Source organism: Pangasianodon hypophthalmus, chromosome 20 (genome assembly GCF_027358585.1).
Source record: "Pangasianodon hypophthalmus isolate fPanHyp1 chromosome 20, fPanHyp1.pri, whole genome shotgun sequence".
Lineage (NCBI taxonomy): Eukaryota > Metazoa > Chordata > Actinopteri > Siluriformes > Pangasiidae > Pangasianodon > Pangasianodon hypophthalmus.
The window spans coordinates 11566709-11692969 of NC_069729.1; the positions used below are offsets into that span (position 1 = coordinate 11566709).

Consider the following 126261-nt stretch of genomic DNA (forward strand, 5'->3'; position numbering starts at 1 on the left):
ACTACAGCCTCATCCAGTGGTGTTTTAACTGGGCGGAGGATTTCATGATACGGAAATAAGCATAATGGATTATTTGACAAATAATTTAAACTCTTAAATACTTTTAGAACATTTAAATAATACATAGATAATTTACCCATTGACATTTTTTATATAGGTAATGTTAAGACTACACATGGGCTGCTTGGATAGAAACAGAAAAGCACACACATACACTATATACATGTACACTCACTGACCACTTTATTAGGAACACCTGCTCCTTCATGTATATATTCTATCAGGTAGTCATGTGGTAGCAACACAGTGCATTGCAAAAACATCGCCTGGTCTTTTTCCAATCTTCAGCTGTCCAGTTTTGGTGATTCTGTGCCCTCTGTAGCCTCAGATTCCTGTTCTTGACTGACAAGAATGGAACCTAATGTGGTCTTCTACTGTTGTAGTCCATCTGCTTCAATGTTCAGCGTGTTGTGCTTTCTGAGATGCTTTTCAACCCATGGTTGTTACCATGGCCTTCCTGTCAACTTGAACCAGTCTGCCCATTCTCCTCTGATCTCTCTCCTCAACAAGGCCTTTTCACCCAAAGAACATCCACTCACTGGACTCAAACCATTCTGTGTAAACTCTAGTTATATGTGAAAATCATAGATCAGCTGTTTCTGAAATACTCAAACCAGCCCATGTGGCACCAACAACTATGCCACGGTCAAAGTCACTGAGATCACATTTTTCTCACCATATGATGTGAACATTAACTGAAGCTCTTGACCTGTATGTGCATAAAGTTATGCATTGCGCTGCAGCCACATAGCTGGCCTCATTAGCTGATTGGATAACTGCACGAATGAGCAGGTCTACGGGTATTCCTAGTAAAGTGGTCAGCTTTTTTTTTTTTTTGATGGGTCTATTCAAAATAGAGACTGAACTGAAGCTACTTAAATTAAATTGTACGTACATGTTCCTTGCATGAGCAAAAATAAACCAAAACATGGGCACATGCATAGCAAAAAGAAAAAGAAAATATTTAATGGCCCCTCCAGCCAATCATTGGTTTGAGTCTTAATATAGCTGCCCTTTCTCAGTAACTGGAACCTATACTATACTAATTAAGTTCTCAGATTCTTTAGAATTTTAGAGAGGATTGTAATTTTCCTGTTTGGAATCATCAGGATGAGTTAATCTGGCATACAATGTTGTCTGCCACAAACACTTTCAGCATAGATGGGGACTTGCCACTATCAGGCAGCCCCTTCAAAAAAGCCAGCACTTTAGGCATTGGGGCATATACCATGTTTGGAAAAGTTCCCACCTGGGCGCATACCTGTGTGAAGGCCCGTGTACTCAGGGCTTTAGCGTTCAGGATAATCTCCTGGACTGCTACATTGCAGTCACTGACCTGTCTACTGCTCTGAGGGGCCAAACCAAAAAGCACAGATGGCTGGGAGTGCCATACCTTGCTATTCATCTGTGACAGTAATAACCCTAATGAGCAAGCCAGAGGCAACAGTGGCAAGGAAAAACTCCCTGAGATGACATGAGGAAGACACCTGAGGGGGAAACCAGACTCAGCAGGGAACTCATCCTCTTCCGGGTGATACCGGATAGTGGTGTGGAATTTTATAAAGCACACTGGTGCAGCGGACACTGTCAAGGAAACACATATGCCCAGGAGAGTGCCACTTATACCCAGAGATCATTATAGTCTACAGCTGTAGAAGTGTAAAGTCAAACAGTACTTGAGTGTGTGGAAATGATCTCCAGTACAAGTTTTAGCTTTAAGTCTATAGTATCCAAGTGAAGTTAGCCACTGAAGAACGGATGAGACTTGGACTGTTTTCAATAAGTGCAATCATTGGGCTATCCAAGTAAGACCATCCACAGCAATCTTTAGGGTATCCGTGTGGGGCAATCCTCAGCAGCTTGAGTGATCCTCAGGTGAAGGAATCTCCAAGCAGAAGCAGAGCATCAGTATGGGCCAGGCAGGTCCAGAAGGCAAAAGGAGTCTATTGCTGTGGTTCACTTGCTGAATTCTGTGTAAAGTGGGCAGAATCAGCAAAGGAAGTAGAAATGCATACAGTAGGCTGCAAGGCCATTTGTAGGCTTGTGTGTCCTGTCCCAGAGGGCTGTTCAGCTGCGCTAGGTAGAATCGCTGTTGAGAATGATCAAATCTGCTTTAGTAAAGAGGTCCACTTGTGCCTGGCCAAATCTTCCCAGATCTGCTGCACCACCTCTGGGTACAAGCGGCACTCTCCTGGGCATATGTGCTTCCTTGACAGTGTGTGTCTGCTGCACCATTGTGTTGACCCAGCAGTAAGTTGCTCTCAGTGAAGCTAGCTGCCAGATAGCAGGGGTTGAAGGGGTACTATGGCGGTTTTCAAGGGCAGTGCTCCCCATGACTACTTTAGAACTACTTGACTCCTTCACACTTAGCCTTGAAAAGAGAGTGTATAATTGTCTACAGTAATCATACGGTATGCATGCAATGCAGCTTCTCTAACCTTTATCATCTTGAATACAAAAAATGTACTATGCAATTTGCATAATGCAGAGAATTAGGATTATGTTTGACACTGCATACTGAGTAAAGTATAAGAACTGCTGAGTAGTTACAGTAATTTGTATTCTGTTTTTTTTATTACCAATTTATTTAATGCACTTCCTTAAAGGCTGGTGTGCTTAAACATTTTTAGTTTATTATCATTGTACTTTATTAGCTTATATTGAAAACTATCAGTAGTTGTAAAACAAATCGCTGCAAGACAAACCCTCTTAGGATTTAGAACGAAATGATTTAAGCCTCTTTATATGAGAATCCATTTCTATGAAATTACAGACAGTGGGGATGTTTGATCTGTGAGTATTCAAATCCTTTTTCAAGTGCTAGTGAACATGTTAATTCCAAGGATTCACCACTTCAATCTTGCCATTAAGAGTCTCATAATTGAATCTACTATAGGCCACTTTTCCAAAAATGCAAATAAAGAACTGCTGGTGTGGAGAAAAAAATATCTTGCTGGCAGGAAAGTCATCTCTTTCACTTCACTACTTCTGTTTGCAATACATAGTTATTTATCATTTATGCCTGTCTGTCTAAGTTATCCTAAAAGCTAGTCTTTTCAGTATATCAATGGGTCCCATGAGATTTGTTTTTCCTGTTTGACTTCACAATATGCCACAGGCTACAGATTTTACAGACTGCTTATGCTTTCCTCCATCCATCTAGTAGTTAAAGCATTCATTGATTCCCATTTTCCATATAGCCTGAGCTGACCTAATTAAAAAAGCCACCCTCTCTTCATATGCCTGCAAACTGCCTCAGAGATCATCTGTTGTTATAGTGTGGACCATCTTGAGGAGTGCATAGTGCTGTAATGGCAATGTAATATAGATGGAAATGAGATTAGACTGTTTTATTAGTTCTCTCATTTCCAGTTCAGGCTAAGCCAGTGGGTACTCTGTTGCTTCTTATAACTGTTTCACTGCATTTTCTGAGAGGCAGCAGGTGCATAATTTATTGTTTAGATTCAGTCTCTTGTTACAGGTAAACACAGTCTTGGAGTAATATTTTGAATCTGAATAAGTTTCTGATTGCACCCATCCATTTTGAAATGGACCCTTTCATTAAAGTGCTATTGCTCATTTTCAAAGGCATTTCTCAAGCCTTTTTCTTTGCAGAGCTTTATACCACTGCAAAGGGGTTAGAAGACTTACCAGCTACACTCTAAATGCCACACGCATTACTAATACAGATTCTGATGGAACTTAGATACTGTTATCTTCATAACAGTCATTCAGCTATTGAGGAACATCCTGGGACTATTCATCAGTGCTTCAATTGTTCCATTTTTTTTTTAACACTTCTCAGCAGATTTTCTACAAACCCTAAAATTCTGACTTTTCAATCCAAAGCTTTGCCCTTGTTTAAGCAACGTAGACATCTGTGGAATGGACTTGTACAGCTGGGCTATAGCCAGGTGCATCAGTTCTCTGAAGACAGCCAATCACCCACAATAACTGGCACCTTTGCTGAAGGGGAGTCCGACTGCAGGAGCTGTTATTAAAATCCTGTCAAACTGAATTTACTGCAAGCAGACAACAGTTCAGACAGTGACACATAGCTGGCACAGGCAGCACACTCCTCCCATTGTGGATTGCCAGAGAGGAACCAGAAGGCAACTGGTTTTACTCTACTAAGGTGGAAGGCTTTGATTGTTTCAAAATGGCTCAGACCTTCCACGCACCTTTTGACTAGACCCACACAGCAGTTGTCCACATTATTTATTTGTTTGTTTGTTTATTATCTATCTGTCTGTTTGTTTGTTTGTTTATTAAACAATGACACATCATACTTTTTATCCATTTACATTTACGTTTCATGTTCATGCAAGACAAGTTAGATTCTATCACTTATGTAATAAGTTGTAAACATTTGTAAACAGTCATTTCCTCACCAGTCTTTTTTTCCTCTATTATTGTTAATAAGCTAAAAAAAAAAAAGTTACAGAGAAACTGGAAAGCCCTCTATCCTGAAGACTCTCCCATATAGGAAAGCTTAAAGTTACACCTTTACCTCTGACTGTTACCAAGTGCTGATACTGGAGGATCCTTCCAAAAATGCCAAATAAACATCTCCTCACATAAACATCACTATCTCAGCTATTGCACACTTTTTAAAAATCTTGTTATGCTGTGCATCCATCATTAAGGTCTATGTGAAAGTTGTTACTATAGAAAAAATAACATGTTAGAACAAATGCATTAATTTAAACCTGTGATTTGCCTTGCAGCTGGACCTGCTGTCAGAGCTGTGCTGTTATATGTGATATGGATTCTGTCACTATTTACAGTCCCTGAATTAATAGTCAGGGATTCTAAGACATCCAAATTAAACTCACTCATTTGTTGAGTTCAGTATTAGTTTGTAGAAAGTAGGAAAAAGCCATTTCATTTCCTCTTCAGCTGTGTACTCTGCTTATGTATCTTCCTATGATCACATCTGCTATCTCATTAACTCATTATCACTTTTATTACATGCAAATGATAAACACATTTACTGTTGTTTGGAATTTAGTTTCTCTCTCTTGATGCAGAGTTTGTAGCCCCATATGCTCATCCAGAGCTGTAATAAAGCAGTGTAAACTAAAATCCGCTCTCTCTATTCAGGTTAATTGAAAGGTTTGAATTGATATCTTCACTGTTGGACCCCATGCTTGCGTTGAGCAATTTCCTCAGCTTGCCAGGCGTAAACATTGCCAATGGCTTGCTAGATAGAGTTGTTTTTCTGTTATGTATAGACCCCCTGTGGTGGCCCACAACATGAGTAGTGGGGATCTAGGAGCATTGTTTTGCTTTTGGAGTCCTATTTTCTCTCTTCTATGGAAAAAGGGACATGGGAACACTGAGAAACATTTGGCTTGGTGCCTCTGCTCAAAGAGAGGGTGGGGTGGGGGTTTCTTTTTATGAAAACTGTACACATCATAAAACCACCAAAGAAATCAACACCTGCTATAAAGCAATAAGTGTTTTATGTACTTATCAGTGACATCATTGTTGTGTGTGTAAGCTGGGGGAATATGGGCAATGTCTGTTCTGCAACTGGTATTTATATTGAAACTACTGGAGTGTGTGCCATCTTATCCCACTTTGCCCAAATTTTACATTATTGATGAGACTGGCTCAGTGTGAAAGAGAATGAAGCAGAAAGCCTTGCCTTTAAATCCAGTCACAATATCAGCTGCTCAGCCCTTTGGCTCAAAAGATCAGGCACACCATTGCCTTGCTGCTCCAGTATCATTATCATTATTTGCCATTTTGAAACTTACTAACTGTTGGGGAAGTACAATCTACTGTCAGCAAGAACTAATTTGTTTCTCCTAACTGAAAGGAAAGCCTTTGCAGACATATCTGACCATCTTATTTCCATAAAGTCTGCATGGAATGGTTTTCATTCTGGTCAAATCAAGTTATTTATTTAGCTGTTCAAATGACATATCTCCAGCTTGTTTGAGATGAAGGCTGCAGCCCCACTGACTCTTTGTGGATAAGATTAAAGACCCTGATTTATCCTGAAGTGACAGGATGCCATGCTTTGCACTCACAAGGCATCCAGGACTGAAAATGGCAGAGAAATTTCACAAGGGATGATATAAAGAGACATGCTTGGTTTATACTTTTTTATGCTGCTCTACAAGTGAACCAAAATGCCTGTATGTGGATTTATGTTGTTTTTCTTTTAGTAAAAAGAGGATGAAAGTAGATTTTTGCTGTAAATGGTGTTGTATATTGAATAAAGTTCTTATTTGGCTTGTTATTTTTATTATAGCCAGTTATGCTAGATGGCCATGCATTATTTATAAGAGCTGCAATATGTGCAGTGGACCAGCAGGTGGCTGCAGAAGGACCATGTGTGTCTGGACTGGTCTATACAAGACATCCTGCTAGAACAGCACAAGTTGTCCATATGTGCAGATACAGAATTGGATCTCTGTTAGAAAGCTGGCTTACATAATGAATTGGTGCAATACAATGAATAACAAAGTCCTTTGTGTCATTGGTACTGATCCAAAGTCATAGCAATAACTATCCAATTCTGACTGCTTAATGTGGCAGCAGCACAATGCATAAAATCACTCAGATACAGGTCAAGAGCTTCAGTTAATGTTCACATCGACTATCAGAATGGGGAAAAAGTGATGACTTTAACAGTGGCATGGCTGGTAGTGTCAGATGGGCTTGTTTGAGTATTTCAGAAACTGCTGATGTCCTGGGATTTTCACACACAATAGTCTCTAGTGTTTACACAGAAATGTGCGAAAAACAAAAAAACATCCTGTGTGTGGAGGGTCTGCAGGCTGAAACACCTTGCTGAGAGAGATAAGAGGAGAATGACCAGGCTATTTTGAGCTGACAGGAAGTCTATAGTAACTCAAATAAGCACTCATTAAAACCGTGATGTGCAGAAAAGCATCTCAGAATGCACAACACATCAAACCTTGAGGTGGATGTGCTACAACAGCAGAAAACCACATCAGGTTTACCACATCAGATGCTACTGTGAACAGCTTTGGCATGTGTTACACCCAGCATTACTTCACAATATGTGTGTGGAACTGGAATTCAGGTGTGTGTGATTAGAAAGCTGGTGAATGTGAATGTGACAAAGTCCGTGGATGTTGGGAAGTGCAGTCTATTGCAGCCATATTTGTAGGCTACGGTGTGTTCTGGGAAATGGAGTTTCTTGCCGATTCTGACGTTGACCTGAGAATGTGTAGGAGGAGGAGGAGGAGGACTGTAACCCTCTGAAGTCACTCTAAAATTGTTTGGATTATATTTGGATTGTTTGTGTTCATGGAAACTGATACACAGAGTAATAAAGGTATTACATGGAAAATACAACAGCAGGAAAGTATGAAGCTGCAAAGGCCACTAAGCGGATGGCTGCACTTTCATCATCACAAGCCTATCATATCCTGGCAGCTGGCTCGATCTCTGGACCAAACACAAATAATAATCAATCTGACCAGCCAAGACAAACTCAGACAAAAAGTCCCCACTCTCCAGACCAAGATCCCCTGGCCTTCAGAAAGACCTTTGTGGCCCCAAATACTCCAGGAACCTTAACAGAAGTTGCATTTTATTTTGAACAAGTACCTGTATATGTCTGTAGCCACAACTGCTGGGGCAGATGTGGCTCAATGGTTAGAGAGTCGGGCTTGTAACCTGAAGGTTGCAGGTTCAAGTCTCAGGCTGGCAGGGATTGTAGGTGGGGGGAATGAAGGTCCACTGTGTGTGTGTGTGTGTGTGTGTGTGTGCAATTGGATGGGTTAAATGCAGAGCACAAATTCCAAGTATGGGTCACCATACTTGGCCTCACTTTACTTCACAAGATGTATGAAGGACTTCGTCCAAAGTTTGAATAGTCATCCCCTTTTGGAACTGTCCAACTTTTGCTCTGCTTGCCCTGCCCACAACTGTTTAGTGTTGCTGTGACTGACAGAGGAGAGAGAGTGTGCCATCCTTCTCACCCAGAGTAAAGCCGTTTTGCCTTCTTGACTCCCAGACACAGATGGCTGTGGTATTGTCAAGATGCAAACTTGCGATCTCCAGACGATAGGGTGAATACGTTACTGTTTTACTGGAGCCTGGTCTACTTTTGATAGTGGTCATGTTTTCTAACATGCCTCTTCTCACCCTGGTTACCTCTGGGGTTTAATGCACTCACTTTTGAAAAAACAACTGACTTCTTTCTTAATCCCGGGAGTTAAAAGTAGTTAGAATGGGTGGATCATGAGCCAGCCTAAATATACAATATTAAGGAATGGTGGAAAACACCAGGATTCTTGAGCACTGTGCCCAGGTCAATTAACTGACCCATTAAAACAGGTCCCTCAGGGAATGGCCAGCTGCAGATGCCTACATCAACAAAAGGGCCATGTTGGAGGATATGTCGTGTTTCAAAATGGGCTGCAATAGTTTATTTATCCCACTCCAGACCAAATTCAGCTTTCCAAAAACCACTGTGTGAGAGTTGAAGAGCCTCGCCCAGCCAGAGGAAGTCAAGTTTGCCGTCTGAACCACACCAACAAAGAACAGCACAGTGTGTACATTTTACTAAAAGTACATTTTACTTTTTTCAGCACAGTATGTACATTTTGCTAAAAGTGAAAGAGTTTCCAAAGTGAGAAAGAAAAACTGTGTTGTTTCATTTGGGCAAGACGTTTAGCCTTGACAAGGGAGCATTGTTGTCTTCTTCAATGGCAGCTTAATTGCACCATTTACAGAAAGTAAAGTAGGATTGGAAATACGTTCTAAAACTTAAACCACTATGGGGTTGACAAATTTTCTAAAGAACACAATGGCATCTCTCATGAGAAAGCAGCACTCCGGTACTTCCTTAATTCATTGGCCCACCTAAGGTTTTGCCACTAAACTTCTTATTGTCTGGAGTTCTGCTACTATTATACACTCACGCTAAAGTTCTGTTTAACTTTGCCTCTTCTACTGATGTATTTAATTCCTTATTCAGAACATTATGTTCTGGCAGTATGAAAATGTTTAGGTAAGAGAAATACAAATATATAGAGGCGGCAAATGCATCCAGATGCCTCTCTCTTTGACTGAATTGGGGCAAAACCCTGTGGTGAATATTGGCTGGAGTTCAGTCACCAAACCTGTCTGGAGTTCTCCATATTTCTGGAAGTATTCTTGGTAAGACGAGCATCACAATCTCCAGCTAGATGAACTAAATGTATGTGAAGTGTTATAAATGAACCATAGAGGTCCTGTGTGTATGAGATAGAACAGTTTAAGATTAAATTTAAGTGATTACAAAATTCATCTAAGTGCCAACCATCTGTGACTGATCAGCACACACATCTTTAAATGTTAGCATCTTTGTGTGTAGCCTAAGATTCTGCAATTTGTGCAAGATGTCAAACAAGTGTTTCATTAGACATTTATGTTCTGTCCAGTGAGTTCACTTCTCTCAGCAATTACTTTTATTCACTTATTTCAGATGTGCATTGTTTACATTAGCTTTGAAGCAAAACATGATAAATCTGCACAAGTTTCTTAATCACTCAATGCATACACAGGTGCACTCATGCTTGAAATCAGAAGAAATCAGAAGCTTAGAAACATTTATTTTAAATGTTTCCAGATTGAAAGATATTGTGTCCAGGAGGTAGAAACTGTATTAATATTAATTAAGTTATTAATATACTCTCTCTCTCTCTCTCTCTCTCTCTCTCTCTCTTTCTCTCTTTCTCTCTCTGTGTGTGTGTGTGTGTGAGTGTCAGCTGAGTGCTGATTAGGCAGTGGGACAAAGACACCTGCAGATTTTTGCAGTTATACCTACATGCACAACACATTTTTGCAACATTATATTATATGGGGTTTTCTTGGTAAATATGTAGAGGTTAAATGTACTTTGCAGTTAGTAAAGAGCACAGTAATACATTTGATGTGTAGCATGATAATTACCTGTAATACAAGAATATCAAAATATCTAAACATTTTATTGGTAGTACAAAATATCTAATGTGGAATTATGTGGAATGTAGCTGGTGTGCATGGTATAGTAACATGGAGTGATGTGTGTGAGAAATTTTCACACATAATCAGAGTGTTCCTAATAAACTCCTGCACCGGTTGAGTGTAATGCATTCCCTCTTGGTGCATTTGATGGTTCCAGGCATGTTATCAATCTTTGTAAATGGCAAAAAATATAAGCAATGGCTGGTGATCATCAACAATAATTACCAAGGTATTTCCAAGCCAGACACCAGACATGTCATTTAAATGCTGCATATAAGAGAAGAGAAGCCCTTTATAGACAAATCATACAAGTCCTTATTCATCAAACTTGCATATAGTCAAAACTGTTCTTAACGGACATGCACAAATTACCCCAATAATTTCCTTAATCATGAATATATATAAATATATCTTTGTCACATTTGTATAGTGAAACTTGCATCTTGTCAAAGTGCATGTAACAATGTTCATTTTATATGCTCAATTAAGTAAAGTAAGTAGAGTCATAGCCTATAACAATTAAACATTAGAACGTTTAATAATGAAAATAGCAAATAATATTTATGATCACAATTATGAGCTCATAGGAACCTCACACCAGAATAGAGGTAAAGGTTTATACATTTTAATCAGGAGCACAGATGTGGACGTTTATCAGCTCACTATCAGTTGAGTATCATGTGACTCTGCTTAAATAATGTACCATGAAGTGCTGCTCTGGATGTGGAGTCCTGTTGGACAGGGTACTATTTAAAGATCAGTGATTTTATTTCAAAATCATTTCATGGTTTTGAGGTTATTACATAATTTCATATCAACACTAAAGCATTCCTGATGCGATTTTAGTAATTTTGTTAGTCTGCTTGGGTTCATATATTCATATGTTCATATGTTCTCTTCTATATTTACAGTTGAGGTCAAAAGTTTACATCCCCCTTTCAGAATCTGCAAAATGAAAACTTTTTGAATTTGAAGATCAGGGTAAATGTAACTTATTTTGTCTTCTGGGAAACATGTAATTATCTTCTTTAGCCTCTGAAGACTAAATGAAAAAATACGATATTTAGGCAAAATAAGAAAAATGTACACATCTCCACTGTGTTCAAAAGTTTTCACCCCCCGGCTTTAAATGCATGTTTTTTTCCTTCTGGAGCATCAGCGAGCGTTTGAACCTTCTGTAATAGTTGCATATGAGTCCCTCAGTTGTCCTCAGTGTGAAAAGATGGATCTCAAAATCATACAGTCATTGTTGGAAAGGGTTCAAATACACAAAAAAATGCTGGAAAACCAAAGAATTTGTGGGACCTGAAGGATTTTTCTGAAGAACAGAAGGCAGTTTAACTGTTCAGGACAAACAAGGGACTCATGAACAACTATCAGTAAACAAAAAAACACAGCTGTGGATCATTCAGGTAACAACACAGTATTAAGAATCAAGGGGATGTAAACTTTTGAACGGGGTCATAATTTCAACTATTATTTTCTCTTGTGGACTATATGTAAACATCTTTTATGTGAAATATCTTATTCAGGTCAGCACTAAATAAACAATAACATGCATTTTGTATGATCCCTCTTATTTTGGTAAAATAATAAACATTTTGCAGATTCTGAAAGGGGGATGTAAACTTTTGACCTCAACTGTATAAATGAAGCTTTAAATAAACCAGACTATCTAATCTTTTTGAATTTTAAATGTTATAAAAACATATCGATGGTTTTCACATAACTACTGACATGTGAGGTTCAATTTTCTATCTGATTTTTTTTTTACCATCTCACTTTACTTCTTTCCTTGGATCTTGGATTTTCCTTTTATTGGCTACATTCAGAAAGATAATTGGCACTCTTATTCAAGCAATAATGTCTTCAAAAGGTGGTCTATAAGACACATATTGTCCATTACCATGTATTTAATTTGATACATTTTATACAGTGGTATAAATATGATAAGATGATAAGAAGCTTATTTCAAAATCTTCCCATTAAAATCCCAAATAGCTTTTATCCATTACGAATCACTGAGCAATGCTTAGAGCATCTGGTCCTAATACACCAAAACCTCCTGCTATGAAATGTTACAATATTCTGTCCAACAGCTGGAACATGGAAATTAAGATTATAACCATTTTATTTTCAGACAGAGATGTAAAAAGCTGCTGTGCTATACATAATGCACTGGCGCATACATGATGGTGTTTGAGGCGTTTTGTAGTGTGATCACGCCATGCTCCAGCTCCTTTTCCTCAGAAGATGTTTTGCTTTTTCGCCTAAGCCCAAAGCAGCAACAGTAATGGAGCAGAGCATTAGTCTCCTACTGCTCTTTCTGACACACTTGCAAAGACTTCCCATAATAATAAGAATGAAGTGGATTACCTCATCACAGATGTGGATACCCCTGTAGTCTCCTAGCTAAAGAGCATCATGAAGCTATCAAGTCACAGGAAATGCTGAAAATCGGCCAGCGTAAGATCACAAAATCATTCTCTGGCCTGGTTTTATTACCACCTTTTTCTCTTTGAAAAGAATAGCAGAGAATTAGGGTCAGGATGTTGATAGATACTAAAATTTTAATTTCACATTAGACAGGACAATATAATATTAAATAGCATTTCTAACTACATATCATGATCCACACTGCAAATTTTACACAATTCCATTCTGTTTAAATGTGGATAATAATTGTATCATTATTATTATTATTATTATTATTATTATTATTATTATTATTGACAAATTAGACTGGTAAAGTAATCACACTATAGACTGAGACTTGCACTCCTTTGACAGTTGCACATGAATTTTGAATGTGGGGCAGAGTTCGCAGATTAAAAGAGTGCCTCAGTTATGCAGTCTTCTGACCTTACAGTTAAGTTGATATTGGCTTGAACGAGGAGCAGTGTTAAGTCAAGCACCAGTATCTGACAGCACCACTGAAATATTCAGCCTCTGTGATTCTGAAAGACGTTTTGTCGGGTGTGGTGCATTCAAAGTTTGGTGCTGAGTGTTTGGCTTATTGCACAAGGACAGAGAAGCATAAACCCAGTCTATCAACTGTCAGCATCACTGGAGGGGCACCCGTGGTGGCCAGCCAAATCTCAGTAGGGTTAGTGTCACTGCAAGCCCCCGAAACACACCTGCCACTGAAAGTGAAATTAAGGGTTCCCAATGGTTCTATAATCACACAATATCAAAGAGCAGAAGCTGTATGTCCAGATAAAAGCTAATCAAGGAACTGTTGCCTCTTTAGTTACAGAATAACACAGAACATGAGCGAGAAAGAGAGAAAATCAAAATGACAAAGACAGTGTAACTGCTGTGAGCTATTCCTGATCTCTCTGCACTCCATATGGTGATAGTGATGGTCAGCATGATAAGGTGAGGGAGACACATTTTTGCAAATTGTGTGGTAAGGTTACAGGGATGGAAAAATAACAAAGTAACATGAGTATAATTAAATGTTTTCCTTTATATGAGTTTACTTCAGTATTTGTTTCCAGTAAAATGTTGCTGCATTCATTTTACATTACAGAAAAAATAATAATGCATTTAACCCCAGAAGTCTAAAAAACAGTATGTGCACATTTTAAATAATTCAATTTCAAGACCCAATCAATATACAGCACATTTGATTTGACACTTTTTGTTTCAAAACTTTAGTCAGCAGCAGCGCCTGAGACAGTGGAGACAGATGAGCATCTCTGGTCCAATTTATCAGGTATCTTCAGTTTAAATTCTTCAAATAAAATATTAGAACATTTGGAGTGATATTTTTTCCATCAACAGGCAATAATGAGGCTTCTCCTTGAGAACAAGTAGTAGAAGTGCATGACATTGTGCATTACAATGCCTCTCATGGTTTGATCCACTACAGGAGAAACTGCTGACCATTGGGTTTGACTTTTACTGACATTTTGATATATAACGCTGGAAAGTTCACTCAATGTCAGTGTGGCATTAGTTCATTGAATCTCCAGCATGGATCATCCCTTGTCTCCTGCTAAGCTTTTTTCCCTGCATTGTTAAGTTCTTGGAAAAATCTGACATTTAAAGGTCTTAACGAATTCAAAACTAACATTGAGAATGCACCCGACACTTACATTAGTGTCAAAACATGAATTGCACCCACCTGTTTGTGGAGGGATCTCTTTCCACGAGAATCCATTATAAAAGCTATGAATGCTACTGTAATAAGTAGCTGTTGCGATAGCTATTGACTGCAGGGAGAGCAAAGACTAAGCTAAAGGTTATGATTCCCAGTTAACAGTTCAGTGAATAAAGACAGATGGTTTGATGTACCAGAAAGCATACAAATGGAGTTATCTTGCTTTGCAGTGGTTTGTCTCATCTTTTGTTACACAGTGCAAACCATATTTAATAACACACTGGGCACATGAGGAAATTTGTGGCAGGAATGAGGCTATAATAGTTAGCCTGTACATGAAAAAGTAGTACTTAAGAATGCCAACATGTAAAAGAGGCGTGTCACTGAATTTTATATAATAAGAATATTCACACTCCATGTCACTTGCTTTGGTCAATGACATATTTGTTAATGATGATTAATATTAAACCCTAAAAACTGATCACTAAGATTTTCTTGAGAGATTAGCTAGGCCATGCACAGCCTTCTTGAGTTAGTTTGACTGTATGTTTTAGGTTGTGTTGAAAAATCCATTTTCTCCCCAGATTCAGTTTCTTGGCCAATGAGATTAATATGTCTAATATGTCCTAGCACGTTGCTCCATTTATGTTTACTTCAGTGATGTGTGAAAGGAATTGAACTTTCTTCTACCTGAAAGCAAAAACTTTTCAGCAATGAAAAGCAAATGAAATCAAAGTTTCGAGTACAATCTGAAGTTGTCTTTAATGCAAAACAATAGTCTTTAATGCAATAATTACATGAGTCAGAGCAGAATCAAATGATAATCAGCTGCGGTCTAATGATACATCTCTAAAGCATGAATATATAAACCTGGCACAACGCATATGCTGATAAGTGTGTAATTTTCCAGAACATCTTGTACATGTATCAGGCGATAGTACAACACAAACACACATAGGATATTAACACATGTGACTTTCTCAGACCCCTCACAGCCCAGCACCTCCCCTTTTGGTGTTTCAGATAGCACAAGAACAGAACAATGTAAGGAAGTACTCAATAACAAGTTGTATAAGGAATATGACAACATATGGCAGATTTCATGACCAGTCAGATAAAGAATAGCTTGGTATGGTGATTTTACTGCCAAAAATAGCTCTATGCATCCGAAGCGTACGGACACTTTGGACTGTTCCTGTTCCTCATGCTTTCTTTGCAACCCCCAAATGAGCAGCTCACTTCTCTGGCTGAAATGGTCCAAGACAGTGACATGGGCCTTTCAGTGTGCAGTGCACCAGTACCCCATATCATGATGCGCCCACTTCTGTACTACACTGTGGGTTTGGTTGAATTATTACAGCTGAATTATTGCCAAAGAGTTCTATTTTTGTTTCATCTGTACAGAGTATATTGTTACAAAAGAGCTCTGATTAGTTTCAGTGCTTTTAGACCTGCATCTTTGTGCTTCTTGCTTACCAGAGGAGTTTTTTGTGGAGTGAAGGAATGGAGATGATTGTGGCGCAGTTCTTTGCATGTTGTTCCTGCTGCTTTCAGGTTGTCCTGCAACTCTTTTGCAGTGACTGCTGGCTTCTCCCTTCCCTTCCTTATTGTTAGTTTGAAAGCGTGTTGTGAAATCTTGTGTCGCGCCTGTCCAGGGATGATTTCCACCTGCATATTATCAAACCAATTGTACTGACAGGTCTTTGCTATAGCTCTGTAATTTTTTTTTCCATTCAAGCATTGTTTAATAATTTTGTCCCTGAGAACTTTAGAAAGCTCCTTCACCTTCACTGTGATTGCTACTTGCTCACTGATTGCTCACTGACTCCTGGACGTCGGGAAACAAATCCCATCTTTTTTTGTGTGATCTCAACACAAAGCCCCCAGTAGTGTTGACCTGACTTCCATCTGGCCTCTGATCACTTTCAATATGTAATAGCAAGCCTAGAGTGTTGCCTTTTCAATGGAAACTCAACATTTGGGTACATATTAAAGAAAAATGCAGCTATTTTGGCTCCATGTGCAATGACCATGTTCATCAACAGGAACTGCAATGAGTAATGAACACAATACGTTCCATCAAGCATCCTTACAAAAAGCCAGTAAGAACAGTTGCATGATATCTCTGTCTCTGTCTCTCTCTCTCTCGCTCTCTCTCTCACACACACACACACACACACACACACATACACTATTCCAGTCCAAAGCATCATGCCATGCTGAGAGCCTGCAGGTAAGGAATGAATATTTCATGAAATCAAAAGCTGTTTAAGTGAACAGACCATGACAAATTTAGTTGAGAATTCATCCCTTTGCATAAAGTGTTTCACTATATCACCGTTAGTCAAAATACCAACAGAGAAGAACAAAGGCTGAAGTGCTTCCAAAACAGCCTTTATCCCATTCCTCCTCAAGCCCCAGGGCATCATCACCCACCTCATCTTAGAGAGAAATTTTGACTTAATCACTTTACCTAGTATAGGGCTTCTTTCAGGGACTTTACAGCTATCCCTTAAAACTGCCACTGAAGGTTTAATTGAAGTCTGCACTCATAAGGCATTTGAGGGTTAAGGGATAATTAGAAAAAAATCTAAAAGCTGTCATGCAGCCTTAAAAATCCGATGAATGTACTGATCATATCAGTAGTTCTAGATCAATGTAACTGCTTCTTCTGTCTGCTCTGTAATTACCTGTGATCTATGTTCTTGCACTACTCGCACTGCCTTCATTTAATTATTTTCAGGGAAATCACATAAATCAGCTGTTACTGTAATGATCTGTTTAATGTACCATTTTTATCCTGTAACCTATGGTCTAAAGAAAGTACTATCTCTGTAGGGAAATGACCATGGGGGCAGGTAGTGAAGAGGGACATTATGCATGAAAATTATGGAATGAACACGTTGGTATGAACACCAGTGTGTATTCCCACATGGATCCCATGTGAATAAATTTCTTCCCATTTCCCCTTTTAAGGTTTCTTCCTCATGCCAGTTTCCTTGCTACTGTTACTCTTGGCTTGTTTATTAGAGATCTGGACTCAGATTTCTGTAAGGCTGCTTTGTGCCTAAAAAGCAATATATGAATAATGAAGTCAACTGAGTAGAAAGTTTACTGACACCAAATTCTCTATAATGTACTGTGCGTTTAGCTAGAGAACCAAAGTATACTTGGGATATGGGAAAGAACAGACTTAAGTATGAAAACAAGGCTGACAGTTTGCATGTATGACATATGACAACAGCCATCTGAAAGACCCACAGTTTCCACTGAAACTAATTTCATCTGTCTGGTACTGGTTGATTGTGCTTATTAGTGGTAATTGAATGACTAAGACAGATTGAGTTTCTTGGCAAGTGCATTTCCCACCATTGGCAGATGAACACAGATAGCTTCTCTTGTTCTGATCATCACAGTTGACAGACTGGAGGGAGCCAGTGGAAGCGAAGCTGGGATATATATGTAGACAATCGTGTGCACTGGGCTCCTTAACATTTACAATTCATATATGTTTGCAAAGGCATCTCTGGAGTTGTCTCTCTGTTTGTTGACAGATCTTTGAGAAAGCAAACTCAAGCCCAGCTCAAGCCCAGCCCAACATTACACCTCTAAAAGTAAAAAATTATGTTGACCATTTTCTATATATTATTGCTAAAGTGCTTACTTTTTATATCCATAGCCTATCACTTAGTCACTCAGCAAGGTTTACTGGTTGCTCAGAGATAGGCCCATCTCTGTTTTATTATTTTTCCATGCACAATAATATGTATTACATTATTTTTCCATGCACAATAATATGTATAAGTTGGCACATAATTCAATAAGTGCAGTTAATGAGACAATCTTGAGTGGAAAACTGAGTTTCTTCAAAATGAGTGTTATATTTGAACAGTTAAATACAGCGTGCGCATATCAAAAAAGATCTGATTGTATGTAAATCTGAGCCCCTTCCTGTTTCCTGCGTCTATTGTCATAGAGATGTGACGACACATTTGCAACAGATTAGATCAGACTGCCTGCCGCGATTGATGGAGCACTTGATGGATATTCCATACCCTACTGCTGCACCCACTTCCTCTCATTCTGGAAATTCTTGCTTTTTTCCCACACCATGTCATCCAACAGTGCTGGACTTATTAGTAAGACATCCCACTTGACGGCCATCTGACAGGTAACGTGTGACATCAAGAGGAAACATAACGTTATGTAACTTTCTGGACTTGTACAGTATTTAATCTTTTTGTATAAAAAAAAGGATCCACTGCATTCCTAAGAACAGTGAGTACAGACAATAGAGACAGGTGACAAATTAAATGAAAAACCTACAAGCTACCAGAAAAGACAACAGCTTCAGTGTACATTGGCAAAGAGTCTACAAGTCTCTGGAACTGTATTGGAGGGATGAAACACTATTCTTCCAAAAAGATATTCCTTCCAGTGGTGTTTTGATGAAGGCCGTGGAAAGCACTGTCTAACACACCAGACCAAAATCTCTCATAGATTGGATTGAGATCTGGTGACTTGTGAAAGCCATAGCATGTGATCATTTTCATCCTTATTACACCATTAAGTGAACGTTCCTGCCCTGAGGATGGGGTTATAGTAGCATTGCTGCCTCACAGCTCCAGGTTCCCTGGAATGATCCTGAGCTCAGGTTACAGCCTGTGGGGACTTTTGCATGTTCTCCCCCTTTCCATTGGGTTTCCTCCAGGTTCTCTGATTTCCTCTCACCACCCAAACATTGGCTGTTGTGTGATTGTGTATGTTCATGGTGGCTTTTAAAGTGGTTACTGAAGATGAATGAATAAATGATTTGAAATCATACCAGCAAAAACAAAAATGCCTTCACAACAGTTTTTCCCCTGTAATTGGTGACGTGTCTTTTTTTACCACATTTTACCACATTTGGAGACCTGCAAATTCCCCTAAGCAAGTCTGTTTTAGTTGTGGAATAACCTCATCACCAGGCACTAGCAAAAGACAAAACTATAGACAACATTTAGCTAATGAAAATGAGTTACAGATATTGAGTTTTTCAGCACGTGGATTTAATAATAGAACCAACCAACTTGGTACAATTAGCATACTGGGTGTTTCAAGTGACTCAGAAAGATTTTCATGTTGATTAGAATCATATGCCTGGAAACACACCAACACACCCCATGAAGTTTGTCAATCTCTTAGCTGTTGATCTCACTACAGGTGATGTATTGAACATTTCAGAGTAAATATCAAGACTAGTTTTTTTTCTTTGTAATCGATTCTAATTCATGGCCAAATTGCATCTAATATTGCTCCGTCAAGTGCAATTACTTTCAGGTTTTCTTTTAATGGTCTTTTATGCTCTCTAGAATAGTATTAGAGATGGATTACCCAGGCTTAGCAGTGGTATTTGAATCAAACATAATGGCAAAGTGCTCTATTTGTAAAACTAAAATGCAGAATAAATGGCATTGACCCACAAATGGGGAAATGGGCACAAGCAGGAAAAGCCAGCGTATGGTAAGGATATAGCGTTGCCTAAAATGACATATTTTCTTAGAGACTGAACAAAAGTTGAATTGTGTCCACTGGAAGATTTAATGTGAGTGCTATAAGCCTCATCCTTATGTGACTCATATTTGCCCCCACATTATATGAGTTTTGTTCACTGCAGAGCCACAGCTCAAAACTCCCATATGACCCCGTCTCTTCCCTCTTCTTCAAAAGACATTCTGTGCAGGATAACTCCCCTTTCCCCAGATCACACTGGGATTCCACAAATCTCACCTTTTCGCCTGTGAGCATGCCTGACAGCATTATGCAAGGAGACGTCCCGGCATGCACACTCCTAGCCCCATCAGCGCTGATCTCACAACTATGTGCGTGGTTTAGTTACCTAACAACAACCCACAAACTTGCTGTTTGTTAATGCATTTCCACCGAAAGTTGCTAATGAATATATTATCTCACGTCTGGCACACATCTCTTGTCAACACCTTTAGAGTTTTGTCAGTGTTGCATAATGAATTCCACATTATGGCTTGCACTTGAGTTAAGAATTTGTCCTTACTTCAGTTGTGCAAATCAAAGAAGGACATCTAAATGAATTTAGAAGACTGCTTGTTTCTTCTGCATATGTGCCAAATACATAGTCTGCTGGAAAGGCAGAGTTTAGATTTAGCAGAGAAACACAAATTACAAGGATCACAGTAATGTTCATTTGTCTTTGTGGCAGCCAGCCTGCTCTGGATTGCTGAAGCCACGTCATTAGATAAGCCTCATTTAACGTAAGAGTCAGAATCTAGGTCACTTGCCCAAGACACAATTTCACCATTCAAATACTTGATCATCTGATAAACAACTTCAAAAAAATTCATTTAGGATTAAGAGAAATAAATACGAAAGGCATGTAGTTAAAACAGTGAGGTATGTCTGGATATGCCAACAGGTCCTGAAAGTACAATCATGTATTAGCATGAGACTATGCTTATTAAGATAAACAATCTCCAGGAAGTGTGATGAAAATGATTTGTGCTGTTGTGTGCCTTGTACATATTGGAACTAGAAGGCATTTCGAAACATTTTGAGTCTTATGGAGTTCTTTTCCATAGAAACACTGTTTCTTCATTGTCCCTATGTGAAATGTCTGGAACTTAGCTCATGGCAGAAGTAAATGTGGACTTCTCTGAATTAAATAATTTCTGTCTTAGAATTTATGCGCACAGACACACAGACACACAAAACACAACTCGAATCTCTAACACAAGACAGGTTTAAATGTTCTTATACAGGCAAATCATCACATACAATCAAATGGATGGATAAAGGTTAAATTAATGTCATTTTTTTTAGTTAACATTCTTCTGTGTGAGTGCAAGTCTCACTCAATCCAGAGCATAAATGAAGGAAGAACATTCTTCTGTGAGGTTGTGAGCACCACTTTGAAGAGACTGGAGCTCAAATTCCCCACAACACAGGCATTGTAATTGATGTTGGCAATTCTTCTCAGATTAATCCCACATCCTTCATCCAAATCTCTTTCCCATCCCAAAGACATGTATGCACACAACACAATAGTTTGATGATGTGCCATCATGATCCAGAAAGTGCTGGTGTGATTGAAGTTTTTTTGTCTATGCAAGAAGTAACATGATTCCAGGACATAACAATGTTTACACTGATTTTTGAGTTTATATAATTAGCTAGGTGTGCAACCTCTTTATTCAAATAAAAGTATTGAATTGCTAATTACATAGCGCAGTACGACTGGAGAGCATGTCAGAGCATCTATGCTGGAAATGTGGAAGACATTTTGGGCAAAATTATCTTTCAAAAATTTATTACAGCAACAACAGCAAAAGAAAGATCTTTGTGTGTTTCCTGGAAATGTGAGGCGCACTTGGGAGAAAGCAGCATTGCAGGCTTACAATGGCTTCAGTAAGTAATTCTGAAGAGCACAAGGCATTTGTTTAGACAAGGTTATAACCCTCACACCCAAGAGGCAGATGATGTGAAAGTTCCTAAGAAAACAACAAGTTTAGTTTATTGTGGTGTCTATTTACAAGGTGAATTGCTTTAGAGGCAGTGTTGCTATGTTCACAGGCCTTCAATGGAATTGTGCTACTTTTGGAATTGAATGTGTGTGTTTTGTCTCTATTTGTATATATAACAGAGTTGCCTGAGTAACAAATGATAAATACACTTATTCTTCCAGTCAGTATTTTTACTGAAAATTCATGTTCTCTTACAGTGCATTTTCAAAGTCAAAATTAGTTATTCGTCAGCAAGTATTTCAAAAACTGAAAAATGCTACTTGCATAAGTATTCAAACCCCCCAGGTTCCAGAAGCTCCAAATGAAAGATACTATCTTAAAGAGGACACAACTGATTTATAATTGGCCTTTACCTGTCTAAAATTAAAACAGATTCCCTTTTCTGAAAATAAAAAAACACCTAACTTGCACTGTCATTGAAGAGACTGTCAGTCTGAAGGAAAGGAATGAAAATGAAGAGTAAGGAGCTATGGGAGTTAACATAAGGTCATAGAATTTTTATAACTTAGGAATGGGATGTAAAATTATATCTAAGAGATTGGACATGCCAGTAAGCACTGTTGGATCAATAGTGAGGAGGTGGTAGCTGCATCACATCTCCCAAGCACTACCCACACAAGGCCGTCCCACAAAACTCCAAGCAAAAACAAGACAGAGACTGGTGAGGGAAGCCACAGTGAGGCCAACAGTCACTCTGAAGGAGTTAGAGAGTACAGTGGCTGAGACTGGAGTGAAGGTGCACCAGGCAACCGTTTCTGCATAATTGAGGACTATGTGGGAAATTGGCCAGAAAGAAACTGTTGCTCAAGAAAAGGAGTTGTTTTTTGGTGTGACCAGGATCAAGATATTTGTTCCAGACAAGTCTCAAATTGCTATATGTGGTGCAAACCTAAAACAGTCAATTAACACCATCCCTACAGTGAAAAATGGTGGTGGCAGCATCATGCTCTTGTCAAAATTGAATGGAGAACTATGGATGAAGCAAAATACAGGGAGGTATTACAAGAGATCCTGCTTGGGTCCCTGGAGGACTAGTGGTTAGGCCACAGCGCTATCACTGCTGCGGCCCGGGTTCGATTCCTGGCTAGGGAACTAACCCCAGCCACTGGAGTCGAGTGCAACAGTGCACTCTCAGTGCCGGTCCCAAGCCTGGATAAAATTGGGGAGGGTCACGTCAGGAAGGGCATCTGATGTAAAAACTGTGCCAAATCAAATACGCGGAATAATGATCCGCGGTGGTGACCCCTAATGGGAGCAGCAGAAAGAGGAACAATGAGAGATCCTGCTTCATTCTACTTAACAAAAACCCTAAAGCTTTGGAGAAACTTCACCTTTCAGCAGGACATCACAAGGCCAAAGAAAAACAGGAGTGGTTAAAATAAAAAAGTGAATGTTCAACAGAGGCCAAACCCATAAAGAATGGGTGAAAATCCCTCCCAAACAGTGAGAAAAGTTGGTAGGGACTTACCCCAACAGGTTGTTATTGCAGCAAAAGGTGGTTCTTCCAAGTACTAATCTGAAGGGGATGAATACTTAGGCAAGTAGCTTTTTTGCAATAAAAATACTGGCTGGAGCAATCTGTGTAAGTGCCATTTGTAAACCTGACAATTCTGATCATTTTAAAGGAGGCTGAATACTTTTGCAAGGCACTGTACTTAAAACTTTGTCTTCAATCAAAGTTTGTAGAGTGTGTGTAAGTGTATTTTTTCTGTTTTGATGATGACATCATGCATCACAGACATTTTGACAGCCGGTATCTGATTATAAACTGAATCGATTACGCTTATATCTGCTTCACTATGGCATGTAGCTATTTGTAGCTGGTTGGAGTTCTCATCGGTTGGAGATTGCTCGCTGCTGCTGCGGGTGGCCCCACATGGACGGCCTGAAGATCATTGGGATTGCTGGGGATGGTGCTGCTTGGGGACCGTGGAGATGGCTTTGGACTGTGGTTCATATGGGGAGTTGTACTGTGATGGCTTGGGACAGCGATTGCTGTGGTGGCTCGGGGCTGCGGTTGCCGCGAGCAGTTTTGCACTCAGGTCCCCATCAGTGGATAATGCATAATTTCAAACAAAACAGACTTCATGTCAAAATTGTAATCAATTTCCTGGTTACACAACTGCACTATTTTTACATGTAGAACATAGTTATAGAAGGGATTTATTCATAATCGTTATCACCCAGTTGAGGATGGGTTCCCTTTTAAGTCTGGTTCCTTGCCAGTTTTCTTCCTTATGTCATCTCAGATAGTTTTTCCTTGCCTCTGGCTTCCCTTGCCTTACCGTCACCTCTGGGTTCCTCATTAGGGATAAATTCAGACATTTAGAAATTTATATCCTGAATGTATTTATTTCTTTATAGCTGCTTTGTCCATTGTTAAAAGTGCTATACAAATACAGTTGAATTGAAATGAATGTAGATATCCAACAACTTGATCAAATCATGAGAAAATTAGACTTAGCAGGCAAAATTAGACATCTTTAGGCAAATTGAGTGTATTTGCCATTGTGTTTGTTTTATTGGCAGAAAAAAAAAATCAATTTTGTTCACACTGTTTTCCAAAACTGATTTTTCCCAGACTGCCATATTATCCTATACTGTGTCAGTGGATAAAAATGTAACATTACTTCAAATGTCACAAGCTTTAAGACAATGGTAGTCATAGCGTTAGACTTTAAAGGGGGTATTTTAAGCTGGTTTTGGGCTTGCTTTAACCTGGCAAGACTTAGGCGTTTAGAATTAAATGGCTCAGCTTTAATAGACTGGTTTTATTCCACTTACAGTAAGTATTGTTTTGTACTTTTATCAAACACTGAAGATGTGTTGAGGGAAAAGTAAAACGACGCGTCTGTGAGACCCCTCTGCTAACATGTTAGCATGTGATAAAACCGCCTGCGGTATTTCAGCTCAGGATGACTTATGACAAGCATGACTTAACTTCTTTTTCTTGGCTAGAGAGGTATTGTAGGGAACAGTCTTTAACTTGTGTCCCTCCCCTCCGAGTTAGTTAGCGGGGTCGTGGAGCGCAGCTGTGTGGAAGCTGGAGCTCTGCACACACATCAACTCGCTATTCGGAACTTTGGCACGAGACCGGCAGCGCGCGAGCTCCCTCTCCACACACTTCTCTAGGTAGGTAAAAACTTTTGTCTGTTGAGTCTCTTCTGTTTGCATGCTTTAAGGACACATTTGGATAAGGGATAAATGAACGCATCAGTGTCCCTTTGGAAGTTTCTCACTTTTATCAGTGAGAGTTATGAATGAGTTTGTGAGGATTCAAGAGTTTGTTGTGTTAAAATTACAGAAAAAAAAGAATATATATTAAAAAATCACAATAAACATCCATTCTTTCACACGTAACTCACACACATTGCTATTGCACACATTGCCATTGCACACAATGCAATCTCAGTGCAGCATTGACTTGGTTAGAAAGTGTCCGTGCATGCTGAGTATTTAAAATTCTTAAGAAAATGTTAAGAAAATATCTGTTGGTGTAGGCTAGGCAAGACTTAAATCACTTTAGTATTTAGCAATTTTTATTTTGTCACTGCTATTAATGTTGCACATGCATCATGTTGTAGCAAAAATGTAGCTGGTGCATAATGTGACATCTTTTTCATGCCTTTATGAGTAATTCATGTTATGCTTAACATAATTCACCCAGATGAGCACAAGTTAGTGTGTACAGACGTACATCATTCTGCTGCAGAAAGCTCACCCTTTCATGCCTAATGTCTTTGGATAAACTATTTGGTAGTCCAGACTCTTAGTTCTAATGCATTGCTTTGGGAACTCTGAAACTGTTTTTTCTGCATCTGGACAGAAATCTGAAAGTTCGGATCCTTAGGGCTTGAAAAGTCTCCAGAAAAAATAGAATCTGTTCCCCAGATGAGTCTCAGGGCAGAGCTGCTCCATACAAAAGCAACTTAACCAAACACTGGCGAAAGCTTTCTTTGCATTTTCAGTGATGGTCAAAAGCTTCACTTGCCATACCTGACATTATTCCAGAAAAATTGGCACTGTTGAATTATTTTGTAAAAGTGTTTTTATTACATTAAACTCATATAACATCTCATCAGCGAACTTCCCATGTGACCCACTTCCCATGTGACCCACGTATTGTCCATGCAGGAAAAAACATTCTATACTATTATATATAAGGGTTCCTCTGAGTTTTCTTAAACATTTAACAGTTGTAACTCTCTATAGGGTTCCGCATAGAAGCTTTTTGAAAGGGAAACCCTCTGTTATACGATTCTACATAGATCTCTCCAAAGAACCCCGTAGGGTGCTATAGGTGAAAAACATGAAGTAAAGGATTTCAAATTTTGATGCTGGTGGTTATTTTCAGTTGCAGACATGGGTTTAAAATGTGCTCCAAAAAAGAATAAGTTTAGTGAGTATTTTGTATTAGAGGTTAAAGTTTTGCTTTAATAATTTTTCTAGAATTGATGCATTTTTGATGTTGATCTAAACTACTTTTCTTTAAATGTCAGTTTAAATATTGTATATTGATATTTAAATATCAGGTTGTTCACAAATAAAATATATTTAGTGATTAATGAACGAATGTTTTTGCTATTGTTTAAAAAGTCTAGGACCCAAAGTTCTTTCATACAATGTGCTCTATAGAAAATTACAGTTGTGTTTAGAATTGACTAACCTAACTAACCACAAACAGAAAATATATTAATAATATTACAGAACTAGGACTTATACCTGATTGGTATGAAATAGCCTTTAACTTAATCTTATGCATGAAGCTTAATGACTGTGGGACCATTTGCTTGAACAATTACTCATGTTCGCTGATCTAGATTTGAACTTAAGAGACTGAGGCTGATTATGAAGCCAGTGACTTCATGCTAATTGAAGAAGGTCCAAAGGAAATCTGCAGCACACTCTCTAATATGCCTTCCCTTTCTCACCCTACATCTCAAACACTTTTTTCCAGGTTTCACTGACCGCTGACAGTTCAAGAGACGAGAGACAAGCTTGTTTCATATTGTGCAGGATTGGAGAAACCAGTACCCAGCTTTGTTTACTATACTAAAACTAATATAACTTCATATCTGAATAACTGGCAGCCCGCTTTGCCATAATGAGGGTGTTGTTTTTGCTGCTTTTGCTCTGTGCGAGTGAAAGTCTCTGCCAGAAAGACTGTACTGGAGTGGAGTGTCCACTTCTTAACAACTGTATTGAGGAAGTTTTGGAAAATGGTGCCTGTTGTGCCACTTGTCTACAAACTGGCTGCACATGTGAGGGCTACCAGTACTATGACTGTATTAATGCTGGCTTCAGATCTGGCCGGGTTCCCGAGGGAGAATCTTATTTTGTGGACTTTGGAAGTACAGAGTGCTCTTGTCCACAGGGCGGCGGGCGGATCAGTTGCCATTTTATTCCATGTCCTGAGCTTCCCGCTAACTGCATTGAAGTGTCGGAGCCAGCGGATGGGTGTATTCAGTGTGAGCGGATAGGCTGCGTGTATGAGGAGCAGAAGTATGAGGCTGGCCATTCATTCCGCATGGACCAAGCCTGCCAAGTCTGCCACTGCCCCAATAATGGCGGGAACTTAATGTGTTCCCTGATCCCAGACTGTGATCCAAGGCAAGTCCATAAACCCATGCTTGCAACTACCACAGGGGAAAGCACACCATGGAGACATCAGAATAAAATCCAAAATCTTTTCAACCATCAAGGCTCAAGGAATCCCTTCTCCAAACCTTTTCCACAGTCATTCCATGACAGTCTGTCTCCATTCAAACCAACCCCAAGTGCCATGGATGAAGAAGAGGAGGAGGAGGAGGAGGACTATGACTATCCTACTATAGATTCCTCAAAGCAACCTCGGCATGACCTAGCCTCTCCAGCGGAATCCTACATTACCTCAGTTTCTGGTCTGGAAAACAGTCCCTCTCACCAAGCCAGGGGAACCAAGCAGGAGCTTAAAGAGAGATTTGGTGTTCATGAAGCAGCAACCTTACGTGAAGAGAGGACAGATGGGGCAAAATATAGTCGCCATAAAGTGAACTCTACGAAAGACACTTCAGAAGTTTCTGAAGACAATACTAGAGGAGCACAAATTAACATTCCTAAAGTTAGTGCAAACAAAGAGAAAGTCCCCAGCTATAGAGATACCACACATGAAGAACAATTCTCTGTTTACAGAGACACCACTGTAAATGAGAGTTTAGGCCCCTATAAAGACAACAGCAACACAGAGGTTCTTGAGGAGAGTGACAGAGACAGCCTGAGGAAGGCGTCAGAAAAGATCTATAAAGAAACCACTGACAGTAATGAGTTTGATTCATATGAAGACACCACATACAGTGAAATAGTCACTGACTCTCCAGTAACTGTAGTTCCAACTATGCCTCAAACTACAGAGGAGACACAGATGACAACAACATGGCAGACTACTGGAGGCAGTTTTTCACCAGTTCAAGTTTACCATAGCACACCAGAAACAAGGGAATTTTACAGCACACAAAAAGAAGAGATGAACGTAAAAGAGCAAAGAATCTCATTACATAATGTCACAGAGAGTGACAACAATCATGAGAAGGATAAAATGGTTGACGAACAGGAAAAATACACTTTTACCAGTTCCCAAAGCATCTCAAGCAGTGACTATGCATCTTCAGCAGCACCTGACAGACCTTTAGAAGATCACGAAACCAAACCAAAGATAAAACCAGAGCTGTATACGATTCCTCCTGTGATATTCAGCCCAACCAGCCAGTCGCTCTTGAGAGTGAAGGAAGAGGATGGACAGCTTCTAAATAAACAGTCACAGAGTCTATTTGAAGTTGCAGAGGAGGTGGAAGAAGAAGAGAAGGAAGAAAGGGAAGAGAAAGACAACACACTCAGTTCCATTACAAAAACCAGTGAGAGTGAGTACACACCTCCTTAATGCCTAGACCACACTAACATGGGTAAATTCATTTTGCTTTTCTATCCACACTAAGTAGTGTTTTCAAACACCAAAAACACATCTTCAGAAATCAGCTCTCCAAAGTGGAAAAGTAAGGGATGATTGTCATATGAACACCACAATTCAAGGATGGTGGAACTTACTGTGATGCTGTTTTCTGCATATTCTGCTTTGTATAGGACACAAATTATGCTGGTGCCTGCAAGAAGGCATGTTTTATGTTTATTTTGTCAAAACAAATGAAAATGGCAAAAATGATTGAAGGTCATGGGTCAGACGCCCAGTACACATGGCCATCATGCTGTTTTCTATTGGTTTCTATTGGACAATTCTACTGTATTGTGGCACAGAACATAAAAATAGCTTTTCACAATTACCTCTGTTAGTGTGGACTACCCCTTAATCTCATTTAATCACTGTTTATAATGAACAAGTGTCTACAACATCAAGAAGTTGAGAATTTATATAATGCATTCTGATTGCTGATTGGCATTAACTAGGCAGTACTCATCACATCTGCTAGTCTAAACACGTGTGATTGCACCTGTGTATAAATCATGAGTGCATGTGGGGCAAGGTGTATTTCGATGTTCATACCAGGCAAATGATGCCAAGAATGGAAATGTCATGGAATGTCATTATCTGTACGCCCCAGATCACTTTTCATTATGAAGTGCTACAGCATTTTCACATTTACTTCCTTCACAAAATGTGCTACATAATATAAGCATAGCTTTCAAAACTGGCTTAGTCTAATGATTCAATCAGCCTTCTGGTTTTAATTTATATTTGGCATTTCACTCACTCTGATACAACCTTTTCATTATTTAAGCATTTAAGCTGTGCAGCCATTCATCTCGTTGGGATGAAAAGGTCATATAATTGTGTGAAGACCTCTTAGAGCAATGAGACACCACCTCCTTTCCCCGATGCATGTGGAACTTATCTCATACACACTCACTGAAGATCATCATTACATTCCTTGTCTATTAAGATTTGATTAATGTTATAATTTTCTTATTTTAGAGAAAATGACCCCAGGTCTGTGTTGAGTGGTGTCTTCCTGGTGCATGTTGTCCAGCTAGATAAGCAGAGGAATTACTTATCTTGTTGAGTGCCAGTTGGACACAGCTCAACATAAGCCACTCTCTCAGAATAGGAACACTTGGGGCTTTTAACAGGTAGTTTTTCCTCCCATGTCAGATGGCAGGGAGAAGAGAGAGCTATTTTTCATGCTGATAACGCATGTTCCATAGCTTAGCCTTGGTGTTCATCATTGTACATGTATGCACTGATTGGAAACATGTCTTGAATTTGTGGGGTTTTTCTGAGGTTCTTTGTTTCATATTATAACCAGTGCTGTTTCATGCTTTATGAACTGCCGTGCTAAAGACGATCCACTGTGAGGCTTGACATCTAGTACAATTCAACAGTGCAAACGTATGCGTTTAGGTGTGACGAAACAGTTTCAGTCCATGTTATCCTCAAAAGAGCTCAAAACTGAAAACGCAATTTCAAATGAATATCACATGACGAAAGAATAGGAAATATTGTATGTGTGGCAGTCTGGGAAAACCTGTTGGTTGACGACGTGGTCAATTATTATTTTTTTTTCAATAAAAAAATCATGTTTTGGCCAAAATTAAGCGTAACTGCCTATAACATTCTTGGACACATTTATGTAACACATTTTCACTACAATTATTTGGAAATATTTTTATTTACCTTATAATCTTACCAAGGCTTTCTTTCTTTGATTTGAAAATGCAGTAATGTTGGGAAGGGGTCAGTTTTACAAACTCAGTGGTAAAAGCAATCAGTTTGCCTAAAGATATCCAAAGCCTTGCTAACTAAATACGATTTCCTCACACGGTGAATGTCAGGTTATCATGAAGTTGCTAGATTGCTATGTGTCATAGAGAAACGAACATAAGCCTGATCAGTTGAGTTTGTAATCAGATACTAGCTGTCAGAATGTCAGAACTAAATCTTTAAATGCAAATTTAAATTCTCCCTTTCACTCTTGGGGGGTTGGGACATCTGCAAAGAGAAACTTATTTCAAAGAGATACATATTTCAGTCCAGGCATGTAGTTTTAAACAGTGTATGTATTTGAAAATGTCAAAAGCTGATTGTGTGAAGGTTTTTCCCAGGCTGCCACACATACATGTGAGCGTATTCCATGTTGAAAGGCAATTTTAATTCAGACAGTTCTTACCACCAAACTTATATTTTGGGACAAACCATGCCCAGATTTAAATTTTTAATTAAAATGTGTGCTTGGGATAACATTTTGCAAGCGTTTTCTTTCTGTTTCATATAAATGCAGCAAATCAGTACTTTTTCCCCATTATCTGTCATCATAGTGCTTTTGTGGTCTGCGGTCAATTTGAGTCAATTTGCTGCTTCCGCAGACAGATACAGTAATGTGTGGCATTAAAAGGCTGATTAGAGAACCATAAAGGTGACAGAATCAGTTAAGGAAAGTTTTTATTTATTTTCTTACTTTTAGCGTGGTTTTCTCTTACATGTTGTGCTTTTAGAGTGGCACATGGCTTGTCCATTTGCACAAGCTTTTCCCCCCCGTCCAACTCTTGTTCAGTAAATTAGGTCTACTTGTGACCTCATACTGTATTTAGGATGCACTTGAGCAGTTATATAAATAGTAAACTATCTCTCTTCAGAGCTATGAAAGTGATAAAAAAAAAACCTATGCAGGCCTCAACCTCATCCGTTATATCCATCAGCATGGCACGCAATAGCACTGTCCCTCAACAAAAAACACACACAATGAGAAACATATGCTTTTACCTCAATACATATAAGTCATTGTGTCTATGTGTATTGGTTCCTTGCTTGTGATAAATAGTTCAGTAATGTCACAGCTTGTCCTGGTCTCTCCTTATTGTTTGGCCTGATTAAGGTCAATGCTAGCGTAGTAGAGTAGTGTTGGATTTCCTCCATTAATTGTTGACATTGGACAGACCAAGACTGACTTTTCCATTCTATTGAAAAGGGTGGGAAGAGCAGTTCAGCCAAGGCTAGAATAGCTCCCCTGATGCAGTCTGGGTTCTGTAATGCTACATTGCATTATGTCATAGTAAGAAACACATCATAATGTTTTCGATTCAATTTTATTTGTATAGTGCTTTTAACAAAAGACATTGTCACAAAGCAGCTTTGCAGAAATCCAGATATAGGTTTAGATCCATAATGAACAAGCCAGAGGTGACAGTGAAAAGAAAAATTCCCTAAGACAACATGAGAAAGAAACCTTCAGAGGAACAAGACCCAAAAGGCAACCCATCCTCGTCTGGGTGACACCGGATAGTAGAATTATAAGTCACGTACAGTGACAGGATATTCGGTATGAGGGGTTGAGCTGCTGTAACACTTTAGCCCCTTAAACCTCTAGAATGAGAAGACAGGTCCAGATTTACATTCCAGACTTACTGTTTTTTAACTACGTGGCTACTGGAGCTTTAATGAGGTTCAGAACACAAGAACTTCTCATACTTATTAAATACCTCTAATTATCTTTTGTATTCCATTCCCCATTTCATGATGTAAAAAGATCCCCAGAGGTGTTCAGTTGGGTTGATATGAGGTGTTCTGACTGATGTTCTGCCAAAACAAAGCCAGACAGGGTGGTGAATTTTCCAAGACGTCAGCCCTGTACACATTGTTTCATATGATGAATGAGTGGATAGGATTGTTTCCTCCCTGAGCCGGGATGCCCCACCTGAATTACAGCAATCCTTTCTTACCCACAGGTCCATGAAAACCTGATTACAAAAAAATAATCCTGATTACGAACACTAGCGGCAAACTCATATCTCAGTACCATCCTGCCTCAGGGTCTCCTTCTCACAAATAATGCCATGTTTCTAGACTGGACACTGATGTAACAACAATAGAAAATGACCATTTGTGCCTTCTGCTCATGAAAACATTCAGTTCTCTCCCAACACTTGAGGCAAGGCCAAGGGAAATACTGAACCTAAGGCAGTGTCTTTGGTTTCAAACCAGCATGCCTTAGCCTTTTACTGCCTTTGAGGACTAGTCAGTGAGCATCTGTATTTTTCTCTATTCTCTTCTTGTGTCTTCTGAGTCTTTCTTTCTGCTGAAATATGGGTCTGCAGAATAATTCTCCCGGTTCATCTGTCAGCAGAAAAGGAGACAGGATTGATTCTGAGTCTGCCTAATTATGTTGTTTATGTAGCTCATGTAACCAGCTGAATTTTTTCCAGTTGAAGTGATTTAGTGTCTTCCATGTTGTACATATGCAGAATATTTATTGATCTTGGCTTATATATCCAAAACTATTTCTAAAGTGAGTATTGAAATTGTCATGACGAACTCCACTTTCGTCTCAATTTTCTTATTCCTTACTTTCTCCATGCTCACTCGTCCATGGTATTTTTCCTCTGTTCTTCTTTGTCTTTCTTTTTCACCAAAATTCAATAACATTGCTATTTTCATACAATGATAAATTTAGACAACAAATTCTGTTTCTCGTAATTTGCACAAGGTACTATAAAATAACAGTATAAATAACAGTGACGTCTGACTGACTTGTTTTGTGATTAGAGCTGCAGGATGACTTGTGTACACAGGGATGGAAGAAGTAGTTACTTAAATAAGAAGTACTTAAGTAAAAGTATGTGTACTGTGTCAAAATCTTACTCAAATATGGAGCCAAATATCTATTTGACTGAAAGTCAAAAGGTGTCTACGTTTAAACTCAAAAAGTGTCTACATTTAAACTCACATACTCCGTACTCCAGTATTCCAGAGTAAAAAAAAAAGTAAGTAGAGCTGTTGAAAATAGCTAACCACAAATTCATCATGTTTGATCATGCATGACTAGCTAGTCCGTAAAACAATCAGTGATGAGGAAAATATTCTTCTAACTCAAACCTTGAAAAACCTGGAATTTGGCTTGCTGGTTAGCTAATGTTTAATCACCCTGTTAGAATGAATGCTTAGGCACATTAGCAATGAAAACAAATAGTTAATGTAACAAGCTCATTTAAAAAACTTAACTTGCTAGCTAATGTAACAAGTACAATTACTCAAGTATTTTCCTCCCCTGGTGCTAAATCTATTATCAGGTCTGTGGTTTACTGTGAAAGGTTCTAAATTTTCTGTCACGTTATGTTCCATCCACATTACATCCTCATTACATTTAAATGTCTAGGTTTCTGTTAACACTGTAACTAAAAACATCTGTTCTTTGAGGATTTGAGGCTCAAGTTAATTGCTTCCTAATCAGCTCAGATGAATGCCACAAGTCACATGGCGTGATGACCACGGCCACAAGTTTGCTGAAGTGTATAGTCTTTGTAAGAAATAAACATGGCAGGGTGTGCTGTTATAGGAAAATAATCAATGACAGGGTTGTGTGTTATCTGTTATCAGCCCAAAGTTGAATACTTATCCATAACAGCACATCCCATGTACTCCACTTATACCCCAGCAATTTGCCAACAATTACAACTGTTAATATATTAATGAATGACACATAATATTTTGACTGTTTTTGGTCATGTTTAATGTTGTGGAATGTCTGTGAGACAAGTTAGTTCCTTCTTCATTCCCTCACCAGTGGTCTGTTTTTTCTCTCTGTTGTTAATGATACACAAAAAACACAAGTTACAGAGAACCTGAAAAGACCTCTGTGTTAAAGGCTTTTTTGTGGCTGTAAATTTATTGACTGTTACAACACACTGACGTCTGAGACTCCTTACAGAAAGCTTCTGGTTTTTGCTCACTTTTGGGAAATAACAGCACGTTTTTTTAAATCCATTTATTTTTAGTCTTAGATTATGTGGTACATCTGCCATAGTCCCTGTGAATGAATTGTTACTATAGAAATAATAACTGTATTAGAACGAGTGCATCGATATAAACCTGTGATTTGAATTACAGCTGGTAATACTTTCGGAGCTGCTGTTATATAGTATATGAACACATTCTAACCAGTCAACTTTGAGAATTCAGCAGTGCTGGGTTAGTCATGACTATTAAGCCCAACATCAGTTAAAATAATTCCAGTTACTATAACTCTGCATACCATCTTATGATTAGACAGTTTTCCTGAGCTCATTGGAGTCTCTCAGCTTATCTGTATGTCCAGTTGGCTAAATAAGCATGCTTGAGACTTTCCTTCTTTTGTTCATTCTCCATTTAGAACTATGGTTGCCATGTTGTGTGTTTGCACTTTCTCTTGCTTTCTTTTACAACACCAACCTCAAGCTGCTTTTACAGTGGCACTAGGAAACCAGGTCAGCATTGATAACTATCACTACTGTCTGGAGCTCCTGTTTTACTGGATGAGGAGCCTGGTTTGGAAAAGTATAATTGGAAGTCATTCATCAAGAGCTGTAAGTGCCAATAGAGTGCATTTTTCCCCTACAGGCCGGTGATTGCAGACACCACATTGCTATTTTCGAGACTAATTAAGATAAAGATCTTTGACAAACATGCGAAACAATGGCAGGGAAGATATATCTACTATAGTCCATCAAGGAACAGAAAAAGACAGGAAGAAAGAGAATGAAGCAGAGCAAGAAAAAGACTTTGAGTTGATATACTGTATGTCAAGTTTAAAATATTTCTTCAAGTAATTCACATCAACCTTCTTTTAGTGAGTAAGAGGCACGTAAACTAGAACCTCTTGATTTATTGTAACTCATGCTAGACATGCAGTTGTTGAGTTGAGGAATCCCAGTCAGCTGATTTATAGTGCATGTTTTTACATCAACAGCAGCTTGACATGAAGCATCTCGACACAAGCTTGTGCTTTATTGTTATTTTTTTTATACAGCTCCATCTTTCCAAAGCTTTTGTCTGCTTTGTAACTCAGCCCAATGGATTTGCCTTGGTGATCTTCCAAAGAGCTCAGCCAAAGAGTCTGAAGTAGTGACATTTCAATGAAAAGTAAAACAGTCATTCCTAAAATATAAAAAAAAGAGATGATGGATTAAACATTTCAGATCATTTGTCAAGAAAAATATGGTATATAATACCTATCACATGTAGTGTCTTACCTTAAGGATGTCTGGGGGTATTAATTGAGAAGACTTTGTTTAAATTATGTGACAGTGAATAATAACAGTAGGTAAGTAGAAATTAAGTTAGGCAAATAAGTACGACTATGCAGCTATTTTCTTCAGCAGCAGAGCTGCATTCCATGCGGTCCAAGGCTGGACATTGATTTCCTCAGTCCTGCTGTTAGACTGTCCTTTTATTCTGGGGCTGTGACATGTGTCACTTGGTGATATAAAAGCACACATTACTGGCTTGATGGCAGTGTGGGTCAGTGTGAGAGATGAGCCTCGCTAAACAAAGAAAGCTAACAATGTGTTAAAACTACAAAGCTAGGGAGCTCAGTGTCTGGGGAACACTCTTTCATATTGGTCTTAATTAGCACTGATGCATTCTTGATCTGTCTTAATTAAGACTGTTGGGGATTAACTACTTGCCTAGACACTGTTGAAGGTTTTCATTCGGATGTGAAATTGAAAAGCCTAGTATCATGAAAATAGATTTGGATACAACAATCCACTTATTTGGTTCTTTGCTTTCCACTTTACATGGGTATAGAAAGAAGCCAACAGTGATAAGAAAAAAATATTAAAAATGGATGAAAGCGGTGTGATCGACAGCTCATTTCATGGGGTGAGGGTTAAAGTCACCGAAAATAAACAAGTACAAGATAGCATCACAGCAGACATGACCTGTTGTCTATGAGATACTCATGTATACTATTGTGCTTTCTGCTCTCCTATATGGAGCATTATCATTCTTCTGAAGCACAAGTTAATCCCTTATCTTCGTTATTTCATTGCCGTGCATTTACTTCAAATATTTTCTAGCTGTGATGAGGAAAAATGCTTTCCTACTTTGCATTTTCTCAGATGGCTTTGTATAGAAGCAGCTCCACAGCGGTAATTGGGAAGTAAGTCGGCTTATTTCTAAAAACTGATTTTCATTCTTGAGAGGAGGACAATTTGGCCTACTTATATGAAATTAAAAAGCTTCGGGCTTTCATTCAAAGTGCTGGGGTGATAGGTATTGTTTATTAAATGAATGGCTCAACCATATGGCTCAGAAAAACAGCATGCAAAAATGCATATTGACTCTGTTGCTAAATTGAACGTGGAAATAAAAGAAGCTGTTAAAACCTGCTGGTGCTTTCAGCCAGAGTGAAGTCTGCAGAAAGTTAGTTTGCTGTAATTGGCGGTTTTAGCTTTCACTTGTCCATTTTTCAGCGTTAAAGCTGAGACTGGGATGCTGCCATCTCTGTTGACCAGACACACACCAAAGTCTCCTGAGATGACATTTGCGATCAGCACCGGAGCACAGATTCTTCATCATTTTGGAAAGATCTTTCTGCTATTACAGTGCTCTGGTGCATTGAAACCTTAATAAAAGTGTACAGGTAAACTTTCGTGTTTTATTTATAACGTCTCTTCCTACTTACATTAATCACACCACACAGAAAAATGTCCAGTTTACACCTACATTTATAATCTCCTTGAGAGATATTGTAGAAATTGAATTTCAGCTTAGACTACAATTATTTATAGTTGCTTATCAGACTGCCTTCATTCTTTTCTAACATTTCTTCTTCATTTTTTCGAACATTTCTTCTAATAATTCGTCCAGATAAGCAAATGACATGCCAGAATGGTGACAACAGTTACCTGTTATGGTTATTTTATGATTTTTTTTAATGCACTGGGGCTTCGAGTTAGTACTTTTGACTAGTGCCATGTACTCTGAACAGACAAGACATTTGTTTTGAAGTTGAAGCATTCTGTTTTTGTCATTGCCTTTTTTTTTTAACAAGCCACATTGTCAATTCACTAATTAGGCAAGGGAGGGTAAATCTCTGAAAGTCTGTGAAATATCTTCCCTAATGAGCCACCTTCAGCTAAATAATTTACATAAATGCCGCAACACAATTTCAGCTACAGTAGCTGCAATGGTTCATGATTAAAAAACAAGAGTCACTGAGCTGTGGGCAGTTTTGTCATACATTGATTGTTCTGCTTCAGTATTTTTGAGTGCTCTTCATAAATACTTTGCTGGGCCCACATCCAGACCGTGGTCCACCAGGTGATATACCAACACAGTATCACATATTAAACACAGTATCACAGAGCTAAACCAATGGCATAGTTCATTATAATGAATATTGACAAAGACAAAAAACAATGATCTTTGGGAGAGCGCACCATTTGCACCAGTGCTGTCCTAAATGTCTTTTTGCCAGCACTGTGCAATGAGTAGCTTCAGTTCAGAATGTCCACAGCATGGAATTGCATGAGCCTTGCAAAATTTTACATGTAATTGCATGTTGTTAATATGTAGTAATATATTCATGCACTGTACTACCTACGTCCAGAGGCCATTTTCACATCATCTCCAGAATGTTGTGAAATCATACATTTGGGACAGTTCATATCAAAGGACTAAAAGCAAATCCTGTTTGGGTTTTAACCATCTGTTGCTGAAAGAAGAATGTATCATGTACTAATGAGCCTCTTGTGTCTGCCCCAGGAGAAAATACCCAGCACAGAAGTTTCAGACAAGTTAAATCCAGAGTTTTCAGAGGGAAAGGTCAGGCAGTTAACAGTTTGAGGTCATCACGCTGCTTTTAGTCCAACATGGAACATTTTCGAAAAATAAAATTAACTTCTTAATGTCTAGTTATATATATTTTTATTATTGTTGTGCTGCTTAGAAATCAGTAATACATCCAACAAATACACAAAATATATTCACATATTCATAGCCTTTTCAGTCTTTTTCTTTTGGCTCATGCAGCTGTTCTGTCTCTGATTGGGGGACAAGACTAAATCTGTATCATTCAAACATCAGGGTTTTTTTTTTTGTTTTTTTTCTAAAGCGTATTGTTTTTCTACCATCTGCTTTACAGATGAGTTCCTGGAGACATGAACCAAGTAAGAGAACTGGAAATGCTCATTCATCCATGTAACCATTTAACAGCATTCTGTATGTGTTATGTCAAAGCAGAACTCTGGAATGTGTGAAAAGCTCGAGAGAATCTACAGGAGACACAAATATCTGAACATCTGTTGGTTGAAGAATCACTCATTCAGTGCAGTACTTAAGGGACATTGGCTCGAAAAACCCAAAGAAAGGCTTTCCAACAATTTGCACTGATGAAATAAGGTTAGCTTCCTCCATCCACTGGAACAGGCTGTGTGTATTTTGGACTATTCTAGCCAGTTTGTTTTGTGAGCATGTCAGGCTGCAGAAGCATACCTGCATGCAATCTGTGGTGGATCACAACATTGTGGTCCAAGGATGACAAAGCCTTTCAAATCCCTCCCCTTTGGCATAAGGAAATGGCTGTGTGCAAACTGCAAACCCATATGAAGATCTAATATGTTGTGAAAATATGCTCCCTATGTTGCAGCTGACTGAGTCTTGTTGTTCTGTATCAGACATTTTCTGCACTGATTTGTGTGCAGCATACTGATGTAGTGTCCCTTATGTAATCTTTTCCTCTAAGCCTTTGAGGTGTTGTAGCTGGTTTTGAAGTAATATCATGTTTTTGGCAGATTTGGCAAAAAAAACCTTCTCTAGTCACAAAATGCAATCACAATTGAGATGCATGAAAAGGACAGGTGTGAATGGCTATCCATCACGACTGACCACTTGTGATCCGATCACTTGAGGGGCATGTTACTCATTAGGAATTCAGATCGAAATCCAGATTTCTGTAAACCCGCTATGTGACAATGTTAAGTATGTTGTTAAGTGCTATACAAATAATATACAGATGAACTGAAATTTAAATATTACTATTCCACACTATAGTAATCATATAAATGTCACAATACAGCTGCTTTTCCATTTCAATAGGCAGAAATGTTGGAACAGTTTTTGTTCTCATGAGCTAAAGAAATGCTCCAGCATTTTTCAACCAAATCTTTATCGTCCACATCTGTATCTTTTGTGCAATTTTCACAGACATGAAGTTTGACATTTCTTTGCACAGCAAAATGCAGAAGATCAGTTTACTGAAAACTCATTTATGTAAAATACACAATATAACACAAATTCAAATCTATAACCATTACACTCTAACATTAAGGGTCTTAGGATGTGAATGTTTTACCAAAGTTGTTTTTATGACATTTTAAGTTTTGAACACCAAAAAATAATTCTGGTACCTTCTGCCATTCTGTGGCATCCGTATGATAAAAATTACACAAATCCTAATGCGTAGCCATAAATTCTTCCTTCTAAAAAGTAGTCCCAGCTCTTAAAGTACAACGTGTACAGATTTAGAGCTTCATTTCCAACTACCTCCGAATAATTTCTATAACTTCAATGTTTTACATAAATATTTTATACCACAGAACTGTTGAATTTTCTATTCTGATTGGTCAGAATGTGTTGATTAGTTTTATATTAATGCACTTGTTCTAATATGTCATCATGTCACTATTACTCAGGGAGTTATATGGTGGAAGCACCACATTTAAGCAATATTGCAAGTGCTGTTCTACTGAATATATTGAGTGCATATGTATATGTATGTATTCAGTACAGCAGCGTGATTGCGAGTGTGATATTGGTTTTATACAACAATTCTACAAACATGAATTTAATATTGAGTAACTGACTTTTCAGACACAATATGGCCAAATACTTTGTTTATTTTTTCCCTGTCAAAGAAAATAGTTCCCAAAAAAGCCACAGCTGGATAGAGCATTGCTTGTTGCCATGCAACGCACAGCCTGACTGACAGCCCGTAGTAAGCAGAGTAACAGTTTCAGTGTAATGAACTATTGCTAGAATTTGAATTTTATGTAGCAAACATGGACAAGCGGAGTGATACGAACAGTGAAATGTAGCTGTGCTTTTACACTAAACATCAGCACTCTTGGAATGCTGCTTGTCCAATCAAATTAGTGGACCTAAACTAACTGTTGTATAAAAATTAATTAAAAATCTGTGTGTAATTGTTGATATAATAAAGTATTCTGAGAGGAAATGTTTATTTTGCCTTTTTGGATGGAGCTTGCAGTGTCTGTAATGGTCAGAAGTAAAGCTGTAACTGCCTTTTCATCTATTACAGTAACTTCAGGATAGAGAGTGAAAAAGAGATGCTGGTGAGAGGATGACTATTTATAGCTGCTGTAACAGTGATAACACGAAATAACTTGTGTTGTGGACATTCCACAACATTAAATGTAACTATAAGTGGAAAAAGTATGATATGTTTTTCTTTAATTTAAAAAAGGCAATTGTTAGCAAATTGTTGTGGTATAATAGGAATAAAACACTTTGGACTGTGTTGGAAAATAATCAGTGGCCCTAACAACTACCCTTAGGCTTCAACCAATTAAACCAATATTTTAAAATAATCCTTTTCATACGCATGTCAATAATCCTCACAGCACAAATGTTATTATGAAGATTTTGCCCCACAAGTCTTCTTGAGTTCTTTCTCTCTTCTAGTTAGTACTTCATTTTTCCCAGCTACAACTGATTAATAGAAGGCACTTGCAGGAATTATTATGAAGGTAAAGGTGAGGTTTTTCTTACAGGCACTGTGGCATGACAAATGTGAAGCCACCCTTACCTGCTTTCAGTCGTTACCCAAGCTCCCGTGTGGATAGTCATAGATAGAAGTGACTTCTATTTAATATATTTGAAGCCAACATATTCATATACACTTTTGTGCAAATACACAAATCAAGGAACAAGCAGCAGTCCTGGAAGAAGAGCATCCATCACACTGTATGGTTACAAAACATAACAAACAGCAAAACTGAAGGGCTTTCTAGACACCATGTACATTTTTCTTCTCAAGTTCCATTTTGTGCCATGAGTTTTCAGTTCACTCCTTGCAATTTACAGCTCAGGCTTTACAAATCTTAAGTTTCTTATTTAATATCTTTGTCTCTTAGAGTTGTTTTTCTTCTCTTCTTTTTGACTGGCCCGATGTTTATATTAGTTTTAATGGTACTCTTCCCTTAAAAGGTCCCCATCCAAAGATTCTGACTAAAGCATAATTGATTTCAAAGTAACTTCTAGTCTCAAGAGCCAGGCTACTTTCTCAGGAAAAGGCTTTTTGATTGACAGTGGACAACCATGTTGTCAGACAAAACACACTAATAACTTTTGAAGATGGTGCTGTAACCTTTTCTAATGCAGAGACTATATCTTACTCTGAAAATCTCTTTGAGTTAAAAAAAGATTACCTTCAGATACAGTTTTACAAAAGTGCATATATACAGTGTGGATAGCCAATCAGATTAAACGTTCAAGATTCTGACGCTTGTTGTAGGTATACAACAGACACAGAATATCTGATACTGAGTTGAGGCAAAAAATTCAATTCAGTTCAATTCAATTTTATTTGTATAGCGCTTTTAACAATGGACATTGTCACAAAGCAGCTTTACAGAAATAAATGGATTCACAAAAATATATTGTAAATATTTGAATTTATCACTGTGAATTTATCCCTAATGAGCAAGCCAGTGGCGACGGTGGCAAGGAAAAACTCCCCGAGATGATATGAGGAAGAAACCTTGAGAGGAACCTGGCTCATAAGGGAACCCATCCTCATCTGGGTGCAACGGATAGTGCGATTATAAATAAATCCCTTCTATTATTGTGTACTATATGGACAAATAGTGCAATTGTGCAACCAATAAATTCATCACAGTTTTTGCAAGAAGTCCGGCTGGTTAAAATCTATCCACTGTCCACTGATGGAGTCCTGAGTACGAAGCTGCTCGTGGCAACTGCAGCCCCAAAGCCACTACAGCAATCTCAGTCCCAAGCCATTACAGTACAGATCCCCATATGTGATCCCCAAGCCATCTCCACAGCCCCCAGGTGGCACCATCCCCAGCAATCCAAACAGTTCTTCAGGCAGTCCATATGGGGCCACCCCCAGCAGCAGCGAGTGAACTCAACCGATGAGAACTCCAACCAGAAGTAGGGCATCAGGATGGGTCAGGCAGCGAGGAGGAGCAGAAGGGGTCAGGATCACTGGCATCACTGGCATCTCAGAAGTAGCATGTGTAGCTCGACAGAGAGTGAGGGAGAGAGAGAGATGGAGAGAAAGGAAGAGATTATTAGGTAAGCTCTTGTCCCGTAATAGTTAAGGACAATGTACTTTGCATGCAGAGCGCAAGCAGGGACTCCGGCAAGACTAGCTATGACAGCATAACTAAAAGGGAGAGCCAGAAGCTAACACAGACATGAGGGCACCCTGGGACATAAGGCAGCCAGCCACTCCACCGTCGACAAACCTGAGTGAACGTCAGAGTGAAAAAAAGTCTGTGTTCTCTGAAGATCACGTTGAGAATGTAATTGTCATGAGGATCACTTTGAGAATGTAATGTGATGTAATTGTCGAAATGACTTTATTTAGTCTTACCACAGTGATGGAATTAAAGGTCCAAAATGCAACAATATAAGAGAAATAAAGCAACACAAAGCGACATCCTTAAGTACTCTATGTAAGCTGTGCTATGCTGTAGAAGGTAAAGTCTCAGTAACATTTCATGGACAGAAAGGATCAAAAACGCAACTGGATTCTTGTCCTCATTTAATTCACTGGGACACTGATACCAAGTTTCCATAACAGATACAAACACACAGACAATTCACATTTCTAAAGCATAACTATGCCTATTTACATAAATAAAATTTTTACAGCATGTGCATGTGCCATGTGCAAAATCCAAGTTTTTGAATTTCTGCTTGATAGCGTTTCTCACGCTCTTTTCCAGCAAGTTGCTTTTGTCACTGTAATTAAATTCAATCCCTGTCGCTTACATAGAGAGAGATGAATTATTCAAATTGATATATGAGTCATTACCAAATTCTTATTTCTTTTTCTGGATTTAATTTGGTTTAATGAAAAGGTTGGAGAAGATAGGCTCCAAGAAAATTAAAACCAGTTCAGTTTCTTTTGCTTTTTAATAATTAGGGAGCTTAAAGCCGTGCTGTCGACATCAGTAACTATTCAGTGAGATTGTCGTTCAGTATGACTCATGATGCACACACACACACACACACACACACACAGCACAACACAGCCGCTTTTTTGCTTCTTTTTCTGGCAAGTTTTCTCTAGATGGCTGTCTGCATCCAAGTTCTAAGTTTGTGTTGTGTTAGATCAGGGGTGGCAAAAAAAAACCTTATCAGTGCAAAGAGCCACACAACAGATGTGCAAACAACAGTGTCTTACAATAACTTATAAGCCTAATAAGCGTCATAACACATAATTAACTTTTGTATCAGCCTACCTCCTTTTACTAGATTCAGTGGGACACATGACAGTCCTGGGTTTCCACAATCCTTTTCAGGTCTGGCTTGTATTCAGTTGTGGATACTCAAAGTAACTCTTTCACATGTGTGTCAGTAAGAACAGAGCAATGCTTTGATTTCCTTTCAGTGTAGAAACAAAATGACTCACAGACGTAAGATGACCCAAACATTGACAATAGTTTGAATGGAGCCAGTCTGACGTCTCTCCATCGGCACAATCTTCCAAAATTCCACAGTTCCTTCCCTCAGAACACATTTAAGTTCCTCAGAAAGGTCAATCATTTGCAGCTGAGATGCTGCTTCATCTTCCACTAAAGGGGCTTTTTATCCAGTCTGATTCAGCAGTGAAAGGGCTGATGAGAAATATAATCTGTGGCCTTTTGTGCCATAGGTTGCAGAATCTGTCCTCAAAACTCTGCTGGGGATTTTCAAGCAGTGTTGCCTATCGTGCAGGACTCCCTTTTACAACCTCTGCTGCTTGTCCACTTGCCTTCAATAAGGAGGGAAAATGTGTGAGCTCTCTCTTTTGTAGATGTGTCTTGAACAGCTTGAGTTTGCTAACAAATGTGAAAACACTCTGCACGAGGTTAGGCAGCATATTTAACTTCCCTGGAAGATTCACATTTAGTCCATTCAGATAATGCGGCATGTCAACCAAAAATGCCAGAACTGAAATCCACTGGGAGTCATGTAGCTCAGGATAGTTTTTATGTTTCTCTGCGAGGAACAGCTTCAGCTTCACCAGATTCAAAAGCTCAAAAAAAAGAGAAAGCACATTATCTCTTGAAAGCCATGTCACAGTGCAATGAAGAAGCAGATCAGTTGGAAGATCTTCATCAAGCCAATTTCCAAAACATTCCAATTTCCAGCACAGGTTTCATGATGTGGTCCAAGTGATGGATATTACAGGGAAACATCCAAAAAGCTAGAAAAGGTCATCAGCTTTACTATAAGGCCATTCGCAGATCCCAACATGGCTGGCTATTGCTGTTAGTTTTGATAGTTGCAGATTTGCAGATTGGCTTTCTCAACAACAGTCTTCAGTGTCTCTTTCGGATCGATGCCATGGGTCCTATCTTTCAATGATACAATGTCAAGCAGCTCTTCCTTAATTGTCTTCTGACACAGACCGTACAAATATTGCCAACTGTGGCTTATCTTGAACGTCACAAGACTCATCCATAGCAATGCTGAAATACTGGCACTTCTCAAGATCTGAATATAAATGTGTTTCGATTGAATTGTTAATTTCCGATATTCTCTGTACAATGGAGTGCCGTGACAGTTGAAGGTCTATTACTGAATGTCTAAAATTTTTGTTTTCAGGACAAAGGATAGCAACAACATCACAGAGGCACTTTTTAACAAATTCCCCTTCACTGTATGGCTTTTTAGCACGAGCAATGTTCCATGCCAACTGATATGACACTAACACATGGTAAATTTTCAAAAACACTGAGTTTGCTTCTCTAACTGACATTGTAATGTGTTTACGTTGTGCTTGTGAAGTTCAGTGCCTTTGGGAAATTTCCAGCCCATGTTAGGATGGAGTGAGGTGAAATGGAGCTCAAGATTTGAAGCCTTAAAACGCAACAGTGAAGTCTGGCATATCAAGCAGAATGGGTTTCCATTCCTTTCAACAAAAAAATATAAATCCTCCCATTCAGATAAAAATTTTCTGTGTTCATCTTAATATTTTTGCTTAGCCATATGCTTCCCTAACTCTGCCATGATGATTCACACTAACTAACTTCTCAAGTCAACCAGGTAGCATTAGTTTATGTTAGCCAATAGGCTAGCCTATGTTGACTCGCGTGAGAGGTTCTGTAAAAAAAATAATTAAAATACATTTTAAAAATCGAAATTTCAAAATAGATTTCAAATTTGGCAGATGCATTTAAATGCATTTCTATTTATTTCAAAATCAGTTTAACAAAACTTTAGAATGTAAAAATAAATGAATAACTAAATCATGATTGTAAACACAGAACACGTGGCTAGATTGAAGAGGCTCAGAGGAGCAGCCAAAGAGCTGCATGCGGTGATGCAAACTGTGAACTTTGTTTGCTGCAGGTTGGTCTTGCAAAAGCTGGTATAAATGAATTGTTTGTGGTGTTGACAGGACTGTCTGCTCTGGTCATAGTGGAGACCTGCTGTAAAGCTGGGCAGAAATGGGCCTCAGAGAACCAGCACTGCAACCATCTGACCCCTGTAATAAAAGAAGACTCTGTCTGTGGGTAAGGCTCACATCCACCTTCACTTTGTGATAATTTAGTAATCCCCAAGGGGAAATTATAGTTTTTAACTAGTAACAAAGCTTTGGTCAGAGTGCAGGATCAGTCATTGTATTGCACCTCTGGAGCAGATCCTTTTCTGAGCTTTTTTCAGTATTTTTATTTCAAACCTTCTAATTTTGTTAGGTGGCAAAGAGGCAGCCATAGAAACCATATGTTCTTATTTTTAGGACATCCTAAACTATGTAGATTTGTCATAATCTTATAAGTAATTGTTAACATACTTTAATATAAAAAAGTAAATTATTTTGCTTGGATTATTTTGGTTAGATTAGACTTAGAACAGAACATTGTCATTGTTTTTTAGATTCTCTCTCTCTCTCTCTCTCTCTCTCTCTCTCGCTAGTGCTCTCTAATTCTCTAATGATATTAACCAAGTACTGTATCTTTCATAGCGAGTAAGCTAACAATATTTGTTAACAGTGTTACAGTTTTTTTTTTTCAGGATCAACTTTCAAAACCCTTTTCTGTAATTTGGAATGAGGATTTACTATTTTTAATGAATAAGAAATGATTGAAATTGGAGAATAAAATACGGGATGTCATTTAGTGAATCTGTTTGCAGGTGGCATATTTGAGATGGATGTTTAATAGATTAAATTGTCCTTTATTGTCCTCTAAGTGTTAAAAGGAATACTATCACTATGAAAGAATGAGAGAACTGTAATTGTTCTTATGTAATTTTATCCGACCCTGTAGCAATACAGTAATTCCATTTATTTTTCACAGAGATTTTGCCATATTCGTGAGGGATCAGGTGAAAACCGAGGCACATATTACACCATAATTTACAGTTGCCTTTGACTGAGCAGATCATGCATGCGTTCTACAGAGATGCATGTGTCATAAATATTTACTGATGGCCCAACACCTGCTCTTAGACTTTCATTATGAGTGTGTTTCATTCAAAGGAACAGATTTTCCCTTCTTTTCTCAGTACAGACAAACTGTCTGTTGTAATCACATACTGTCACTTTTTTCACAGGTTGAACAATGCCTGCATTTTTGTGGTTTTATCTATTTGATTTTAATGAATAAATCATATTTGTCCTCCCTTTTATCTAACAATAACTGACACAGTGCATTTTATATTGCTACATTACACAGTAAGGTTTCCAGCCAAAGTCTGTCATTTTGTATGTGTGTGTGTGTGTGTGTGTGTGTGTGTGTGTGTGTTAGGGCTGTTCAGGAGCATTGTTGTGCAGGTGCACTGAGAGAAAGCAGGTGTTTAACTGGAATGTATGCTGCCAGAGCTGGTGAGGTGTGTGAAGAAGACAGCAGCCCACACTGTGGAGAAGATACCCAAAAGGTACCACACACACACACACACACACACACACACACACACACACACACACACACACCCCTGTACCTAAACACACATAATTACATAATTACCTGTATACAGTATAACTGTGATTAGTAATGTCTATGTCCATGTATGCACTTTTATTCAGCATTAATGTTAATCTTTATTAAGTAATTGATTCTTATAAATCAAAATTATAGTCAGTCAATAAAATAATGAGCATTATAATATATTAGTGTTGTTATGGGCATTATGTTCATGCAGGCACAAGCATAGTATAATGAAGTGAAGTGAAGTGACTTGTGGCCAAGTATGGTGACCCATACTCAGAATTTGTGCTCTGCATTTAACCCATCCAAGTGCACACACACAGTGAACACACACCCGGAGCAGTGGGCAGCCTTTTTTTGCTGCGGTGCCCGGGGAGCAGTTGGGGGTTTGGTGCCTTGCTCAAGGGTCTCACCTCAGTCGTGGTATTGAGGGTGGAAGAGAGCACTGGTCATTCACTCCCCCCACCTACAATCCCTGCCGGACCCGAGACTCGAACCCACAACCTTCAGGTTCACCTTCGGGTTGCAAGTCCGACTCTCTATCCATTAGGCCACGACTGCCCCCGTGCCTAATTCTATGCTATAATCTGGTATTACATGTAATTTGGTTAGATGTAAGCCCTTTTTGTTCTGTTTTTGCCAGTTACTCTTTTCAGGGTCAGAAATTAACATATAGCTATTATGGGTGGACTAGGCCATCAAGACCCCTTCTTGGCACGAATGCATGAGCCATAGTATTTTTAATGGTATTTTTTCTGATATTCTGTGAAGCCTTAAAAGCACTGTCCTATTTATTGCATCCTGGTCTTGTAGCTGTACTCTATTTCCATCAGCTCAGATTAATATAAATCAGCTACTTCAAATACACAAAACCTAGTTACTGAATGGAATCAGACGGCTGCTACATCATTATGCACTGCACACTGCATAACTACTAAAAACTGTAATAAAATATAGAAAGTATATACTATGTACACTTACCATCCACCTTAATAGGAACATCTGTACACCTGCACATTTGTGTAGTTATCCAGTCAGCCAATCATGTGGCAGCAGCACAATGCAAAATCTTATTATGGGCACAGACTCACTGAACCTGGAGAGTTGAAGACTGGATAAAGACCAGGTGATTTTTTTTTTTCTAATCTACAGCTGTTCAGATAGCCTCATGTTCTTGGCTGACAGGAGTGGAACCCAATGTGGTCTTCTGCAGTTGTAGCCCATCCACCTCAAGGTTCGATGTTCTGTGCATGCTGAGATGCTTTTCTGCTCACCATGGTTGTAAAGAGTGATTATATGAGTTACAGTATCCTTCCTGGCAGCTCAAACCAATCTGGTCACTTTCCTCTGACCTCTCTTATCAACAAGGCGTTTCCACCCACAGAACTGTCGTTCACTCAGTGGTTTTTTTTTTTGTCTGTTTGTTTTTTGGCACTATTCTGTGTAAACACTAGAGACTGTTGTGTGTGAAAATCCCAGGAGATCAACAGTTTCTGAAATTCTGAGAGCAGCCCATCTGACACCAACAACTTGTCACACCACGATCAAAGTCACAGAGATCACACTCTTTCCCCATTCTTATGTTTGATGTGAACATTACCTGAAGCTCTTGACCTTTATCTGCATGAATTTATGCATTGTGCTGCTGCCACATGATTGGCCGATTGGGTAACTGCATAAATGAGCAGGTGTACAGGTGGTACTAAAGTGGACTTTGAGTGTGTACTATATGGCTAAGTTCGTGGACACCTGACCATCACACCCATATGTGCTTGTTGAACATCTCATTCCAGATTTAGTCCACATTTGCTGTTATAATAACCTTCATTTTTCTGGGAAGGCTTTCCACTAGATTATGGAGCGTGGCTGTGGGGATTTGTGGTCATTCATTTGTGCTCATTCATGGAGGTCAGGGCGTCATTGATGTGCAGGCCACTCGAGTTCTTCCACTCCAACTTTGGCAAACCATGTCTTCATTTGTGCGTAGGGGCATTGTCATGCTGGAGCAGGCTAGCCCCCTTAGTTCCAGTGAAGGGAAATTGTAATGCTACAGCACACAAAGACATTCTATACAATTACGTGCAATACTTACAATTCCTGGCAACAATTTGGGGAAGGCTGATTCCAGTTTGTTTCCAAAAAGTTTGAACTATTCAGGAGAACTTCTGTGAATGAAGGCACATGTGGATTTGCTTTACCATATTGAATGTGATTGCATTGGCTGTACAAACCTAAAACAGACTGTATTCATTTTGAGCATAATAATATAATAATGAAAACATTGTTTATAGATGGAAATATTTCACTGACCCTTGGTACTGCTTATATAAGGCATAGTGTAGAGCAATAGGTGCTGGAGAGCTTTATTTCCTAATGAAACTGGACATTTGAGTATGACATGCTTGAGTGGCTTATTGTATAACTGAGATACATGATAGAAAGGCAGTATACTCCCTCTCTTTTTTCTTTTACAGATCCTCAGTATAGTGTTTTGCTCCCATGAGTCAAGCTGTAGAGCAACACACTGCTCTTTTGGTCATAATAGCAAATCTGTTCTTTGTGCTGAAAATATTGGCCTGTCTGCTCTTTGAACCTTCCTCAATCCCACCTGAATGAAGGAATGTAATGGCATCTTAATGGGCTGTTGGTCCAAAGATAAACTTTTTTTCATTCTACTGTGTTTCTTCAGCTAGACCAGGGAGAAAACTGTGTATGTTGTGTGACTCTGTGGTGTGTGTTTCTTTTGAGTAGGAGTGTTGCAGCTGCTGTGCACTTGGTTTGCGTCTTCGACGTGAGGGAAAGGGCTGTAACGCACATCAACACCTTAGCTACCCTTGTGGACACATTTTCCTCACCTGCTGTGAGGAAGAAGAGGAAGGGCATAGCACACCTGTACTAAAGAGAAAGGAGAGACCAATACCTACCACCCTGCCTAAAAAAGGTGCCAGAACAAGCACACACATACACACACAAATTTTTGTTGTAACGGCTGTCAAATTTCCGACCTTTATTACTCACTGAATTTTTGTATGAAAGGTTTTGTGAGTCATAATTGGTCATAAGCAGATTTTTCCCATGTTTTCACCCAGTTGCTATTGTGTGGCCAGAGCTGAACACTCTGGCCCTGACGTGGGTGGAGCTGTGCAATAGAAGATGTGACATTCAAAATCTGTGGGTGCAATGATATTTTCGAACCCATTCAAGTCCAATCCAATCCACTTTTATTTGTATAGCACTTTTAAAAATAGACATTGCCACAATGCAACTTTACAGAAATCTGGATAAATGAGCAAGCCAGAGGCAACAGTGGGAAGGAAAAACTCCCTGAGATGACATGAGGGAGAAACCTTGAGAGGAACCAGACTCGGAAGAGAACTCATCCTCATGGATGACACCAGAAAGTGTGATTATAAATCATTAGTATGATTGTTTTGTTGAGTGTACTGTATTGTATATAGGAGTCCTAGGATGAGCAGGTTATGATTACAGCAGCAGTTCATAGCTATAACTCTACAGTATCCAGGTGAGATTATCCACTAAAGCAAGGGCACAATTTAAATGTCACTCAATATTAGCTCAGATGAAATGGAAAAATGGCAATTTTCCTATCTCATTTCTTGCAGCTCAGCACATTTTGATATAAATAGGCAACTTGCTACTCATTAATATATATATTTCACTTGTATTTATATAAAATTATGGGTATGGCCGCTCTGGTGTCCTTGAATAATTTTCAGATTAAAAGAAATTGCTATACATTATGGTACTATAGTGCAGAAGTCATGTGTATCAGTTGCTTTGTGGTGCACTGTGGGTAATAATATAGTGAAGTATCCAGGATCCACAGAATTCAATTTTAAAATGGAATGTGAGGAATTAATTTGATTGGATATTTTCGTAGCTTGCTAAACGCCTGAACCTTTTTACAATTATGCTGCTTTTTACCAGTGTACTGTTTGTGCCAATGATCACAAAAAATTCATAATGGTGACAAAAATATGTCTGCCACACCTACACTATGATCTTGTGCCATATTTTTGTAGTTGTATTATGATATGCATGATAAACCATAGTTTAAAATCTGTAAATTCTACCGCCAGTGCCTGTTTCAAGTAAGACCAGTTTTTCTTGTTTATTTTATATTTTGAATGAAGTAGGAGTGGTGAAGGAGCAGAGCTTTGATGGAGCAGAAAGACACACGTTACCATTCAGAATAGTGCATGAAGCTGCCAGTGAACTCGGCTGAATCTGTGGCAGATGGCCGAGCAGCCTGCACCGCCAAACGTTCTCCCTGCAGCCAATTCATTCCTGTGACATTTTCTCGGGAAATATGTACACGAACACATCATAATATATTTTTTAAACCGCTGAGATATGCCAAACATTTTAAACAGAGCCTCTGTGCTCTGGTCAGTTTGTTTAGCTGGGGCAGTTGTGAAATACACTTGAGTAATGGATTCTGTCTTCTGTCAAGTAGTGACTTAAGGATTTTATTTTGACTGACTGCTATCCCAGGTGCCGTATTCCTCTGACCCTATCTTTCAGGTTTCAAGATCAAGTAACAGAGTGTGACTGTTCTGGCTGAATGAATGTCAATCTGCGCTGCTTGATCATGTGGCTTGATGCCTGAGCACAGGTCTGACCCACTTTTGCTTCCATCTCAAGCGACTGATCCATCTCAGTCTGCCAGTAGCCTTGGAGCTACAAAGAAAACCCAGACCTGACCTTTCTATATTCCTTATACAGCACATTCTTTTAGGCTTTTTCAGTTTTTCTCCTTCCGAAAACACCAGCTAATAATCTGAAGCTTACTGATCATCTGTAGCTGAGCTTAACCCTCATGTTCAGTTCACTACTTGCAACAAATGTCCCACTGATGCAGGCCTTTTGAATTTTATTGCAACACAAGTGACCACATAAGGAATAAACGTGATGGCGCGTTCTGTTATCGGAAATGATAAATAATGGGATAGTGTGATGCAGCCTTGTGCAAAGCGGAGTTACTGTTATCACCCCAAAGTTGATTATTATAACAACACATCCCAAAGTGTTTTATTCCCCTTGTACCACAGCAATTTGCCAAACTATTACACATTTTTATTCATTTGTGAACAAGGTCAGACTTGGCAGTCATTCAATCAGACAACAGTCATTCGATCACCAGCTTCTTTTTTTTTTTCTCTTAAAGTTAATAAGACAAAATATGCAGCTTGTCATGTTACTGAGAAAACAGAAAATGCAAAGTTCTCTGTCCTGAAGACATTCTGGTAGTGTAAAAATAGCTTCTATGCACTGTTACAAATTGCTGACACTGGAGACTCCTTCCCTAAATCTTAAATAAATGTTTAATTACAGAAAGCTTCGCCACATCAACTTTGAGATGTTTTTTGTTTAATAATAATGGAAATACAGTGGAAACAATTATGTGTTAGAACAAGTGCATTAATATTAACGTGTGTTTTGAATTACAGCTGGCATTACTGTCGGAGCTGTTGTTATAGAAAATAACCTTCTGTCTTATAGAACCATTTTCTGATGAATCAGATTTGAGTTTTCAACAAACCATGGAAATTGCTGAGGATATTAAACAGAGCCTCTGTACTCTGGTCAGTTTGTTTAGGTAGGGCACTTGTGATATAAACTTTAGTAATGGATGCTGTCTTCTGAACAGAACATGAAATTAAATCATGAGGTTTAGTCACTGCATTCACGTTGTTTTTCTTCCCTCTCTATTGCATGAATGTCCTGATGATGGCCTGCTAAAAATACTTATTAACCTGGAGGCAAACTGCAAAGGTGCCTTTCTCCATCATTTCCTAATAATAGGAGTGTAGCGCAATTTACATGAACATATACTCTATCCTTACGGGGTTAAGTGCTAGAAAAACAGTTGAGAGGTAATTATATCCGTGAGGGATGCCTTCTCATACCCACTGCCTTCTCACACCAGGAAAACTGTGATTAATTATAGCGGAAACATTTAATCTCTCACCATGGCGCATTTACATTCAGGTAATGACTGTGAGGAATGTTTACTTTAAACTGCTATGCCATGCAACATGAGCCCACGCTTGTTTATTATGCTCAAGCAAGTGCTAATGGAGTGAGTAGCGCTTTGCCAGACTCATGTGCAGCGTCAGCTGGGTGTTCTTTAGCTCCTACTGTATTTCCATTGCGCCAAGGTAATATTTATGCAGAGCAGGGCCACCAAGATTGGCAGGAACTGAGGGGAGAGGTGTGGCATTGACAGCTGTCGGAGGTGGGGCTGCAGATGTTGAGTGGCAAGGTTGAGCTTAATGAGTGTGCTGCATATAAAGCACCTTAATTAGCACATGCCAATTCTGTCTGATGGCTGGCAGTGCGTCCTTCAGAAAATGGGGTTTGTGTTCATTAGTCTGGTAATTTTAAAGCTAATGTGTCAGGCAAGAGGCCAATTGAAACACAAAAGTCAGTCATAAATGTCTATGGCTGCATGCAAGGCTATTTTTTTGGTGTGTTTATTTACAGCAGTGCTCAATCATATCTATTTGACATCTTATTACTTCTTATGCTATCTAATATCTAATATAATCTGCACAGACATACAGTCACCACAGAAAGTATTGGAAAGGCAAGGCCAATGTTATACACTGATGAGATTTGAGTTTGAGATCAAAAGATAGATGAGATGAAAGATCAGAATTTCAGGTTTCATTTCTACATCTAGATGTGTTAAACAACTTAGAACATGGCACCTTTTGTTTGAACCCACCCATTTTTTTAAGTGATCAAAAATATTGGAAAATGTGACTGACAGGTGTTTCTTGTTGCCCGGGTGTGCCCTGTTAGATTGATTGTTTAAACAGTTGATAGCTCTGAATATCTGCTCTTGGTTTGAGCCTTGGGTTTTGCCTATGAAGACTGCATTTGTTGTTAAAAAGGATAAACCAACATGAAGATCAGAGAGCTGTCTATGGGAGAAAAGTAACAACCAGACATCGAACAGGTAAGCCAAGGAAAACAACAGCAGTTGATGACAGAAACATAGTAAGAACTGTGAAGAAAAACAATGGCCAATGACATCACCAACAGCCTCCCCAGGGCAGGGGTGAAGGTATCACAATCCACCATTCAAAGAAGACTTTATAAAAAGCAGAAATATAGAGCAGAAATATGCAAACCACTCATCAGCAGTAAGAATTTGCAAAGAAATACAGAGATGAGATTACATAATTTCTGGAACAAAGATTAACCTCTACCAAAGTGATGGAAAGGCCAAAGTGTGGAGAAAGAAAGGATCTGCTTATGATCCAAAACATACAAGCTCATCAGTCAAGCACAGTGGAGGTATTGTCATGGCTTGGCGTGCATGGCTGCTTCTGGAATGGGCTCACTAATCTTTATTGATGATGTAAGTCATGATGGGAGCAGCAGAATGAACTCAGAAGTCTACAGAAACATTCTGTCTGCCAATTTACAGAGAAATACATCTAACCTTATTGGGAGGAACCTCATCATGCAGCAAGACAATGACCCAAAACACACTGCCAGCACAACAAAGGACTTTATCAGGGGAAAAGACTGGCCAAGTCAAGCAGCAGACCTTAACCCAATTGAACATGCATTTCACCACCTGAAGAGGAGACTGAAGGGAGAAATCCCCAAAACAAGCTTCGGCTTGATGCAGTTATTGCAACTAAATTAAATGCAGCCAAATATTAAGTGTTATTTACTTTAATTTTCTTTAAGACTATCTGTTCCTTTACTCACCAAACAACTGGGTGGTCTGACACCAAAGGTGCAATGTTCTAAGTTCTTTAACACATCTATATGTAAATACCAGGAAATGAAAACTTAAATTCTGATCTATCATCTCATATTCATCTTTTGTTCTCAAACCCAAATGTCTTCAGTGTACAGCAAAAACAAAAGAACTGGCCTTGCTGTTCCAATACTACCTTATAAACCATGGGTCATCAACTGAAAAAACTGTCTATGGTTCAGCGACCCTAGTTTTCTAAACATGAACCAGTGTAACATTTGTAGTAGAGTATCTGTTTATTCAATCACATGCAATTATGTAAATTGTCTTATTTATAGCCATGAACTAATCACTAAAAGTTAAGCATTGAAAGGCGAATGCTGTCACCACTCAGTCATGTTAGTTGCTTATCTGACTCTTTATAATCAGGGAAATTTCTGTAACATGACCATGAAAAATATGAGCTCGACACCTGTTATTGACTGTCCTCACCCAGTATTTTTGGATGACAATATATAGAATGATAATATAAATTAAGCAGAGGCCAAAAATAGGAATATATGTTATTTGCACACAATTTAGTCTTTATTATTTCCTACCAGGTAGTTGGGTGTCAGTCTATGGCACTATAGATACCAATATGGTAGTGTGAATGCTAAGGCTTGCTAAATTTGAATACTGATTTTATTTACACAATGCAATAGTTAGACTAATGTTAGCTAGCTTAATGACACAAGCTAGCATAATAATGTAATTAGCCTACTAATAATGATCTATTAGTCAAATGGCTTCTGCTAGAGATGCAAAATTAGATAAAATAATAAACTTTAGAGAATAAACCTTTAGCTTATAGCACAATTCAGTAGACATAGAGTTGTTTAAATATTTGTCTTTCTCCTCTCAGTGGCTGACAGACCATTCCATAAGCAGTCGCTCTCCATCGCAGAGTCTGAGCATACATCCAACGCTGTGGAGAACCTGGAGGATGTAGACGAGTGTGAGAGATTTGAGGGGCAACGCTGCCTTCATATCTGCATCAACACTTTGGGATCCTACAAATGTGAATGCCACCCTGGATATACACTGATGCAGGATGGACACACATGTGCACTCGGTATGTGGATGTTCTCACCATGGATTGTCAGAAACGGTTTAGAAATTGTGAATACAGGTCACTGAATTGCTTGTTAGTAGTTATTCAAGGTTTCAAACCAATTGTCACTTCCAGACCTGAACTTTCTTGACACTGATTTTGTGTTAACAGCAGATGCATTTTCTAAAATTTTCAGCACCAAACTTTGTGTTTGACTAATTTGAACTTCATAATTAGAAAATAAACTCATTTATGTTATAGGGATTAAGTTCAGGTCATTTTGTGTAGAGCTTGGAAACTGACAAAAATGTAAATTTCATATATCTGAATTATATGTCACTTTAATTTAATGTTTTTTTTTTCTGTGGTGTATTTCATCAATTTTGATTTTTGCCAGCTTTTTATTTGTTTTGTACTTTCTTTACTTTGTACTGGGAGTAACATTTGCCTTTAAAAACATTTAAAAAATCTCAAAAGTTGCATTCAGATAAGTAACATTTAACTTAAGAGTGTACATGCTATTTTAGTCTGTTTAACTATCCTGTTACACTGCATTAGATTATTCAGCAATAAACGTGGACAAATTTTCATCTAACTCTTCTAACCGAACTAGCTTTGTGTCTCAAATGGCACACTTCTGTACTGTTCGGTACTGTTGAATACTAATACTAATGGATTTTCCCATTACAATTAGTGTTTGTATTTTAAATCCTCTCATGTAGTCTTCAAACCTGTCTGTTTCGGTCTGTTTTGTGTACCACTGGATTTTCTAGATTCTTTTTTTAATGGAAGTTCAGAGTTTTAGATTTGAGATGCAGCTCATGACTACAGTCACAATGATGGCAGGAAGTTTAAAGGAGAAATAGAGCTTGTTAGTCTGTTCAACATCGCTGTGCATGAACTCACTAAGCATTTTACATTTCGACTTGGAAACCTGACAAATGGCGCATTTAATCGTCCAGATGTACATAAAACATGTAGACGAGTGTGTGAACAAGGGCACTTGTGTTGCTGCTGCTTTTGCACGGGAATCCAAAGCCGTGAACTATAAACTAGACCCCTCTGCTTCAACATTGGGTTGTGCCATACCACCCCAGCGTGAATTATTTTCCTATAACAACAAACTCTGTAGTGTTTTCTTCTTTACGTATTGTTAGAAGTTGAATGTGACATTGGGAAGAGATGTGCCCTTTCAAACCCAGCTGACTTTATGTAAAGCTGTGTTAAGACATTCAGGCTCACCTTTCCAACTAGACTAAAAAGTCAGTGCAAGGAATATTCCTTTGGTTTTTAGTCAATTAAAGTGCACATAAATAATATTCAAATGTTGCAGTAGTATTAAATTACAAATCTGGATTTCAAAAACATAGAGCTACAGGTTTTTAAACATAGGGTGGTCAAAGCTTGAGGTCACAGAAAATTCTTTATGTCCATTTGGGGTCATTTGCCCAAAATGTTTGGGAACCCCTGATGTAAGGGTTAAACATCATGGAATTTCACGTCAATGATGAAGCGCATTGGATAAGCCATAAAATGTTTTCAGCATTATATGACCAGTCAAGTCACCTTGATGTACTACTTCTAGACAAACTTCAGTGTGCATGTCCTCAGTTTCTGTCAAATAGGGTTACAAACATGGTGTTAGTAGCGTTTTCTTCAAGTGATAATAGGATCTGCCACCTTCATATACATGACAGGAGGAGACCATCCAGTTCAACCATTCGTATTCATGGTCCAAGTGAAAGCAGGTGAAACTACACCATAATTCTCTTGCATTAAGAGAGAAAAATGCATTGGCTTTGCAGTTTTATATCCTGCCTATATGGAACAGTTTCAGCTGTAAAGCATTGAGAGGGTCCAGCTCACCTCATGTAGTACTCTGAATGCCTGAGGGAGGTGATCTGTTTCAAATGCATGCCTACACGTTGATGAAATGGCTAGGCCAAATGCTTTCAAGAAGCATAATTGACTATGATTGTTATATGAACAGCATGCTGGGAATGTTTTTCATTTCATTTTATTTCTCAGGGACTGAATCAAATTTTGGGTTGATTTTAGATATTACTTCGTCAGTGTTTATGATGCTCAGTATGTGTTTGCATCTAAACACAGGGATTGCCTTCCTGCTGCTGTGCTATGAGATTAAATTCTTGACCTCTTGCTCATTATGAAACACACAGATAGCTAGAAAAAGTGGGTAAGCTGTATTGCCTTGTCCACTGACTGCAGTTTATCCTTATTTGTCCCTGTTTCCCCGGCAATAAGGCTAAAAATGAACATAGTCGATGTGTGATGAAGTTATCATAAATTGTCGGGGTTGTTTTTGCATCAATGGTGATGTGATAGCATGCTGAAAGGATCATTTCCCAAATTATAATAATCAGTGCAGCTCTGTTATGACATTTCCCCTCACTGATCTTTTCATCTTTCAGAGAATACAGAGGAGGACAACAGAGTGACAGAGGAAGACAACGTGTTTACTTTGGCCACACCACCTCAAGAGACCACCCAAATCACCTCTGTACAAAATCCATGTGCAGGTATGGGAATGCGACATGTTTCTTATATACATACAGGTGACAAAGAAAAAAGTTGAATAAATGAGTGTGTATAAAATGCTGAGCAGGCCCAGTTGTCCTTATTTTTAGATCAGCACATCAAGAGGAAAAGATCTACGATCTGAATTTGAAAGAATGTTCATTATTGGGTTACGAATGGCAGAGGCTTCAGTCATAAAGACTGCTTAAGTGACTAAAATGACCAGCTCTAACGGAAAAACAGTAAATCAGTAAATAATGATATGTAAGGAGAACAGAAGAGCAATTGTTGAAGGGTGAAGGGTGTTCCATCCCTCCAGTACAGTTCTAGTGATTTGTACAATCTGTGCCAAGGCATAGCTTGTTCTGGCAACTTGTGGTGGTCCAACACTACTAAGACCCTGTACGTGGTTTTTTTCATGTTGTCTGTATGTACACACATTTTATACATTACTCTTCTAATGCGTTTCACTCGCATCATTCAGAAAACATGACATAGACCTTTGTACTATTGTTACTGCAAAATGGAAAGTTTTGTAATATTGATTTGGGTTAAATCCACCATGCCACAACATCCTACCTCAACACACCTAATGTGTAACAGACTTGCACAGCATATGCTCTATGTCTTAGTATGACAGTACCCTAGGTGGTTTTCCTCTTCCTGGCCCAAATCACATTCCTGAGGTCTCCACCAGCATCTCCTAAACCCCCCACGAGCAGCAGTCTTGGCTTTTACCAGCATGAAGCTCTTTCCCAACATTCCCAACATCAACATGAAATGTCTGTAACCCCTGCATTTCCCAGCAACTGCCACCAAACCAACCACACACACCCACCACTAAACATTAATACATCTTTAGAGGCATAAAGCTGCAGAATAAGAAAACCTGTGTCCATCTTGTCGTCTTTATTTCCGCATTGTGTATGGCTAAAGTGTCTGATACAGACAGACAGTCCTAATTTAAGCTTTATTTTGTTTTATGGTTTATTTTCGTTTTTTACTAAAAACATAATGGTACTATTTCTCTAATTCTTGTGATAAAGCATTTTACAATTTAGATAAACAAGTTCATGTTCTGATCAATGTGACCTGAGAATTTTTTTTTTTTTAAGTGTTTTTCTGGTCACATTTCCTCAATCTACTATCTGCACTCACACCTGTGCATAACTATGATAGCTGTACATAGCTATTCATACTATTTACATAAAATATTAATAAACATTGTTCTTACTGGTAATATATATATATATATATATATATATATATATATATATATATATATATATATATATATGTAGATATTTTTTGTATTTCAAAATACCTTACAATTGAATTGTATGCCAGTGACCAGATATTCACAGACTCTCAGATATTCAGATGAAATATTAGCCTTTTTTAAGTAGCCTTAAGAAGCTACATCGATTTTACCTTTATCTTATTATTCCTCTGAATTTGTGTTGAATAGCTATTTTTATTATAAGCTTGACATAATGCAAATGATTTATGAACTGATTATAAGCTGCTGGACATGTTTCAGTCATGTACAGTAGGAAATAGCAAATCAGCATATATCTTCAGCTCACTCCAGCCATAAGATGTATAGTTTCCATTAGACAAGCATCTTCCTGAAGCCCAGGTGCTTTTGGGTTTAATGTACATCTGGTTAAAAGACCAATGGCTGCTGTTCAAAGGCCTGAAAGTTTAATGGGTACGTGTGTCACGTCTGCGGCTGAGCAGGGTCTCCAGCGGCCTGGGCTGTCTCTCTCAATCCCTCTCCCACCCGCATCTGGCCAACACATCATCTCCTTAAACCCAAACCAGCCTCCTCTATGCCATCCAAGACTATGCCTTACGAAATATGATTGTCAGTATTGGTCATGAACTTTTTGTTTTTTCCAAATTGGTCTTCTGAGTCACGTTATTCCCCATTTCTAATTTATTTAGTGCTCATATAGTCTCTGAAGGCATTTGGGGAATTTTTTTCTAAAGCACCATGGCAATGTTCTATTAAATTAAAGTTCTGATAGCATAAGGAAATGCCATTACTACACTAAAAAAAGACTACATTAGTACATTACACTGCACTTAGGAGTGCAGCAACTCATTCTTGTTTTCTGATTACCCTGATTCTGATTATTTCTCTCTCTGCCATCCAGGTAAAGTGTGAAATAATCAGGGATGTTTTTTTTCTGAAGGTAATGGCCCATGTTCTCAGCAATGCTCTGCTGTGGAAGGACGGGTCCGCTGTTCCTGTTTCCCAGGATTCTCTCTGAACTCTGATGGACGGACATGTGAAGGTAAACTGGCACTAGAGCTAATCAAAAATGTATCTGCTCTGTGTGTGATTCCAGTAATGTGGTGACTGAAACATTGCATACACACATATTCAGTGAACCATAACCTAAAATGCTACCCAACACATATAAATGTGCTCTATTAGTCCAGTGATGACTCATATCTTCTAGACCACATTCTTATTGGAGGCAGTCCATCTTTAAGAAGCGGAGCATTACAGTGTAGAGGCATTTCATAACCTGAATGTGTTCACATTTTGCATGAGAAGTCCACAGGTTTCAGCTTCACTGATCCGTAGCCTGTTAACTCCACTTCCTTGGCTCTAATAATAAAAAAGTGATTTTTGCTCTAGTATGTGTTCTTTTCTAATACAGATTTGTACAGATTTTTCCTGGAGTTCTACTTTTTCTGTACAAAGTGTAAGGCTTGTGTAGTGCTGAAGAAATGGCTTTGTTAGTGGTGATTATAAATTCTGGAAAACTATGGAGAGGTGTTTGAAACCTTTTGCATATCAGGTTTTACAGTACATAGGGGAGGTGCTAATAAATTTCCTGCCTACTGCTGGTTTGGAATGTAAACAGATCCAGCAGTACAGTATTTTGCTGTTGGTAGTGCAGCAGCTCAGGTTTCTGTCTAATTTACAGCCACTTTACAATCTGTAATGACTGGAGCTACCATACACACAAGGTCAGTTTAACTTGAGGTGCAATCCTGGTCTTATTCAGAAATACTGAGTGTTTTTGCAGTCTATAATGTCTTGGCTTTCCAGGTATTCTTTGAGATCCAGGTATTCAGTCATAAACTAGTCTTGATTCACTGCATTTGTTTGACTGAAGCACAACTTGAGTTTTTTTTTTTCATGTAGGTGCAGGGTCTCTGTGAGCTGTGTCTGAACTTTGAACATAGGGAATCTAGATGGATTCTGCTGAAAAAGCTGTATTCGTGTAAAGGACACTTTTCCTTTCTTTCTCTCTCCGAATTGTTCCCATATGTTTGAGTATGGGTGGGCCAAGAGCTTGATTTGGTTTGGAATAAAGCAAACAGCAGGTTTAGATATCCTGGTTGTAGAGCCAAATACTTTTGTCACACTCAAGGAAACAGGAAAGAGATGCTTTATCTGCCATGTAGTGATATTACATTTCATACAATTTGTGGTATTAGTCTGAGAAACTTGATCATTAGACTGGAGGGAAGACAATGAGACAATGTAGATCCAGTCTATGGGCTATTGTAATCCTCCCATCTCAGGCATCTGTTTCTTTTTAAACAGTCATATTCACATGCTACAAATTATATGTAGTAGATCCATAAAGATTACAGATACATGCAATTCGAACGTGAGCAGAATGTTAACTAACTGAATGTAACTCCTGCTTAGTTACTTAATTATACCTCAATGTGTATTCACCTTCTAAAACACAAAAGCACATTATAAAGATCCTGAGCAAAAAACTCCAATGCTTTCTTACTGTATGATGTAGTGGAAGTGTGTATGTGTGTGTGTGTGTATGTGTGTGTATATGTGTCCCCTACACCCATCTACTGTGTGTACCATAGATGTGGATGAGTGCAGCAGGGCCACACACACTTGCTCTCCCAAGGAGGTGTGTGTGAACATGGAAGGTTCCTACAAGTGTGTGCTTCTGAATGACACGTGCGACGTGGGCTTTATACACAACCAGAATAGAGAGTGTGTGGGTAAGATGGCTTAGCCAGTTCATCACTACACTGCACTTCTGGTTTGCCAGACTCTATATCCACACATACACACACACTGAGGAAATTCAAAGCCCATAGGCGTGCGGTCCATCTCCGATCTCACATTCATGTGGTCACAATTTGAGAATCAGATTTGCTCAGATGTCCCCTCAAAGGCTCTGAGGCCTGAGTGGATTTGTTTTTCATTACTACCATCAAAACCAAAAACACTAGACTTTAGGGCTTTGTGGATACACACAAATGTCATAGTTTATTAAAATCTCATTGTTTGCTTGAGGTACTTAAGGACTTGTCCATAATTCAAACAGCAGACAGATGTATATGGTTCTTCATGGAAAAACTTGTATGCCTATTATTTTGCAGTTTCAGTCGTAAAATAACCAATAAATATGTATGACTATACATGAAAGAATCTTGGAAGAATTAATTTGATTTGACAAGAGATATTTGTCAGTTTTTATTAATTAGTTTGCAGACAATAAGCTGTTCTTTCAGCTGTTCATCTGTAACAAAATATGTTTGTTCTGGATATTCTCAAAGGAAAACAAATAGCAGCAAGTACTGACTGGCAAACCAGCATTAGCGCCTCCTTGAAGTCCCCCTTCAGGCTGGTGTTGTGTCTGACAAAGAAATCGTGTTCATGGCCCATAATCCTCATTGCATGCTCTTCAGTCATGCCATCTATCACTAAGAGGTTCTCAAGCCCTCGCCTGGCCACGGAAATGCATTATTTATAACATGCATGTCTTCCAGTGCAATTTCAGAGTGGCAATGGTAGCCTATTATCACAGGAAATATGCTGTAGCTCCTTTATGTTAGTATGGTGGGGTTGGGAAATGGAAGCTAAAGAGGTTCTTTTAGTTCTTAATGAGACAATACGCTGCTTGCCACCATGGACAAAATGTGTTTTGAGAAAGAGAGAGACAGAGAGAGAGAAACTGGGCTGAAAGACATGAGGATGCGAGGCGTTTCCCCAGCATGTCCCCACTTTTATGACTCATCGGAAATAACACGGTCCCCCAGAGTCCCACAATCTAAAAGCCATCACTCTGGCAACCCCAAAATAAACATGTCCATCATGGATCAGTGGATGGATCCTGCTGAAACCAGAGGTAAAGGTTTGTGAGACATGGCACTAAATATGACCTGAAGTTCTCTTTAGTGCCTGAAATGCAAGAAGCAGCAGATGGTCTTAATTTGTAAAGCCCTGCTTCGATTTGCTTCAATCTGAAGGCGTCTTTATGTGAGTGATGTCTTCACTTACTTGGTAGAAATTGATTTGTTAATTTACCTCTCAAGGTTGAACCTTTCTTGTTTCAGTCAAGCAAAGAAGAGGGAAAGTGTGAATATAATGAGCAGCTACAGCTGAGTTTCTCTCTCTGTTTCTTTCTCTCTCTCACTCACACACACACACACACACACACACAGAGCTCTCTGTTTTTCAGCTATCTGCTCACCCAAGAAAGATATTACATTATTAGATTCCAGATTCCATCACCCCAAAGCAACACATGTTCAGGAAAAAGCACTACCTGTGGTCTAAGCAGGAAAATAGACCATCCTTGTAGTCAGTTGGCCTTAAAGGTTTTTTTTTTTTTTTTTTTTTTTTTTTTTGCATGTGTGTCCTGAGGGGGACATTAAATGCAGGTGCTGCAGCTCTGTCAGTTTTCTCCCCGTGTTTACTTTCTAATGAGTAGTTTTGCTTTGCTGAATGGTGCCTGTTTGACTTTAGTCATGTCTCAGTGGCCTTTGCCACATCCAGGGTGAACTTCAGGACAGAATGACAGCCATAGAGGTTAAAACTGCCACAAACAAAGGCGCACACACACACATACGTACAACACCCATGTAACCACAGTAGTCACTGTTCTGTGACCTTTTCCTAATGACGCCATGGCAGGAGATTTGAGCTCAGTCACAACGGTGTCATCTGCTGCTGTGTCTCACCCCTCGGGCACCTAAACACTCATGTTGTAAATCAATGTGTTTCTCGTGATGCTGTTATCCATCATTGTGTGCCACTGATAAAGCACCTCATGCTTTTCCTCTCAGCAGTACTCATGGCTAAGAGACAGCACAAACACAGTAACGAGCTCCATCTTTTCCAAACACACAACAAAATTATTTTCTTGGCAAAAACATCACAGTGAATCCTCCTTTTGGCTCAGCGACCAGTCTTTGTCTAAGCTTGAAATAATTACCTTCGGCTTTCTCTCCCATCTCACTCTCGCTAACCCATGCTCCTTGTCCAAGCCTTGTTTTGAATCATTTATCAGCAGCCATGTCCAGATTTAATGTCTTTAATAAAAGCACTCAAACGGATGTTCTTGGCCACAGCCTCAGTGTTAGAGCAGAACCTACACCAGAGCCACATGGTGGATGTAACACTTTCAGTCATCATTATCACTTAAATTGTGATGCTTGTAGGTCTGTGTATGTTTGTGTTTGTTTTTGTGTATACTGGTTCCATCTGCTTGCAGCTCCACATGCTTTATCATGATGAAGATGCTACAGACTGTTGAGCTGCCAAAGAGGCCTTCCACAGCCATCACTTCTCCGTGCTGTTTGTTTGGCTCTGTCTCAGGAAGTGTGTGAGCCTGGATTCTCAGAAGGTGCACTATGTTAAGTAATACATGCGTCCCTTTTTGGTCTCCAGATGTGAATGAGTGTGTGACAAACACACACACCTGCCAGCCCAATGAGCGCTGTGTGAACACAGTAGGAGCTTTCATGTGTGAGAGGCAGATTTCTTGTTCAAGTGGCTACCAACTGAGGAATGGAGTATGTGAAGGTAGGTATTGCCTTCTGTTTTTGTTTTTTTTCCCAGACTTTCCCTCATTGAGTCTCTGACACTTACTTACACTCTCTGCTCTTTCATTCCCTCTTCTACTCCTCAAAACTGAGGAATGGAGAATGTGAAGGTAATTCTTTCTCTCTTTCTATTTTTTTCCACCCTGGTCCAATCCTAATAAAATTATACAATTAATTTTCAAAGAATTGCACTCATTGGTTGAAATTCTCCACACTATAGTATGCTAATGGCCATGCACTTGCAGTTTCTAATTCACTGATTACAATTACTCTGTATTAACTGTGTTGTGTCTGTGTATTTCTTACCATGTATGAGAAGTTCACTACTCTACCTTGAGAAAGAGTTCAGATCCAGCAAAGCCCTGCAGTGGTGTTCTCTTGAAGCATTCTCTAGTATCACTTGTATCTGTGATTGAAAATTGTCTTTAAATTTAATTTAGGAGCTCAGAGCAAAGGTAGCTCTGCAGTTAACGTTCAGAGCTAGAGATCAAAAGTCCAGAGAGCCACTGTTGGGCCCTTGTGCAAGATCCTTAAAGGAATGCTCCATTGTCTTTTAGGCTTGTGCAATATAACGATTAAATCATCTCTACATGATATTATACTGCCATAATAACCAGTGACGTTTACTCCGATTATATTATATTATATTACCAGACTTATAGGCGCTCTGCAATTTTACATCAGAGTGCACTCACACCAGTTATCACTCAAAAATATGGCAGTGTATTTCCCGATAAAATGAGAGTTGAGTCAGTCAACATATGATTCTGTTTTGAACTCTCTGATATTTACTGAATATCAAATTAAAATGTCAAAGCTAACACTTTACAAATAATGTTTATTATTCATTCACTGAATGATACATTTCAGTAACCTCTTTACTCAGTGTCTTGGTGAATCCAGAGCCTCTCCCAGTAACACAAAAATTATGTGTGTGTGTGTATATATACACACATTATGTGTGTGTGTATATATATATAAATATATATGTGTGTGTGTGTTTGTGTGTGTATATGTATATGTATGTATGTATATGTAAAATAAAAGTAAAATGTACTGTTACCTTTTTTTACTGCTTACAATGTACTGCTGTGGAATCCACCATCCATCTGAGTTTTTGTGATTGCCACTGCGATTGCGACTGCCAAGCAGTTCTCTGACTGCTAGCTGCTAATGCTGCATTTGACTAAAAGTTATAACTCGTATTTTCCGACCTCTAGGAAAACTAGGAAAAACCAATGAAAACACAATATACAAGTATTTACTTTAGATCAGTCAACATACAGATATATTTGCCAGTTAAACATTAACACTGACTATACAGTTAGCTGTTTTGAGAAGGTAAGTATACATCACTCATCACAGTTAGCTGACTAGCTTTTTTGCTAACAAAACATGGAGGCATCTGTTGAACACACAGAGGTCGAAAATGATGTAATTCCAATTTCTGAACAAAAGTTTCCTCAAGTAAGAACACTTCTAATGTATGTCAGATGCAGCATAATATTATTGTACCCTCCCCCACTCTCCTCAAACCTGAAACTGTGGAAATGCTTGCTTTCCTGTCCTTTTTTAGGCTATCGGATCTGCATGATTAAATTGTTTATCATGATTTTTTTAAATAGTAAATCACAACCAGTGAAAAATCTGTATTGCACAAGCTTTATCTTTATCCACCACATCTGTAGTGTCTGTGCTATTACCACTGACAATAATTTCATATTTTGTGTTTACATGTCAATGTTGGTAACACATAACCACAAATTCTTCCCTCTAAAAACTAGTCCCATCTCTGAAAGGATGAATTATGCAGCTTTAGAACCTAATTTATAAATACAGAAGCATTCTTCAATATTTCAGATATCGTTTATGTGACTGCCCCAACAACTGCCCTTAGACTTCAGTTTGTAAGATTAAAAGTTTTTATTATTTTTATCTGTTCTAGTATAGGGAAACAAAATTACAAAAAATATTGTTAGTAGTAATTGCATACATGCTACAGATGGAGTAAATAAGGGTTAAGATGAAAAACGTTGTAGTATTCCTTTAAGCCTCAACTGCTTAACTGTATTCTTGGATTGTATCCTGTCTCAATTATAAGTCACTTTGGGTAAAATTGTCTGCCAAACAAATAAATGCAAATCAAACTTTAGCATCAGCTGCCTTTGCCTTAAAGTGTTCAGGGGATTTATGAAAACACTTCACTGTAGTGTTCCATTTAAGTACATCGCCAATGTTATCAGCAGCACGGCAGCATTCCAGCTTCCAATCCTGAGATGCAGCTATCAGATTGGGCCAGGCAATGTAAATGAACGCACTCAGTGAACTGACTCCTCTGACCCCCCATCTCACATCCATCATGGGCCTTGCTCATCATCTAACAAGCTTTAAAGCTGCAAATCCAAGCTCAAGACAGATAATATATGGTGCTATATTGCCTAAGGTTAGTTGCAGTGGGCCCAACCTTGTACATTATCTAGCATTTATGGCACACCAGATATCTTAATTATCGTGTAAATCCATCAGGTAATGAGACACACACTCTTGCTCGGAGAAAAGTTGTCTAATTTATTTCCTTTATGTCAGTACTTGGTGTTGCATGGCAAAATAGGAGTATACGGAGAATTAAGGTAATAATTAGGAAAGGGGAGAACATGAGAGTGAAATAATTATGTACTTGACAGGGAGGTAGACAATTACCACTAAAGCTTATGGAATAGCCCATGAAAACCTCCAATTAACATCTCACCATTACTGGAGTTAATGCTCATCTGGCAAAGTAAGGCTACTCATCTATGCTTTACTCATGTTAGACTCATAAGTCCAACCAAAACTCAAACAATGTGTTTTTTAACTTGGAAAATCCAAATAAGCAGCAGGAGGAGAGCTGGAAAGAGAACTAATGCATTGGGTGTGATTCAGAGGCTCTGTGCCCCAACATTGAACCACAGTGCCACCTACTGTTCAGTGGTGGTGTATGTTCAAGGAGCTTCTGTTCAGTCTTATGTTCATTATTTAAGTGCATCATTCAAGTTCACAGATCTCCATCAAATGAATCATCAATCGTGCACTCATATCTCATTAACGTCAGTGTCTAGACAAATCAGTCGAATTTAATGATGATACCTGGCAGTGAGGTTTGCGAACCTGTAGGCCTTCAGGCTGCTCTAACACCTGCTCTGCTCTGCCTCCTCAGATATTGATGAGTGTGCTGTGCGGAGCCATGACTGTGGCTCGGGATTCCAGTGCCAGAACACACCCGGCTCATTCCACTGCAGTCCGAAGCAGCAGCACTGCCTCACCGGCTTCTCTCAGGACCCCCACGGCAACTGTATCGGTGAGAGAGAGAGAGATGGTGAATGAGAGAGACAGTAAATGTGTGTGTGTATGTGTGAGTGAGGGAGGGAGTCAGTGTGAAAGATGGCCAGGACAGGACAGTCAGTGCACACTCCTGGACATGACTGACAGAACTCAAAGAGCTGCTTGTCTCTGTTTTCTCTGTTGTATCTCATTTTCTGTTCTCTACATAAGATACAAGCATTAAGTCAAGTCAAGTCAAGTGGTCATTCCAAAATACAAATACACAATAAACACACAAAACAGCGCATGCCAACTAGACAGGATGACAGAACAGTGTTGAGTGGATAACCTACTGCAATAATTGTCTGTAAAGTACTATGGTAGCAGAAATTGACTGTGGTAGCATCAGTAAAAGAGTCATAATAGTAAAGTGCGAGTCATAACAATAAAGTATCTAACAGCAGCATTATAAAGTGTAGGTGTGCAGTGATAGATGTACAATGATACCTGTTGGGAGCTTTTGACTAGTCCAGGTGAGTGTTGGGAGGCAGCAGTGTGTTGAGTATTCTGACTGCCTCAGAGAAGCTGTTGCAGAGTCTGGTGGTGGCGGCAGTACGGATGCTCTGGTAACTTCTTCTAGATGGCAGGAGGATGAAAATTCCATGAGGGGGTGGGAGGGTTCATCCACAATGCTGGTGGCTTTATGTATACAGTGCTTGTTGAAAGAGGCGTCTATGGTGGGTAGAGAGACCCTGATGATCTTCTCAGCTGTTCTCCCAATTTTCTACAAGGTCCTGCAGTCTGAAACTGTGCAGTTCCCATACCAGACGGCAAGACAGCTGATCAGGATGCTCTTTATTGGCCTTCTGTAAAAGCTCTCTTCCTTTCTGTAAAAGAAAAGACTTCATTATGTGATTGGAGCTGTACTTTGCAGCACGGTCGTGAGCCAGCAGGGTAAACAGCAGTGAACTGAGCCATGGGAGCACCGATGTTCAGTGCAGTGGTGCTGGAGGTGGTGTTGCCAATCCTGACAGTCTGGGGTCTACCAGTCAAAAAGTCCAGGATCCAGTTGCAGAGGGGGGTGGTCAGTCCCAGCAGGCTCAGCTTTCCTATGAGTTGTTGGGGTTGAAGATTGTGTTGAATGCTGAACTGAAGTCTCTGAACAGCATCCTCACGTAATTGTCCATTTTGTCCAGGTGGGTCTGAGACAGGTAGATAGTAGCAGTGCGGTTAGGATGGCAGGTGTAAGAAATGAGTCCAGTGTGGTGGGAAAACTGCTCTTTGTGTGTTTCACGACTAGCTGCTCAAAATACTTAATGATGATAGGTGTGAGTGTAACGGGCCAGTAGTCATTGAGGCAGGTCACGGATGGTTTCTTTGGCACAGGAATGATGGTCGTCTTGAAGCACACAGTGACAACTGTTTCACTCACTGAGGTGTTGAAGATGTCTGTTAGGACACCTGCAAGATAATATGTCCTGAATAGAACATTCCATGAGCAGCCAGCCAGGTATGTTGTCAGGACCAGCAGCTTTCTGTAGGTTAACTCTGGACAGACTTTTCCTGACGTCCACTGCAGACAGACAGAGTACTTGATTGGTGGTCTTCCTTGACAGCATCTGGGAGCAAGGCATCACCATCACAGACATATGATGTAGCTTTGTAGTTGGCAATGGTCTGGATACTTTGCCACATATGCAGCGTGTCCTTGGTGTTTTGGAAGTGACCTTGAATTCTTTGTGCATACTTGTACTTTGCCTTTCTGAAAGCCCGGGACAGGTGGGCCATAGCTGTAGGCTGTCTTGTCGTCAGTCCTGAAGGCAGTGCCTCTGGTTTTCAGCACCTCTGCAGTCATCCACAGCTTCTGGTTTGCACATGTGGTGATATCCTCAAAGGTGAAAGTCACATCATCTATGACACATGTATCAAACACAAGACCCATGGGCCAAATCTGGCCTGCAGCTTGGTCAACATGAATTTGTTATTTAATCATTTAAGGCACAATCTACTGCCAAACACTCTTTCAATATTAATAACATTGCCATGAAATACTTTTATGACAGTTCCACTGAAAAAGATTAAAATACCAAGTTAATATTAAGGGAAAAATACACCTTACATTATAAATCCTGATCTATATTTTTTGCTGTAAACTACAGCTACTTCACCTGTTCTCACCACGATATCTCTGTGCCTTTAATGTGGTTAGTAGCTTTCGAACAGAAATGGGAAAAATGCATCATCTCAGTGTGATTAAACAAAGGAATACATTCATAAAAACCTTTTATTGTTATCAGTATAATAAATGTTACTACCTAATAGTGCATAAACTTTAATAGCTTCTGTTAGCCCTACTTTTTCCTATAGAAACATCCTACTCTAATTTCAGAGCCTAGTTTACTGGAGTTAGTCAACAGAATATGTTAAATATGTTTTTAAAAAATTACAGAATTAGATTACAGCCCTTAATGGTCTCACAAAAATGCTATGTGGCCCAGGCAGAGTTTGAGTGTGACATGCCAGGCACTGATGCTGTGTATTCCTCCAAATCTGTGGTGTGGATGTAGTAGACTCTCTGAACATGTCCCAGTCTGTGTGCTCAAAACAGTCCTGAAGTGCTGAGATGGCTCCCTTAGACCAGGTTTTCACCTGCTTTAGAACCAGTTTGCATATTCAAAAGTGGTTTGTATGCTGAGATTAGCATACATTATTGTTGCACGTTTCTCAGGACAAAATAAGAAGTCCATACTGTAAGAAAGAGGTCATGACCTTTTTTACTTCTGTAAGATTTTAAAGCTGGTGTAACTGATGGCAATTTTCAGTGTGTTTGCGTTATGATACAGAGGGAGGTTTATGGGTAAGCATGCAGCACGGAGGCTCTTAGACGGACTAACATGCAGTCAAAAATAAAACAGTGTTTAATGCATATCTATGGTGCACATAGACACCTATAAAATAACAGAACGAGCAAGTTTCTATCAGATTTCTTTTCCTGCGTTTTCATGTTTGTCACACACAGTGATATGATCACATTAATGTATTTGGGAATTATTTACATTAAACAAGAATTATATTATTGTGGCATATGTGAATATAAAGTGTGAGGCTTGGTACTGGCTGTAGCTGTCATTATAATGGCCAGTTTAATCAGCCTGCAAGATTACACATTTTATTTTCTTTTTCTTTTAACATACTCCCAGTAAAGATGCAATGTAGGCAATGTAACCCGTAGCAACTTAATTTAAAAATAATTTTAAAGCATTCATCATTCTGTTATTGCTGTAATTGTGGATGCTTAAATGCTAGTTGAGTTGAAGTGCATCAGAAATATCAAATGGCTTGCTATTACTTAATCTGATGCTACTTACTAATACTTTTCAGATGAGTGAAAATGGAAATACATTTGGTGCAAATTGACTTGGTTTATAATTTTTCATGCCAGTTTTTTTTTTTGTACCATCATCATTTCCCCAGCATTTTTCAAAAAGGTTATGCCCACACCGTCTTCTATTCGTTATCCCTACAGTGAAAAATGTGAATACTTTCCAATCCTGTAAATTCTGGCTTTACAGATGACAACTCTCTGTTCACGCAATTTAACACCACACACAATCTTGGCATAGTCCTGGACACCCAACTATATTTCATACTTCACATTGCTAACCCGACTCAGTCAGGCAGGTTTCTCCTTAACAGTATCACGAGGATCCATCCATTTCTATCCACACAGGCCACTCAGGTGCTTGTTTAGTACGTTCCATTCGTTCCTGCCAGATCTGCCCCTGCAGGTTGCCCCTGCAACCTCCCCAAGTTCCGTTACCCCACCCCATTGCTGCGCTCTCTTCTGTAATTTGCTCTTTATAAGGGCGTCCGCTAAATGCTGTAAATATAAATGTAGTTTTACAGTTTTGTATTTGCATTTTGTTATAAATTAACACTGTCTGTCTTTCAGACATTGATGAGTGCAGAGTTGTGAGAGAGCCATGTATGGCAGGCTTTAACTGCATAAACACTGTGGGCTCCTACACCTGCCAGCGCAAGATTATATTATGCAGCCGAGGATATCACGCCAGCCCTGATGGTTCACGCTGCATTGGTGAGCACACACACACACACACACACACACACACACACACACAAACCCACATCCCACACACACAGATGGTTTTAGATAATAAAATAATTTAAAATAACCTTAGGTAATGGAACTCACTTACTTTACTTCTCTCTAAGTTACTTTAGTTTCTCTTACCCTTACTTCTGAAATATGTACTGAGCATTTTTTTATTGATGTTACACCTGATTACTGCTCTTTTTGCACATACAAATGCTAAAGCAGATACTATATGCTGTTATTATGATTATTAATAGTAGTATTAGTATTAGTATAATAGTATTTATTTATTTATTTTTATTTATTTTATAGGACATTGGCTTTTATAAATGTTATATTTTTGAGATAACACTTTAAATTTCTTTTGACTAACATTATCTTTTGAATTAGTTAATATTAACAAGCCATAAATTTCAGTATTCATAAACCATGAGTAATGGTAACAAAGTAATAAAGGACTGTACATTAACACACAATATTTAATGATATAAATATTTGATTGATCATATAAATTAGCATACATTTTCTTTTTACATCATGTAATGATGACTATATCAGCTATGATGTTGATCAGCTAAGTTATCTGGGTGTGAAAATCAGAGCCCACCATTCATTTCAGTCTTTTTTCTGAAACCACTGCACACACATTCATTATGACATTAATTTTCTTTCATCACTTTCATCATGCAAAGGTGTGAAGAGTGTGCTATCCTGCAAGCACAGTATTTTCTTTAAGAGACCATATCAAAGCATTATTATCATTAATTCAGTCATAGGAAAAGCTACAACCACTAACTCCACTATTAATCCTAAACTTAATCTTAATTTTCATCTGCATTGACTTGCAGTTGTGAGGCAATGTTGATCACTCATACTCACCATGCTGTTAGCTTGTGTGCTTCTGTGTGTTTCTGGCAATATTACAGTGATGTTAAAAAGTGTGTGAGGTGTAGCAGGTCTGATGTGTTTGACTGCATCCTGCTCTGTGTGCAGATGTGGATGAGTGTGCAACAGGAACACACCGCTGTTCTGAGGGTCAGATCTGCCACAACATCCCTGGCAGCTACCGATGTGACTGCCAGACAGGCTACCAGTATGACGCCATTCGCCGGCTGTGCATTGGTATGTTTAACACACACCTGCACTTTGTGAAAACGTACCCAATTTTGCCCCGTGCCCAAAGCGAGGTCCATGAAGACATGGTCTATCAGGGTTGGAGTGGAAGAACTCGAGCAGCCTGCTGAAAGCCCTGACTTCAACCCCACTGAACATTGGAATGCTGAGTGCACCCCAGGCCTCCTCGCCTGACATCGGCGCCTGACTTCACTAATGCTCTTGTGGCTCAATCTAGTGGAGAGCCTTCCCAGAAGAGTGGAGGGGACTAAATGTGGAAAGGGTTGTTCAAAAAAGCACATATGGGTGTGATGCTCAGGTGTCCATAAACCTTTGGCCATATAGTGTACTTAGGTTTTGATCTGGTTCTTTTCAGTTGCCAATTACACTAGCCCTTGTACAGTCTCTAATTTTTAGGGGAATGGTTGTGTTTTCACTGTTTGAACATTATGTTTGTCACTCTGAAACAGCGTATCTGCCAAACGATTAAATGTAAATCTAATTTATATCTTTACTGTCTGTCAGTTAAGATAGACTTGTCATGATTAGAAATGTTAGATAATAATTAATAGATAGATAATAATTAATTGTCAGATAATTAGATAGTAAATTCTTTTGACTTAACGATTGAAGGTCAGTGGACTTTTCTACTTACTAATATAATCATAATAGTAGTGTCACAATGCCCACAGCCTTTTATCAACACCAAATAAATAGGAAAAAGGATGATGTAGTACAAATAATAGCTTAAGTATATAAAACCTATTACTGAATATCACAAATAGTTCATAGTATAGCACCTTTGACTAAAAATAATGATGAAATAATGATGGTGTTGTGAGTTGATTCTATCAAGACACTAAAAGAGAATAAACAATGAACACTGTTTGTCGACTACATACAGTATATGTATATGAAAACAAATTATTATGGAGCAATTAATCACGACAACCTGAAAAATTCCTGATAAGCTCCAATAATTGTCATTATATAAACACAATTCAGTATGTAGTCACAATACAGTGTATTACTCCTATCAAACCTCAAACTTTGCTTCATTGGCTTGGCCATTCTCTTCACAGCATTGAAATCAACACAAAGTGCAAAGTGACAGAACATGCAGCAAAAACAACACAATAGAACCTCTCTGTTCCTTCTACTGGCAGATGTGAACGAGTGTTGGCGTTACCCAGGACGTCTTTGTTCACAGACATGTGAGAACACTGTGGGCTCTTACAAGTGCTCCTGCACCACAGGGTTCTCCCTTGCCTTTGATGGCAAGAATTGTGAAGGTAGTTAATTTTTTCTGTCACTAAACTGCACTCATGATCACATTCAGTTTCTCATGAGGTATTTTGATAGGTGCAGGGTTATTTATTGACATTTTGATGTCAGTGGAGGTGGTGTTGGTAGGGGATTCCTCATTCTAGGCTAGGTTTGGTCATAAAAACTAATCATAAGTGAAAAAAGAAAGTGAGAGATAGAGAGAGGAAGAGGGCAGCAGAGAGAGAAATAAGCATGACTGAGCATGACACGGAGAGTCTGTGTGTCAGATGAAGAGAAATAAAGAGAGAAGGTGACAGACAGAAGAGTGACAGAACATGAGAAAAGAGGACAGAGTCACAGTGTGATAGCAAGAGAGAGATTGAGCGAGTAGGGGAGTACATGGTTTTGTCTATTCTCAGCTTGTTTCTAGAGTTATTTAAGGACCTTAATCAAGCATGGAGTTATTTAAAGACCTTAATCAAGCATGGTAGCTTCCCTAGTCACATTACACAGGCAGTGGCATTAAGGGGAGATGCTTTCAAGGACTTGGCTGGTCAATGGTGGCCCACGGTGCTGTTAAGGATGTCACCTTATGCAGCAGCACCAAATTAATAGCACACCCAGATAAAAATAGAAATAAATAAGCACCCATGGTCCACTGTGTAACAGTGCAAACATTGAATGTTCTTGGTATTATAAACACACAACTGGCAAAGGGTGGGATTTTACAGGACTGCTGTCATTTATCACATGTAGAAAAAAGTGTGATGGGATGAAAGACAAAAGTGATGATTGGGCTGGTGTACACTAGCACCACCTAGAGCTCGTACAATTAGCTAAAATGACTGTCTCTGTTTATGTGTGGTGTATCTTACAAATTTTGCATCCTGGAATGGTACACATAGGGTCCATTATGCTATATTTACTGTTTGGGCAGTGGAAAATCAGAATACCTGAAGTCTGAATATTTAGGTTTGATTGTAAATAAGTAGCTCCATGAGTAATTTTATACTTTTACATTAACGAAAAGTAGCAGTGTAAAGTTTGTTTATACACTTCTTACATTGCTACTTTGTTTTTACCTCTAATTTGCAGACGTTAACGAATGTGAGAACAATCCCTGCAGTCAGGAGTGTGCCAACATCTACGGCTCCTACCAGTGCTACTGCCGTGTGGGATACTATTTGAAGGAGGACAGCCACACCTGTGAAGGTGAATCACATTTGATTAAATGCTTTCATACTCACACTGCTGCCATAAAGATGAGTAGCTTTTGAGAGAGAATGTATTTTAATAAATCAATACAGGTGACATATTATATATTTAACAACTCTGGCACTCAATGCACACTCTTTTTTAAGAGAACAATCTATACAAGATATGAAAAGAAACAGAGAACACAAATAGGTAGTAATTTGTTACATATTGATTAAAGCTAAGAATGGAGACACACCAGATCAATATTAATGCGGTGGGATCAGTTTCATCCTGTCTTTTATGACAGATGCCATTGTTCCTAATGGAAGGTGGCATATGTTTTTAATGTCCAAATACACACACTCTTACTTTATCTCCTTCCTGATAAGTGCTCACAGTGCTATTAGTGTTTACCAATAGCTCTTATCGCTACAGTCCTGACTAAATATCTTTTGTTTTTTTGGCTTGTAGATATTGATGAGTGCTCTCAAAGCATTGGGAACATGTGCGCCTTCCAGTGTGTGAACGTTCAGGGCAGCTACCAGTGTGCCTGTCCCCGTCATGGCTATACTGTGTCGTCCAATGGACGCACATGTCAAGGTAAAGGCCATTTTATACAACCCCGTTTCCAAAAAAGTTGGGACGCTGTGTAATGTAAATAAAAACAGAATGCAATGATTATTAATAATCATTAATAATTGAAAATAGTTAATTGAGAATAATACAAAGACAACATATGTTGAAACTGAGAAATTTTATTGTTTTTTTTTTTCGAAAAATGTATACTCATTTTGAATTTGATGCCAGCAGCACATTTCAAAAAAGTTGGGACAGGGACATGTTTACCACTGTATTGCATCACCTCTTCTTTAACAACACTCTGTAAGTGTTTGGGAACTGAGGAGACCAACGGCTATAGTTTTGAGAGCGAAATGTTTTTTCATTCTTGCATGATATAGGATTTTAGCTTTGTCATATTTTTTTCTTTATAATGCACCAAATGTTTTCAATGAGTGACAGGTCTGGACTGCAGCAAGGCCAGTTTAGCACACAGACTATTTTACTACAGAGCCCTGCTGTTGTAATATGTGCAGAATGTGGTTTGGCATTGTCTTGCTGAAATAAATAAGACCTTCCCTGAAAAAGATGTCATCTGGATGGCAGCATATGTTGCTCCAAAACCTGTATATATCGTTCTGCATTAATGATGCCTTCACAGATATGCAAGTTTTCTCCAGATTCTCTGAATCTTTTAATGATATTATGTACCATAGATGATGAAATCCCCAAATTCTTTCACAGATTGGTGAACCCCTCCCCATCTTTATTTCTGAAAGTGTCTCTGGGATGCTCTTTTTATACCCAATCATGTTACTGGCTTGTTGCCAATTAAACTAATTAGTTGTGAGATATTCCACCAGGTGGTTTTTTTTAGCATTACTTAACTTTTCCAGTCTTTTGTTGCCCCATCCCAACTTTTTTGAAACGTGTTGCTGGCATCAAATTCAAAATGAGCATATATTTCTCAAAAAACAATAAAATTTCTCAGTCTTTATACTATTTTCAATTAAATATATGGTTGAAATGATTTGTAAATCATTGCATTCTGTTTTTATTATTTTATTAGAACGCATATTGCACAGATTATGTCAGGTGTTTTTCATCTAAAATTAACAAGATGAAATAAGTCTTTAAAATGACTGGTGTTTAAAAATAAATAAAATAAAAAGTTCATTTCTATTATCTGCACCATGTGCTTCAAGTGTGTGAAGAGGTAATGAGATGAGAATTATATATACAGGTGATGGGGTGACAAAGGAAACACATAGTTTAATGTTTTATGTTTTTATTTTAAAATGTGCTATAAAATCAAAAGTGTTTGAAAAAAACTATATTTTGTGCAAACACAAGCATAATTTGGTGTACCACTGGTGCATTGCTAAATTGTGTGGCCGTACAGCATTGTGGTCTCATTCAGTGAGGTGTGACATTCAAAATTTGCCAGTAAAGTGGTATTTGCAAACTCACTTTCGGGCCAAACAGCCATTGCAGCCCACTTTGGTGTTTCCTTAGCTTCAGGCAAAAGATAAAAAATCCTGTATGTTTTCTTTTTGCCACATTGAGAAAGAAATGGTTTGTTACAATTACAAGCAGTTTATTCAACAATTACAAATGGCAGAGAAACGTGTAGCCAAACAGGTGGAGTTCAAAAAGACAGAAAATGAGTTCAAAATTAAAGGGTTAAAATCAGCTTTGGGAAGCAGCAGCCAACAAGTCTTTACCAATAATGGTGATAAATCAATCAGAAATCATTAGAAGTTTATGGATATATGTGACCCAGGTCACTAAGGTATGGGAAGTGTAACTACCAGTTATACTTTTTCCATATCTTAGTGAAGTACAACGTGACTTGCTGTAGCACAAGTACTACATGATCGTACGTTCTGAGTGTCACATGCTGTACGTGATCAGTCAGGGTAGCAAGGTGTATTAGGATGCTATTAATATACTCAGTTACCTGTTCACTATTAATGTAACTGCACTTTGATATACTATCAAATGAAGGGGATCGGTGAAATGGGTGAAGGATCCCTCCTGATGGGTCTTCCATCTAGGGCATGAACAGTAATGAGTGATTGCAGTGAATTAATAGGAGCCTGTAGTTGCTTTACCAGGTCCACAGACAAGATGTTTGCCTCTGCACCTAGGAGAGTTGGATTTGGAAGGAATTATCACTGGAATGATAATTTGTTGGTTGGATGGAGAATGGAGAAGGGATTACCCCAGATTGCTTGGAATTGATTTCCCAAGGAGGAATACAATGCATTAACTAAATACGGCGGACTTCTGTCTATAACAAATAAGACTATAGAATGAAATCAGAGTCAGCAGAACCCGAATCTGAATTTATAATGCTTAGGAAAAAAAACTACAAGTGAAGCATCAGTGTAAAATCTATACACCACATGTCCTTGGGTGCTTGCTTTTAGATTTGTTCCTGCTGAGAACGGCTTTGTACTGGTTCGTAAAATTACATTATGGCACTGAAACCACTTGTACTCTGTAACTAATAACCCTAACAATGTTAACAGCAATATATAAAGTTTCATGACCGTAATTAAATTAGCACTGAGAAATGCTTTGTAACAACTTTCAAAATGGATATTTTATTTTCTACTTACATCTTATATCCAGGCATTACACTCCTCCTGGCTCCCAATCTGAGCTTCAGAGTCAGTCAAACAGGATGGTGAATCATTCTCTTCTCTAATTTGCAAGCATTTGCAACTTGCAATATACAATCCTGACCTTAGTTCCAGTGAAGTATCATTTAATGATTCTCACCCCTGTGGGCAAAGAGCACATCTTTCCTCATGATCTTCAGGAAAGAGATGGAAAGATTGACAGAAGCAGAGATAGAGAAAGATGAGGGAGGAAGGAGCTCTGACTCCCTCAGGTTAGCATGAGCATTCACTCAATGTAATGGTGTGTGGATTGAAGCTGGCGAGCTGTAACGAGAACCTTCATCTGCAGAATGAGATTCATAATTAATTACAGCTGCAGGAGTGGCTACTGACTCGTGGCAAAACGAAGACCAGCACATACCACATTTAACTTAAATCTTCTTGCACTGAGGATAGAGGCAGATTTAGGGATTTCTACCTGGTTTAACCTGGGATTTTATCATTTATTTTTAGACACAGAGAAAAACACTTTATTTACCAAAAGATTCAACTAATAAAATTTATCTAGGATTGTGTCACATGATGTGCACGTAGTGTTAAATAACAGAAATTAATATGAAGTAATACAGATCCCTCCGTTTGTGAGTGTTGCCTTGTGGTTTTATATAAGACTCGCTACCACAAACACATAGATCATATAGCAAACAGTCCACCAGCACCATCAGTCCCAGCAAGTCACATGTCTCAATCACTCGCACCTGTGTCTCATTATTATCACCATTATATAAGTTCCTGTGTTTCAGCGCCTTATTGTCAAGGTTTTGTTGCTGCCGCGTTCGTTTTGCCGTGTGTACCATAGTCGAGCCGCCTTCCTACTCCGCTGAGGATATTGCTCTGCCTCCTTGCTCTGCTGAGGATGTTGCTCCTCCCCCCTGCTTCATGGTGTACTTCGCTCCCCCCTCTTGCTTCTTGGAGGATGTCGTTCCCCCCTCTGGGAATAAAGACTTCTCGCATGACTGTCCAGGACCCTCTCGTGACTGTATTTTGCACTTCAGGAGCCGCACGTTAAGGGGAGGGTTCTGTCATGGCAGCGCCAAAGGGGCACTAAGCTACACTTCCCGTTAGCCCCAGAACATCACATGTCTCAATCACTCTCACCTGTGTCTCATTTCACCCTGAGTAGCACCAATATATAAGTTCCTGTGTTTCAGCATCTCATTGTCAAGCTTTTGTTGTTGTCGTGTTCGTGTGTTGCCTTGTGTACCATAGTCTAGTTTATAGTCTGCATGTTTCTCTGTTCAGGTTTATAGTTCTTGCTTTCGCTGTTTTAGTTATTGTTTGCGCTTTGTATAATAAAACTCTGCACTTGCATCCACTGTGATTTCCACAACCATAATATCATTAAAAATAGCAATAAAATCACAGACCACACAATATCAACAGACCACAGACAGCAATTTGGTTTTAAAGAATGCTGTTTGTAATCTTCTTGTACTCATAGAGAGTCCAGCTGATATGGACATTTTGTGTGTTTTTTTTAGATATTGACGAATGCGCGACAGGAACACACAACTGCTCGACAACCCAAACATGCTACAACATCCAGGGAGGATTTCGCTGCCTGTCCTTTACATGTCCTGAGAACTATAGGAAGGTGTCAGACACGTGAGTGATATTCATAACAATCATAATCAGAAAAAAAGAATATATATATATATATATATATATATATATATATATACAAATGGCTGATCAAAGCATTTATGTTTGAATTCATATTTGCAAGGCTAAATGGAAAGGGTGCTCTGTATTTATTTAAACTACAAAGAAATGCCTACCAGCACCAGCCACCATTATATGGTTCACTAGTCATGAATGTGCTTTTAGGAAACACATGCATATCTTAGTGTGTGTGTGTGTGTGTATTTGGGGGTGGAGGGGGGAGGGGGTGGTTTGTGGGGATGGGTTATGTCCCTCTGGTCCTGTGTGTTCCAGCAATGACCTTGTTAAATAAGGAAATCCATGCTGGTGACAAGTTTATTGAGCCCAGCCCCTGGCAAGCACGCTTTCCATTAGACTGAGAAATGAAGGAGCATGTCTCTGATCAAAAAGTGCTTATTTCACACACGCATGTCCAATCTAAGTACAGGGTCTGCTGGAAGGGCCAAACTGGGACACACACACTCAAACAAAGCTCAAATGCGCAGAGATGCGTACGTTTTGAGGCATAATTAGGTTGCATTCTGTGTGAAAAACCTTGTTATGTATGAGCATTGACGTACAATTTAAGCCCCTCGTATATACTGCCCTGTGTGTGTGTGTGTGTATATATATATATATATATATATGTGTGTATATATATATATATATATATATATATATATATATATATTGTGTGTGTATGTATATATATCTTACTGTGTGAACAAATCCTGATTTTTTTTTAGTACAAACTTTGTTATAGATTTTATTTTATGACTTCTACATTATTGTACAAAAACATTTTAGATTCACAAACATTAGTTTTCCAGCACAAAATTAAAAGTTTGTATGACAGTAAAGAAGGCTGTATATTACATGAGAGACTACTTCTCAGACAAAAAACATAATTAAGGCTGCTGGGATTTGCTGCAATAATAAGAAGCAAGTGCGGTAGTCAAAGTCTGCAGAAGAACTGTAGGTGGTTTTGCAAGATTCTCAGTAAATCTTACCAGCTAATTTCCTTAAAAAACTGCACAGTACCTGAGACTACTTTTTTAAGCAAAGGGTCATCACACCAAATATTGAGTTGGTGTCATTTATTACTGTTTACTGTTTTTTATAGTATGCTTTTTTTCATTTTTTTTTTTTCTTTTTCTTAATTTTTTTCATAAGGCATCTTTGCTCTTCAGCATTTCTTTGCATGTGCCTAAGACTTATATATATAGAGAGCACTGTATATGGTTCCATAACTATTTGAACATTTGCAAAGTTATTGTTATTTTAGCTGTCTATCACAGTATATTGGCACTGAAATTAAAGTAATGAATATCAGTTCAAAGTGCAAACTTTCAGCTTTAATTTGTAGGTATTTACATCCAAATCAGGCGATTGTTGCAGGTATTTACAGTATTTCTTTTTACTTGGTTCCCCCCAAAAAGGTAATTGGATAATTGGCTGCTCAGCTGTTCCACAGCCAGGTGTGTGTTATTTGCTCATTATTTTACCTACAACTAAGATAAAAGGTCTAGAGTGGATTTCAAGTGTGGCATTTGCATTTGGAATCTGTTGCTGTTAACTCTCAATATGAAGTCCAGAGAGCTGTCACTGCCAGTGAAGCAAGCCATCTTTATACTGTATAATCTAAACAAACTCATCGGAGAGGTGAATCAGATGTTGTCACATCAACTATTTGATTCATTATTAAAAAGGAAGAATGCACTGGTGAGCTCAGGAACACCAAAAAACCTGGAAAACCACAGAAAATAACTATAGTGGATGACAGAAGAATTCTTTCACAGTTTACCAGATCATGAACATCCTCCAGGTGGTAGGTGTATCTGTGTCAAAGTCAACAATCAAGAGAATTCTTCACCAGAGAAAATACAGATGGTTTACAACAAGATGTAACCCATTGGTAATCCTCAAAAACAAGAAGACCAAATTAGAGTTTGCCAAAAACATGTACAGTTCTAGAACAAGATCCTATGGACAGATGAGACATAGATCTTGAACTTGTAGCAGAATGATGGGAAGAGAAGAGTATGGAGAAGGGAAGGAACTGCTCATGATTTGAAGCATACCACCTCATCTTATGACATGGGCATGTATGGCTGCCAATGGAACTGGTTCCCTTGTATTTATTGATGTGGCTGAAAGGCAAAATGCCCCAAGAATTAGCAGGAACTGAATACACTTGGCAGAGCATCACCAGGGAAGAAACCTTGATTTCAGGCAAGAATTTGCAACCAAGTATTAAAAATGACAATTATAATCATTTATGATTGTTAGCTTGTCCAATTTTGGTCCCTTAAAAAGGGGGAGGGGTCCACATAAAGTGCTGTAATTTCTAAATACTCTTAAATTAAAGCTGAAAGTCTGAGCTCATTAATTCATTTCAACACCAGTGTACTGTGGTAGACAGTGATAACTTTGTCATTGTCCAAATATTTATGGACTTGACTATATTTATACAGTATACTGTATTCTGCTTGGAGCAGTATGTGTAGTGTTGCCAGGAGCATGTACACTAATAAAATGCATTTTAGGACCTTGGTGAAACAACTCCTTAGGGAAACTGTCTACTAATGCTGCTTGTCAAATGGGCTTCTTATGTCTTACTGCCAACTCCAGGCACAAACACATAAATGTCTTTCCCATCTACTAAAGAAATTCACTACTATTCACTGCTAATTCACTGTTAAGCTGGACTTTGTGATACTGCCAAATGTTATAGAAGCAGTCAACCACAAGAAAAATGGAGTAAACTTTAACTACACACTTTTATATGCAGTAGATCATTATGTAAACAGCAGCCTTTTAATTAAAACCAAATGGCATATTAGCCATATTAATGCCCTCCACACCGTTTACTTGTTATTACAAGAAAGTCTATTTAAAAAGAACATTATTTATTAACACATTATCTTTGTTACTGAACTTGCATTTTCTCTTTAGTGCTGAGCATTTTGAAGGCTTTTTTAAAAATTTTTCACATTTCACAGTGGCTTTTAAATGCAATTTGCACTTCACACAGGGTGCATTTAGTAGGTGATCTCAGGAGTCGTTTGGGCCTGTGATGAGCTACAGATTTAGGAAATTGAATGTTAATTTCAGACACATTATGAGCGTATTTTTCAGCCACATTGTTGAAACAATAAAACGTCATATTGCACCTCCTGATATAGGTAGATCATACACAAAGATAAGATACATACAATGCTGTGAAAAAGTATTTACCCCTTCTTGATTTCTTCTATTTTTGTCACACTTAATTGTTTGTTTAACATTAATAGGAGAGTCTGCAGTGTCACTGCTTAGTAATGGTCAGTACGTTTTCCACCACAGGATTGTGTTTAGGACAGAGAATTTTATTCATTCCGGTCTTGTTAACTTTAAAAAAGGGAGGCTGGTGAGGATGATGTGACTTTCATTAATAAAATTATACAACGCTTCACCATGTCAATGATTAAGACATGTTGCCTTGTTAAATAACAAGCTAATTTTTAAATCCATTTCTTAGGTTATGTAGAACAGGGGTCTTCAATCTTATCCGCAAAGGGCCAGTGTGGCTGCAGGCTTTCATTCCAACCTGGCAGGACCCACACCTGATTCCATCAGTTCCTCTTGGTTTCCATTCAACTATCAGGTGTGATTCCTGTGTGGTTGGAATGAAAGCCTGCAGCCACAGCAACCCTTCGTGGATAAGATTGAAGACTCCTGATGTATAGAGTCCGCCATACAAGTCCCTGTGAATGAGCTGTTACAATTTAAATGATAACGTATTAGAACAAGCACATTAACATAAACCTGTGAATTGAATTACATGAACTGCCCCACCTTATCAAACTGTCCTACCCTAGCATGCATTTATAGGTGTAGGTAAAACAATACCACAAATATTTTGTGCTGTTTTGTCTACTTTATTACTGTGACCTCCATTCACTAAATTCAGAAGCTTGAATTTATGAGTGAGATGCAAATGCACAGAATCCCTTGGTAGGATGTTTCAATAAGTAGGACAACACCTTCTGACCAATCAAATTGGAGAATTCAACAGCAGTGTGGTATAAAACAGTATAATTGATGAGACTTGACTCGGCAAAGGTCTACACACGCATCCATACATGTAGCATATCTAAGTGGCACAAATGGCTAAGTGAGATTGCAAACCACATTAATGCCATAGCCACCAGTGGCTGGGAGTTTAAAAGAGCATGATTGGCCCTGCTTTCTGGGTAGAAAGGATGGCCTTGTTTTTCTATCTGTCTCTCTCTGTGTAGCCAATCATGGGTGCTGCACAAACAAAAAAGGTCTGCAGCTACAATATAATGTTGAAAGAACGGCAGACTGAAAAGATGCAACAGCTAGTCATGCACCTTTATCCTCTTGAATTGGTAGCTGTCATGGTCTAATGGGAGACTTAGATAATGAGGTGGGGATTGGCAAAGATTAAATTGGAAGACAGTTGAGTAAAAAAGAAGCTAGTGGTTATATAAGCCTTGATTAGTTTATACTATGCAAAGGTAGTGCAAAGATCAAATGTAGCCTTCACAATAATCACACTGTCCACCAATTTATTTACCTCCCCCCGTGTTTTTATAGACGCTGCGAGCGGGTAAGCTGCTTCGGCTCTCAGTGCCAGAACATGCCCATCCGCATCACCTATTACCAGCTTAGTTTCCAGACTAACATCATCATCCCAGCGCAGATCTTCCGCATTGGCCCCTCTCCGGCCTACTCAGGTGATAGCATCATCATTAGCATCCCACGTGGCAACGAAGAAGGTTACTTTAGCACACGCCGGCTCAACAGCTTTACTGGAGCCGTGTACCTGCAGCGGCAGCTTCATGGCCCACGTGACTTCCTCATCGACGTGGAGATGAAGCTGATGCGCCAGGGCACCGTCACCACGTATCTCACCCGCATCTACATCTTCATCACAGCTCACTCCATGTGATGACACTTTCTGTTGCATCACATCTGCTTTCATAAGGTGCTAAGCTCCTGAGGGGGTTGTCAGAATATCTCATTAGCTGCTTTGCTGAACAGATTTTTGAAAGAAGCTTGTCCAAAAAAGAGGTTTGATGGTGCTTTGTTTTTACAGGAATCCAACAGCTTGTGTTCTGTCATGACTTGAGACAAAAAAAAGGGAAACTGCAAAGACTGACAGAAATATTTTGATTTCCATCTACATTTCATCTATGTAATAATAAAAATTATGGTGTGGCCAGATGTTATTTTTCCTGAAACAATTATGATTTCTTTGAAACATTTTCTATAGTGAATCATTTATGTTTTTACAAAGCAGTGCTTCCTGGCGGGGGAAAACAGTGGAGAGGATGGAGTGGTAAATAACATGGATCCTTAATCCTTCTTCACGCAGTGCTGCATCCCTTTATTTCAGTCACTATAAAAGTTTCAGTCAGTCTGGGAACAATTAGTTACTGTACTCTAAAATGTAACGAGTTGCATCGATATATACTACTAATGAATACATTGACAGCACTTCTTTTCAATATCAAAGGCAAATATTGCAAAAACATCTTTTGTAATCACTGTGATTAATATTTTGCAACTGAAAGGATGTATAATGTTTTTTTTTTGTAATATTTGTAGTTTGCTTGTTCTGTTTGTATCTGTTAATGCAAGGCACATTTGACACTCAGACTTGGAGTCTGTGTGAGCTACAATACAGCACTGAGGACATTACGTTTCTAAGACTTTTTGTATGGAAGTATTGTTTTTTGCTTTCTATATCTATTTCTGTATGTTATCTAATCCTCTCAGGGTAAAAGCATCATATCATTTGTTAATCCCATCTTCACAGTGTCTAAGCGATTACCAAATCACCACTCATTCGATAAACAAACAATAAATAACAGACCCACAATGAGCATTAATAATGTGGAAGTCATTTTTTTTTTTTAAAGTTGTTCGGAAGTGATTTGTCACAATTAGTAAAGCTGGTTTCTCTGGAACAGTAGTTGAAGACAGCCACCTGCTGGTAAAAAGCAAAACTGCATTTTGCACTTGGGTGCTATGATGATTTTTGACTTTCTGTTCTGGTCAACAAAATAAATGTAGATCTAATTCATAAGGTCATGTTCAGGTCCAAGGCTAAACAGTCTTTTGGCAGATTTGAACCTCATCAACCCTGAAGGTCATACAATCTCAGCTTATCACATGTTGTGGAAAAGCAGTCTGTTTTTAGCTTATTGGTCCTGCCTTTAAAACGAAGGGCTGTGTAGGCCCACTCCTTGATGAAGTCCTCATCAGTCCCTGTGCTATCATGTACTGGTCCACCCTAGAGGCCACTCAACCTTCCCTCCCCATTGTGTGGGTATCGGAAAAGGGTGTACAGCTGTGTGAGTTCCACAACACCTCAGATAACCTCAGACTTCTGCCTCACTAAGTGGGATAAGAGATGCCACGTGAATTTAAGAGCATTACGGTAAATTATACTATTTGAAAAGCTCTACTGAAGTGAATAGGAAATAGCAATCATATTTGCGTAGTAATGCATAGTTCTTATTGCTGGAATTCCGTGAGACAAATTCACAATACTTTGGACGATTCTTCTATGTCTATGTACATTCTAAATAACATAAAACATTGTATTTAGCATAACTTATCAATATGCCCATCCCTCACAATAGATTGACACAGCATGTTCCATTAGTCCACGCCATAGGGATGGTCTTTTTTCCTACATGTCAACAAAATTGAACCTCAAACCACTTCCTGCCATTCAGGTGGCGTCCTACACACACGTAGGAGTGTGCTGTCTTTGACTGATTATCGTCTTTCCCCAAGTGTTCTTTATCAGCATGGCTAAATATATGTGACTGTGTTCCAGGAAAGCAAGTGCTCATTCTTGTGATAAAGATGCTAACAGGAAATTATGAATCTTCAGATAAAACTGACCTCGCTGTTATGGAGTCAGTGGACACATCTCAAATTGACGCCCTGCAATGCCATAACTCGGGAGTCAGCCATTTTAAGGGGTGAGTAAATTATACGAAAGCACTGGGATTTTAATTCCCTGAATCTACAATGCAGCTCAAGCTGGAGGGGAATGTGGGCTCTGAGCAGTCTGTTTTATTCCAGGTTACACTGATATGATGAGAGGAATCACTGAACATTTTGAGATCTGTATATAAATTTAAGATACACTATATGGCCGAATGTTTGTGGACACCTGACCATCACAGCCATATGTGCTTTTTGAACATCCCATTCCAGATTTAGCCTCCCTCTGCTGATATAATAACCTCCACTCTTTTGGGCAGGCTTTCCCCTAGATTTTGGAGCATGGCTGTGGGCTTTGCTCATTCAGCCAAAGAGCATTAGTGAGGTCAGGCACTGATTTCAGGCGAGGAGGCCTGGGGTTGCAGTCGGCGTTCCGGGTGTTCAGTAGAGTTGAGGTCGGGGCTCTGTGCAGGACACTCGAGTTCTTCCACTCCAACCTTGGCAAACCATATCTTCATGGACCTTGTGTTATGCACAGAGGTGTTGTCATGCTATAACATGTTTGGCCCCTTGGTTCCAGTGAAGGGAAATTGTAATGCTACAACATACAAAGACATTGTAGACAATTGTGTGCTTCCGACATTGTGGCAACAGTTTGGGGAAGACTCATAGTATATGGGCGTGATGGTCAGGTGCCCACATACTTTTAGCCATATAGTCACTAGTACTTAAACATTTTAAGCACATTATAAATTCTGATGATGGTGAAATGTGAAGTATGCTGCCACTCTTTTGATATCCATTGCTGTATAATAACACATGTAGGCAGGAATCGATATGTTTGTGGGTAAGCCATCAGTTAGCAGGAGTAGGCATACTGCTTTGCTATCAAAGCAGTGCATTTTGTTCAGAGGCCTTGATTTTCCCAATATTTCAGTAAATCTACTCCCATATTCTGACCTAAACTGACCACTTATGCTTCGTAGATAGAACTTTACTATGGACCAAAGCACTGTTTGATTTTAAATGCACCCCTAAGCTTTTTTTTTAATAAAATACTTAATGGTTATTTATTTCTTAATTGGTTACACTGTGTATATCTATAAGCTTTAGATTCACTTTACGAAACCATTTTATGGGCGTGGTATTATAAATACTTAATTGAAAGGCAGTTTAAAGGCTTCTGTTAGTCCTGTGCTGTGGTGCTTTGGCCTTGAATCCAAAGCCTTGATATCAGTCACGTTAATCATTTATGCAATTGGATCAAACAACAGATGAAGAGAATATTATAATACCACTATGTACATGCACAATCTAGTTCATCACAATGCTTCTCCATAAGTATTTTAACACATTCACCACATTCCTGTATGGAACTGGTGATTTCAACTGATATACTGCATTTAGTCTAGGCCTTGTTACCAGTGTTCCGAGGATAAGCTCCTGATCCACCATGAGCCTGACCAGGATAGACCGGTTACTGAAGATGATTAAATGAATGGAAAAATGAATAAATTTTTAATCTGTCAGGCTTTATTTTATGAACTGTCATCATGTGTTCTCATTAAAAGTCAACATCCTCTACCACTGAACTAGGCAAATCCTCCTAGCATGATTAATAAAGCATAAAGGAGGTAATAATTACATGAAATAAAACTAGGCTGGCACACAGGGCTCTGGATCTTGTGCATCAGTGTGTAGAAAGCTGGCACCCATGCAGTATTTATCTCAGTGCTCTACCACCCTTTGATCATGAATGGGAACTTGAAGATAAAAGAAGATGATCATTACCTTGCACTGTGTACAGGGTCAAGTCGACAAGGCTTTCATCAGTGAACAGTGCCTTTGGATTGATCGCTGGCGTTCCGCTTCAAACACTTTTGAGCAGGGCAGCAGATCTCAAAACTTAACCCTCTTATGCTCTACAGCTTAACATTAAAGTCAATGTGAAAATCAGCTGCACTTTATTATAACACTAGCATTTCAGCACATATCTCTCTCAACCTGTGCCCACCCACATCAAATGGATCTTGCATTTCAGTAGCAGTGATAAGCTTATTAAAAGTGCTAAATGTGGTTGCTGGCATTGTTATAGAAAGGGCAGCACATTTGAAATGGTCACATTATATAACTTTTATTTAAACTGGTGATTTTATTCCAGTGGGACTTATGATTCAGGCAGAAATGAATAAGAGGGAAGGATCTTACTCAGTGGTTCAGAGTAGTCCTGAGAATTGAACTTCGAATCTTCCAGTTACTAGCACAGATCCCTAAAGTGACACGATCCCTAGACCGTCAGAGTAAAATTCTGATGCTTCACTAACAGAGCTATCTGTGCATAGATGATCACACATCTATGACACAGCAAAATATGTTGATAATTATCTATATAATCATTTATATGCATTTATCATGCATATGTGTGTCCCCAAACATTTCGGCCATTTTGAATTTTCTGTGAGAAACCCCAAACACCCTAGTTTTCTTTTTTTTCAATTCCAGAGTTATAATTTAGGACTACTGTAACATTTAAACATTTTATGTCAGTAATATACATATGTGTAAAGTAAGTGACTAAAAAAACCCAAAGAAATATTCCTTGCACAGACTTACAGTCTACTGGGGAATGCTATGTTGTTACAGGAAACTACCGGTTTATACCTGACATATAACTCTGTGTGTACATGCAGAAGCAGCAGCATATCACATACTCACCTGTATAATTTATATACATCTGGAGGATTGAAAATGACATTCACTAGATGGCACATCAGAGCCAAAACGTCCCTGTCTGTCAGGTTTCTGAGTTGAACTGTAAAATTCACTGATTTATTGCACAGCAAAGTTAACCAGACTGACGAGCTCTGTCACTCTTAAAACCTTTCGCCATGGTTGTCATGAGCTGTGTTTCCAATCGAAAACTCTGACCTTTCATTCAAAAGTATTTAGGTTTATATTTCAGTTTGAAGGCTACATGGGAGGTGTTCAAACATTAACTGAAATAGGAAAACCAGTTAGAGTTAGTACTCAATAACAATCTAGAATAGTATGTAAGTATGTGATTTGTGGTGCAATGCTAGTTTGTTTAGTTGAGGTAGATGGAAATCTGTCAATTTTCATTGCTGAACTATTGTTAGCACAGTGTGCCAGGATAGTGAAAAAGACTAAAATAGCATGCATTAATGTAAATGTGGCTTGTTTGAATGTGACTCCCAGTAATATTTCAAAATATTAGTACACACAATCTTTGATATTTATTATATTAATTTGTAAAATAAATTAATGAAACAAAAAAGGAGAATAGGAGATTCATGACACCATTTTTATGTCAGGTTAGGAGAAAAGTCGCAGAGATGAATGCAGGTTAAAATAAAAACCTAAGGTTTAAGGTTTCCTGGTGGCAGGGGTAAAAAAAAAAAGACAATGAAGTCAAAAACCATAAAACTCGTGAAAGCCAAACGACAAAACAAGGGCCAAAAAACATATTCAAAAAGCAAAACAGTAAATCAGCCAGAGAACAGACATTCTCTCAAGGGTGAACCCTCAACTGTTTATCAGGTCAACTACTTTCATGTCCAAATTGTAATAAAATCAGCTGGGAAAGGCTACAACATTATTAGGAGAGGTAAATTACAGTGTCGTTTAGATTGATTTAACATGCTTTTCCTGTAAGATCATTCAGTGCTTTAATTATAACAAGAAGCCATCAGGAAATAACTGACAACCTCCCAGCTGAATTCTGGATCGCTGCTCCCTTGGTTGGTCTGATGGATTTCTTTGCTCTTGTAGGAACACGGTTATGTAATGATAACCTCCTTATGCATCACACCCCCTTTATCCACTTGCTTTTCATGAAACACAATTATTTAGCTGCCTCATTAAACTTTGTTTATACCAAATTTTTTTGACATATTTGGACATATTTCATTAATCATAATCTCAAATTCTGCTCTAAAGCTGTGTGATAGAGGAGCTGTTTGCACAAACAGTTAGTGATGCCTTGTATTCGATCAATATCTCTCTCTTTGTAGCAGCTGTAATTGCATTTATTTAAATGAAACAATATTGTAGGAGTGTAGTTTAATAGAGAAAAACATAACAGAAGGAAAACATAATCATGCAAATGAAAGCAGTTATCGCACAAGAGATGAGTGTAATAATGTTGAGAATATCTAATGAGTGTAATATTGCACCTATATGTTCTACAGCATGTATGAGTGTGTGTGTGTGTGTGTGTGTGTGTATCTTGGTGGCGACCAAATGTCCCCACAAGGATTTGAAACAGAATCATTTTAACTCACCAAGTACAAGAGTACAAGCAATTTGTCTTGGTGCTGGAGCAACAGAGAACACAATTCACACAATATATACAATATGCAATATATACAATAATTATATACAATATACGCAATAATTATACACGATGTACAGTCATTTACAGTAAACAGAATAATTTACAGTTAACATCAGTGGTTGTTACATATAATTACAATGCAATGGGATGTTAAATGCAAGTTAAATGTCATTTCAGACAGGTTATTGAGGTGGGATGTGTGATTATGGACTGGGGAAAGACGTTGTGCAAGTCTTGGTTATTCTGATTCCTTATAGATCTAACAGTGTCCACTGAGAGGAGGACCAGAGGAATGAGTCTGATGATTTTCCCTGAGTTCTTCCTCATTCTATAGGAGTACAGGTGTGTGAGTAGGGTGAGTTGTCAGTCCAACGATAGTTTCTCTGCAGATCTCACAATGTGCTGTATGAATATGTGATGAATGATTCTGTGATGGCTGAGGCAAATTGAACCAGCAACCCAAATTTCTCAAGCTGTCGCAGAAAGTGCATGCACTGTTCATTATGGTAGTGCTGTTATTCCATATGAGGTCTTGTTGGCAGGCTGTTCCTAGGAATTTGAGAGACTCTACGCTGCTGTCTGCAGAGCCATGTATTTCCAAGGAGAGGCGTGGGAGTGCTTTAACTTATAATCAATGACCATTTCCACAGTTTTCTGTACATTCCTCTCCAGGTTGTTGGCTTTACACCATGACAAAATATGCAGATATGCTCATGATGTGCTCTTTCATTCTCTCTGTGAAGCCTTTAAATCACAGTTTAGTTCTAGCCACTGATTTGGCACCCGTACAAGAGGTCATAGGAAAAACTCATATACAAGATCGGGGTAGGAAGATTTTATGGTATCTATGAGGTTTAACAGAGCTGCATCTTGGGTGGGTTTCTATCATCAGTCTCCATCATGCCGCAGTCCGTGTTCACCCACTGGATTCAGTTTCTGGTGCAATAAAGAAAAACGATAATTATAATTAATTTGCTACATCAAATATTTCCCTTTAAAACTCCATAATTAATTTTGATTAATGCTAATGTAGACTAACAAATGTGTTGTTTAATATAAAAGGAGTCCATAAACAAGTAATTTATGCCCTGATTTCAAAGCAGCATAACAGCATAGCATTCATAGCACTCCTTATTAACATGCATATGGCAACCACTAGTGTTCATTAATATTTATTCATTCACTCATATTTGCTTATAATGCTAAAATTGCTAATAGTCAGCTTGACAAGGTAGAAGCATTTTGCAACACAAGCACACCTTCCTTGGAATCAGTCTTTTGTAGCTTGATGTTATTTTAAACATGCTGATTCCTTATTTAATGGCATGAAACCGCCTGTTTTGGTTTATGGTCTCAGAAATATATTCTGTTCAGTGAGTGTAGAAGTTAGTCAAAGTCAAAGTCAAGTCAAAGCACTTTATCGTTATTGTCACAGAAAGTACAATGAAATTTTTACTTGCATATCGTTCCTCAAGACACAAAACAATCCAGACATATTCATAGCCCAAAGACAATACAACCATACAATCCAACTTTTTACCACAATAGACATCAAATTTTTATACAGCATCCACAGAAGATGTACATTATTTTTAAAAAAAGTGCAATTTGAAAACAAACTTCACCCAGAACAGAGGTTATGAAAAGGTCTGTGTTTGAGGAATAAGTGAAAAATTCTTTTGTCACATTATATCAGAAAAAGCTAATTTTCACCCACTGTAAAGTGGGGTAGCCTATTATTTAGAATGATAATATGACCATGCGCTGCTTGCATTGTGTGTATAATGGCTGCCATGATCCAATGTTATTCAGATAAATCTCTCATATCACATAAATAAAGTCTGTGATTTTACATTTTCTCAGTGTTGCTGCAACACATTACAGTCTGACAATAATAGAGGGAAATGGAAACAGTAATCTGATGATGAAGATAGCTTGTCTAGCCAGCCACAATTAATCTGATGATAAGAGTGGGGGAAATGGATCCTTGTTGTGATTTGGGCTATGTAAACTTGTTAAGTTTAAAACAAATCTCCCCAAAAGCATAAAACATAAAAACATGAATAGATAGTCAAGCCCACCTACAGTGTTGGCTCCATGGTTAAGGGTTACTGATCAGAAAACTGTGAGTTTATCTCCCAGCACAGCCAAGCTTTTTACCCTCAACTGCTCAGTAACATCCTGTCTCAACTGTCAATTGCTTTGTATAAAACCATCGGTCAGATGAATAAATGTGAACATACAGTAAATACATACAAAAGCAAATTTTATTTTATATTTGCCATGTAACTTTAATCGCAAGTCACAAACTAAAATGTAATATAAATGTAAAACGCAAGACCACAGGCAAGCAGAACATTACCCTTCAGCCCCATGCTGGCACTGAAGTACCAGGTGATTTATTATTATTATTATTATTATTATTATTATTTTTTAAATCTGCTTAGCTGATTATCTGAGTTATTAGCTGAGGTTTGCTTCAAATTAATTGATTGTCCAGCATCCCTGCCAACACGTACGTGGGAGGCAGTCTTAGGGGGAGGTCCATTACAGGACTCTAGCAAGGCTTCATTTCACTTTCTTCACTTTATTAAGCAGGGAAACCTCCTTGACTCCTTTTATTCTCTGAGTTCAAACCACATCCTTACTCACTAGTTACTGCTCTCACAATGTTTCTGTCACCAACTGCTGTTATTTTCCTTGGCCGACCTGTTCAATGTCTGGTTGTTAGTACACCAGGTTGCTTTCTTCAGGACATTCCAAATTGTTGTATTGGCTATGCCCAGTGCTTGTTTCTGCTCTTTTCTCAGCTTCAGAATGGCTTACTTTCCTTCCATACACAGCTCTCTGGTCTTCATGTTGGTTTATCCTTTTTTACAACAAATACTATCCCTATCAGTCACATGTTCCAATATTTTTAATCACTTGAAAAATCGGTGTGTTCAAACAAACGGTGCCATATTCTATGTTGTTTAACACATCTAAATGTAAATATCAGAAAATGAAAGCTGAAATTCGTCTATTGTCTCATATTCATCTTTTGATCTCAAACCCAAATGTCTTCAGTGTATAGCAAAAACAAAGGAACTGCCTTGCTGTTCCAATACTTTTGGAAGGAACTGTACATACAATTAGTGCAATAAATTTCTAAGCTTAACTTAATCTGTAATAGACATAGTCATGATGTTGTCTTTATTCTGTATTTAGAAAATACATACATACATACATACAGACATATGTACATACATATATACACCCAGGAATGAACATGTGAGAGGCAATGTGTTTTTATAAAGTGTAGGTGTTTTTAACTACTAAACGATTTCAGACAGTGACTTTCAATAACAAAGCCAAAAGCAGTCAGTATGACGTTGTTCCATTTAAAATGAGAGACAGGAAGCCAGAAGAGAAGGAAAGAATAACAATTTATCTCTGGAAATTCAAATACATTTACTCATAACATACATAACATGAATTACAGAATTGTTAAAAAATGCATGACAAAATAATTTTCCAACAGCTAATTGCTTAATGTTCCTACTATAATCAGTGATGTTTTGGAGAGTAATGGGTTATTTTTTCCATGCCTGACAAATTTATATAATCCTTTTTAGAAGTGATATGAGTGTAAAATACCGATATGAGTGTAAACTACAGGAATGGGCATGAAAGAAAAAAAACAATTCACCCCTTAAAAAGGCCACATGCTGTAGCACGTGTTAAATTGTTTTACAATAGTGCAAAACAATATGTCAAGATTGGAGGATACATCCATATACAGTGCCAATATTCAACCATAGATATTTTATATTTTATTTATTTTTGTAATTTAATACACTGTAAAGTTTACATGAAAATTTATCCAGACATTTTACCAAATTAATTACACATAAATAAAACTAATAGAAGATGCAAGAGCAATTACAGCTGTGAATTTCTTTAGGTAAATATACACTCACTAGCCACTTTATTAGGAACACCTGTACAACTGCTTATCCATGCAAGCAGCGTAATGCACAAAATCATGCAGATACAGGTCAAGACCTTCAGTTAGTGTTCACCTCAAACATCGTAATGGGATAAAAATATGATCTCCCCTTTGACCATGGCATGGCTGCTGGTGCCAAACAGGCTGATTTAAGTATTTCAGAAACTGCTGATCTGAGTGTTGTACGTCTCTAGAGTAACTCACAAGTGTAGTCCAGACGTGCGAATAGAACTCCATCAGGTACTGGTGCTTTATTATTGGGCGTATGGTTAAGGGCTTACTTGCGCTCATCTAGTGCTATTGGTTTGTCAAGTGTATTTGTTTGTATTTATATCCAAAGAATTCTTCCATATACATGCACATTACTTCATGAATAATAAAGAAGGTAGTAAACACATTTTAAAATCTGCAGTTGCTCAAAGTCACCACTAGATGGAGACCTACTGATACGAACAACTCAACTTGACTCATTTTAATGACAAAACCTTTTACTGACAGAAATCATATTTTATCTCTTTAACATTCACAAATCATATTTTATCTCTTTAACATTCATATGTTACAAAAACATATTTACATTAAAGGTAGCCAACACATGAAGCTGCTGCTCTTTTGTTTCACCATCACCAGATCATCATCACAGAGTCAAGAACTTTCTTAGCTCTTCTTGGGCAAACCACCAGCATTAAATTCTGCTACATTAAACAGAAAAAAATTTCTCATACACATGAAAAGTTGCCACATACTGTACCAAAGGCATACTGCTGTTCCTCTAATTACATCCTTCAGACACTGTCAGGAAAACGAGCTCTCTTCTTTTAAACTTGATCAAATTTCCATTCTGCTTGGACCAAATATCATTCACTAGAGTTCACATGCAAAAGGACATTCATGAAGACAAAAATATAAGCAAAAGATTTTTTTTACTGTTTGTTTGTTTGTTTGTCAAATCACAGTGGTCACATAAGTACATGTTCACAGTAGGAATGAGTGATACCATTTTCTTCTCATTTTCATCTAAAATTAAGTAGCAAGGCTGCTGTCCCTATGTCATCTTGTATACATTAAATAATTGGTAAGTGAGAACACGTGAAATTCTTGTTTCTTTTAATTATAATTATTCTAATATTTTGCTTCAGTGTGTAGACTCTTACAGAAAAAAAAAACTTTAAGGGTTTCCTCAGAGGAATACACAAAGCAAACCTTTACGACTTTTAGATCTGAAAGGCGTAGGCTATCAATCGGCTCATCCCTAGTAGACAGCTGCCAATGGCAGCAAGAAACATCTGAGCTCATGCCTGATAGGTTGTGTGGAAAAACAAAAGCTGTGGGCTGTTAGTGCGAATCCCCATGGGTGAGCACACTTTTTCCGTAAATTCTTTTTTTTTTTTCCCTGGGCTTTTGCAATGCTACTGTTCCAAAGCAGGATCAGGCTTGTGGAAAATCCACCACCCAGCAGGAGTGGCAGTGCTCATGATGCTGGACATGCACAAGCTATTTATGGATGTTGGGCAGTGCCGCTGTTACAAGCTCTCTTTTTGTAAACAAACAAAACAAGGATAAGGTCTAAAAATCAGGGGTGTGGGCACAGCACATCTTTGGCACAAGGTGGCAGCCTTGCCACCCCAGTTGCCCCCAGTTGCCCCCTCAAATCTGACCTCAGGTCTTAATGTTGTATCTCATTGCTTTAAATGAGCATTGTAGAGTTGTAGGTATTTTGATCATATCATGTAAATGTTTAGAACTATGGAGCAACTACATAATATTAAATTATGTGGATGTTTATTTTGCACACAGAAACTAATCAGATTTTCCACAAATGCAACCTTGTCTTATAAGTTATTAGCCGAGACCACCCTTTAGTGTTCTCTTGCCCCAGCCCCATGCCAGCCCAACATTGTGACAACATTGTAAGGAAGGCCTTGTATAGGACCATAGGGGAGACAAGAATTATTTGCTTTTGTCTTTGCCAAATTTTGTTTATTACGCATAGCTTAAGTTCATTCTGCATAACATTTCTGCAGCACCTTGAGGACTGGAGATGAATTGTTTGGGCCAAGTAACTGTCTACATAACATTGCACCTTTTGTTATTAAGCTCAGGTTGCAGATTTGTTTTTTTCTTGTGCAATCTCTGGCATATCTCTGCATGTGCTGTGGGCTGCCTGTGTGCTCTATCAACCTGATCTTCTGTAGCACAGTGAGCGGAAAGGCCCTGATACCAGGCAGGGTTGAGTGACTCTGATTTCCATCTAGATCTGTCTCTCTGTTGCTGTTCAAGAACTCTCAGGCACTCTGTATAACTCCCGAGTCTCATTTGGTCTTATTTTGTCCCTGATCCACTTTGACCTTGTTGCAAATGTTACTTTTGTATTAAGTTTTAATTTCATGTTTCACCCTGGTGAAGACCAAGGTGGTTCAACTACTAGACATTTTTCAACTACTTAATGCAATCACACTAGTAATACTGTCCATGTAACGTGGGAAAATAGCAGGTGAACATCTAATTTGCACTGTGCATCAAATGTACATGTCATTATCAGTAACTTTTAATGAAAATGTCAGAGATTTTATCAACTCTGATGAAGTGATTGACTGACTAAAGTACACCGATCAGCTATAACTTTAAAACCACCTGCCTAATATTGTGTAGGTCCCCCTTGTGCCGCCAAAACAGCTATGGCCCGTCAAGGCATGGACTTCACAAGACCTCTGAAGGTGTGCTGTGGTATCTGGCCTCAAGCAGCAGATCCTTTAAGTACTCTAAGTTGTGAGGTGGGGCCTCCATGGATCGGACTTGTTTGTCCAGCACATCCCACAGATGCTCGATCAGAATGAGATCTGGGTAATTTGGAGGGGAAGTCCAATACCTTGAACTCTTTGTCATGTTCCTCAAACCATTCCTGAACAGTGTGGCAGGACGCATTATCCTGCTGAAAGAGGCCATGAAGGGGTGTACTTGGTCTGCAACAATGTTTAGGTAGGTGGTACGTGTCAAAGTAACATCCACATGAATGCCAGAACGCAAGGTTTCCCAGCAGAACATTGCCCAGAGCATCACACTGCCTCCGCTGGCTTGCCTTTCCTACCATAGTGCATCCTGGTGCCAGCTCTTCCCCAGGTAAGTGACACACACACACTCCCGGCTGTAGACATTATGTAAAAGAAAACATGATTCATCAGACCAGACCACCTTCTTCCATTCCTCCATGGTCCAGTTCTTATGATCACATGCCTATTGTAGGCGCTTTTGGTAGTGAGCAGGGATCAGCATGGGCACTCTGATCGGTCTGCGGCTACTCAGCCTCATATTCAGCAAGCTGCAAAGCACTGTACGTTCTTACACATTTCTATCATAGCCAGCATTAACTTTTTCAGCAATTTGTGCTACAGTAGCTCGTCTGTGACATCAGACCAGATGGTCTAGCCTTCACCCCCACTCGCATCAGTGAGCCTTATGCGCCCACGACCCTGTCACAGGTTCCCCGGTTGTCCTTCATTGGACCACTTTTGGTAGGTACTAACCACTGCATATCGGGAACACCCCACAAGACCTGCCATTTTGGAGATCCTCTGACCCAGTCATCTAGCCAACACTATTTGGCCACTTAGGCCACTTTTTGGCCACTATTTGGCCACTATTTTGTCAAAGTCGCTCAGATCCTTATGCTTGCCCATTTTTTCTGCTTCCAACACATCAACTTCAACTGTTCACTTGCTACCTAATATATCCCACCCCTTGAGAGATGCCATTGTAAAGAGATAATGTTATTCACTTCACCTGTCAACGGTTTTAATGTTATGGCTGATCAGTGTATATGTGATATGTAGTTATGTAGAGAAAACTAAAACCTCACCAGCAGAGCAGTTAGAATCCTTTACCCCAATCCAGCAGACTGGAATAATTTCACTGATTTCCTTCTCAAAAACAGCTTGTGTATTAGATCTATTACCTACTCGTGTTCTTTTAAACAAATACTTCCAGAAGCAATTGAGTCACCTGCTCCCTTAGCACAGGCTATGTATCTAAATCCTTTAAACTAGCAGTTATCAAACCACTAATTAAAAATCCTGACCTCAACCCTTGTCAGCTGTCAAACTATAGGCCAATGTCAAACCTCCCCTTTATCTCCAGGATCTCCAGGTGCTGAGCAGATAAAATCAAACTTGCGCAGGAATCACATACAGTACATGATGTTCAGTCAGTATTTAGGCATCATCACAGTACTGAAACTGAGCTGGTTAAAGTAGTAAATGACCTACTACTGGCCTCCAATCAGAATGTGTAAAGGACCAAGCTAAGAAATATAATGTAAATATAATGTTCATTATTTTGTTACGTCTAGGGTAGACTGTTGTAATGCCTTGCTGTCTAGATGTTTTAGTATGTGCATCTCCAGTTAGATCAGAATGTAGCAGCCAGAGTCCTACTAGAACCAGAAAGTATGTCAGTATAGCCCCATATTACCCCTATTTTATCCACACTACTTTGGCTCCCAGTAAAATTTTGCATTGAATATAAATTGCTACTAATGACCTATACTATATGGCCAAAGGTCTGTGGACACCTGACCATCACATTCATATGTGGGCCTTCCCCAAACTGCCACAAAGCACACAACTGTGTAGGATTTCTTTGTATGCTGCAGCATTACAATTTCCCTTCACTGGATTGAAGTAGCCCAAACATGTTCCATCATGACAGTGCCCTTGTGCACAAAGCGAGGTCCATGAAGAAATGGTTTGCCAAGATCTCCACAGTACTGCTCCAAAATCTAGTGGAAAGCCTTCCCAGAAGAGTGAAGGTTATTATAACAACAAAGGGGGGACTACATCTGGAATGGTATTTCCAAAAAGCACATTTTGGCATGATAATCAGGTGTCCATAAACTGGATACTGTAGACTTTTACCTAAGAGCTACTGATGTAATCATGAAGACTGTCCTGTGCTCATTCCAGGACTCCTATTCAAAATATGCTCATATTGAACACACTGACATCTTTGAGAATGCAGTAGGTGAATAGCCATAATCCATCACTGCATGCAGACTACATGCTGAAATGTATTTGTTTGCCCTGAATGGATGTATTTTTAAACTACACTATAATAACTGTGACTATACATTGTACTATGTATACAGTGTCTCCAGTATTTGTGGGTTTTTTTGGACCTCAAACTCCATTTTCTTTAATTTGTACAGTTCTGCACTCTATTAAGAAGGAATATAATGATGTTGATTATTCCATCTGTTGAATGATGTTGGTTTATTTACCTCATATTGTCTCAGCTATTGTAGCCTGAAAACACATTGCAGACAAAAGAACAGCACAACAGAATTCAAGTGGAAGTGGCAATAATGCAGACTTTTGTCAGTCCACAAACTCTTCCATCCTCTCCAGCAGGAGCGTAGGAATACAGGAGGCACCTTTGTCAGACATTCTGCACTGATAAAAAATTTTTTATGGGCATCTTTGTGAAAGATGGCAAAATTGCACCAATGTATTTGTCAAAGCAAAAAGATTCAAGCCCTAACGTGTGTGCATGATGTGTGGGGGACCATTTCATCAAAAGAAAACACATTTACAAATACCACCGGCGGAAGATCAAGAAGGATTGCGTTACATGTTGTTGACTGATAATGTTCAAAATGTGACATTCTCCTCAGCAGAACACCGTATAATAATTATACATGAATTCCGTGTTTTGAAGATGATAAGGGGCAAGAAATTTAAGACGGCTTTAGATAAAAGAGTGGGATGTTTGTTTTTCGGGTGTGGATAATGTATGTTTTCCAGGGATCTATATGCTTTGTTTTGAAATGCACTGACGAGGGTATTCACTATGATCACAGCGGCATTGCACCATTACATGTGGTAGACTCTATGGCTCATTATCTAATAGCTGGTAGAGATTTTTTTTTGTGTGTGTGTGTTTTCTGTGAGGAAAAAAAACTCAAACTGCTGCTTCTCTTGAGGCTGAGGCTTATGTTTACTCTTAAGGGTTGCATTAGATTTAATTAATTTTAAATTTAGACTCAGGGGTTCTAGATGCAATTGGAATTAATTTGCTGAACTTTTTTCTTTAAAAATAAAAAAGAACATACAAAACAGGACCTAAAATATTTCTGAATTTTATTCCTATTCAATCTATTTATTGCATTTTATGCCCATTGACCTACATCCCACCCTAATGTACCCACAAGTGAACATTTCATAATCCATAGCTTAAGTTCACATACACAGCACCTGAAGATTTCATAATAATGATTGATTAAAGCTATTCAGGCTCATTCAGCTTTGTGTGAAAGCCCCTCAGATGTTGATTTTACTTTAATTATCCGGCCTTCATTTGCAGGTGATATGTTAAGAAGAGCTCAGGAAGAAACACAAAGGGAGTTTCCAGTGCAGTGATAACCTCAACACTTCACTCATAGTTCTATGTATCTGCCTCAGTCTGATCAAGCATGTCTCATTTGTCGTCTGATTTCTTGCTCAAGGCGTGTTATGTACACAAGAAAAAAACTCGGGAATGTTCAAATTTGAGCAGTGCACACATCAATGATACCCACATTGAATGGAAAGCACAAAGGGATGAAGAATGGTCTTTTTGGGGTCAGGTTTCAAACTAGACCCTGTAACACACTGGTTCCTGAGTATACAGACCATTGGACAGTCACTCAGGATCAAATGATTTCGAAATAGTTTATTTCCTACTAAGAGCACAATGTGTTCTCTTCTTAAGTGGTATAAATCTATGAGTGTTCTCTCTATCACACATGCGCCTGTTATAGTACTAATGAGAGATAAAAGGTAGTGCACAGGCATATAGGACTTTTCAGTATCACAGAAATTAGTCTCAATTTTCTCATATAGATCATTTCTTGGTTTATCTTGGAATCAAATTACAGTTCTTACGGCTACAGTGTGGCACCTCAGAAAAGTGTTACCCTATCGTTGGGAGATCACAGGTTCAAATCCCAACATTGCATTCTGTGGCTGTGTGCTAAGAGAGCAAATTGGCCATGCTCTTAGGGTGGGAGGGATGGCGTACACTCTCCTCTGTCAATCACAGTGACACTACCCAATTGTGGGTGTCTGTGAGCTTATGTATATGGAAGAACTTTCCTTCAAGTGTGATAGTCTGCACTGTGATGCTGCATGAGCATATGTCTCAGAGGAAGCACATATTTGCCCCACTCTCCCCAGTTGGTAGCTGACAGTGGAGTTAGCTAGACAGTGGGAACTAAAAATGGGGAAAGTTTCAGTTTATCTGATTTATGTTTTGCTTAGTTATTATCGCATCACAATTATCACAAATTTCAATATAATAAATGTATATATAGATAATTTGGCAATACCCACATTAATGAGGTATCCAGATAATCATTAAGTGTAATATAACTTTTTAATTTTTAATTTTATCATACATTTGGAGAGAGATTGACTAACAAGTTCTGTGGGCATTAATAAAATTATAAATTATGCATATTTATTTGTTATTTATTTATTAAGTGTTAAAACTGATGCATAAACCTACAAAATGAAACACTTTGAAATACAATCTTTATAACAATATTAAAGATATTGCTTCTGTTATTTAACACAAGTGAAGTTAACTGTGAGATGATTTTTAGACTTTTTACAGAAGCTCATGCAGAATGTTGATATAAACTAAAGGGATGTCTGAGAGTAATGCCTGATCATTTTACACAAGTTATGGAAATTGAACTTCACTAAATCAATTCTTACTGTGAGTCTGTGCATTTTAAAAATTTTGCATATTTTTTTACCCAACAGTGCTTTTACACTCTTCCTTATGCATAGGACATTGACACCAACCACTAATTTTTTTTGGCCTTCAATAAAGCCAAAATTTATTGTGCCCTTACACAGTAATTGGCACACACCTTGAAATTAATCTGGTAGGCCTTCACACAAAGTAAGCTGTGGGAAGATTGGGTTTCCAGCTTCCAGTGCTCACTTGGTACATGCAGCACTAATCATGGGAGAGTTTTAAGCTCAAAACTGCTCAGTAGCTGCACCATTAGCTTAGTTCAGGTACTCAGCAGCTCACTATCTCCAAATTACCGACTTGGCTAAGGCTGAAAGACCACATTGTCTAGCTAAGATCTACCACAGTGACATAGAGCTGAATGAGGCCCCAGTGGACCTACCTGAAGTGGTTACTTCTCATTGTAATGATATGTTTACCTCTGTTAGAACTCAAACACCTTCATTTGCATGGATGTGTTGCTGCAAGTTAAGCTTCAGCAAAAGGAAATCCTACAGGAATGTTTGCGCAGCATGATGCAATGCAAGACGTGAGTGTTGCCAGTAAGTAACACTTCTCTAGCATGAGGTGTTAGTGAAAACCTCTTTTCCAGTTCAGGTGATGGCAATTTGTCTTACCATTGTGAAGTGGTGTTTCTTAAGATAAAATACTCTGTGAAATTAATTTCCTTTATATTCATGTAAGCAAAGATATATTTAAAACACTTTGTTAGCAGAAGTTGTTAAACCAAGATTTGTGTGATGGATGGTTGTAAGTTTGTTTATTGCATGATGGAACTGTGCCATGTGCCTCCTACATCTTTCCAGCTATTCAGCCATCACCAATCTTATTCCATGGAAGCTCTTGAACCCAGGCCATAGGTGGGATCCTCCTATTTCTTCCCACAAAAGCATGTTCTATAATGCCAGCATATCCCTAATCTTGTGTAAGCTCACTTGTAATCTTTGTCTTTTTTTATTATATATAATAAAATATATATATATATATATATATATAATATAATATTATAGTATTATTAGTATATTTAATAGTATTAATAGTGTCTGTCTTGTGTCTGTCTTGTCTTGGTCAATGCCAAATCAATATCAATAAAATTTTTAAAGAATTAACAGATGCTTATATGCTCATGTAATATTAATGCAATACAGATGTCCAAATGCAGACCATGGTTATTCCTTCAGAGTGTTATATTTAGGGTTTTTTATGTGATGTAATAAATCTATTTGAGCATGTAATTGCACTAAAATGTATATAAATATAAAAAATAGCATTTAAATGCTCATGAATCAAAATATATGAGAGAAAATCTTTAAGTGTTATTAATGCATAATGCATTATCAAAAAAGAGCCAAAATGCAAGCACACATCAAGATTATTGTTTTGAGTGACTCAATGTTGAATCAAATGACTGAGTGACACCCGAGCAGCCAACAAAGCCAAATGCTGCTTCCGTTCCATGATCTGTCTGTTGACAGAAACTCAGTCATTGCTCCCTCTTGAAAGAGAGACCCAAAGATTTTCCCACCTTTAAGATGTGAGTGGCAGGCGTCTGTTCCTCTGTTTAATAAAGCCACAGCAGGCGTTAAAGAATGCATTTCATGTCAGGGCCATCAGCACATCAGGGGAGGCTGCGCTGTCTGGAGTTGGACAGACAAATGATGTCTCATCCACAGAGGATACAGAGATGCTGCATGAATATAGCTCAATAAATATCAGTGTAATATGAATACAATGTAATAAATGTAATTATATATGACTTAATTTTCTATAGAGCCTTCAAGATGATGGATAATTATTCATTTATTTACTTCTTTGCTTGTTTAATTATTGGAATATTAGGATGATTAGGATTATTAGTGATCAGCCATGTTTCAATTAGGGATGCATCAATAGCGCTACTTGTATTGGATACCAGCTTGATACGACACTCATACACGCACACGTACTTGTACTCGTAAAAGATACTGATACCGACAACTGCTACCAGGTGATACTATGTGTTGTAAGGCTAGTGTACTTTGTTGTGCTAATGAACAGGTGATTAATCATTAATGATGGCAAGCAAAGCAAAGCAAAGCAAAGCAAAGCAGACTGCAGGAGCTGCTACATGGAAACACAGCTAAGACACTTCTCCTACTCTGTCTGAAAAAAGGTATCAATGCAGTGCAAAGGTATCAAATACATTTGTGTGTGACAAGACATGCTTATTTTAAATTATATTTAAAATATTCAACATAACACAATAAATGCCTAACTTCTTTATCATGGTTTATGATATTATCAAAATTATATGTTACTAAAAAGATACTGTTTAAAGTTTAATAAGAGTAACAAATCTGTCCTCCTGTTTAAATTAAAAAACCTTAGACAGCAGTTTAATTTATGCTGCCTTCCAAATTGCACTGCCAAACAGGAGTTTATTTCTGGTGTGCAAATTTTGCCCAAAACTTGGTCTATCTAAGCAAGCTCCTGCTGAATGGGGAGTCACATTATTAAGTGGCAGCTGAATAATTCAGTATATAAGCAGCTATTAGCATGTCAGGTACTACAGCATCCTCACATGATGCATTCCTGAAAGCAGTGTACCCTAACTGAAATCTAACATTATTCCTTTCACACAGTGTCAGTGGTGTTGGGAGATACCAGCAGTTATACAACTACTAATCCTAAAACTGTGAAATCCGGCTTTGGTGAGACAGACATCAGAGAGTAGATGTTGACCAATCGCTTTGCGCACGTTTGCACTATTTACACTGGAGCTTTGGACCAGGCAGAGAAGCATGTTCTTATTTACCTTGGCTCTGAGCTTATCAGCAGAGATGGGAACCGTGTTATGAAAAGCCATAATTCTGGGTGGCCTTCTGAGATATTGTGGTTAATATGCTTGGAGAATCTAAATCTTCATAGTTGTTCAGCTGACTATGACCATTTACAAGGAATTAGTGTGTTTCAAAAGCTTTTTGCAATGTGGTGAGGAAAACTAATGTAAGGAAAATATTTCTTGAATAGGTTTGATTGAATATGTTGAGATTACTTGCATTTCCTTTAGGGATTTAAATCTTTCTGTATTTGACTAAAAAAGAGAGTCAGAACTCAGCAAGTACCCATTTGGGTCTGTGATTTTATTTCATCCACCTCCAACTAAGAACCCATTTTATTGTGATCTGATAACAAAGACATTGTTCTGTTCATCTGTGGACCAGCATAGTACAGGGTTATTACTGCTGTTGATTTATGACCAGTTATGCGTAAGTTAGGTGCAATTCCACAGCATGGTACTAGGAGAGTGGTGCAGGTATGCACTCTTTGGAGGGCAGTCATTAATGTAAGTCTTCAAGACTACCTAGAAATGGTTAACATTCTTTTATAAAGGATTTTTATTTTTCCATCCCTTTCTGCTGGTCTTATATTTAAGCACAAGCAAGATTGGTGCTTTAATGAACTGTTTTATGGGGTCTTGGGTGTCTGCAGGCACTGAGAATAGTTAAGTAGTTTTTCTTTTTCCTTCTTGGGAAAAAACACAATGTCTGAAACCCATCCCTCTGCTGACTCACTTTGTGAAAAAAAAAAAAAAGTCGTTCCTTTCTCAAGGTCATTGGTGCTGCAATTGTTTAAGGAAAACATGCAGCTTTGTAATCAATACAAAAATATCCTTTGCTTTGCTGTGGCTATATAAGAGGGAATTAATTTGGGGATTAGGGAAATTGGAGAGTAGCAAGAGCTGGTTCAGACGAATGCACTTTAACCCAAACTTTCATCACCTGACTTAGGTGAGTCTGGCTACAACAAAGGATAATGGTGGTGTTGATGGACGATGCTGTGCTCTCTCTGTGTGGCATGTCCAGCCTGCCTGTTTGTGGCTCTGAGAAAGACTGCTGTATTACTCCAGTTCCCACTGTCAGGTTCAGCCCACAGAGAGTATCTGGCTGGCAGAAAGGTTTTTGATCTGTTAGTGGGGCTCTAAAACACGAGTAAGTCACAGCAAGAAATATGCTGCCATTATGAAAGCAGACAAAAGAATGATGATGATTTTTTTTGGCTTGCAACTCAACTGTGTTCTTTGTGCAGGCTATGAACTGTTGTAAGTAGAAAACACATAAGTTTTAAAGTAAACTGCATCAAAATCTTGGGGAAAAAAAGGAAAGTAAAATGTGCAATGACAACTGAAGAATATAATAGCAGTTTTTGGCTTGAGATTTAATTTTATTGTGTCCACTAAATAAAAGGTTATATCTACTGCATATATAAAATATGCAATTAAAAATAATAATAATAAAACAATAAAAGCAAACAACAAGCAATGATTATTATTAGTATTATTATTATTGAATAATAATAATAATAAATGGAAAGAAAAAATGCCATACAGTCCTTCAAGGCAGCAAACTGTGGTCATATAATAGATTTGATGTACCAACGCTGTCCCAGTCCTCTTCCTCTGCTCTCAGAGACACCTCCTCATATCTCTCCTCAGCCTCTTAGAAGCATTCCTGAGAACCCCAGCCCATTCACCATTGCCCTCACTCACAAATCAGCCATGGAATGCATGTCAGTCTGAAAATGGATTTGGGGTAATAAATTCTCCAGAGCTGCTGCAATGGAAGCACAAGTTTCATAATGATGCCGAAGCGTTGGGGCATGCCTCCAAAGAAACAATGTGGCTAGGGCAGCAAGTCTACTCCGAGCATTTGTTATTACAAAAGATATTTTTCTCCTGCTAGGCGGAATCAGCATAGAGTCGTGGACTGTGCCGCAACACGTTCTGTGAGACAAGCCAAACTTGGGAAGAGTTACAGGAGGAAGGTTGTCTTCTCCTGGGTGATTTACACTGTGTGCTCTCAGTGGGGAAGTGGAGAGGCTTGCAACGTTAAATAAACACTTGTAGTGTTCTTCAGCCTGAGCAGTGAGTAAGATAACCATTCACTCTTGTAATACTGAGTCATTAGACTCAACTGGCCACCCATCTGCGCTCAATGTTGCATGACCTTAATGCTGTAATTTTATCAGGAGTAGGCATATTTGGTAAAGGGAGAGAGTTTCGACCATATCAGACCGAGAAAGACCTAAGAGTGAGGTCTGTACTTTTGGTGGTGGGAATACAAAGCATAACAGTGGTAGCCATCAACAGCTGAGGGACTCACTAAACAGCTGGTGACAGATCCGTCTGGATGCATGACCACTTTACACTATAACCTGTATGTGTGTGCGCATGCATGCGTGCTTCTGAAAGATACCTCAGTGCAACACAGACTCTCACACTCTGTTTTTACTGAAGACTTAACAGTCCTACACAATGCAACTAAGGAATTTCACCTGGGTCGTGCCTTCACTGGTAAAAAACAGCTCCCTCTAAACAGTACCCTTTGGGCATTAAAGACATCAACACTGCATTTCAGCTAAATCACCCATTTGCACATATCAATCACATTCTCCAATTCTGAGGAATTATTTAAGCCATATTTAGCTACTAGAGATCACATCATTGTTCATATCACAATATACTCACTGGTTTGATGACACTCCTGTATGTAAAGGACACGCATTAAGGTTCCCAAGCCCTTAAAGAAAAGTTACGTGAACTTCACATGTGAAAGTTACACATAGTGTTTGAACACTTCACATGTATGTTTCACATATTTTCCCATGTTAGTGCACACTTTTATTTTCCATATGTGATTTTTTTTTTCATTTGTTTATTTTCACTTGTGATCTCTCACATGATTAATTCATTTTCACATGTTCATTTTTCACATGAAAACATGTGCCTGTGGTTTCATTTTTCAGATGTAATTTTTTCATATGAATTCGTTTTCATATGTGACACATTGTTCACATGATGTTACACATATTTACGAAGTTTTTACACTCAAGTAACTTATAATATAACATACTTATAATCACGTGAAATTTATGTGATTTTTCTGTAAGGGCGGTTACAGAAATGCAATATTAAACTGAGATCCCCATATTTGGCACAGGTTAATGGAATTGCTTTGAGGTGAAATAATTTGTTTTCACAATTGCTCATTCTCAGTGTTCATTCCTTTGCCATGACCAAGAAAGTTCACCCAGGTGCACTCTTTAATCTTGCACAGATAGAAAATGCAAAGGTGTTCAGAGATTTTAAATTATTAGGCTCTTTTTGCTTTATGTCAGGCTTAATCTTTGGTACCACTGTTTGCTTAATCAGTACACAAAGGTCATGATTAATCCCAATCCATGATTGTGGAAGATTGTGAGTTTGAATCTCAGGACCACCAGATAGTCACTGTTAGGCCTTTGAGCAAGGACCTTAAACCTCAACTACTGAGCTGTATGTTTTTATTGTGTCTCGTGTCAAATGGAAGTCACTTTAGTTCAAAGGGTCTGCCAAATGAATAAAATGAAATGTGATTGTCATAGTCGATTAACTGGGAGCTTTCCATTGATTAATCAACATCAAAGCAGATGTGTGCAGCAAATGCCATGGATCATTAGTCAGTGGTGGATTTGACAGACTCTTGGCAGACTGGAGAAATAGATGTCATCAGAAGAATGATCAATCTTCATAAGGATATGCAGCCTGCTTTCAATAAATAAATACATAAAAGATCCATTTCCCAGACCCAGAACACCTTTAGAGGATGTTACCATCAAATATTAAATCTATTCTTCAAAGAAAAAAGTTCTGCTCATAACATATAGAGCTTGTTGCACAGATGTTTGTAGGCTTAATGTGTTTGTTAAACCAAATTTTAGCTTTAATTTGTAATAAGTGAAGAAAATCATTAAACCAGGTTAAGCCCAACATCATGATTACCATGTACTTCTCCAACAGAAGCCTACATCCTCTCATGGCATGACTGTGCATAGATGCATTTTATGGCCTAATCCCTGCCTGGATCTTGGATTGTGAAGAGAACAATCCACCGGCTTGATTAAAAATTTCATGTAGAAACATATTAGGCAGTGGAAGAATGAGAGCCCAGAGGCATGGTGCTGGAATTCTCCATTTGTTTTGTGGAGGGAGACAGAAAGAGTGAGCAAGAGAAGAAAAGAGAGAGAGGTAATGGAAAGTTCAGTAGCAGGTTAGACTCACCTGAGAGCGAGAGAGGTAGAAAGAGAGTGAAAAAGAGAGAGAGTGACCTGTAGGTCTGCATGGCTGCAGGCAAGTTTGGAAAGGGGAGGGGTTCCACTGACAGACACTTGTGTATCCCCATCAGTATGAAAAAGATAAAGGCTACATTGTTTTAGTGCAGGGACTGATCTTAATCTGATCTAGCTAAAGATCAGTGTCTGAGCTGCTGGGAGTATTAGTACCTTGATGTTGGTTGTACAGTGTAGTGGACAAGGAAAGTCCCTGGGAAGAGAACAAAATGGGGGGAAGGTTTGTCATTCATAAAGTTCTGACACCACAACTGGAGACGAAGTGAGTCTTTCTGAATAAAACTAATCCTTTTTTATTCTAGGATGGGACATATATTAGTGCATCGATACAATTTAAAGGGCAAATCATAATTCATCCATTTGTACACAACATAAATTAACTTTTTGAAGCCATCTTTGACTCCAAAATGTGTGCTTTATAAATGATAACCGTCCGAAGTGAGTGCAGGTCGCAGTTGAAATGAATCATGTTAAGCAATGCAACCCCAACTGCAGGATCAAAGCTTATTCATCTCGCAGGTGACAGCAATCTCTCTTCAAAGCAAACTGACCTGCCCTGTCATTAGCAGCACATTATGATCTATAATTAAAGCAAAATTAAACCAATTAATATCTCCCAGTGGAGATGGATAGCTGATAGGATAATGACATGTGGGTATAAGATCAATCATAAGGAGTCGGGTAACAAAGACATGATAATTTGGGGAGACAGCATGCACATACACAGACAGAGGTATTGATGGGCTGAGCTGATGTGGACAGCAAGCAACGTGGACCAGGTGTCGAACTTCCTGCACAAAGATATTAACTAGACCTGTCAAACGCTGCCAGTGCCCCCTATTATTATGTTTAAGTGGCTCTGCCTCGCTGTTCATTCATTTAGCCATTCTGAAATGAAAGTAGTGTGGCTCATTCCGCCAAAACTACCAGAACATTTCAGGGCCAGATTTTCAGACAAAGTCTGGTTTAATCATAGACTGAAGATGATTTTCAATTCAGAATTTTCAGTGAAAACATATGTGACATCTTTTTCAGCTCCAACCAGTTTAATTGCAATTAAATTTTATTTTTTTTATTTTTATTTGTATAACATTCTTAACAATATACATTGTCACAAAGCAGCTTTACAGAAACCTGATAGAGATTTACATTTAGATCCTTAATTATCAAGTCAGAGGTGACAGTAGCAAAGTAAAACTCCCTGAAACAACATGGGGAAAAAACCTTGAGAGGAAAGGAAGGAAACTCTTACTCTTTTATGTGGACCTTCTAGGGCCTCCAGACAAAGTCTAATTTAGCAAGACTGAATATCTTTCGCTGGAGATTTTCTATTAGAAAATTGTCTAGACAAAAACAGGAATTGATCTGCCTTCTGATTTTGTTTAATTTCAGATTTTGTATTGTAATATGTATAATTTTTTAGTTTCTGCCTCTGTCTTTGTTTTCCTTTTCTCATAACCAATACAATGACAAGAGCCTCTTGTATTGCAGGTGTTACTTGAGTAGTAGTTTCATCAACATTCATATGCTGGACCCAGATAGACTCACAACTCAGGCAGCTGTCTAAACGCAGCCTCCAGGGTCATACTGACTACTTGCTAATTTTCCTGTTTGTCTGGACTGATTGTGCTTCTGAAGACATAATTAGCCATGAGCACAGGATAGGTTCAGCTTCCATCAAGGAACCACAGTTGCTTTGAAGTTCTGACTCATTTCAAATAGGATTCTTCATGTTTGTGGTCAATGGTTTTGTGTTTCTTCAAATTTCATAAAATTTCCCCAAATTCCAGTCCCACTTTGATCAAAAAAGTTGTCAAAATACTGACTGAAAAGTGTAACTGGCTTCAGGCAGTCCATGTTAAGGACATAATTGGGGTTTTCCGAACTTGCCAACCTACACCGTAGGAGTAAATTGCACTGGGAACCGACTATTATACAGGTACTGAATCCAAATGAAACTAGAGAAAAAGTGCATTTAGTCTCATGTTTGTGTATTACTTATAAAAAGTCCAGGTCTTAAATTTAACATCAGTGTTGATTCTGTGCTTAGTGTCAGCATGGTATTATATCTAATGATAAATATGAGCTAAGAGTGGAATATAAAGTGGCACAGCTATTTAAAAAAACAGCTGAAAGAGTGCAGTGGAAAATACAGGGCTAAATATTTTTCTTCAAGGTGTGTTAAGCTAACACCACGATACCTCTCCTCCTGTTTTTTTGACTGCATATCGACAGATTGACTGGTTAATTCCATTACTTCATGTGTATTTTTAATCATGAGTGTGCCTAATATGCTTTAATTCATGGTTTCTATACAGTTTACTTGTTCTTCTGTAGAAGTGTTTTAACTCTTTTGTCCTGCTGAAGTGGTTTCAAAATGGCCTTTATCATCAGAAGCAAAGGTCCTTGAAATTAAATGATAAATAATAATAAATGGCAGAACACAGCATATGTTTTCATGGCCTAATCATTGCAAATCAGAAGCTTGTCTTATTCATTTCCAGGATAGGAAAAGAGGTTATATGGTGCAGTTTTGTTTCTTTAGGAATGCACTTGCCCTTGGCAGCAAGCACAGCAGAAGAATCTGTTTTCCAGTGGAAAAGCAGGTCCTCATTTTAAAGGTTCTCACTGGATATCCCCAGTTTAATCAACATATGTGTTTTTCATCTCACTCAATATTAAATAATATTTTAGTTCTCTTTCTTACACAGTAACAGATGCGTCCATTGTTGTTTTGTTTGTTTTTAATCATTTTTTCAGTGGTTTCTGGGAAGGTCCTTCTATAGTTGCGATGATTTGATGCCTCCAAGGACTCATCTATTTATTTTGACTTTGAACTGAACAAGTTTTGGAACAATTTTTAGACAGTCAATAGGGAAAACCCAACATATACTGAGGTGCTAGTTTATTAGTTTCTAGATTGGTATTCCAACTCTGTATGTATTTATTCATTGACACCCAGAGTGTATATGACACTGGTACCATGAACAAACAGAGCAGTTATCAGGGTTTCCTAATGAGTTGTGCTACATGGAGCAGTGCTTCTCAGGTGTCCCGTTTTCAGGCTTTTACCTGGGCTGTTGATGGACAAACCATACCTTCTGGGAAGTTCAAGTTAGCGCCATTAGTCTTTCAGCATCAGGGGCAGGGCTTTAGAGATGCCACTCCTTCAATGCTCTGTGTTGACTGTCCTGCTTAATTAAGATCTCCATGTCTCTTAGCAAATATTTCCTTGTCTTCTGTTTCCTCTTGCCTTTCTCAGTAAGGTAGTCACACATGGGTTTTATTTTGCTTACAGCAGAAGAATGTGAAGGAACTTTTACCCACCATTACCATCAGGGCAGGTAGAGTTAATAGACAAGCATGAAGTGATTACACAAATGTTTATGAGAACTGCCCAAATTTATTGATGGAAAAATTATTTTTGTATTTGCAACTGTGGTAATATGATTTCTTAACTATCCTATTTATTTGTTTGCACAATCCTTGCCATTTTTGTACTTTGATATTGAAATAGTTGATGTTTGATATTCTCTCCAAATCATACACATTTGAATATGGGTCAGAATTCACTTCTTTGAAATTTAGCTCTTGAAAATGAATAAATGCATGTAGTAGAATTCAGCAACTTACACTGTAAAAAGATTAACTTTGATATTATTGTAAATGCATTATAGCTCATTGTAATAATTTTACACTAATTAGTTGTAATCAATCATGTTTTACATATCCAACTTGAGTTGCCTGTAAATTATTGTAAAATAATATAGCTTTCTAATACATATAAACAGTAAAAATCATATTTTACTTAAAAATGTACTAAAATGTAATAAAAACAGATGCTTCCTTTTGTTATTCAGATATCACTAAATTAAAAAAAGCAATAATCAGTTTGCTCCATCATTTGGAAATCCCAACAACGCTACAGCCATCTGTAGCAGAGAGCCAGGGAAGCAGAATTGGCTGTGCTCTCTGAGTGGGCCTGGTATACTCTCTTTCCCCTGTCAATCACAGCAACACTAGCTAATCATGGGTGTCTGTGAGCTCATGTATGCGTGAGCTAATGTATGTATGTATTTCTCCCAAGTGTGCTATGCTGGCCTATGATGCAGCATGCGCAGCAGTTCAAAACGATGTGGAAGCATGTATCTCCCCAGGTGGTAGCTGTCATGTGATCTGGGAGAGCTGGCTAGAGGATGGAAATGTGGTCAGTCAGATTTAAGAGAACATATTACACATAGTTTACATAAAAATATTAGGTTTCTTATCAAAACGTGATTTCATTGCTTCTACTAAACTTAATGTAAACAAGTTTCTAATTAGTAGATTAAATTGAATTATTCAGTTCACATAGTATTAAAGTAATCCAATTAGATTATGAAATCTCACAGGGATGATGGCACTGACAGGAATTATAACTATAGTACAAAATGAACACAATCGATTTATGTGTGATAGAACAGTGTGATGGTAATGTGTCTGTTACCGTTGACCGGAGTTCAATCCTCAGTTAGGGTAAGAATGCATAGTTTAATTTTATTTCTAGGCTTTGAAAATACATGATCAAATCATGTTGAATGTATAAAAACAATTTTCAGTGTATTTGTCCTTCGGAACAGCTAGTCAGTAATGGACTACACTCCTAAATAGTGCGGATGCCATACTCTCCAATTTTCTCCACCATTTTACAGTTCCACAATCATTCTTCATGTCACTATTCTTTATTGAGGATATTATTATGGATACTACTGTACTGTACTTTATTGCGGATGCAAATCACTCAAAATTCTTTTTCTACTGTTCTGTTTACTGTTCTTTTTTATTCTCGTTTGTTTACTGTCCATGGCTGAGGATAATAATCGCTCAAAGTTCTCACAGGTTTACAGTAAGACACTAAACTCCATGTCATCACTTCACAAGTGTATTAAACAAAGTGACTGCACCTCAATACACACTATGTGAAGCAGTGACATTGACATTATTGTCTATCTTCACCAGTTTTTACAGACTGAATGTTGCTTCATCGCAGCACATTCTGCTCTGTTGTTAGTTTGGAAGTATCAGATTATTGCGTCATTATCATCTGCAGTGGCAGCTAGTAATTCACTTCAACATAGCATTTGCGAGACTTCACAGGACACAGGGCTGGGCTGGCTGCATTCTCAACTACAATGGCAGACATGTTGATAGGAATATTCATATACTGCAGTATCAGTACCTTTGACAGGAATGCTGGGCTTGGTCACAGCATGACATTTGAACACAGATCCCCAAAACAGATATCGCATGTTGACCTATAAAAAATTCAGACTCATCTGGCTGTAGTGATGTCTTATGTGAAAGCCATTTTATATCCCAATCTACCAGGCTGCACAAACTACTTAGCACCAAATCCAAGTCCCTCTGTAGGGCCATTGTTTTGCCTGAAGGTCAGAGGTATTCTGTAACTTTGAGAAAAATTTTTAACAGGTTTATCTACTCTTCAGGTTCAGGTGAATCTGGTAAACCAGGTTTTCATTTATGAATACATGATGATGATAAGGATTAAAGGGTTAGGCAAAATAAACAACCATTTAACTTCTGTAAGGCTGTTCATTTGCAAATATCTCATGACAGCAACATTAACATTGCCTTTGTGGCTGAATATTTCCATCAAATTATAACAGAATTAAAACTGAGAAAAAATGTTAAACTTAAAACTGTTCTGAATATTTTCACCAACACCACAGATATATATCATACTAGCAATGACTCCCATTTAACTACAGTCTATGGAAACAGCTCTCAATCTACCTGGATAGAAATTAGCCTTAGGTGAAGGAGCTTTTCCTTGAAAACTTGAGATGGTTTGAAGATTTGGGGCCTGAACATGTAATCCACTGACATTTTTCTTAGCTGTCAAAGTATTTTGCTGCCAGTTAGTCAAGAGAAAATGAATGATTGTATAAAGAGGCCTCTATATCAACACAGATAATATCTGTACTAGTTTATCTGAATGCAATACAAGCAGTGGAGGTGGCTTTGCATTTAAAGGGCTTTCTCTGATAAATGATTCCATGGATCTTTGTAGACTATTGTTGATAATAATAAAAAAAAAACTCAATCAGCAATCAAATGCCTGTTTTAATCACTGCTTTTAAGAAGATTGAATTAATGTTTTCTTGGCATTTCTGCTTATCCCTGCTAATCCCTATCCCTCAGTTCCTAAGCTAAATTGTAATAATGTTGGTTATTTGAGCACTCAAGCCATGCAAACATCTCCTCTGGGTAGATGCCAAGCTAATTATGTTGAAAGTTGAGTTGCAACTCTTGTTTATTATGAAAAGAGGATTAATGATCTGTCCATGTTGAAATTCTATAGTTTTATATCTTTTGTAATAAAACACCATTCTTTCATTTCAGTGTTACTTTTTATGTATGGCTAAATGCATTTTCATATTTATAGGAGGTAATTCTCCATGATTGCTGAATGTGATGGTAAAGTTTGAATGAAGGTGTGCGTGTGTATATCTTAGGATTGAGAGCAGGCAGGTGACAATGTGTGTGTTGGACACTATTACAGGTTGAGATCTTTCTGAAGTTGTAGCTATGGCAGAGTGTAGCTCTTCAAAGTCCCTTTCTGGCCTTTGAAGTAATCCAGCTTACCTCATTAACTGCGTCATGATATATTAGTTTTGGTATCTGCATATTTTGGTATAGCATATTTCAAAGCAAATCCATAGAGAATAGCATAGTTGCTTGCTTATTCCTGAAATGTGTGGAGTCAGAGAGGTCTGTGGCGAATTTATGTTAATACATGTTATAATACCTTTTACTATCTGTAGTGTGGTGGTAAACACAGCTGATTCCAACAATACAACAGTCCCTCAATTACAAAGAATTTCCCCAAACTGACAGTGTCAGGAAAAACTCTGCCAGTAATCCTTAATTGCATGTTATTACTTCTTTATTTTTAACCCCAAAGAAAATCAGAAATGCTGTCAAATGTATTCCAAAATCCTGTGGATCAACTTTACATGAACTTGCGCTGTTGAGTTGTGTAATGGTGCATGCTAAATAATGATTAGGAAGAGTATGCCATCTAAAGATAAGCGTTTCTGTCATCACCTGCAATATAGGTTCTGTGTGTACATTAATCAGCCTACAAAGTGTATGCCTTCAACTATCTTCCTATACAGTGTGAATTAAACATTTTATTCTAGTATGTCTTCAATCCTTCCTTGGACTACTAGCTGAGTTGCATACCTCCACTTATTCAGAAGCACAATATACCTGTATCTGATTTTCAGAACTTCAGGAGTACAGCAATATTCCTTATGCCTCTGTATTAATTTCTATATGACCTGGATAAGCACACGAAAGTACCCTTCATTTCAAGCATTCTAAGCATTCTCAGTGGAGTTATGGAGCACAGATTGGTTTTATCATCAGAGCCTGCAGATGGCACTCTTGGTCCTGAGCTTCATGTATGTATATGTGTGTGTGTGTGTGTGTGTGTGTGTGTGTGTGTGTAAAAAATATATATAAGAAGAAGAAGAAGAAGCAATTTACCACTCTGTTGTAGGTCAGTTATTAGGTTATTAGGAAAATGAACAACATTAATGGAAAAGACACACAAAACCCCCTGTTGCTTGTCATGTGAAAGGGACTAAAATCATGTCTACTTCACATTGTTACCGTGAATAACCTGAATACAACATTATATGATTTTTATTAAGAAAAATTAAACCATACACATGAACATTTACAATGGAAAAATTAGAAGGAAAAAAAAAACTAAATGTGTTATTTTTAACCAAAACAGAACAGAACAGAACTGTTATTATTATTATTAATATTAAATTGTAAAAGTTTTTTTTTCTTTTCCAACCTTTTTGGTGATGATTTAAAAGTAAACAAAACACACCTTCCATGATGGAAGAACAGCACTAAATATGAAAATTTAGTGTCAGAAAAAACAGCACAATGTGTTAACTCAACTTTGCACCCCACTATAAGTACTGAAACATGCATTTATACAATTACACCTAAGCAGGCATCATTTGTTCTTATACACAAAAGAAAATAAGCTTGTATTTTTTTCCCTACGATTAAGGTCTGCAGACAGTAATTTACAAATATGTCAGTTCCAATTGTTGTTGTATACCAGAGGTGTATAGTTCCAGTGTAACACACATTTATTCCTAGTGGATAAATGTGTGTTACATTCTGGCTCATGTCATCATTGTAACTAACTGATGGCAACAACCAGTTCAATAAAAATTAAGCAGCTTTTTGTCTTGCATTATAAAATTGCATCTATGACTAGCTCACTATAGAGCAAAGGAAAAAGCACTGTCGTTATATTCTGATCACATTTTCTCTTAGAGTTAACTCATATCACATTCCAGGGAGATACAGTAACCACAGCTATAGAATAACTGATACATATACATATACTGATGCCAATAAGCAAAAACAATCACTAGTATCCAAATATAAATATTGAATGCATACTGACAACATTGTAAAAAACAAATAAACTCCTCCTCAAATATAATATTACAGGAGCAAGAACAATCTGAATTTTCACATCAGTATGCAACACACTAATAAATACAACGATTATCAACTGTATATTCAGAACTTTCTCATCTTTTTCTCTTCTTTTGTTCACATTTGTTTACATGACTCTATTTGAAATCAGCCTTTACTGCAGTCTCTGGACTGACGTAGAAGAATATGATGCATACTCTGCAAGCTGTAAGCAGAACCAAGTAAGTACTTACAGGCCAAGTATTTACCCCTTACGCTAGCATTTTCTGAACAAATCTGCCATGTACTAAACTTGGTACCATTTTTACTTGGAGATGTTTTTGTCATGTTCACCAGGTGGTGGTGATGACATGATCTATATCAAAAGATGATGCTGTTCCCAAACTGAGCCAGCATCAACTGCAAACTGGTATGCAGCTAAGGGGCTGAAAACACACTTAATATTGTTACTCAGCATCATGCTTTGAATTTTCTTATAATTCAAAAATTGCCTGCCACAGCCTATTCTCTGCCATTGTCAGGTGTATGATAATGACAAGAATACATGGTAGGAAGCTGTATTCAACAAATTTTTCACTTCAGTCTGAATGCTTCTCACAGGAAGATAAGTAAAAAGAACATTATACTTCCTGATTTCAAGTGGGCTAAAATTTAGCAACATTCACAAAAAGATATGTATATTGCAATACCTTACAATACCATGATGATGCCTACAAATTATTACAAGTTAAAAATTCCCCAGCCATAACTTTTATGTGGTTTGGAGTCCTAGCTCCTCATGAATTGATCTCAGAATATGGGTTGGGATTTGATGAAGCTCCTGTGGTATGTCTGCTCTGCTCATGCATTCTGGTAAGAATGGTGACAATCTGTTCAAGGGGCAGTTTGAAGGAAAGATTGCTTTTTGTTTTTTCATCTTTTCCTATGGAAGCTTTCACCTGAAAGAGGACATAAAGTCTCTCTGTTTCAAAGTGAGAAGTTTGAGAATGTTCCTTAGCAATTACAGTGCTTCTTAGCTTACAGTTTTTCACAACTGATATGACAAATGCATTCAGCTAAAGTCACAGAGGTACACTAGAGGCAAAACGTATTTAGTTCCACAGTTCTATTTTAGTTTCACAGTTCTATTCCACATACATGAAAGAGTCTTTAATGTATGTAAAATATCTAAAATGTAAAATTTGCTTAAATGGTACGACTGGCAATTACATTTTTTTTTTAAATTTAACTGTTTATGTTATATATATATACATATATATATATATATATATATATATATATATATATATATATATATATATATATATATATGGCTAAATAGATAGATTAGAAGACTAGACAACATTTCAATCTAAAAAGAAGAAATATTTATTCATTTATTCACTCAGAAATATTTATGAGTTTAGTTTAGTTTTGAGTTCATTCAGTATATTTCTGTGTGGCCAGAGAATTTCATCCAGATCCCTCAATATGTCTTCTCAAGCAAAAGTGTTGAATCCATGTCTGAGGCATGCATTTCACTGAATGTCTCCTCAAGCATCCATAGTCTGTAGAAGTCATACTCTGTCATGTGTGCTGCTGGTGTATACTGTAGTTTCAATCTCCTGGATGAGAAGTCTTCAACAGAATTCGGTTGTTTCTGGCCCTGCTCTTGTGTGAGGATATCACTGATGAATTCAGAAAAATAAGGGAAAATGTTTGTATGGTCCCATGAAATTGCCTCTGTCAAGGTTCAGGACATGGTCAGTAAGAGTGGCTCACATCTCATCTCTTTTGAGATCCTTCTTTGTGTGTTACCCCCTCCACCCATTTCTGCCTCTTCTTCTTTCTTTTCTCCTCTCCCTATTGTCTGTGCTCTGCCTATTTTCCCTCTCTTTTCCCTCTTCCAGTTTTCTTCTCTCCTCCTCTAATCCTTGTCCTTTCGCTTTTCCTCACTCTTCCCTCTCTTCCAATTATCCTACTGCCTCTTGTTCTTATACCACTCTTTCTCCAGGCTCTTCTGTTGTTTGTTCAGGCTCCAAGTCATTTAAAGACAACTAATTTTTTTTTATACATAGGAAAATTTAGAGAAGTGTGTGAACAATTTAGCAATCTGCACTATCTGTGTTGTGTGCTTTACTAACTGAGCTGATTAAATTTGGTGGTAAATCTAAATTATTTATGTGAGTGTGTGGAGATTACAAATTAAATTGACATATGAAGTTTAGGTAAGACTTTATAATAATTTTCATTGTACATCATTATTTGATCAGAATTTGTCAATTAGCAAACGTTTATAAATGACATTTCATGTCATCAATATGTGTTTAATATGTCGCTCATTAGTTATTCAGAATTTAAATATAACGAACATATTATATGCTATAAACATATATGCTTTATAATTTAAACATAAATGTTTAAATGATATACCAATTCATCTAGTCGCTCATTTCTATATGCACTAGTATAGGATTATTTATAACAATGAACAAAAGTTTTGGGTGTTTTATGCGTAGTGTTTGGTAAACCAATATGTATGCAATTTGTAATTTATGAAAAATAGTTGAAAATATGCTTTGCAAAACTATTTAGTTGTGCAGACGGGTATGTAAATTGTTTTGAAAGCACTCTAAGTAACCCAGACCAATGCCCTTTTAAGATGACAACATGGACAAAAATGATGTTCTCGTTGTCATCAGCCACTGCTTCTTCAAACTCAAGATCATTGATCAGTGACTGACACAAACTGTCTGGTATGTCAGGCTACTCAGCTTCAGGCTTTGGCAGAAAGTCTGGCCCTTTTATCTGAAAAAGAAAACTACAGAGACCCCTGGAGGCATGATCTTCTGGCTTTAACAAGGTGCTCACATATTTCTACTGTCTGACTTTTAACTGCTTTTTGATTTCATTCATTCAAATTGCAACAAAGGTGCAAACCTTGTTGATTCATTTATTATATACTGTCTTGTCTTTACAAAATATAGACTCCTCAAGATGCAGATCCAATCAGCCTGTCCATCTTTGTGGCAATGGTAGAAAACGTGATATAGTGGAGTGCTGGCAAAAGCACAGTGTACTTAAAGTTTTTTAAAACAAATAGATGGCTGTTCCATTTAATTTTCACTGTCATTAGCAAAGATGAGTTAAAGTTGCTGTGCTTTGTCATACACAATTCTTGCAGAATTTCCAGAGAGAATGAGTGGGGATAGAAACCCAGGTAGATCTTAGATGGAGCTGACCACCCTCTTCTGGTCGGAGCCCAGTCAAAGTGTAAGAATCTATTTAACCATAAACTTACCAAGCTTTTCCTGCAGGTAGTGTGTCCTTTTCCAAGCAAGCACAGCTAAGCTGTTAGAAATCCAGTTGGTTACCTTGAACACTTCTTCTACAATTCTCATCCTTTATATACCTTTTGAGTATATCAACCACACAACTTGGCAATGAGGTTGCACCAAAAAAGTTTAGACTTTTTCTGTATTCCTCCATTTCCTGAGTCAAAAAATCTCAGTAGGTCAGAATTCTTATTAGGAACTTGTACTTGGTGAAACTTACTTTCTGTAAGACATATATCAGACATAAAGCAGGTTACAGTCTGAAATTCATCAGCATACCAACAGGTGAATTGATCAGAATCTCCAACCTAACTCTCAATTACTTTTGTCTTTATCCTGTGGTCACAGTGGATCCAGAACCTAGAATCCCAGAAACAGTGGGCATAAGGACACTGGATAGGACAGCAGTCCATTACAAGGCACCATGCATACACACACTCATTCACACCTAGGGGCAATATATCTTATCCAACACCCCTACTTGCATGTTTTTGGAGGTGGGAGGAAACAGTACATCCCAAAGAAGGACTTGGGGAGCACATGCAGAAACATGCTTATTCACACTTATGGGCAATTTAGCATAGCTAATCCACCTACTGGCAAGTTTTACTGGTTTACTGGTTTAAGGTGAGAAACCTAGAATATGGAACCCAACTAGAGGCTCTAGGGATGCAAAGGAGGCAGGAGACTTGGTTGATCCTCCACATCACTAGGAAGGGCCCATTGTAACAGGATTGATCTTCCTAGCATCTGTACATAGCAGGAGGTCCTTAGGTGACAGCAACACCCACTGGCCTGGTTTGAATATTGGAGAAGTCCTGTATGATTAGACTTATGCTTGTACTGCTGAAAAGCACCCAATGCCATCATACTGGCGCACCTCCAGGAGTAGCACAAGAGCCATTTCCTTGATGGAGGGAAGTTGGGTTAAAGGGATAAAGTGGGCATCTTTGGAGAAACAGTCTATTATGGTTAATATCATAGTGTTACCTTCGAAGACTATTACACCAGTAATGAAGTCCATTGCAAGGTGCAACTACGACCTGTGGAGGACAGGTTGGGGGTGTAGATTATACACCATCTGCGTCATGCAAGTACTGCATGTGCATTGTATATCCACTGATGATGACCACAACTTAGAGTTTATGTGTTGTGTGGTTGATGATGCCAATCATGGACAAGAAGAGTTTCCACAGAGATCACATTAAGGGGTTGGAGTATTGTCACTGTGTACCCTTTAAGAATGTCAGATTTCCTCAGCATATTCAGACATCATCCCATCATGAAACTGTCAAACTAGGGCTATAAACTTGCCAGGACCACCAATTTGTACCATAATAATCCAGAGGTAATCTGTGCCCACAGTATCTAATGCCTTTTTAAGGTCAAGAAAGATTAAGTAGAGGTTTTGGATATCATGTCAACACTGCCTCGACCAGCATGAATGAACTTCTGGCCAGCTTTATGGCCAGAAGTTTTTGATCCTCCATGTCGTAATTCTGCAGAGGTGAACCGAATGAAGTCGACTGAATGTGAGTCTTCACAACCTTGAACAGTTACTGGAGATACAGTGAAAAATTATGTGTGAAGCCTAAAAATGTTTGTTCCTGCTTCATAGTTGTGGGACCTGGCCAGTTCACCACTGCGTAAACTTTCACTAAGCCCAGGGACAATCAGATATCTCAAACCATAGGAATAAAGTGGGGAACTCACACTTCTCTACCTTGGCATACAGCTGATTTTCTAATTAAAAGGAATTGTAGCACCCACCAGACCTGTGGGATAGGACATTGCAGAGACTTGGATGTTCTCATGATATGTAAAAATAGTTCTGTTTTACATGTCCCTCAGTGCATCCTTTACTAAGGATGCACTGAAAAACTGTACTTACTTGAAAAACTGTAGGATGCTTGGACAAACTAAATGGTATGACCAAGCATTCATAGTGGCCATTGGTTCTACCTTCCATCCTCTTTGTTGCCCTTCTCTATGTGCAACAGATGGTAACAGATGGCTCTTCAATATACTTTTCCATAGCCTATGGAGGAGGCATGGTACGAGGCAAAAAGGCAATAGCATTTGTGCAACGGTGGACGGGTCTACTTCACAGACAGTTTAATGGGTCATGCAGCTGCTTGTACTCTGGCTTTGCAGTGGCATAGAGATGTGCATCAAGACTGGGATCATGCTGTATCCAACAAAAAAGTTGCTGGAGTAGGTGTATTTTTATTTTCATGTAGGCAGACGTGGGATAAAGAAAGGCCAGAATGAAAATGAGTGTGTAGTAGACACATTATTATTCATTAATCTTATGTAAATACTTTATTCTGGTCAGGGTTCCTATGGTTTAAATGAATAATCTATTTGTATTTTGGGGAAAAAATATGTCAATTGGAAAATATCAAGGGTATGTACAAACAAATATATGCAAATGCATTGATCTGGTTCCTTTGTCAAAAAGCTGCCAAATGCAGAGCTGCTTCT

General features: G+C 38.3%; 1 protein-coding gene across 5 annotated transcripts; it reads left to right on the forward strand.

Annotated features, from left to right (window-relative positions):
- Window positions 1-24597: 24597 nt before the first annotated feature.
- On the forward strand, window positions 24598-87573 carry fbln2 (fibulin 2). 5 transcript variants are annotated; one of them, XM_053227040.1, is made up of 18 exons: window positions 24606-24807; window positions 26633-28571; window positions 46074-46188; window positions 47425-47554; window positions 50356-50545; window positions 56250-56459; window positions 58871-58978; window positions 61175-61276; window positions 62832-62972; window positions 65650-65784; window positions 69001-69141; window positions 73057-73200; window positions 74212-74340; window positions 75498-75623; window positions 76693-76809; window positions 77266-77394; window positions 81521-81644; window positions 86283-87573. In XM_053227040.1, the coding sequence occupies exons 2-18, from the start codon at window positions 26780-26782 to the stop codon at window positions 86635-86637; spliced, it is 4188 nt and encodes a 1395-aa protein (XP_053083015.1). In that variant the 5' UTR covers window positions 24606-24807; window positions 26633-26779; the 3' UTR covers window positions 86638-87573. The 5 variants fall into 5 exon arrangements, with proteins under 5 accessions (XP_053083019.1, XP_053083016.1, XP_053083015.1 ...); XM_053227041.1 differs by lacking the exon at window positions 75498-75623 and having other exon boundaries at window positions 24603-24807; XM_053227043.1 differs by lacking the exon at window positions 62832-62972 and having other exon boundaries at window positions 24610-24807.
- The last annotated feature ends 38688 nt before the right edge of the window (window positions 87574-126261 follow it).

What these genes read in the sequence shown, in the direction of transcription:
- fbln2 (XM_053227040.1), top strand. Translation starts at nt 26,780, where the DNA reads ATGAGGGTGTTGTTTTTGCTGCTTTTGCTCTGTGCGAGTGAAAGTCTC. An exon ending in TACCACCCTGCCTAAAAAAG is followed by an intron (nt 50,546 to 56,249) that starts GTGCCAGAACAA and finishes TTCTCCTCTCAG; the next exon opens with TGGCTGACAGACCATTCCAT. An exon ending in TGATGGACGGACATGTGAAG is followed by an intron (nt 61,277 to 62,831) that starts GTAAACTGGCAC and finishes TGTGTACCATAG; the next exon opens with ATGTGGATGAGTGCAGCAGG.